Source organism: Haemaphysalis longicornis, unplaced genomic scaffold (genome assembly GCF_048455015.1).
Source record: "Haemaphysalis longicornis isolate Haplotype H1 unplaced genomic scaffold, Haemaphysalis longicornis Haplotype H1 scaffold_6, whole genome shotgun sequence".
NCBI classification, from domain to species: Eukaryota; Metazoa; Arthropoda; class Arachnida; order Ixodida; family Ixodidae; genus Haemaphysalis; species Haemaphysalis longicornis.
In genome coordinates, this window is record NW_027526407.1 from 106,449,405 (window position 1) to 106,587,659 (window position 138,255).

Genomic DNA, 138,255 nt, shown 5'->3' on the forward strand with positions numbered 1-138,255 from the left:
CTCACCCTGCATTACAAACAAAAACACGCAAAAGCAATGCTCTCAGAACCATACAACTAGATTTCTATAGGTGCACATAAATATGATATGTTGCTTCGGCGTTTACAAAATCCTCATTTAAAACGAGCCATATGTTGTCTAAATAAAGCGCAATGTTCGTTGCCCTATAAAAGAGTTGAGCATACGAGAGGGTACAAACAAAATATATGGCTCGCCAATCCACCCTGCGAAACTAAATGGAAAGCGAAGCTGTATACGACACCCACAACGATTCCCCATGCGAGGTGACTTCAATTCACACACGTGATCTACAAAGAGTGAAACAACAGACAAGTGGAAGGAACTTAACCGCACCCTTCATTACTTCAAAGAGATATTTTTAGCGACGGTTAAATCAGTGTATGATCCGTGAATGGTGGTTGGTTGAGATATATGTATGAAGCACATGAGCGTAAACTGTTGTTTATAAAACAAAAGGAAGCTCAAACCTGATGTTACACAATGTTTCTTCTGATTTATTGTAGGGGTTAACGCGCCGACGCAACGCAGGCGATGAGGCGTGCCGTAGTGGAGGGCTCGGGATTAATTTTGACCACCTGCGGATCTTTAACATGCGCCGAAATCTCGTACACACGGGCGTTTTTGCTTTTCCCCTCCATCAGAAAAGCGGCCGCCACGCCGGGAATCGAACCCGCGACCTCGTGCTGAGCTGCGCGACGCCTTAGCACTGAGCCACCGCGGCGGGTCACAATGTTTCTTCTCCGTGTCGGCCGGCAATCTCAAGAACCGTTTCAAGACACGAACACTGCAAACTAAAGCTACATATTGACGTTTTTCCTGACGTGAGCGCCATAATGTCTTTTTTCCTAATAACGTTGATATATTAGGCACATTCTATATTTAAAAGATATAATGTTCTGCCTGTAAAGCCTCAAATTACCGTCACTTTCACTTTTCATAGGCGATTCAATCGAGGAACAGGCACACAGAATAGGCCGCGTGGTGGGTATCAAGGCACTTCGGCATCACTAGTGCCCGCCTCTTGTAACAACGGAATGACGAAGGCCCGAATCGCATTCAACACGTCCTTCTTAGATGGTTACTTGCGAGTCTCACTTAGGGCCTAAAAAAGTGTTTACTCAACCCGTAATAAACTTCACAGCTAGGGTGTAACGCGCAGCTGAGTGGACCGTAATTACCGTTTTCCTGAAAATAAGATATAATTATCCGGAAATATGTGTGGCACGATCATTTTGACGTGTTGGTCACTTCAGATATACAGGCCTAGAAACTTGGTGATACATCAAACAAAAGTGTTCTTCTAGAAGCCGCTTTACGTGCCTGTTCAAAATGGTTGGATTGTTTGCGTTACGGCGAGACCGCTGCCACCCGGTCGCGAGTGACCACCGCCGTTTAGGCTGAGTGGCTTATTCTATGGCGCACACGACCGGAAGTGCTGTCTTGCTTGTTGGAGAAGCTTTTTCTCGTTGAAAGGAAGAGCTCCTGTGACAGTAGCCACGTGGTTTTCTTCCTGTACAGGGAGGGCGAATAGCCTTGACTTTACAACTAGTGGGCGATACCTGATTGTGATTTGTCACTTATATTGCACACAATTTTTATTAAGCTGTATATGTGTCTGTGTATTTAAACAATACATTTTTCTTACTGCACATAATTGCGTGATTGCGCGGATCATTGGCAGTGTCTGCATATACCTGTAGGCCATCTGCATGAACGTTGCGCCCTGTTTTTTTATGTAAGGTTTTGCATGTATTATCAAATAAATTTTTCTACAACGGGGACACACAAATACAGAAAGACAGACCCAAATGTTGAATTCCACGAGAAGAACAAAATCTACGGCAAGGGCAAATAAGAACAACAAAATTAAAATTCAAACCTCTTGGCTAATTCCGGCGGTGAAGATTGACGATAGCCTATTTAACAACCGTGGTATCTTGGCCTCCCCGAAGCAGACGAATAAAAAGAAAAGCCAAGCGGTACCGACAGCAAGCCGCTTGGCGTTGCAAGGCACGGCCTGGGTGGAGAAAAAGGCATGGTTTGACACTGATGCCTGCGGTCGCGGTCCACGAGTCATTTCGAAGCCATACGTCAACGGACATGTCGAAGTGCTGCCGGGCCTTGTGATCGCGGTGATTGTGCTGCCGGCGTCGGGAAGAAGGTCTCAGCATTTGTGAGAGGACCACTGCTGATGACGGATCAGCCTAGCTTTGGCAAGCCTGAGCGAGCGGCACCGAAGACAAACCCAGACCACTCATAAGCTGACGCGGTGAGGAATGAACTACTTGTCGACTGGCGGACTGTACGCTGAGTGAGAAAACATACCATCGAACTTGTAGATTGCGTGTGTGCTCTCTAAGCTGTCCCGTTTTCTTATCTTCTTATAGTCACCGCTAAGACATTTCTTTCTACTCAAATTTACCCTTTGCCGAAGTGTGTGGCGACAGTAACTTGTTTGTGGCTTACCTTGTAATTTTTTAAAACCCCAGTTGGCCTATCCCTTTATGCGATGCTGTTGAGCAAGTGAATCGAACGTCCTCACAACACAAGCAGTTTCAAGGTATTAAAAAGGCAGTTTTAAGACACAACAAACAATTCGTTGCAACTGTTAACATTTTAGTGCTAATAGTCGGGTCAGTTACCGAAAACTTGACTTTGTTCTTTTTGTAGCATTTTTCTAAAACTAAAACTGTCCGCTTGGCAGATTGATTCTTGTTTTTTTTTTCAGACACAACAAACAATTCGTTGCAACTGTTAACATTTTAGTGCTAATAGTCGGGTCAGTTACCGAAAACTTGACTTTGTTCTTTTTGTAGCATTTTTCTAAAACTAAAACTGTCCGCTTGGCAGATTGATTCTTGTTTTTTTTTTCATTTTGATAGCGCGTATTGACTGATCAAGACGTCGTGAACCTGTAATGATCGAACTTTGGAGATGTATCACAACACAAGAGTGTCCTTTAAATGCGTAACAGATACGGTACAAGTATAACCACAACAGTTTATTTTGTCAAATCAAACAAATGTTCATTGCATATAAATTTTATTTGTTCTTGTTAAAAGTATCCGCTGCAAGTTACGAAGCCATCTTCTTTCGCGATACGAGCTGCGCACTCGGCAAGCTGGCTTTGCACGGCGAAAAGAAGTTGTATTCTGTAAAGTCCCGTCGCTTCGTTTTGTTTTGTGTGCTGTAGAAGCGGAAACATGCATGCAGATTCGTGCCAAAAACTTTAGAGTTTCATTTCAGAAACATCCACCCGCTGGGGTTTGTGCATATCCACTGGAGAAGACCACAAACGCAATTTTCAAGTTTCAGATTAATCGCCATCACTTTGTTTTAGTCATCATCATCCATCAAAACAGCTCACTAGTCATCAAAACTCCATCAAAACAGCTCATCATCCATCAAACAGCTCTCCCGCTCCACAGGGCAGCCCTAACCATATAACGGAGGTAGATAAATTCTTGAACTTCTACAGTTTCGTTTTCTAGGATGGAGAGTGCGCTTTCGGTAATTTTATTTCTTTATATGGTCTGTTTATTGTTATTTATTTTCAAACCCACGACCGTGCTTCCATTCGTAGTTCCTCAAGCATTTTTGCAGGTGTTCTGCAGTCTGACTTAACAAAACTATGTCTGCTGGAAACATAACATGGGTCAAGTATTCTTTGCCTATTTCTACTATTAGATTTTTGCAGTCAAGATTTTGAATACCCTCTGCAGACATTCCTTCAACAGTTTCGGCGAAATGGTGTCGCCCTGTTTTACTTCTTGCGGTTAGGGAGTTTTCAACTTCACTTATAATGCAAAATCCAGCCCGTAAATCGCCTTTTTATACACAGCATTTATTTACTTCAGGCAAAATGCTGTAAATTTTAGTATATTACACAACTGCTTCTTTTGATGGGATATCGCGCGGCAACATAACATTTTTTTTGTTAAAGAGACGGATTGTAACAGAGACCAGTCCGTTAATGTTGCGTCGTTTCCAAGGGGTGTTACCCTACCTTAGTTATTCCGCACGAAAAGTTTTTTACGTGCAGAGGACTTCAGGGGCTCGTCTTCTCTTCCTATCACGTTAGCTCAACCCAAAAATAGTAACACGGCGTTCCGTCGTAGTGGTGTAACACAGAACCTTCGACAGCCAAGCGGTTTGTTTACTCATAAGCGTATGAACTCGTGAACGGCTGGCGCTTGTCATAGAACTCCTCGTTGTTCAGATACGTTTGAGGCATGATATGCGTATTTAATGGGCAGCGCCCACATTCACTTATTAGGCATGCTCGTTCAGTTGGTTTTTACGATAGTAAGCGAAAAAAGTACGGTGCAACGCCGGCACTTGCGGAAAGAAAAGCAAACACAAAATAACAGAACTTTCGCTGGCGCTGTTTCAGGTAGGGGTGCGTGATCATTGCGGGGGCGGGAATTATTAATTGCATTGAATGATAGTAGTGAGTGGAAAACGGCGCTACAGCAAATTATTTCTAAACACTGATCTGCATTTCTGGTAGCGTGAACGTTGAGTGGAACGGCTTAAATTTTTATAAATGACCTTAAACTGAACGCATTTTTTTTTATTTTTATAAAGTAAACAAATTGACGGTAATTTGAAGGTGCGTGGGACGCGGGTATTTTACTGTGGCATACGTCGGACATTAAACAGGCCTTCTGCACAATGTTCTCATTCGCCTACCATATTGGTAGGTTGTATCCGTACCTAAATCGAAATATTTTGGTAAATTTAGGTCTTAACTAATTGTAATTTTTCACTTCGAGTTAATTTGGACGTAACAAGAAACATTGGTTAAAGCACCATCGAGCGCACTTTGATTTTCCTTTGGTGCTCAGTCTGACGTAACTATTAAACAATGAACGATTTCCTGAAAAGAGGGCGTGACTTTGCAATCTTTTATATAGAACTGCATATCAAAACACAGTTATTTAGAACAACGCAATAATATCGCTCGGGTGACCTTCTTTCCAATACGTACATATTATTCGTTTTTTAAATAAACATGAATAAGTACCTGTTGTTTTTTTTATTCACGTTAACTGTAGTTAGATATTTGCTATGGATAATGGTTTTGTCTCCTAGCAGTTGGCATCGCACACCGCTTTATCGCTGTTAGCAAGAAAAAAACTGGAGTGGGATAATTTCTGAAAACTATTTTTTTAATTAAGTATTTTTGGTCGGCAATAGCCTAAAATTTTAAGGTTTTATCTATTGGTTTATAAACATTTGTTTTTAGCGTGCCTCTTTGTTAACGTTTCATTCCGAACCGTCGCCTTAGCCACTTAAAGAAACAAAAGATCTCTATTAGCTATCATCATCACCACAATACACCTGTCTACGACTACTGCAGGGACGAAGCGTCTCCTATATCTCCAATTATCCAAGTCCTGTGCTAACAGCGAACAAGCTATTTCTGACAAGGTATTCATCTCAGATGCATAACAAACTTTCTGTCACCTCCTGCCAAGCTTGCTTTATCTAGGAATCCCCTCTGTTACCCTTAATAACCAACAGTGATCTTCTCTTCTCTATACATGCACTGCGGACGCGCATTTCGTCGTCTTAATATCTACTACTCTGTCCTTAACGCGCGTTTGTTCCCTGACCCCCCCCCCCTCCGCTCTCTTCTTGTCCGTTAACGTTCCACCTAGCATCTTACCTTCCATTCCTGGCTCGTTGTCTGCAATTTAAGTTTTAACCCTTTTAATACGCCTCAAATTTTTTGTCACGTATGGGAGTACCGGTAAGATGGCGCTGCAATACACCTTCCTCTTTAGAGCAATGGTATCCTGCCATTTTTTTATCTGAGAATGCCTACGGAGTGCACTCCGCCACAATCTTAGCCTTCTAATTATTTCTGCCTAATGGGTGCGATTTTAGGTCACTACTTGGACTAAGTACTTACCACTTTCAATGCCTCGCCACCTACTTCTAACGGCTTTGCTCTTGAGAGGCGACTTTTGTGCATTTTAATTCTCAGGCCCACGATTCTAACCTGCTTGTACAGTGCGGTAATCATGCTTTGGATAATGACCCCCTAGGTACTGTGTAAGGCAACCTGATCAGCAAATCTAAGGTTACAGAGGTATTCACCAGTATTTCTTACTCCAACCTGTTCCCCATCCAATGTTTTACATACCTTTTGTAAACATGCTGTGTAAACAGTAGCTATATTTACGCATTGCTCTGTGGCCGTAACGTCAATTTTCACCGGTCATCAGATGTTCTCACCATTAGCCCGGTGATTTGTTGTCACATCTTCCCGACCATCATGTGCAGGGAATCTTTGCCCTCTTCAACCTTCCGAACATATAGGTTCCCAACGAATTACGTCAACGTAATAATTTATGAATATCCGGCAAGGTATTCAAATATTTCAACCCTGCCCCGAATAAGCAATATCAAGGAAGTAATGTTTGGAGTATCTTGGAGGGAATGATTCAGCTTATCTATGGGCGCTAAAACATTTCTGTAGCTTTGAACGTTTACAGTTTCAAATAGAGCTATCAGGTTGGTAGTAAGCGGTATTTCTTAAATATAGATTTTATTTTTGCCATAATTGTTCAAGACACGAAGTTTTTTCCTGAAATGCACTATTTTGTATCTAAATGTTACTGCGGACGCAGGAGTGCGAAATGGGCTGTTGTACAGGTGCACTTCAAAGCATACAAATATTACAGCGACTGAAGTATTTAACGAGTTTCTTCACTCTGCTGAGTACGTATTTCTCTTTTTCCAATGCAAATGACAGTTGTAAACAGTATACATGGTTCTGTTGAACACTTATTATCTGTAACGCCACAGTTCGTTTTTTTACTCGTCTCTACAAATCATTGGCCGCAAGAAAAAAGTTTTGTTGCAGGTTTCGCCCCAAAACCTAACTGACGTTTTGAAGACGATATATTTGTAGAAACATTTAACTGGGCGGTTTATTCATTTACCCTGGTTCCGATACAAGTCTTACACAAGTTTAAATTGGTGAAAATAAACAGCGACTGATTAGTAACGAAAATTGGATAGCCTTTTTAAAACAAATGCAACACAACCGCGATGTAATTCGACAGGGAACCACGTCCGGAGAGTTCACAGTTTGACGTCAGCTGCAGTGCTGTTTTCCTTTGTCAGTTACATGTGAAAAGCGGTGTTTTATTAATGTACCCTTGTCTTCTGGTCACAAGAAGCTCAATATGCATTCATATTTGACATTACCTAATGTCACCAAGCTTCAGCCGCCTAAAGTGCACGAAGCAGAAAAACAAAGAACCGTCACTTTTTGAAGGGCCTTAATATCGGTTGCACTACCAAGAAGCACGGTGGGCTGGGCGGAGGAAAGAATATTGTACATAAGCACAGGCTATTGCACAGTACAGCAGTTGGAAGGGGTCTTTTTTGCAGCTTTACTTTTACTTTGAATTTAAGTGATGCCTTTGTTTATTGTTGTTTTAACGTTGAAAACCTACCTCGCCTGAAACGTGCACTCATTTCTAGCAACTCCTGGCAAGCGCATCTTTTATCCTCCTATTGTATGGGTAAATAAGGTTCATTGTTCTTCGGCTATCTTGCAAGCAGCTTGTATGTAAGGCCGAGCTGTATCGTGGAACAATATGAAAAAAACGCAGTTTTGTTGTGCCCTTAGCGGAGCGTAAGAACCTATAACATGATGAAGATAACTAAAGCTTCGAAAAAACTGTGGTTGATTCCTCTGTAATTGGAATCGGTAAAACACGAAAGCGAAATGTGCAGCGAAATCTGCAGCTGAGCATGACTTGTGGGCCGGCGGTTGTCTTGTGGGCGTGCTTGGCGAGTTACGTACTGCTCACGGGTCGCTTCGTCCAATCTTTATTGGGGTTATTTGCGTAACGGATACGACGCCAGTGAAATCTTTGTGTATCCCGGCATGGAACACTTCCGTGTTAAAATATAAAACCCGATAACGAAGAACTCTTAGTATAACGTACTCTTTACTGCTAAAGGTTGCTTCCCCGCAAGAAGACGCTGTGTGCAGTGGTGCACCTGTTACAGGCATTGTACTGCCGTCACTTCGTGTCGCATATCACGTAAGTGAATATTTCGTGAATCCCGGAATAAAACACTTTACTTTTAAAATTCACCGTGTAGAACCTATAAAGTGTTGAAGATATCATCATCATATAGATCATCAATCTACTCAGGGCCACTGCAGGACGAAGGCCTCTCCCATTGACCTCCAACTGCTCCTCCAACTGCTCCAGTCATGCGCTGCTGCGGTGAAAAGTTTATCCCCCAATTTACTTATTTTATTTCTGCAAGATATTAGCGGTCTTCTTCCTTGAGACCCATCTCCTGGTATGCACTCTGTTACCCTAATTGTCCACCGGTTGTCAGTTCGCCTACTACATCGCCAGCCCAAGAGCATTTCTTTTTCTCTAACTCAAGTATATCTTCTAGTCTCGTTTTTTCTCTCATCCAGGTAGCTCATTTCGTGTCCTTGAGTGCTACCCCTAACATTATTTGTTCCGTGGCCCGGTGAGCCGACCAAAGTTTCCTATGTCGTTGTTTCTTAAGGCGTCTCGCAGCAGGTCTAAGCGTCCTAAGTGGCAGTATGCATTGTTCGTTTATTTTTCTATTGAGTGATGCTGGTAACTTACTTTTCTATATTTCAGAGTGCTTGACGAGTGCTCGCCTACCCGTATTTATTCTGCGCTGATTTCTTTTTCGTGGTTGGCGGCCAGCATTAACCATCTGTCCGAGGTAGTTGTATTCTTTTACTTCTTCTTGCGTTGTGTTTCCGAAGCTGACGAGGATGTTTTTCGCAAGTTGATTCGTCATTTTTATGTTTAGTTTTAGCTTCACGGCCATGGTTTATGAATATAGTTAGTCAAGCATTGTTTGCAATTTCTCTGCAGCGTCACTCAGCAATAATATGTAGTCTGCAAACCTCAAATGTCTAAGTATTTCCCATTTGTCCTTAATCGTATGTTTCTACAGTCAAGCGTTCTCGACGAACCACAGACATGCTGCGAATATTTTTGGCGAATTGTTATCTTCCTCTTTTATTCCCTTCCGGGTCTGGAAATTAAAGCTTTGCTTGTGGAGGGTGATTCTTACATTCTTTATATATGTCTTCTAGAAGTCTTCAGCAGGTCTCCTCTATTGCCTGGTCGTTCATTTGTTCAATCAGGTCTGGGGTGAGCCCGGAATCAAACGCTTTCTCATAGTCTAATATTGCCCTGTAAAGGGGTTGGGTGTATTCCGCGGATTTTTCCATCCATTGATTCGCAACATGAATGTGATCCAAGGTAGAGTACTCTTTCCTAAACCGAACGTGCTTTCTGAATGGTTGCGAATCCAGATTTTCACCTATTTCGCTACCTATAACTGTTGTGAAATCTTGTACACAATAGAGCGTACGCTGATGCGTCTGTAATTTTTAGGTCTTTGGGATCGCTTTTTTTATTCATGGTTTTTTTTCAAGTCTCTGGGCACGTTTTGCGCCTTGAAACATTGAGAAAAAAAGTACCGTGAGTTTTTTCAGAACAATACATTTCACTCCTTAAAAAGATGGCCGGTTATGCCGTCGTCACCTGCAGTCTTTTCTATTTTTATGTCTTTGAAAATCATTGCAACAACCTCCTTAGTCACTAGTAGGGCATCGCAAGTTGAGCTTGCATTGTCAGAAGATTCGCTTGATCTAACTTCTCTTGAATACAGTCTGGTGTAGAATTGTTGTGCTGCATTTTTATCTCGTCCATGTTGTGCGAAATGTTACCTTGCTCGTCTCAAAGTGCGAATATTCAGCTTTTACTATTGGCGAGCTTTCTCTTGTTGCGTTCAAACTTCTCCCATTTGGAGTGTTTTCTCGATGACTTCCACGTAATATTCATGAATGTCGTTTATTTTACAACTCTTAACCAGTTTCGACAGCTCGGCTAGTTCACTCTTATCTGCCGTACTTCACACTTTCAGGTTTTTTTGTTTGGCAAATATTTTCTTCATTTTGTTATTTTGTTTTTCAGTTTGTTTCTGATTTGTTGCTTCTTTCAGAATTCTGCTGAAGAAAGCTACAGCTTTAAGAAACCCACCCTGTGTTGCAACCATAGAACAAAGTTTACACTTTAGAAGTATACATTAAAACCTCTAAGATATATTTTTCTACTAACTCGCAGTAGTGTGCACTTTCTTTGCTACGTTATGAAAGGGACAAGGAATATTTCTACAAGAGACACCATCAGGTATAAGAGTGGCGATATCGTTATCAGTTTAGGGTACCGAGGTATCTTGCATATTGGATGCAAAATGGAGGCATGTACGAGGGATCCAGAGCAAAATTATTATAAACTGTACCGCCTTGCGTCTTTTTGGTAAATTCTCCGTCATACACCCCTATTATGTTGTCACGAAGCCACAGACGTCGCAGTTGGCTTCGAGGAAAACACGTTTATTGGAGCGAACTTGTGCTCCCCTAACAACTCAAAGAATAAAGAGGCGGCGAAGCAGCAGTCAACAAAGGGGCCTACGCATGCGAGCTACAGCGAGTCGAATACCCCAGCGTCTGCTCTGCAGGCTTTTTATCTTTCGGCGCGCGTGGTTCTCGAACCGTCGATTCCCATCTAGAACATTGTAGATCCAAGAAGATTATTCTGGGCTATTCACAATAGATCATGCTCTCCCTATCAGAACAGATAACACATGCGGCACAGAAAGAAAGAATGGAACACGCGTTTCCCTTTGCACAGAGATAACACAGACCGGCGCAGCCGGGCGTTAAAGCAAAACACAAATAAACACAATGCATGGTTCGCGGCATTACCCCCCCCCCCCTCTAAGAGTGCATCGACCCGATGCCAACATAAGCGACAGTCCGAACAAAGAAAAATAAAAGTTCTTCATCGTCCGTAAAAAGGTTTTAAGGGAACCACGCGGATGACTTCGGGCCGCGTGTGTCGTGGTGATGTGTCGGAGTCGCCATCGGGGATCACTTCGTAGGTAAGTTGGCCAACACGTCGTAGAATCTTGTAGGCTCCGAAATACCGTCGCAGAAGTTTCTCACTCAGTCCGCGTCGTCGGATGGGAGTCCAAACGAACACACGATCCCCTGGGTAGTACTCGGCGGCTCGGCGTCGGAGGCTGTAGCGGCCGGCATCCACCAGCTGCTGGTCCGTTATTCGCACTTTCCAGCGAATATAGGTGGCGCGACGGGGTATCCAAAATGGAGGACGGGACGATGATCGGGACGTCGCGTTAGCGCGCGCGTCTGGAGGAAAAAGCCGATCCGGACCCATTAGTGTCTCTTCAGACCATCTTTTCTCTTGCCGATGAGACACGAAGGTGCTTTATCTAAGGCGGAGCAGTTTATAACGCCAGTCACACAGTGTTTTGCGGCATCACGGAAACCACCGATGACATGCTGAGCATCGATGGATTGTGCCTGCAACCGAATGGCGTCACCAGCCAACCGCACTGCATGAACGTTTGTTGGCACTGCAGGTTCTATAAAGGATGTTACACTTCCATCCATGCTCGTAAAATTGTTCAAGCATACTTTACGAATATTTATTATGCGCCAAGCAGAGCTCGGTAGACGACACCGAGCACAGCGTTTTGTTATTGCCTTTTGCGCAATTGTGTCGGGTTAAGTGCGAATAATGCGAGTTAATTATAATTTTGTCGGTTTTTTTTACAAGGAAAGATCCAACGGCGTTTATGAAGGTTACAGATAATAAAAATACCGAAACTGAATGTCAAACGCTGACGCCGCTACGGCAGGGCCTGTTACATCAGCTGTGCTGTGCTGTCAGCGCACTGTCAAAAGCGACGATGCCGCAGTAACAAGTTTATTTATTTATTTATTGCAAATACATACCTACATCGCCCGTTCCTGGGGTGGTTTGAGAAAGAAAAAAAAGCAGCAAGTTCAAAACAGTAATCACACATAATGCTAAAAAGAGAACGAAGCCCAAACAACCCAACAAAGCACAAAATGCAACTGGGATGAAGCATTTATTAAAAGAAACCAGCGTTAATAAAAGAACAATGACGTTCTCCTGTGGGTTCTTGGCTTCACTTTCTCGTGTGTGCGCATAGGAATGTTATATGTGGCGGCGCGGCGCCGTTCTTCAACCGCGGTTTCAGTGGCTGCAGACCATCTATTAATAAACGACACACTCAACTTGCATGAAAAACACACCATCAATAACGAGAGAGCGATCTAAACTTACGGATATTGCTCCAGAAGAAGTCAGCTTTCGTGAAGTGACTACTTCAAACCCCATTCTGTTGCTAACACCTTTTCCAATCCGGAGCATAGTTATCGAAACCTTTCCGGCTTTTTTATCTCTAGGAAATGTATGAACGCTGACTTTCCCCGGCACTGAGCGATTTCTATACTGCGGTACACAGCACAATTGATTGCTTTTTGGTTTTGCGTTCTCAATCACGTTTCTGAACGCTCCGGCTGCCTTCGCCAGGGACGCCGATCATCTACAAACAGCTTCGGAAAAAAGGCGCGCGGCGGCGCCAGCGTTGCTGGAAAGTGCGAATACGAACTCGAGCGAGCTGGCGGGCCTACACCACACGCTGAAGGCATCATTGGAAGTCGGCGTTAAGGTCGTCGTCTTCTACGGGCGGCAGCATGGCGTCAAGTATAGCAGTCGGCCGTCTTCCGTGGGCGAGCGCGAACGGTGTCATCTGCGTGGTTTTTTGGATAGCCGTGTTGTACGCAAACGCGACCAACGGGAGCACTTCGTCCCAGTTCTTATGTTCAACGTCGACGTATATGGACAGCATATCCGCAATCTTCTTGTTCAAACGCTCCGTTAGTCCGTTGGAAAAAGGCTGGAAAAGGCTAAGAAAGGCTGTTAAAGCATACGTTTTAGTCTTTACGCCACTAAATGTAGTAAGGTGTAATAAATTTATAAACTCCAGTCAAACCAGACTGATGTATTTTTCACCCAAAAAACGTTGAAAAAATTTCTTTAGAAAAATTGAGACAACTCATTTAGACACTACTATATTATCGTGAACAATGGCAACTCCTACCCAAAATTTAGTCCAATGGTGGTAATAAAAAGTTGTAATTGTTGATACAAAACAATAATGCAATGATCGTATCAGTTTATGTGTATTGAAAATAGTAAAACAATTCATAATCTCTAAAATTTAACTAGGTACCAGTTAGTGAGCGAAGTAGTTTGAAGCCTGGGTACAAAAAGACAAATAGTTACCGGAATTACCATATAGGGGCTTACAGTAAATATTAAAATAAAAGTTCCACAAAAAATTAACCGTTTCTCACAAGCCGATTTATTAATATTTGTAGGAATTTATTGATTTGAATGATAGCTAAATAATCCTATTACACACTCTTATATAATGAGTTTCTAAACGAAACAACAATAAAATCTTTTTAATTTGCACCTGCTCCAGTGAACTCAATTCCCTTTTTCAGATAATATTTGTTGCAGTTTTAAGTAAAGAAAAGCGCCTTATAATATTTGGCGGGGATCCTTTTTCTCTCTTTCCTACGATTTATTTTGACCCGAAGGCCGTGTAGGTGGAACAGTGGACCTCAATTCCAACTCAAAACTCTTTCGAAATACTTGTGTCGCATCATGTAATAAACAACCTGTCCACGAGCTTCTCAAACTGCAGAATATTGCCTTACACTACCTCAGACAACTTCTGAGAGTTTTTGAGAACTACTAAGTTTTGCAACGATTGTCCTTAGTGCGAAAGTATTGACGACATTATAAGCGACTTTCATTCAATTGTTTGAACACTTTTTTTTTCAGAACCCTCGCAGACAACTGTGTGCGAACTTCGCGTAAAGGGTTTTAGAACTGTTAACATACCATCAGAATGCAACTACGAGTTTACAAAAAGATGTGGTTCGCCGCACTACAACCTCTACAAATATGGTTGCCGTTTGCCAAAGTAATAAATACATTTTGCCCCCAGAACAGCCGAAATAATATTCTTCATTTAAATATGGAGTTGGGTCTCAAGAAACACATTTCACCATTTCCTTTTTTACGAAATATAATGTGGGAAGGGAGCTGGTGCTAAAATTCACGTACCGCTCACAATCTACCCACTTTTTCGCGCTCATAAAGCAGGGGTTCAAATAGTATTTCAACTGATGCGCTTAGTGCTCTGATTCCTATTTTGTAGCTGTAACACAAATGGCGCTTTGAAGCAGCCGTAAGTATAGTCATTGTTTATCGGTGTACAGCACGCGCCGGTGGTGAGGAAAACATGATGTAAGCTTTTTGAAATTGTAGGAAATTAAGACCTCAAAAAATGGGATCTTGGTTGGTAAACAATGCTCCCAAATTTACAAATATATAGCGCAGAAGCGAGAGACACACACAAGTATGCACACTTGTCTGTGTCTCTCGTCTTCTGCGCTATATATTTATAAGTTATTAACCAACAAGCCGAAATTTCCACGCTACTGAAACAATACTCCGATGAAACCCATTCAATATGATGGTTTGAGGTACACTAACAGAGAAAGTGGATAGATGCGTGAGGCCAAAGGGCGACATTGCTCTACATTTTTTTCTTTTTCGCAATTTCTCACGATCACAACACCAGGTAAGAATTTTTTTACTGCCCGCCATTTGATATATTGTACTGGTTTTTGTTGAGATAGGCAACTTACTCAGCAATCAAACAACATTCTACAACATTTTTCAATGACACTCTCCAGTTGAGGCAAGCAGGATTTCGGGAAAACACTGTGTTTTTACCCATTCTGAAATAACCACACTGCCAGTTGATATCTGGCATTCGTTTTTTCTTAAAAATGCTGCCCATTTAATTGCGAAAAAACCAAATTTAGTATTTTGTCTTAACATGCCCCCAAGAATGCCAGCGAGATTTTTAAATCTGCATCCATTTGGACGTAAAATTCAGTTGGGTTTTCCCGCGTTCGCTTAGTGGTCGCCATCTGTTGACACCTTGGGCAACTGTGCGTCTCCCGTAGGAGCCGGTGTCATCTATACCTATAAAAGAAGTGCCCGACTGACTGACTGACTAACTGACTGACTGACTTACTCAGCAACGCCCAGCCCAAAATGTTACATCTAGAAACTTGAAATTTTGCGAGTTTATTTGCGTCATTGAGTAGGTGCTCACTCAGGCGGCTTTTTCAGAAATTGCACTCCTAACCGCGGAAAAGGGCGAAATTGTGGTTCCACAAATTCGTGATTTTCTCGGTCACCCATTCACATATCGAAGCGCTATTTGCTGATATATGTAGACCTTTAGAATATCTAAAAAGCAGTTTTTGGATTTCGCCCTAACCTACACTGGCGAGGTGATTCTGCATTCCGGAAATAAAATGGTGTTCCTAAAGATTCTCAAATAAACCTTTCACCCATTCGGTCGCGGGTTCGATTCCCGGCCGCGGCGGCCACTTTTCTGATGGAGGCGAAAAGCAAAAACGCCCGTGTGTACGAGATTTCGGCGCACGTTAAAGATCGCCAGGTGGTCAAAATAAATCCGAAGCCCTCCACTACGGCGCGCCTCATCGCCTGCGTTGCGTCGGCGCGTTAAACCCTACAATCAATCAATCAATCAATCAATCAATCTTTCACCGATTCAGTTCTCCAACTGCTTTTTGCTGGCATATGTTACTCATACAAATCCACAGAACAACTTTTAAGGATTTCGCCTTGCGAAGCCGCTAAAATGGCCAAATTGTTTGTTACAAATGACACGGCTGACGAGCCAAAAAGGACTAACTGGTTATGCACACGTCTAGCTAAACTGCTATTTCAAACGGCTACAGATTTCAAGCGCACATTCTGATTGCGGTGTTGGACGACAAAATGTCTGAAAATTTTAAAAAATCCACCATGGGGAGAGGGAAAAGCGGTAAAATAGTTTTTCAGATATTAATTTTTTTGCCGCCCGCCTTTTGAGATATCGAACTGGTTTTTGTTGAGATAGGCAACTTACTCAGCAAAATAAACACTATTCTACAACATTTTTCAATGACACCCTCCCAATAGAGGGAAGCAGGATTTCTGGAAAACACTGTGTTCTTACACATTCCTAAATAACCACACTGCCAGTTGATATCTGCCAGTCGTTTTTTCTTTAAAATGCTGCCCATTTAATTGCCCAAAAAGCAATTTTAGTATTTTGTCTCAACATGCCCCTAAGAAGGCAAGCGAAATTTTTTAATCTGCATCCATTTGTGCGTAAAATTCAGTTGAGTTTTACCGCGTTCGCTTAGCGGTCGCCATCTGTTGACACCTTCGGCAATTACGCGTCTCCCTTAGGAGCCGGTGTCATCTATACCTATAAAAAGAAGTGCCCGACTGACTGACTGACTGACTGACTGACTGACTGACTGACTGACTGACTGACTTACTCATTAACGCCAGGCCAAACTGTTAGATCTAGAAACTTGAAATTTCGCGAGTTTATTTGCGCCATTGAGTAGGTGCTCACTAAGGCGGGTTTTTCAGAAACTGCACTCACAACCGCGGAAAAAGGCGAAATTGTGATTTTGCGAATACGTGATTTTCTCGGTCACCCATTCACATATAGAAGCGCTTTTTGCTGATATATGAAGCCCTTTAGAATATTCAAAAAATTGTTTTTGATTTCGCCTTAAACTACACTAGCGAGGTGATTCCAGATTCCGGAAATAAAATGGTGTTCCTAAAGATTCTCAAATAAACCTTTCACCGATTCAGTTATCCAACTTATTTTTGCTGGCATGTGTTACTCATACAAATGCACAGAACAGCCTTTAAGGATTTCGCCTTGCGATGCCGCTAAAAGGGCCAAATTGTTTGTTAATAATGACACGGCTGACGAGCCAAAACGGCCTAATAGGTTATGTACACGTCTAGCTAAACTGCTCTTTTGAACGGGTACAGATGTTGGAGGTCACTATTTCTGAGAATTTTTCTGAGCGTAGCAAACCTCAGCCCGGTTTTGCTACGCTCGCTCGGACTCTGCCTGACTAGACACCGTGACCGTATGCAGGTGTCAATAAACGTCACCACATTTTTGGTGGAGGTTGCATGATTTAGATCGCCGCAACACCTGAATGCTTGGAATTGCGAATAAGACTCCCTGTCAGCGACAAAATGGCGCCAACTCCCGAGCAGCCTATCATGTGCTCCGGTATGCTCCGGCCACGAGACCCGCCCTTCTTTAGCGGCACCGATGAGCGTGATGCGGAAGACTGGCTTTCGACCTTCGAATTTGTGAGCGCCTACAATAAATGGGACGACATGATGAAGCTCAATAACGTCAGCTTCGATGTTACGCTATTGGCCGAGACATCGCTTAACAACAGATCTACCTTCACTTCTTGGCCAGACTTCAAATCTCAGTTCACGAATGCTTTCGGACGTCTGGCAGTTCGCAAGCTACAGGCCGAACCGCGGCTGCGTGCGCGAGCGCAGCAGGCAGGTGAAACATTTACCAGCTACTGTAATCCATCGTTATAACGAAATCCTTTTACTCAAAATATCGCCTTTTTCGAAATTTCTTCTGGTCCTAACCAAAAAACATGCATTTTAGGCCACATTACTCGAAGCGCACGAAGAGCTGGACCCGCTCAGAACGAAGTGGCGAGCGGAGGCGTCGCCGAGCGGCGGCCACCCACTGGCGAGTCAGGCGGTCAACATGGCGAGTTAACAACCTGGTGTTTCCCCGACGATTTTCCCTAGCCGGTCATGCTCGCTTCGCGCCATCCGACTGTGGAGAAATAGTCCAAATGCGTGGTAGAGTGAATAAATTTTGTTCTTAGATATTGGCGCGAACGCCGACAGTCGAAGCGCAAAATTAGCAGTGTCATCGACAGCGGGGTGCCGAAAAACTCTTGCAATTTTCACGGCTGCACACCTAAGGGAAAAATTGTCCAGTGATCACGCAAAACCCTAGTGCAAAACCGATTAGTTTTTGTGGTTGCGCCGTGTATACCCACAATAGCGGTTAATCGTAGTTTTTTTAGCTTAACAAACAAACCTCAGGCTTGATCCACGGAATTAGCGACGCTTTCCAGAGCGAAACTCTCGTAGCGTTCCGTGACGCCCGCGCCCACACCCTCCCCTACAAAAGTGGCCACTGCCTAATCCTCTTCATTCGCTTTGCAGTCTGCGAGGCGTTCGAACGCCAGTTACTGCTTGGTCAAATTTAGAAGGGGTTTCCCACGACCTGTAAGAATATGAAACAGCCAGAGCTCACTGCCTGCTTTGAACCTGAATAAATTTTGCTTCACTGGATACATTGTGTTTTTATTCCTCGTACTTGTGTCGCAATTTAAGTTTAACTACTTTAGCTTTTGTCCAGTTGTCCCTTATATCGAAATACCGCTTATAACAAAATTTTTCACAGTCCTGCTTACTTCGTTATTACGAGGGATTACTGTACATATATATATATATATATATATATATATATATATATATATACTGGAGGTCGTGGGTTCGGATCCTACCTGGCCGACCCTTTTTCCACTTTCTTTCTTTCCAAATTCTTTATCTGTTTCAATTACCCACCACATCCTCCCCTTTGCTTTCCGAGGTTTTCTTGAATGCCAACCCTTATTTCTGTCTTTCTTTCAACGAACCCCTCATTTCCTATTCTGATTCGCTACATATATATATGTATGTATATATGTATATATATATATATATATATATATATATATATATATATATATATATATATATATATATATATATATATATATATATATATTAGAGCACTGCACGGGCCCGGGCCGGCCCGAAAGCCCGGGCCCGTGCAGTGGATATATATATATATATATATATATATATATATTAGAGCACTGCACAGGCCCGGGCCCGACCCGGCCCGCGGGCCGGGCCAGGCCGCCCGAAGTCGAATATTGGCGGGCCCGGGCCGGGCTCGGGCTCGATGCCGTGGGCCCGGGCCGGGCTCGGCTTGAATTTATAGGCACGGCCGTTAATAGGTCCGACGTGAAGTGTAGAAAAGAGTATCAAAATGAGTATTCTTGGTTTATTTTTGCGCGCTTCTTGCTGTTCGTTGTACGCATTATTTTAAAAACGTGTTTTGTAAGGTCTGATGCTCACTATACTATAATTTTAATGACATTTCTTGTACAGCATCAAGATTTTCTATTTTGTTGTACAACACACCAAAGATACCATTACAAGGAATGCCCAAGAGAGGTAGGACTTAATTCAGACATTCTGGAGCTGTGCACCTATGTCTATGTATGTACACGTGTGTTTTAGATATCGCACCAATCAAAATGCGGCTGCCGTGGCCGGGAATCAAACACGCACGCCAGAGAAACACCACCGGTTAACGACCGCTGCATGTGAAGTACTTCAACGCGCGTACATACTCGATGGTTCAAATGCGGATCGAAAAATTTCAGCAACACCAACTTGTGGCCGATACAACCACGTGGAGTTGCCAAGAGTCTGGTCATCAAAGGTGATGATGTCTCTCGTGTAAGAATACGAGCTATTATTACGGCGATGTGGCGTGAACTGCATACGGTGCAAGCTAAACTATGTGCACTTTTAAACCCGTATTTTTTGCGTTTCAGTTCATGACGTGCTTGTACAGACTAGATGCCCCGTCTGATCGCCCGGAAAATAAAAAAAACAAACTTTCTTTAGCGTCAAAGACCTGGCCTGGTCACACACGCGCGGGCCCTCCCTAGGCCAAAAAATAAATTACCGGTCCGGGCCGGGCCCGGGCTTGAGATGGCGGGCCCGGGCCGGGCTCGGGCTAGGTGTTACGGGCCCGGGTCGGGCTCGGGCTTCGCAAAGCGGGCTTGGGCCGGGCTCGGGCCTTAAAATCAGGCCCATGCAGTGCTCTATTGTGAGCTGTACACTAGAGCCAACGAGTTTTGATTGATCTTCACTGGGTTTATACTCCCAGTTTATCAGAACGGAACAGCCGACACTTCAATCGTTGCAATTCGACTCCATAAACCAAAAATTTGCAACCCGCCCAACTGCTGCTGGTTGCTTTTTTGTTTGTGCATATAAACAATTCATAAATTGGCTCGTGACTCATTCTGGTGGGGCGCTTCGCGTTGGAGGTTTATAATGACACAAAAGTATCCTGATTAACAATGAATGCGTCGCCGGCTACGGCTGAATAGAGTGGGGTGACCACGTGGCCATTTGCATTAGGATAGGGCGAACGCAATTGTTTTGCCTGCATTACTTTGTCAGTTATTTCTATGTTACGTTTAGTTTGATACACGCAATGGTTTCTCTTGCTATAATTTTTCTAGCTACATTAAATTGTAACATAATTTGGTTGTGCGTTTGGTTTGGTGCACCCAACAACTCCTCTGGCCTTCAATTTTACTAGGACGTGTATCGCAGTTTTTGTGTAACATCGCTTTATTTAAACTTATACCTTGGCATATGCGCAACTGTCATGTTGGTGATGCTTATGAAGTTGGTGATGCTTATGCCAACGCATGAAACGGTAGAAAGCAACTTCCTTAAATTGCACACATGTGGTCTAAGCTGATCTGGGTGTGACACTTGGGCCCTAAATGCAATTCGCCTGAAAAAAAAAGCACGAGTATTTTCGGGAAACACATTTCATTGTACTTTTATTGCATCAAACTAAAAGCCAAGACAAAATATACTTTAAGTACGGAAGAAAGCAACACTTGGTGTTAAAAAACCAAATGTCTTGCTAATGTAATTCATAAATTTTCCCATGCAATGGTTCGCTGACGCATGTAATGTTCCTGAAACCTTATCCTATTCGTAGATTGAGCTCCGTTATAGATGGAGAGATATTATTATTATTCGTCTTTCGTTGCGATGTTATTTCCACGCTAATGCCTGAAAATACGGCGACCAGGGTTCTAATCCCTGCGCCTTTTTTCCACAAAATTTAAACGGGGACTGTGTTCTCCGTGTGACCATAAAGTGATCAAAAAGCTTTCTGTCAGAAACACATTGGTGGAAAAGTGTGCGCTGCATTACATTTCCTCTCCCCACTTTGTTCCGTATATAAGGTCGTTTGAACATTAGCACTCGTACGGGTTGTGACTTGGCTGAAGTATGCTTGACAATAATACCACGTTTGCTTTGTGATTTTTGTTGGAGTATTATCCGCAAACTAGTTCAGCTGCTCTTTCCTTGTGTCAGGCTTTTGTGCACCATTGTTTTGTAGATTGCTAGTGTTCTTTAGGACATATCAACTTCCGCGGGTTTATTTGTCCTAGCGATGCTGCAGGAAAAGTCAAGGCCGGCTTCGTGTGCCGTTCAAGCTTTGTACTATCAGCGACAGCCTGTCCAGACTTGACACAGCGCCCGGTAGGTCACACGGTGCAGGACCTGCGTACCAAAAGAAATGAAATTGTTCATTAAAAATTCTAAATAACTTGATGTAACACAACTAAGCGGAACCTGTTACATGTCTATGTGATTACGTATATTTTCTGGGAAAATACAGTTCAAGGTAGAAATGTTACTTATTTCAACTCATTTATGATCCTGATTGTTGAATTTTGTCACATGCTGAAACGGGGTAACAGGGTTTTAAGGCGCAATAAAACGCATTTTGCCCCCATTTTTTCTTGCGCCTTTAAACCCTCTAATCATGTCGAATCAACTGGCCCACATCAAGCTGTTGCATATGAGGTCATCGACTTGGTGTGATGACACATGGGATATGCCAAGTAAAGCGTAGTCCTTCACGTTACTTGGCGCTGTTGTGTGGGTTACACATGTTTCTATATATTTGGATTGGTCTTTAACAAATACAGGATGTCTTATTCACGTTAGGCGTTTGAGAATTGCACAAAATCATCAAGCCATGAGCAATATTCGTACACCCAGGTGATTATTCAACCCTAAAATATAAATTGAAACCATGCAACGGTACTACGTAATAACTTTGAGGGCATGGGGCTTTTTTTTCCTTTCAAGCGTGCACTATTACAATCACTGTGAACTGAAATGACCAGGCACGTGGTTTCTGTTATCACGTAGCCCGTGAATGATCGTTCTCTTAGCGAAGGTGGTTGTACCTCTCGAATGCGGTTACTAGACGTAGGTACCGTGCTTTTCCCAAAGGCGCTAATAGTTTAGCTGCACTTCGGCCCGGACACGCCTCCTTCATTCCTGTGTACAAATTAGAAGACATGCACCCACCTATTCATGCTTAAGAGTGGCTGTGATTACGCCCTAGGGAGGGGTAATCTAGCAATTCACAAAACTGTCATTTAAACCCGATAACGTGAAAACAACTAAAGGTTTTGCAGAAACGCAAGTATACATGCTCTGATACCTATAGAATGATGGATCCTGCCTACTTCAGGAACTTTTTAGTAGGGATCCAGTGTTAGAACGTTAAAGCAAAGTTCTGGAGCCGCTTTTTTACATCTCAAATTTACGGGCTTTAGGAGCCAGTCCTGTTTCCATGCGTGGCACCCGTTTATTGAAGACAAAGTCGTGTTTCGAAGAAGTGTGCTAAAGTCAAGGTGGCTCTAAACGACCCAGGTGTGTGGGTACGGTAAATAGCCGTTGATGCGCTAATGACCTAAAGCGTCTACGCCCATGTCACCTCGATTAAAGCTTGAGCCTCCGTCATCACCCGGCGAGAAACCCCCATAAATATCGTGCCGTTAAAATGCCCTTTCCACAGTACGCTCTCTCCTAGAGTGTTCCCGTGGCGCTGCGTCGCTTTTCGGATTGGCACAGAAGGTGACGTTGGATCTGGGCGTTCTTTTGTCTTCTTATGTCACTGCTCATTTGAGATATTGTTACTTATTATTTCGGTCTTTTACTTTTGTTAAATTCCGTCAACTCCCACACAGGTTGTTTGCACTCATAATTTGAGCTTACAGAGCAATATCCTACGGCTTTTTCTATAATAGACCCTTCGTAGCATGGGCCACCGGTACACAAAGCGATACTTTCTGTTAGCACAGTCAGCCTAAGCAAAACTCTCAAGTGAAAGTTGGCTTGAGAAAGCATTTTTGACACAGACATTATTATTCGTTCATTCGCGGCAAGCAATTGCTGAAATCAGAATGGTCCCCAAATAACGGAATTTTGCGTTGCTGTTACGTGAGTGAGACAATCAGATATGAAAATGACCTTTTCAGATTTTTTCGTAATCTTCCAACACGATTGTTCGTAGTGGGCAATTATGCAACCAAACCAATCGCGGCAAAGCGAACTGATAGCTTTTTACAGTAATATTATAGTAAAACTAGTACGCATAAATGTTACCCTCTTTATAGCATCGCTGAGATGTAGCAGCAGTAGCAGCAACAGCAGCAGCACCTGAAGCACGTAATCTCCTACTCAAATGAGTGGAGTTGTCACTACGCATATACCTTTTACATGTTTTCAGCATTCGCTTAAAGAGTACGACTACTGTAACCACAAACGACTGACATTGTTTCATAGTTACAGCGAAGCTGTTAATCTCTGATAGGCCGTCAAATGTGTGCTTAAACAAAAAACCCTGGCAGGACCCAGTAGTTCTCGCCCAAGACACCGAGAAAGTGCATTATGCCAAGCAGGCATGGAGCATAGAACTCAAAATTCGTGTATAGAATATAACTACAACACAAGCATCGAAACTGCGTGATGGATGGTAAGGCACCGGTGAACAATGTGACCCCCTCCCCATGTGTCTGGTAAAGATTAGGTTTGCGGCTACCCTCAAAAGGTGAGGGGCCTTGACGTCATTTGAGGGCTACAGCATGAGGCAGGCTCGGCAGGACTCAAAAGTTCTCAAACGAGACGCACAGCGCATGCGTCAGGAACCAGATTTTGCACCAGAGAAACCGAGTACAAGCGAGAAGCCCGCTGAGACAACGAGGAACATTGCACACCGTTCCCCATCAGCATGGGTAGTGGTTTTCAACCGCTTCGCTGAACGTCCACTTTCGCAGGTCGGGATGGCGTCCATTCCTTCCTGCCATTTTTCATGCGGATGGGTTGTTGCGCATACAAGGCCAGATATATGTATGCTTAGCATAGGGCTCGTTTTTGTTCACGACTGTAGTGCCTCTTGATAAAAAATGTTACATTTAAAGGGCTTGCAATAAAATTTACTATGATTTTTAGGTAACTGGGAATATATTAATATATTTGGTTTATAATTACCGGACAAAAATTCTGTGCTTTGCAGTCTGTGGACTAAGAGAATCGGCGAAGCTGTCGTGCGTAATGTTAGAATCGTATTAAGCGTATAATTGCTAAATAATTTATTTTTAAATAATTTATGTAAAACAAGAGTAAAGTTGTTTCTGTAGCAATGCTTCCCCCGTAGATGGACATGCACGGATATCCTACAGTAATTCTGCAGAGTTTACAACTTTATTGCGAACTAAGTAACTAGGACAAGAAAATGGAACTGTGCGGAACATTAGGGTAGTCTTTCTGACCAATTGTCATATAACTTGTTTCGGCATACTTTCGATAACGCAAAGTCGGAGCCGTTTTCTATAATTCTACCTCCTCCTTTTAAGCCTACCCTTCAAGACCCGGTCTTTTTGGATGCACGGATTGCCTCGTGAAAACTTGGGCGAGTTGGTCATGCATGTTGAACCACAGCGCAAACGACGAGACAAAGGACGAGACAAAGCGCTTCGTGTGTCCTCTTGCTATCGTCCTTTGTCTCGTCGTTTGCGCTGTGGTTCAACAAGGATTGCCTCATCTGACGGTCGAACGTGACGAGCAACTTGTGGTATTGCTCCTACTCTTCCGTTGCTGGCGGTTATTCACTGTGCAACCACCGATGCGTGAAAGCCAGCTTACAACCAACATATTACACTGATCCCCTAAAGTTGGCTGCACCTCTAAGCACAAAGGCATTGCTGAGTATACATTTTTTGAGGGGCAGTATAGGCCGTCTTGTGTCAAAATACAGACAATACTAGAGCATTTTTCTTATTTTTAATAATGATTTTTACACTCCAAATGTGTGGCTTACAGCTTTACGCCCCGGGCATTTGTGCGGGTGCCGCAAGGCTTCGCTCCGCTCGCCTCCAATTTGTGTCTATGTCGCTCTGTTGCTGGAGATGATCTGCTAGATTCCTGCCAAAGACAGCACTGCTGCAAAATGTGTTACCACGTTTGTAAGAGTGAAAATGTAATGTTATGAGGTGTGCATTGATTGATTTCTCTTGGGCCTAACGTGGCGACGCTACACTGGCGATGATGCGTTCCGTAGTAGAGTGCTCCGAAGTAATTTTGACAACCTGGGTATCTTTACTGTGTGCCAAAATATCGAACACATGAGCGTTTTCGCTTTTTGCTTCCATCAGAAAAGCGGCCACCGCAGTCGGGAAATGAACCCGCGACCACGGGTGTACCTTAACAATGGGATACGCCGGAAACATTTGAGGCGACATACAGCTTTCAGTTGGCAGAGATTGTGAAATCAATTGCTGGCTTAAACCGCCGTAATAGCGCTGGCCTATATAAGTTTATCTCTGTAAGTTCGTTTATTTAGCTACAGTGAATTTTTCTCCGCGCTTATGATACTTTCTAGTGGCAGGTGTTAACTTATTTTGCCCTCCCCTATTATATTTGTTTGCTCTTTGAAGATAGTGGCAACCAAGTGAAAAAAGCACCACGATGCAAACAAAATTTGTACAAGGCATGAATACTGCTTTTTGATGCAGCCATTGCATCCTAGTGTGCATTAAAAAGATGTTATCATCGTGAAATTGCTAAAACATGGCACATTCAGGTTCGACAGTGTGTTGAATATCACTAATTGGCTCACACTTTCAAAGTGGTTTTCGCATTGCAGGGTGGTTTCCGCAAGCTTGTCAGCTGACTGAGCTAATATCTTTTCGGGTAGCCCCCCCCCCCCCCCCCGGAATCTCCCCCCGCCCCCAAACCCCCACCCCGCTCCCTCGACCCCAGCTATTGCGTAGAAAATTATTCGGAGTGGAACTGTCTCCTTGGCCCCATGTTCGCCGGCGTTAGCATGTATACCCGAGCATCACAGACGTTAGCCTTTCGAGGGTGACTAATGACGTTAACAACCTCTTAAATACAGTAGTGAACCCTGGAATAGGAAGCAACGAAAAGTCATTATTTTTGAGCAAGATCTAACTCTTCTCGCGCGAGGGCAATAATTCTTACAAGAAAATTTATTCATTATTCTAATAAGTAGGGAGGGTATGCAAATGGCGTTCATTTTGGTAGCGGCTATTGTTCGAGTGGTTCTTTAAAAAATTTGCATCCTCTGAATATCTGGCTTTAGCCAAAACGCTTATTCGCTTTCACTCACATTTCTTTTTCTTTTTGTAAACGCGGCTCCTTTAAGAACTTTCTAACCAATGGTTTATTTTAGCATTTATTCTTAATTATAGGTTATGTTCACTAGTTAAACCTGTTTATTTTTTTTACTTTTAAAGATGGCCAAGTTGTTCTGGTGTTCAGACACGTTTAAAAATGGAAGGTATAAAGGATAAAATATTATCTGCAGATTTGCACTGCAGAAGTCGAAATTGTTTTGTTGTTCGCAGAATCCGTTTGATCGAGATTCTAGTAAAACGTAAACCAACGTAAAGGACAACGGTGTTATGACATCGCCAGTCAGTCCGTCAAGCAGATAATGATAGAATGGTTTCTGTGACGGATGTAAAAATAAATGTCGCGAAATCCATCCTTCCGTTAAATAATGGCGACTTGTACAAACAGTGTAACCAGGGGTATTCGTTTGGAATGGTTTGCTACTGTATAGATTTCATGGGTGCCTTCTAACACATCGCTCTTTGACCCACCTACAAAGCGCAACCACTGCAACACAAAAAGCCGGGACTACCAAACCTCTCGGTACGTCAAATTTTATGTGCTTGTCCTGTGTATATTTCAGGAGCTCTGTGTTCTAAGCTGTATGTGATTCCACCTACTGCCCTCCCCGCCACCGCCGACGTCTACATTACATTCATTCGTGTATTGCCAGAGGAGGTAGTGCAAAAAAACGAGGTCGCTGTTTTGTTTAAACTCAGAAAATACTCAGGCAGAGTGTGTGTGTGTCTTTTTACTGCCATTTTAGGTCGAATTTATTGTTTGGTTCATCAATCAGGATTGTTTAGTCTCAGGTCAGCCATCCGTTGGGTACGTCTTCCCTGCAATTTAACCTAAACTTGTTGATTTTGCTCATCGGTTCTTATTGGCGACGAAGTTGCTTTGAAAGCTTGGCAGTATTTTTGTTACGGCAATTATTTCAGGCTTTGAACTTTTACTTACAACCACCGGCTTTCTCGGCCAGCTCTAACTGACAAATAAGAAATGGTTGTACAAACACTTCTGCCCACCAGAGGTTGGGAAGACAACACACACACATGGAACAATAATTGCATGCCAACAAGTTTCCAACAAGACAACCTTAGGCTCATTTAAAGCAAACACTGGTACATATTACCGGTAAGTAGTGTTTGCTTCATATTATGCCTGTTATTTTCTTTGCATGCACTTAAAAGGCGTGAAATGAATCTGTATATCTGCGCAACGCCTACCTTCCAAGCGTTGTCAACATTCCAACCCCGCTACTACAGCCACCGTGTTACGATACAGGCCCCTAGTGAAACAACGCAACGCGCTGGAAAGAAATGTGGCAAACACGCGCCAATTCGAGAAGGCGCTGTACTGGCGTCATAAACTCCTGATCGCTTGGGTCAATACCCAACCGATTTCGAAAGTGCCGGTTCCGTTACATGGTGGGCGCAGAATTTTTTTTTGGTCACAGGAATCCGCGACAAAACTTGAGACATGAGTAAATATACCTCTACTGGTCGTATAACCAACATTCTCTTTATCAAAGCAGACAAAGAGCCGCCCACGGTGAGTATATTTACAATACGAAGTAAATGTATATCTCGTACTTTGTTAATAAGCCAGCAGCGGATTATGAAAAAAAATTCCTCTCCCGCAATGAAGTTCCACTTCACGTATTTTTTTCTTGTATATGAAGCTACACCGCTTTCAATATCATTTCCCATTATGAAGCAAAATTATAATGTACCTTTCTTGGCTTATAGGTTAACATTTTCCATATATTCATGCTGGGTGCAAAATATTCCAGTGAGATTCTGTGGTGCGTCCAAATTACTGGTGCCATGCAAGATAACAAGTATGATATTTGTGATGGTTTCATTCTTTAGCAGGAGATATTATTTATTTTCAAATTTCTGCACAGTCGGTACAATTGTTTGAATGGCGAATACTCTCAACGATGGGAAACCATGCCTCAAGCATAGAAAGGGAAACAAAACGTCCAATGTCACGCTAATACGAATCATATTCAGAGAAAAATTACTCGCAAAAAAATCTTTTACAAGCACTTCATCGCTAATGCCACAATTCTTTGTGTAATGAAACAAATATATGACACAAATAAACAGTGGCTTGCATCCTGAACTCCGATTTTCACAATAAATTCATTTATTTTTAAGATTCTAATTTACGGCCGCAAAAGCATGTCCATATATGCAAGCACTAACTGATGTAATTAACGCCAATAAGTTAGTGCAGTTTATGTCAGCTTAGTCTTAAAAGTTACGGAAAGGAATACATTTTTCAACTTTTTTGGGGGGTTTAGAAATAATTATTTCACAGCAGACAAAGAGACCGAATGACGGCTTTTCTTTTGCAGATGGCGCGGAAAACAGGAAAGAAACGGCTAGAAGCGCACAAAGTTATACGAGCTAAAGCTGTCTGCTGACAGCTGCCTGCAGAGCGAAGCTGTGAGCGTCGCTGAATCTGGATGGCTCCCATAAAAAACGCCAGGGAACATAGCTGCTGTGTCTGGTCTCCGAATGCTCCCCCGTGTGCGCGTGTGTTTCTTTGCTTGATGCTCGCAAAGGACGCGTCACCAAGCAGCAGAAGCTTCTAGTTTGCTTTCCAATTTGTCGCTAGACTATGCAGGGTGCTCCAGTGCAACCAGACGGCGTTTGGAGGCTCATGCTGCCTCTGTGGTTGATGTACGGTCGACTGTAACGACAGTTCCATGGCTCCCTTCCAGATGCCTTGTTGCTTTTTCCTGCATATCGTTTCTGTGGCAGCGTGCCGGCCGCATAGGCTCTGTTTCCTCATACCTCTGTCTATAGATCTGAAAACTGGTACGAGCCGGCATTATATCAGAATGATATAATAAATATTTTGTCTCGTATTAGAAAAAAAAAGAAACTCTGCCTTTTTTCAAAACAAACCTTAAGGGCTCTTCGGTCGGCAATAAAACGATAAATGTGAAACGATGCGTATAACAGACCTAACAGAACCTCCGCAGTGCACGTTTTGAATAAACTTTGGACAAAGGAGTCTGGCTGGGCCATTGTTGTCATGTATCGCGACCAATCCCATCTTATTGCGAAAAACGTCTCCTTGGGCTGCATTCAACTTCAGGGAGTTTCTTTTCCACCGTAGAAGGTTGGCGTTTTGATAGTACTCGCCGTGTTGCTCAAGGGAATACGAAGTTTAATCGAAACCAAAGCTGTAACGTGCGTTCACAATGTTAACGTAAAGAAAATCTGTAAAATAAGGATAACCTCACTAAATGTATAAAATTTGGGAACTCTTTTATAGGCTGCACAAAGTATTGTTGGTTTTACTTCCGCGAAGAAATTTTTATTCTATGGCCAAATGTTACAACCTGAACTAACACCTTTTTGATCGGGGGGCCAAAGGAAGTTTAGGGAAATAGAAAGGGAGTACATATTCACGTCGCCCTGGTACGTTGTAGCTGGCAACCTTTTTTCATTAAGTGAAACTGTGAAGTAGGGCTGGGTGTCGAAACTTTTAACCCGATAAACTGGAGGTAATGAAGAAACAATAGACCAGTAGATGATGGGAGTGTGGTTTGAAATTACAGAAAAAAATAAACTTTCGGGTTTATCGTTCTCCTTTTTTGACAACTTGTCATCAACACAATAAAGTTGACACAGTCGTAATATTTATAAAAAAATTAGCTTGAATTCTGAGATGCGGAAGTTTCCCACAAATTAATACAGAATTTGCGGGATGCCCTCGTTCAGTTTTTCTAGCTGGGTCTAACACTCCCTTGCATGGCATATGTGTGAAGCGAATGCATATCATCTTTTCCTCAGCACAATGTTTCAAGGGAGCCTGCCCGACGCCTTTCTTGTCGTCACTATAAGCTTACCATTTTAACCAAAACATGCACAGGTTGCGGCGATGTACAGCGGAATGCCTGAACACCGTCGGATAAACTCTTATAGAGCTTTTCGTGACTTGTTTTGGTTCACTGGTCGGGTGAGAGTAGAACCGATTTCCTGGTTAAAAATACTTAATTGTACAAATCACTTTCATTTATTATTTAGCAGGGCAATCGATCAATCACCTCACTCGCACTGACCGCATCGTTTTGTTTTTCTGTGGCGGAATATTTACGCGCGCAAGTCAGTATAAATACTGAAGAACTACGTTCTACGCAAAGGCTCTTTTCGGTTTCGGGATGTTATTAGTTAAAAATAAAAATCTAAATCCCAAAGGGGGACTTTTTATAATAGCAAAACCTTGAATGTTTTCTCTACCACGGCCGCCGCAGATTATCGAAGTTAACATATTTATTCGCAACATTAGCTCAATGAGTCCAACTGTATTAAAAAACATTAGAGGTACCCATACGGCAGAAAGGGCTGCTACTTGCCTGTCGATAAAAAAAACCCCGGAAACTACCGTGCCTGAGGAAAACTAAAGAAGAAAGTGAAGAAATAAACAGAGTTACGCATGATTTTGCACAATCACACATGCCTACTAATGCAGGGTGCCCGCGCTTTTACTCACGAAATTGCTTAAAAGAATATAAAAATCGAATCACGAATTTACCGTATTTTATTATTGTGCGCCATCCCGCGAAAACGACATAAAAATAAAACCAACAAATTGCGGAAATTTCAACTTAATCTGTTATAGGTGGTCGACTTGATTTGGACTGAAATTTGAAAGACAAAAAAAAAAGACGTAGGTTGGATTGATTCTACCTGTTCCTTCAGCAACACCCGGAGAACTAAATGTTAATTCAAGAAATTGAATTTAGGTACCCTCTTGTCAAGGATTTTGCAGATTTTTTTGACTAAGCGGAATCAAATCCAAGAATTTTTTGGGGATGACGGTGCCAGATGCGCTGAAGTTGTGTGTCCCATGTTCGTGTTTCAATATATCGAAAAAATTCTGAGCTTTCCTGTAAGGTTTGTCTTTATTTTTCTTATTAGGTCCGTGTGAACCTTCCAGGTGCACGAGTTTTCAAACATGAATATCTTTTACATTTTTGTACACTTTTGTTTCCGTTTTTGTTTTGATACTTGAACACCGCTTAATTATGTTTGATGGGAAGCAACTTTTCCGGCATGAACGAAGAAAACATGCACAAACAAAAGTGCTAACCTGAAAAATGAAAATCAGATGCTATTGTTTACCGCGGGTATATGAGGGCGTCATTCGTGTATAATTTAAGAAGGATAGAAAGAGCGAGTTCTGTTCTCAGGTTTACTTTCTGCAACAAAAACATACCATTATATATTTGGTTGATTTTTTGTTTACTTTTCGTATAAGGGTTTTTACCCGCCAGGGCACAGTCACTTATTTGTTTTCGTTTTCCTCGCAAACTTCAAATGACCGATCTGGATTACAAAATTCAACATATCCGTTCTTGGAATTTTGTGTATAATCCTGCGACAGCGACGTGGAATAATGCCTAATGGGTGCAACCTCTTAATTGTAGCCTCCAAACGCTTAAACGGCCGACCGCTTTCGGGAGACAGGCAATCCGCTGCCCTACGGATGGCCTCGCCGCTCCTACCCAAAGACTGCTTCCTCACACAAATAAGGCCAACAAAAGAACAAGACAGCCACACACTTCAGGCGGCCTTTGCGTTTGGCGTCTTTCCTTTCAGAAAACGATCTGTTGGGGCGGGAGCGGAGAGAGAGGGCTACCGCCATCGTAACTGCTCGGTTCAAGCGCCCCTTCGCCCTCCCCTCGCCAGGCGGGCGCACGTCCTCCCCACCACGCTGCGCCGTACGACACGGGGAGTGCTCCGCGTATTAGGTGTTTCCCCCTCCGCGGTCGGGCAGGAAGCCCCGACGCCCCGTCGCTTTATTGCCAGAGCTTCCACTTCGCGTCCAGTGCCTTCACTGAATGATGAAGCAGTTTCGAATAGAATGGCTGCCGTATTCTGCGGCCGTAAACAACGCCACAAGCCGTGCTTGTTGCCTTTCTCGTACTTATAGCCGCTCTACCGTCCCGCGGCACACAGACGAAAAAAAAAAAAAAAAGGTGCATGGCGTTAACCACAGCTTGTGGTCATGAAAAGGACCCTGTTTGTTGTCTACTAGAGACACTTCCCACGCAATGAAGCATTCTGTACCACGCTTGTGGAGTCAAATTGGTATGAATGAAACGTCCGCACTGATCTGTTTGTCTAGCAACCACATGGATAGGTGAAACAGTTGACCAGTAAATGTAGTGGTGTCCCTTGGTGTTGGCATAGTCAGAGGTACATTGTGGAGTTAAAACAACTGTTTTCTTGTGTTGAAATTATTTAATCCGCAAATGACATATTTACGGACGTAGAAAACACCTGAGGAATAATTCACTTGAAATTTTGTATATCGCGTTTTTTGTTGAGGTTCAGAATGGCAGGGAAAGAACATGATACGCGACGAGAAGATGCCTTATTTTTGAAAGCGAAATTCCTGTCCAGAACTTGAGAACAAAGGAAAATAATCGCCTTAAAGTAATCATGGCAAAATGTAATACCAGCCGCAAGTTTTTTTCCCAAAACATTGCAAAAGATGGAAAATGTGCCAGGCTAACCAAAAATAATATGTTTTATATCTATAATTTATGTTGTTTCTAGTATCAAAGTATCAGGTTATTCGAGGAAAAATCCCCACTGATAAAACAAAAGTCATCTTTTTTTAATCTTTGACTGGGTGCTCTCGCCTGCTCCAAGTTCAACTTTTCCTGCGGCTAAAGACGATTTCTGCAAGGCTTCCAGAAAAAAAAAATGAAGTGGGTTTTATTCAGCCGCAGAGCAATAGAAGTTTCTTTGTGAACTTGTAAGAATATAACCTGGTTCAGTTTTCTGCCTCTGAATTTGACACATATGCTCCGAAAATATACCCGCAAGCATTCACAACATAGTCGATTAGTTTACCATAAACAGTTTGAAGGCTCACACTTGTCAGTTTTTTTTTTAAGTCACTTCCAAAAACTATGCCTGCGTTAGCTTTGAGGTATAACTGGAATAAATGGTGGACGTATCTCTTAAAATGGCGAGAAGCAAACGTAACCTGTCTTCTACCTGAGATTGTAACTTACAATCCACACGTTTGTTATTTCCATTGCCTTCATGCTGATTCCGTATTTATTATACCCGCAAATGTGTGTTGCCTTAGCTTTTCGACCTCCGAAATGTACTCGAAGGTAAGACTCGCGAGATTTGCTTAATAAAAATATCATTTCCACATCTTTTGAAGTATGATTGCCGTGGGAAAACTATATTTAAAGGTCCATGTTGTGAACGTAAGACAGCTTTTACTCTTTTTGGGGGTTTCTACCGGAGATTATTCGGATGGTAACCGGAAATAAGTACGGCTGAATTTCCCGCGGTTTGCGAAAAATTACATTCCATATAAAAAATATCATCCGCCTAGAGTATTCTAGTACAGTGCTTTAAAATGAGCGTGCAGTTGAAAGAGGTCAACAATTCCCCGAAAAGTGTATTGTAAACTTGCACTACTAAACCATGTTTTTGCCATACACCCACGTTTTAAAAGACACGGCCAAGCATTTACCGCAAGTTCTGAGGGCGTTCAAAGGCGGGCGCGCTGTTTCTGCGTACGAATAATACTATCTCTATTCAGCCCCTTCCTTCGTTTTTGTGGGTTCCCTCCCACGCCATATGGCGGTGCTCATTAGGCCTAATTGGTAGAAGGCCGCCCGCGCTTCGGGGCGTCAAAGCCGGCGTGACGTCCGCAACCGAGTGAGCAGCGGCGTGAAGCTGGGACGGCGTTACGGCGCCGGCCGTAGCGGTTCACTGCACAAGGCCCCGCGACGGAACTGGCGTGGGTGACATTCCCGGAGGCAGCCGACTTCTATTATCTCGCAGGCGCTGTGATCCTTGTAAAACGTGATGCTGGCGCCGCGTACTGTGGAGTGAAGAGAGCGAGCAATGGCTTAAAGGATATTTGTAGTCTCCATCCGCAAATTTAAGATCCATCACTTAAGGCTTAACCGCTCAAAACAGTACGCAACCGAAAACACGCCGAGACCTTATCGCTTTAAACCGGAAATCCAATAAGCGTTAAGATTAAAATATAACATTTTTTAATCAGATGTTCGGTTTTAGAAGGGACAAATACAAAAAACATAAATATTACAAGGAAATTAACCCTAATACAACTTTTCTACAAAAGGCAACGGAGATTCTGATGTATTTTTTGGGAATGACTCTGCTGGGGCATATTAGGATTGAGCACTTATGGCTGGCTTGACTAGAATTATTAATTAAGAATTGCTATTAGCAATAAAGCTTACCAGGTTGTTGATGTTCATAATTTTGGGGAAGAAATGAATAAACAATATAGCAGGTTCCAATTGAGTAATCTTCTATGTAAGTGCGTGTTTTTTATAAGTGGTCTTTTTTGTTTGTTTGAAACGTGCAAGGAAACAGTAATAATGTTTTTATGGCCCGGAACTTATAAATGTGTTCAATGTGTGTTAGGTTTGTTTTAAGTTGGCGGCATTTATTTATACTGCTATTATCGAGAATTTCCGTTGAACAGTTCATTTGCTTTATAAGGACGACAAAAACAATATTATTGCTGTTGTGGGACTTGTTTATTCTGGGGACGTGTTTTAATTGTATTGAAACAAACAACTGCAGCATATTCAAAGCAATACCTCTATTACACATCGACCTATTTATTACTGAAAGCTGCGAAATCTGGAAACGGCTAGTTGTTTTCTGAGTATCGGAAAAGGATTCGCCGCGTATTTGCTTGATTCGCTGCACATGTAGTTGAGAGACGATCGCTTTATAGTGACCCCAGCCATAGATGGCTCGCCGCGTCGTCTCGTTCAAGCATTCTGCAACAGCTGTCCGTCCGGTCGCCCAGCTGCGGCTATGCCAAAGCCGCCAAGGCATTTTCCGGTGTTCCCCGGAAGATGTCGTTTGACGTGCGTTCGCGTGTGGGAGTGTGGGGTCTGCGTGAAGGCAGACGGAATGTATTTGTTGCAACTTGCGTGACCTGTACCGTAGCCTTCTGTATAACCGACTGTGCCAGCTCTATCAACCCGATACTGATCGGAGCAGCCCGTTCAGTGTGGGGCCGCCAAGTTCCCAGTGTTTTCGATGGCCATGCCGATGCGAACTGCTGCTTCAAGCGGCGAGGAACTGAAATGTACTTCGGCGTCGTCTGCTACGTGAAGGCGTCGTCTGCTACGCGAAGGCGTCTTCCAGTTACAAAAGTCTGCAAAACAGCGAGCTTGGACTGCATGACCCAATTTTAAAGACCGAAGCTTTATGCGTGGCTTCGCAGAACTTCTAAACGGCGTTCACGGCACTGTTGCCCCCGGCACGCTCGTCATTTTGGGTTCACTGCGGGAGTTTCACAACAAATGCATATATGTCCTCACGGTTGTAACTGCGATAGGAGCCATTTATCTTTTCCGCTTTATAGAAGTTGATAATATGAATAATAATGATGCTTAATTCAGTGTTTAGTGAAAACTGAGTCATAATAATTAGCAGGGTGGCGAGTTGGGATAGTTGGTGTACTTGCATCTTGGGGAACAGCGCGAACTAACAGGGTCACAAATAACAAAGAAGTAAACAAGGCAAGCGTTGCAAATTAATTAAATTTTGTGGAAAGAAGTCGAAACAGTTGAACTCCCCCTTTTTACTGGCCAGTCCATTCAGTGGCGTTCTGCCGCTAATATTTTTTACGGTCCCTGAAAGGGTACGCGCCCTCCCCCCTCTTACCACCCATTTCTCCGTCGCCGCTGCTCCACGAAATGGTGCCATCGCGCACGTAGTAGATATATTGACGTTGTTTTCGGCAATGCCGGGATGCTGTGCAAAGTATGACGACTTCAAGCTTTAGCTCAAGGCGATATTGAATATTTGTGGGCCCCTATATACGCTCAGGATGAACATTCAGCACGCACTTAGGTCGTTTCTCGCTCTACTTCTCCTCGCTACGCTCTGTCTTGCCTACTTAATCACATACTGAATAACCGATAAATTCCCTGTGGGTCAAAACCCACTAGTGGTCTCACCTGTAACATTCCTGGCTGAATCGAGTGAAACAAAGAAAAAACATTTTGGGTAAAATCATTAACGAACGAGTAAGGAAGCCAGAGAAAGACCATCTCTTGTACCACTGTCAAGTTCTAGCGTCAGCGCAGTCACTTACTAGATAGTTTTGTTTGTGGCCTCGCCAATTTATATACCTTTTTCTTCAAACAGGAGTTGCCCATCAGTGCAAGAGCCAGAGTATTCTTTATACAGCCCGTATTTCTTGTTAGCAAAGGGCCTGGACAAGTTTTTTTACAAACCACCGACTGTTTCCAGGTGTGAAGACACATATTGAACATGCCCACGCCAACACACGAGAACCTGCGATTAGGGCGCCACCAGAGCGTACGGCGGAACTTCTGGCACTGAGCGGCCACAACGCGTTATACAGGAGGCTATGCCAGTACGCTCGCGCTTGGCCACGACGATTAGAGAAGTCAGTTGATGGGCAGTTAGGTTTAGGTGCCCAACCAAACCGCCGACGATGGAGTCAGTCGGCGTTCTTGCGGGATGACTGGCATAATGGAAGTAGAGTAGTTATTCACAAACTGCAGTGAGCGTCATTTCCTTGGCCTGCCGTAAAATGCAAGTCCATGACATTAACCCCGTTCGCACTTCTGCGTCCTACATATCTCATCCTACACCTCTACATTCGCTTCTCCCGAGAGAAAGGAATTGAAGGATTGTTTCATCTAATTTCCTTGCCTCCCCACTGCGCACGCGCTGTGTTGGAATGCTTTGTTCCTGTTGTGCGCTTGTTGACATGCTCATGGTTTTATACTTCGCTCTTTAATCTAGTCTTTGACGCACCATTAAAGGTGTGCATTTGTTTTAAATCCTATACCACAAACACATCAAAAGTGCATTCTTAATTAACAGAATGTTCCTACCCTTATCTTATTTAAGTTTTACTTTCAATATTCCTGAGGTGTTCCTCCCATTGGCTAATGCTGACACGTACCTGATATGGCAGCCAGTATAGTTTGAAAAAAAAAAATGTTGCCTATAAATCATATACGTTGTGTTCACGCCTTGTTTCGCGGGTTTTTAAACACGAGTGTTTCTTGGGATACCTGAACGAGAAAATTTCGGTCTGTATGTGTGTCTGTCTGGCTGCCTGTATATCTGCCCCTCGATTCAGCGATCCGGCAAAAAGGTGAACATTTCTTGAAAGAGACGTTGATATATATGCAAAACATTTTCAAACCACTTAATGGGGTGGCAGTGTTAATACTTTTCAACATTGCTGCGCGAAAAGAAAACATGAAGAATATTTCATGCAAATTATCATTACCTAAGTAGTATTTGCGGAGTTTTTTTTTCATTAAAAATGGCTGTCCACTTTTTGTGATAGCAATAAAGAATACACCGAGAAAAAACATTTCACCCTAAAATACAAGCGCTCGCGGTGCCTCTTTGGGGCGGAATTAGAAGAAGTCCAGCAGCAACAAAAGGTCCCAGTAGATGGCCTGCGACCAGTGGAAGGCGCCAAAACTGAATTGAGTCGAGCAAAACTTTACTGTTTATAGTGACCGGAGCGAGGAGGTAGGGAAACAGCGTGAGAGGTCTGTGGGAAAGAGAAGACAGACACTTATGTGGCAGAGGTGGCAGACCACTATCGTCTGCCGGCGACATTTACAGCGAAGTGAGGAGATATGTCCCATTTTTTTTTCTTTTTTGAAAGAACGGTTGAATCGACTGCCGGGCAGATAGGCTGATGAGAATGGCCAGGTTTAGACAACCCATGAGAGACAATAATGGTCATTGGTACGGGAAGAACTCGTCTCTCGTCACAAGCACCAACTCCCCGGCTATCCGCTGTCCTCGCCAGCACTGGCGAGATGCTGCAGTCGTGAAAGTGGGTAGAGGAAGGCGGGCACTAAGAAGCCATCTAGACGTAATGTGGTTTATCTGAACAATGTCTAGCACTGGGTAACAGGTTTAGGCGACTAGCGTAAAACCCTCCATACGGTTATTATTAGCGTTATAGTTGTGTTTTTGCATAATCCCTCTCACCGCCATCCAAGCGAGCACAGGCGTTTAGGCCTTCCAATGACTCACCGTCTCTCCGTGCAGTTCTCTGCCTCACTGCTCACCTCGTTTTCCTCGTGTTTTCCGGTATCTTGGGCAAAACCTTTAACTGTCCTGGTGCCCTAATTACGCTCGGAAACTTAAAACATTGCATTTTTTCTGAGTTACCAGTAGCAATTTGCACACGAAAAAATTACCATGACGATTAATGAGCCATTTTGATAAGTGTATTGCAAAACACCACGGAATAGCAAAACGCGTCGGCATGATACTATTATTACTCTGCAGCATTTGTATCTTTTGGTATCTGCGTTTCTGGTACTTGCACCGCCCGCGTTCACATCCCCAAAGGAAAGTGACGTCTAACAGAAAAGTACATTATTCATTTCAACTTGCTTCAGCACAAAGAAGCTATCGATGTATGACTCAAAACATGTGACGAACCCGTGTTTCAAAGCCGAAGGCCACTACACGCTCTTAGTTCCACCTCTATATTTTAAAGACAATAGTATTTCTTGGGCTACTTAAACCCAGAAATTTTGGTCTGTATGTCTGTCTGTCTTTTTTTTTCTCTTTATTACCAGTCATCAACACACACTTACAACACAAAAATAACCACACTGCATTTGGTACAACAAACACCGACATTAACATACCAGCCGTGCTTCCGGCTAGGCTTTGTTATTTAATCATCACTTAAGAGAAATTAACGGCTCTAAAAAATCCAACCAATCTGGTACTGGCTGCTGGACTCTCAGCCCCTCAACGAACTGCGTGTCACTCTCCCGCAGAAACTGCCGGGCCGGTCGGGCATCCACGTCACCATGGAGCCACGCCATGCGCGCCCTCCATATGCTGTGAAGGCCCAGGAGCATTATTAAATCGTAGGGGACTCCTTCGTTATTCTGTGTGGGTAAATACCGTATACCATGCGGGGTAAGTGGGAAGTCTTTGTGTAAAGTTCGCTGCATAACATCCCAAAAGTGAACCGCCATCCAGCAGTGTATAAAAACGTGGTCTATGTTATCCGGTTGTTTACAAATTGTACAGTCAGTACCCCACGGTGTATCTAACCCCTTTTCTTTTAACCCTGTTTGCACAGTAAGTGTCCCCGAATGAAGTTTGAAAAAAAAATGACTTCACCCCCGGTTTTACAGCCATGCGCTTAACTCTTTTCAGTACATCCTGCCCTGGGCCTTTTTTGTACAGTTCTCTATATCGTGGTATCGGGAACAGACTGTCGCAAACATCTTTATATAATTTTCTACGTGACACTGTACTCAAATATTCCATCGAAAAACGAGTTGACAGAAACCTGAGTGACATGACAACTTCTTTAAAATATCCTGAAATCCTTCCCTGTATGTGCAAACTGGATACGACAAATTCCGGCAGTGCTTGAGACAGCCGCACCTGGCAAACTGTTCGCAAAAAAGGATCACTTGTATCTGTCTGTCTGTGTGTCTGTGACCCGATTCAGCCACCCGGCCAAAGCAAATCAAGGCTTGCGCAATATTCTTATATAGTCACAGCTAAATCTCCCCGTCTAAGTCAGGTGTAATGTTCATACTTGTCAACGTTGTTGAACAAGAACAAGACATTACGCAAATATAAGACAACAAAATAATACACCAGTAATATTTGCAGTGTTCTTTCATAAAATAATCATAGATGCTTGATTTTTGCGACATGAAATACTAAATCCACTGAAGAAAAGAAATCAGTCCGCCGTCGCCTGCTGTCGCCCGCGCCACTATAGCTTCTGGTGGCATTTTAAGAAATGAAGCGGCAACAGTTACGAAAGGTTCCACTAGATGGGCTCCACGTTCTGCTTGGAACGCTAGTGGACTAGGGAAACGCGGCACTATAAGCATTGAAGTAGGGCCCCTCAATTCATGCGATTCTCCGCCGTACGGCAGCACTGGCATCGATGCACGCGTCCTGGTGGAGTGGAACGCGTTAAGTTTAAATCCACTTGAGCAAAACTTTAGCGAGTTTACCTTGAGAAGAGCGCGACGGAAGGGGAACAGCATGAGAGGTGAGCGGGAAAGCGAAGGGAGGAATTTACTTAGCAAATGTTGGCAAAGACTATCGTGTTTTGTCGACATTTGCAACAAAAGGAGCAGATACACGGCCCATTTTTTTTCCTAATAGCCCCTTTTCTTTCATTTCAACTGCATCACTATGATTCCGCGTATACCCGCGTGAGCAACGACAAGAAAAGAGGTCATGTTGAAGGAACGTCCCCTCCAGCTTGAATTTTTTTAGCATGCTCAAATTACTCATGCATGACTCAGCATGTGTTTTAAACACACGTTTCTTGTGAAAAGCCGCAAAATATTTTTGTGATCTGGCTGCATTGGCGAGGATTGCTTATGCGGTGTTCCACAGAGCACCTTTATCTTTTGGACGCGTGTCTGTGCTTGCCTGAATTTAGAAGGGTAGAAAACTCCAATTGGACCTACGGGTCTCGTCTTCGAAGTCTGTTACATTTTTATTAGTTGTTATGTATGTGCATTAGTGGTTTGTGTAGTCGTTACTTCATCGCGTTAAAAAATTAAAATCTGGTTGCGTGATGGTCTTTTATTTCGTACGGCCGTGGTTGCAATCCTACCCAGACCACACTTTACTAATCCTATTTAAAAGCTCAGTCACCCCGTTTTTTTTCTTTTTTATTTTGAGCCATCGAGAATTGCGCATGCTACCCCTCGATTATTTTACGTGCCACCTCTTTGTCGGGGACGCCGTATTTCGACCTTACTGGTAAAATAATGCTGCTGCCACAATTTCGTTTGTTCTAAATATGTTCAAACTTCAAGCATTTGCTTAATGGTCTTTCTGGCAGCGCCCCTCGCGTTCATTTTCTGTCCAGCGTGCGCATTCGGTGCCTCTGAATGTTTTCTACTTACACTCAGACGATTCGCCCTCGCCAAATATAGGTTGGCTGTGCTTTAAGTTCTTTAGGTTGCTCTATTTTGGGTAAAGTCCTGAGCTTTATATATATATATATATATATATCGGGTGAATCATTTCTTTTCCGCCTACCGTATCAAAATTTATAGCATGTTTAAATATAGTACAATAGACGAGTTTTATTATATAGCGTTGCCATGTGTTTAAAAAAAACACATATGTACAAGTGGACATTCTAGAAGATACGTGAATTTTAAATGCCACATCCATGTAGGTGTGATGGCTGGTATCATGAAATATTCAAACTCGGTTTTCAAATTTATTTGTCCAAGATGCACAGTCTACAAGGAACGTTCGCGTTACCCTTTAGGAAATCGCACACTGCAGTCCCTATTTAGGGTTGGCGGCGGATTTCAGACTTTACCCTCCAAGCTAGCAACAGTAGTTTGTAGTTTGACAATTTGACAGCAGTTTGACCGTTTCATTTATAGGTGCGCCCATAACGCACTGTTGTGCTTTCATATGATTGGGCTACTCAATTTGCGAATAATGTATAGCAAAAATAATACAGAATACGTGTCTGATGGCTCAAAAACGTTTGTTCAAATGTGCAAAAATATGACTTGAAATTTATTATTCCACCAGTTGCTATCTTTAATTCAATAAATTAGGCTTTCTTTTCGCAAATTATCCCCACATATATCACATAATTGCACCATCATTGTCAGGATATTCCAGCATGTGATTATAATCAGTCGGTTGTTCCGACAGGTCCAGAGTTTTGAATGTCCGCCTGTCACTTTCTCACCAAATATAGAACTACTTCGGTGTTGTGAGGAGTCGAAAAATGTACGCAGAGAGACCTTGAGCTCCCACAGTTTGATCGTGCAAAGCGGAGCCAGCGAAACGCCTTGGTCACACCTCCGCGGCGAATAGCGCAAGTTCCACCATCTTCTTGGCGTTCGCGGTCGCTTCGTCACAGTCAAACGGAGCTAGCCTGGGTCGCTAAGGGGGCCCTTCCATCTATGCCTCCGCTCTGAGTAGAACACCATGCGCGCAAGACCTTCCCCGCAGGACACCACACGTGCTCATCCATCTGCGGCGTCGTATCATCGCCTCCGTGTTTCCAATGTCGGAGCAAGCCGGGTCTCATCGGCACCCCACGAACGGCCCAAAATAGCGTCTCCTCCTCTGGCCCGATTCATGAAGAGTGGAGGCTAGCTTCCAAAAGTGGCACACTTCTTTTCGATTGAAGGATTGTTGTTGTTTTTTCATGTTCGCTGTTCACTGCGCGGGTCGTTCTCGTCGTGGAATACACTTTTGTTAACTACAGTCTTCCTACGTTTTAGGGCTATAAATTTTAGGTAGAATGTTTTTGGTCATAAAAAAAAACACTGTGTTCGCCACAGTCTTCTTTTACGGGTGCTGTATAATTTTGGTGCAAATTGAAGACAGTACACCTTGTTTGCAGTCCCTGTGTACTTCTCTTGCGTTGACGTTTTCATTTCCCTACCATCAGCGTACCAAATCTTCCAAAATCTTGCTAATATCCGTTATTGTTGACTTGATTATTCCAATTTTTTTCTGTGAGCTTATGTATGCCGTTGTGAGGAAAATGCGGGGAAAGGATTCCCCGCACACTAATTTTATGACGGCGAAATTTGCCTTTGCTCAATATTTTAGGCCTGCAGTATATATGCTTCTGTATGCGCGCACACACACAGGATAACACACACGCACGCACATGCGTGTGCGTGCTTGCGCGTGCCTCTTCGCGTGACCTTATCAAGCACCAAAAACACAAAAAAAAGAGTGCTCTATGAGGCAAACAGACAGTTGTATGTCACGTTACAGAAGCACTACTCACTTTTTTAACATTCCACCTCCGCCGGAAACCATTCCATATTCTGCCAGATAGAGCCTCCATAATTCCGCGAGCAATTACCCCAGGCCTCCGTGGGGCGGACACCAGTTTTATAGAACCTGCTATAAACGCCAAGTGCAGTGATCGTGTATTTTAGTACAAATGTATTCTGAACGCATTAGTTATCATTTAGGATGCGGGGAACTAAAAGTGCTGCTATGAACTGGGTATTATATTAAAACTACGCCTTTAATGAAGTCTCCTGCCTGACGAGGCCCAACTAGGCGGCCTAAAGCACCGGCAGTAAGGAATAGGACGTGATAAGGGAACCGAATTGGTCCTCCTGCGGCGCGTCCTTTCGGGGAAACCAGTGTGCCCCCCCCCCCCCCCCCCCTCCCGCTGAAGAGCCAGCAAACGTCTCGCTTTTGACGCCCGCTCAGCGAGCCTTGATGTAACTTCTACCTGATAATACAGCCAGTTTTGTTCTTAATGTTTCATGACCACTCGGCAGTTGACGCTCGTTGCTTCAACAGCGCTCCCGCATGCTTCAGGTGTCGTACGTTCTAACTGCTACTCATTTCAAATGGGCCTGCGAAAGATACGATTTGAGATGTAGTATTTCAGGTGCAGTTGGGCTGTAAGCGGATATCACAAGTCGGCTCGCATATTGAAAAGAGGAAGCTTGGCTAAAGGTCTTTCCTACTATGGTTTTCCCACTAAGTTTTAAGTGCGAATGCACTTCTTAAGCGAGCCTGAATCGTCCGCCGCCATAGTCCGCATAGCAACAGCTGCGGGTGCGCGCGCTCCTCGTCTTCCCTAGCAACGGGGGGAGATGGGCGCGCGCTGCCTGGCCGCGTCCCCATGGCTCATTCTTGTTGTTGTTCCTGCTGACATGGCATATACCCACGTGGGGGATTGGCCAGGAATCGGGCGTGAGAAGGGCTAATGCACCCGCTTAAAGGAGTACTGACACGAAATTTCAAAGCTGAGATCCGCTCTAGCAATCAAGTACAACGACAACACAAATATGTGTCTGTGAATAAATGCATCTTTCTTTCTTTGTAGTTGTGTGTGTGTGTGTGATCTCTCTTTCGCGAACATTACCGAACCGCGCAAATTCAACTCGTGCATTCGCACTTTCACATTCTTCCCCTCGGGGAAATTTTTTTGCGGTGAGATCTGTCCTCGCTTAGCATGGAGCGCGAACACGTGTTTTCGGTGGGTGACCCGCTGTATTTATTTTCCCACTCAGGCGGGCCACACGAAATATCTGGCAGCTTTATGGCGTAGTTAGCGCCGCTAGCTGAAGACATCAGAAGGTCAACAACTATTACACAAAATAGGTAACTTTGAGTGCGAGAGTTTTGACGGGCTCTGCCCAGACAGTTGTTGATTTCACATTTTTACCCTGTAGTTATTTTTTTTCAGTTGGTGAACGTTATCGAAAGCCTTTATGTTTTCATTTGAGTATTATCACGAAGGCGTTACGACGAAGACGAAGACTCTGGTAGAAAAGTTCACGTTTCTGTGGGCTGGACTTAGGCGTCGTCAGTGCAAGTACTGTAAATTTATTAAAAGGAGATCACGTATTCACCGTGCAACAGTATTAAGGAGGGATGTCACAGGTAATCAAACTATTGTATTCTGTGTAACCTTTTCTTGCGCACCGTGTGCTGTCGGGGACACAATTTTCCGCACCAACTGACGGCGTGGCGAAAACTACCCTTGTGCTCTATGGAGGCACGGCGCCTGTCTAGACAGTTGCGGCGTGCATAAGCGTACTTGTTTACCACCATGAACGCAAGTTTTATCACTTTTGGTAGCCGCGCTACGATTGTCAGTAACGCGCCACCGGGTGACGCTTTGGCCGCATTCCTTTTGCAGCTACGCCCAGTCTATACCGCAAGACTAGTCCCTTCACCGTCTTTCGTGCTTGTTTTCTTCATTTTCGAACTAATTGTGCCTCGAAAACGTTCTTTTTGTTTTTATAGAGTTAGGCAAAAAAAACACTGGTCGCCATCCCGCACTGCAAAAGTGGATGTCCAGGAAGGCTGTTGTGTACCACTATAAATGATGATGGAGGAGGGCGTGAAATGGCTTAAGTCGTCTCGGCGTGTTTGTCGCTTGCTCTCAGCTAGTGTCACTAGATGAGGGTACAGAGTATGGGCGCTGTTTTCTCCTGTTGTCCCGTGCCACTGCCATGATCGGTGGTCGGTTGGCAGAACGTGACATCTTTTAACACAGAGAGTGTTCATGAGCCCCGCCTTTTTGTTGTTTATGCCTTTTAGTCGGTTAACTATCATACGTTTAGCCTGTTCTACCTGCTCTGCTGTTGCGCGCGACTGACATCCTTCTGAATGCGAATCAGAGATGTGTCCACAGAAATATGTCCACCAGAAATGTGTCCACAGACGCGAAAATTGTTGGGTCCTTTCTAGCCTGACCCATGTGCTCGGCGTCTTCGGCAAGAACTTCTCTATTTGGAGACACTAGTCCTGCCTAGCCTTTAGAAATATTCTGCAAATATACCCTTTACGAGGAACCCATGGTGGGGGGACTGGGTTCCATTGTTCACAGACGCATTATTATCTGGCATAATACGGTTTCGATGCTTCTGTCGTGGTTTTTTTCAACTAATTTTGTGCTCTGTGCTGTATGCCTGATTAGAATGACACATGCGCTCGACGTCTTAGGGCTGCACCATAGCGTTTTTGCCCACGGAGACCACTTTTTCCCACGCGGTAAAACCGTTGGAGGTAGAGGTATACAGCTTTGCTGTAAAACCGCAAACATCAAAGAAGGCATTACGGGTAGCGGTATAGTAACACGCAGAGAACAAATGCCCAGAAGTGGGTGCAATTGGCACCTACGCGAGGCCGTATTAATGCATTTGTACTTCAAAGTATGGCACGGATAGGGACAAAACTTGCGTTTTTTCGAGTACACAAGGACGGGCATGAATGCCACATTGGTCTCGACAGCAGCGGCGGTGCCTCCATGGAGTACAGCGGATGTTTTCGCCACGCCCTCGCGTGGTCCCAAACATATGTCTCTGCTTGTGCTCTGGCTTCCAGTTGAGAAGTGGAGAAAAATGACCAAAGCAATGCATGTCCAATTGCTCAAACAAGCAGCCGTCTGGCATCTGAGTGACTGTATTTTACATTTGGGAGAAGTATGTGACATTGTTACTCTAGATAGAAAGGGTCGATGTTCTTTATAGGAGGTGAGGAAAAAAGTTTGCATGTTCAAACAGCGGCAGGACCATTGGCTCTGACGCGAAATTCTGTTCTCAGCCCAGAAAAACGCCGGGCACGTCATTTACGCAGCTACATAGCCACCTACTAGTTAACTTAAACTATTTTTGTTGTTTACAGCAACTACTAAAGGAACGTCGATGTTCGGCGTCAGTAGCTGTGGCGAGAAATTTCGCGTTTTAGTGCGAACGGCCTAGGTTTGAGGTACCGACATTGCTAGTTGTTTTTAAGTCTCGGAGTTTTCTCGCAAAATATAGGTCAATTCACGTACTCCTTAGTAGATATAGATAATTTAGTTTCTTTTGCTTCCGTTCGGGGTTTTGGGTTTTGCGCGTTATGCGAATCCCTTTAATCAACGTACTGCACCACAACAGAAGTGCCCTGTTTGCACCTGTCTGCAAAGGGAATTTCGCAGCGGAGGCGCCATCCACACAGAGCAGCGACTGATAGGAAGAGGGAGGGAATACATTTTATGTAGCACTGAAACGACCCCGAAACATTCTAGTGCTAACTCAGCGAAGCATGATTCCAACAGTAAACGCCATTCCGCACTCCCCCACGCAAGGACGTCACCAAACGCAAAACACAAAGCAGCACTCAGTAGAAACAAATAGGCCCTAATTTTTACGCATACACATTATAGAACGAAAGCATGGGTGTTCTCAGGTTTTCATTTGTATGAGGCGTATATAAAAGCGGGGAAACGTTTGCACTGGCTTGTTGATGGGCTGCGCAGGAAAAACAAAATTACAGCACCTAATTTTGGTGCTGAGATGGCGTAAACATATTTTTAACGCCTCATTTAAACTTTTCCCTGCAAGCGATACACACGAAGAAAACTGTTTTCTAATCAGTGCATCTTCACGAGAAACCGTCGTTGTCCCTAAAAAATAAACAAAAAACTCCACCATCTGGACGATATTTGGGTGTGGTCGGGGGGTGCTCATTTTGCTCCGGGCAATGTTTTTGCTGGTATTCTTACCTTGCACATTACGCAATCGCAATCCTTTCTTGTGACTCACTTCCACCTTATTCTGTGGTCCCAACGATAAAAAAAACATGGGATAAGTGTGCGGCCTTTCGCGGTGCTCGTGCTTCACAAGCATGGCAGCTACAATGACGCCGCTGCAAGGCCTGTATAGGATATTCCGGTAACGCTTCTATCAAAGCAACTTCCGCGTAGTAATGGCGCTTTTAGGTAGAGGAACGCTCGTGCGTAAACGGAGCCTAGAAACGGTGTTCGATTGCATCGGGGGCCGACGAACGCTGACGATAAGCAACGTCGGTGTTCAGGGCATGCAACAGCGGCGTTCCCGGGATGCGTGGGCACTGAACCCATCACATTATTTATTATCCCAATAGCCGCTCTTCTTGTATACCTGACTGCGGGCGTGACACATTTCAAAGGCACCGCTTGCCTGCACAATGACCTTGGGTACACTGCCACTCGCAGCCGTCGGGTACGACCGTATATCCGCCCCTTTGGAGTTCCATAAAGCTGTGCACCAGGGAATCAGCTTTGTTGCAAGAACTTTAGTGCATAAATCAATATGCTGCTCGTGGGCGGCATAATACTGCCGGCCTACCAGGTTTCCCAGTGCATGCCGCTGTGATATCATACAAATAAAGCGACAACAAAATGTTGCTTCTGACTGTACCTAACACATTATATGCTGACTGTACCTAACAGTATATGTAGGAAGTTTATCACTTTAAACAAAAACACAAGTTCCGACATTGCTCTTTTGTGTAGGGTTGCTGTGCCTGTGCTTAACTAATGGTTGTAACCAACTAGCACAGCAGTGTTCCTACAAATGTTATAAAATAAAATAAATTCCTTTCCTTAAGACAAAGCTCATTAGCAGGCGAACGTTCCTTCATTGCGACCTTAGCCAAAGTCAAAGTCCAAATTCAAAACTGCTTCGATTGTGTCAAAATGGCGCCATCGGATAGGCGTCGGCTACATAACACGAGTGTCAGAGATCCGATTCCGACACCGGGAAGCGTTTCTTTTATTTGAGGCGCTTTCGTTTTCTATGTGGAAACCTATGGCGCTGATAATCGTCGTCATATTGCGAAACCCTTTGTGAAATGTTCGCTTTCATGGAGGGCGTTTGCGCGACAAATGCGGACATCAGGGAGGCAGAGAAAGGTTCGGTGTCGAATGCGCCTGCCGGAGAAATTTTTGCATTACAGGCTGAGAATGCTACGCGGCCTGTGAGCAGGGACATCTGTAGTTGTATTTAGAGCGCGCAACAAGGGACATTCTCAAGCATGCAGCTTCTTTGAAGTAATAAAAACTTTACCATATCTTCCTAAAAAAATTCGAGAAGCCCGATTGCTTTTTGACACCAAAACTACGTGAAACGTCCGTCTAACCGTTCGCCAAAAATAGTCCGACTGATCCTCAAACCTTCAAATACCCAACTCGCAAACGAATAAGGAATACATGAGACGAATTCTTGCGCACCACGTAAATGTATCTACGAACGATCTTTGTGTATACCGCTCAGTGGTTTATGAAATAAGGATATACCATTTTAACCATTCTTCATGATCCATGCCTGTATTGTCTTATCTAAAAACCATTTCTTTTTGGCAACTTTCAAGAAACAGTTTGACACAATGCAAGCCCGGTTTCTTGGACGCGTTGTATGTCCAGAGACCTTAAGAGACATATTTGGCCGACCAACACATCTATAGACAAATACAAAAAGTTTTTACACGACGCCATCAGTAGCACTGAGGAAGCTTTCGCTCTAAAGTACTCGGCAGACACTTTCGATGGTGACACCGGCGAGCGGATATGTAAACAAGTAAAGCTTGACTTTGGGATTGTGGGGTACACGTGACACCTTGGGAAACCACACGAAAAACATAAACAGAGATAGGGCAAACAGCGCCTAACAAACTAGCCCCCTTGTGCGCCATGGTCAATGGTGGAAAGGATCCCAGGGGTAAGTGTGCAAGAAAGCCCGAAAAAAAGTACGCTAAATGCGTGGACTGCATACTTTACGAGATCCCATTTCGTGCGTTCGGGTCTATGTTGACCAGAGTTGCAGGGGCCTTAACGACCGTCTTCGTGAGCACGCGTATAACATGCGCAAAGGAACAAGGAGCAATCTTGCATTACACTGCAAGAATTGCAAAGATTGCTACCCCAAGCTCAACGAAACCCGCCTCTAAAATGGTACCGTAATGCCCGATCCCTCAAAATCTTTGAGGCTTCAGTTATAAGCATTAAGGGAGGAGGGATGCGTGAGTTAGCTTTCCGTGGCACTCTTTGAGTGGGAGATTGCGTATCTGGCCGGATGAAAATAATGTTTGTGTGTTTTGCCGCCCTTTATACCCAATGCCGCTTTTTAGGATTTGTTCATCTCGCCTTTCTTTCTCGCATTGGCGTAAGATTGCGTTGTTTCCCTCTTCTATTTATTGCCAACTATAATAAAATTTCTCCAGTTGCTCGTAAAAACAATGCTCGTGTCTGTTTGCCCTCTCTCTGTCCAAGTTTTCCGCGCTGTTTCCTAAGGTTTCATGTAAACAGCGCCATCGTGCAGCTAAGCGTTGCCTTACTAAATATGTCAGTCCTATAGTCAGACACGACAGCAGAGATCCGATTAAATATGTCAGATATGGCGGCGGGAATGAATGAGCACGCTTCATCAGAACCTCGCTCGTAGCTTCCGGTCGACGTTTCCAAACGGCGCCGCGATGAAATTCGGCCCGACTCCCGTGTGCCGTTTACTTTGGCGTGGACCTCTACGCACTGAGATTTATGAAGCCCGTGCTCTAAGTTTACGACGGAAATTATTCTGTTTTAATATTCTCGTGTGTAATGGCGACATTGTTCACTGATTGACATCTTCGGTACTGTAATTGATGTCGTGTTACTAATATTACGGAAGGCACTGAACAAACTCCTACTGATTGTATGCGTGCGGAGTAGTTGCACAGGCAACAGAAAAAGGTTTTCTTTGCATGTTTTGATACCGATGGCTTTGGTGTCAACCTTCTTTGTTGCAGGGCATGGAAGCCCAATTTTCAGCCTCATATACGCATATTTACATGTGTTTAATGTCGCTAACCGTGACTTTAAATTTAACGCGTTTCCTTGTGGAAGTTCACCGAAGAGCGAGTTTAAATGGATGCGCAAGTGCTTCATTTATTCAACAATCTGGATTTGATTCGAATCGACACTTGCTGTTTGCCGAAAAGCTCAAGTTCACCACCTAGAAGTCCGCCGTGACCGGCCACTTGGAAAACAGGTGCTTCAAGCTCTTTTGCCCTGAACACAACGCAGCAAAAATGCTCCTCCATTTTGTGCAGATGTTTTGTGCCTTTGGTGCCCTTTGTAACAACTGCATTCAAGTTAAAGACGAGAGAATTTATATATCCACATAAGAGAGACTGAAGAATGTAAGCCACCAAAGCTCGATAGGCCTCCCGTTCAGTTTCTCTCGCGGAGTAAGCCAGTCTCTGATAAGGAGCGGCAGCGGAGAAAGGAATTCAACATGAGTTGAAAGTGATATAGGATAACAAAGTGTTTGTTCTAGGTAGTCGGTAATTCATAATAACAATTTCACACGCCAAATATGTAGAAAGAGGAAGGAAAGGAAAGAGGCATGGGCTCACTTCTGTATGTCACCGGCCTAGTATTTCGCGCCCTAAAGTGTTATCTTGATATAGGGTATTGACTTTGAAAGATGCCGACTCCACTGGTTTCTTAGACATTTTGTACTGTTATGGGGCATCGTCATTTACGTTTTAGTGAAGCTAGCCATACAATATACATATATTGATCCATTTACACCAATATCGCTTCGGGAAAATTGCCTGTTTTATTCTCCTCGGTGTTCAAGGTCGATTGAAAGACAATACCGCTAGATTAGAGAGGATATATTATGTCTCCATAAAGAAGGTTTACATACCTACTTGTAATGGCAGCAATGGCAGCAGCAATTGTTGGAAGCAGTCGTTTTCACTAACTAGTATTAAGCAATTTATAGGGCACAAGACATGCAACTTGCCAGATCAACAAGGCGTGATTACGAAATAGTCTCCGGGATGGTCCGCAAGCAATGACCGACAAGAAATATTCTTCATTTTTTGTAGTTCTGATGGTGAGTTTTGCAATAAAAATAATACACAGAATTTCTAAAAAAAAACGCCTTTGTTATGGTAGGTCCAACGCTGAAGCTATAAATTTTGGCGAAAGGTAAGCGAGAATACAAAATTTCAATCAAATTATCTGTTTTATGTTTGCAATGCCTGTGGGGAGCGCCTTGGCACGACACCTTCTGGCCTAGAGGGTGTTGCCCTGAGCCCCTCGCCGCGAGCTCCCTTCCCTTGCCCTCCTGGGACTCGGGACTGGGACTCGGGACGCCGAGAGTTTTGGTGGTGTGTGCGTGTGTATGCCCGGACGAGGATGTAAGTAAAGAGTTCTTTCACGCAACCGCAGTGTGCCTCATTCCATGGCATGCCGTAAAGAGCAGGCCCAGATGCCTCATTAGGTTAACAAAACGCTTGATTTGAAAAACGCTGTAATGCGTAAAAAGAATTAAATACTGATCTAAAATGCAGAATATCACAAAAACGGCTACAAATAACAGGGACGCCGGTACATACTCATACCGTCACTGAAGTTACAGTTCGCTTGATGGAGCTTAAAAATTGGTAATCCTTCGCAGATGAGCCACTATGGTTCACTTACTTTGTTTAAAAATGCAATCACCACAAAGCATGAGCCCAGGTTTCCTTACGCACTTCCCAGTGATGTTTTTTCTACTTTTTGAAGTACAGATTCCACTTTTTCATGTTGTTTAAGGTTACTTGGTATCATTTCACTCTTCAAGCAGTTTTTTCTGCAAAGAAAACGAGTCCTTCTTTCAACCTTACATCACGGCTTTCACAAGCTGGGCTGATTCCAAAATACGTCCTTCGGACACCCCTGCAGCCTTCACGGGAGCCGTGTTACGCAAAAAAAAACTGCTCCGAGTCAATGAACGTTAGGCACCAAACTCCAAAAACGAAAACGCGGCAACAAGAACGCTTTTAATATTCAAGAAATCGCTGCTCAAATAATACGCACAATCTCCCCTCCTTGTATTCTTTGTCAGTGCAAAAAAATCTGCAGCTTATCGCAGCCTTCCCTTTGTGCCCCGCTCCACCACTCCAGAGAACTGAGACAAAGTGGCGCTCAGACGTGCAAGGTACAAAGCGTTCATGTTCTGCGGTCATGCCTGAAGTACAGAAACAAAAAAAAATATGACTTGCGCAATGAATGAGGGGCGTTTTTACCCTAGACAATCGGGAGGCGCACAGCACTACACAAGCGGGCGAATCCCTCGACCCATTTTTAGAACACCTATTTTGGTTGAGCTCTAGTGCGAACACCTTCATTGTGTTCACCCAAGCTCTCGGCATCCTCTTGGAGTCGTCATCACGGGGTTACTTTGGTGAGACGCGCATGCCGTCGACTTTACCGTTAGAAACTATAACGAGCGGGCGACAAGCCGAGAGGCTACCATCGCAGCATCAAGCATTGTACTAGATTTCACGGTTAAAAGACTGCAGCGCAATGCCGCCCTTGAATGATACCTACGGGGTGCTTTCTAACAGCCTTCCACCGTCGTGACGCAGGATTAGCTTTGGTTGATTCCGGATTGAGGTTGCATTTTATTCAAATTGCGTGGGTTGTTTGCATTGACTGCTATAAATGTGCCTAACACCACGAAGAAACATTCGGAGACATTTCATTGTGCGCAGGCGGATCAGCATATCAGCTGCATTAAATACATAATAGGCACGTGGTAGAAGATCCTGCAGCTATTTATTTTTTGTCATGATTTGGCACTCAAGCTGACTGTTGACGTGAAATACGTTGACGTGAAATACGCTGTTGACGTGAAATACGCGCACAGAAAGTTTACCTTAAAAAGTCTCCGTGTGAATTCATGAGCAGAAAAAAATCGCTATAAGAATTTTTTTGTCGACCTTACACTTGCAGGAAGGCACTGTGAATCTGACAAGCAAGTCAAGGGAGAAGCATTCGTATGTATAAAACTACTTCCACGCTAAGCTCCACAAGAATTAGTTTCTCTTGGTCTCGTTTCTAAATAAGGGTTTCGCTTTAGGGCTACGGACATGAATAATGACGCTTGTTCTTTGAGTTAGTGTCGGTTCAACATCCGCGCTTTACAAGGGTGATAACACATGCCGGAAGGCCCAAAAGGGGCGCATTAGGTATTTAAAACTTCCTAAGGAAAAACCTACAAAGGAGTACCAAATAAAGCAAAATACAGTTTGAGATACCGGCCGGATCCGCCAAAGAGCCGTCGTCTGACAGCTCTGACGAGTGGCATGACGCCGCTCTCGTTATTCTCTCCACCGCGGCGTGGGGGAGCGGTGAAAGCGTCATCCGGTAGCCGGCGTAACGCCTGTGGAAACCTGAGGGAGATACCACACACGTGCCCGACTGCGAAGAAAGCGGCCCCGGCGGCGTTGTTAAAAGCCCCGAGGAAGGCGTCTTTGAGGCGAGACAGCAAAAAAAAAAAAAGGAAAGAAAAAGAAAATTGGCTTCTTCACGGCGGTGCAACGTTCCGGGTCATGTCATGTGAGGCCACGGGGAGATTTGCGCAGAGTGAGACGTTGCGCACGTGAAAGTTTCACGAAGTTTCACGAAGCCTCAAGTTCACAACTTCAGGCTTACGCAGTAATCAAGACATTGCCGATTATAACTCAGTATAAAAAGTGTCGTTACTAGACTGGGAGTTCTATTACGAAAAACAGGACAAAATTGACTCTCCATCTTCCACCAACGCCAATGAGCCAATTCCGGAATAAACAAACGAAGCTTCACGAGAAAAGTATTACATGATATTGGAAGCAGTTGTCCGAATAATCCGTCTGAATAACGCCGCATAAAAACAGACTAGCTATTCCTACTAACAGATTGACATGACTTCGATGCACGGCGTCAGCAAGCGCCGGAGTCATCTTGATTATTCTTGAGAGGCGTAGTTTAGATACAGTACCTTTTTTAATATAAAATAAAGTAGTAGACCATAAATTCATTAGAGATAGTAGTAAAGCTATATAATTGCTAGCACTATTTTAGCATGGTTCCGGCTATAAAAACCGGCATCAGGTTGTGAAGGGGTCTGATTATTTTGCTGAGTTAAAAGCCTCATAGAAAGAGTACCGCTAATTCTGTTTTCCGTAGTTGCCGGCAAGACCTGAAAAGGAGTAAAAGGAGTAAAAAGTAATGTTACCGGTTTTTAAAGCCTTCCTCTATAAATTACGAAATACGTCAAAAAAGAGGCGAGTGTGAACCCCATGCTGCCAAAGGATGACGGATGTAGCAGCAGCAGCACCGGTGCCACGGTATGTCTCGCCCACGATTAAATAGGTTAAATATTTCCTTTAATGCATAAACATCAACACAAACATAAAGTCACGCCAATTAGCATGGCGCAAGTCGCAGTCTGCAGCTGTTTGATACAAGGGCGATTCCACACTCGCAGTGAGCCAGAGGTTAATGTGAATAGAAATATTGTACCACATTTGTGTTGGTTTGCTCCTTTATAAAATGTGTGGCTGGTAGTCACGAATATTAGCAATTGCTCAAGATTGCGGACGCCTATATCCACATGATGTTCAAAAGATAAGACAGTGAACTTCATGAGCTGTAGAAATTATTGGCCCATAGATTTCAATCGGCTGCCAGAACGTTAAGTCTTTCATAGGAACTTTAAATGAACCTTGAAATTCTTTTCAAATTATGGAAATACCCGCCGAGAAGCTGTGATTCGGCGAGCTAAGTTTGTTCGCGCATCCAGAGAGTTACAAAGCATTGTTGCCACAAACGATTTAATTACGTTACGTCGTCGGAAGGATGCGATTGCCTATGGTTTACTTCAGAAGTGTTATGAGTCTTCGTAGCTAGATAAATAGGTGAGCCTAATAAAATAAACAAAACTAGAATGAAGAGCTGAAGTGAAAATACAGACTAGCTTTGTCTTGCACCAAAGACACAGGTCACTGGGCGAGTGAAAAACAGTTTGACACTTCGGTACCTGTCGGCAACCTTGTTCATAATGATCATGTGCCGTGGAAAACGATGCGTTTAATCTGAAATTACGCGGCGCAGTGATTTACCATAGATATGGTGCAGATTGCCGTCCGTTCTGCTGTTAGTGTCGAGCGTTTAATGAATTGTGAGGAAAGCGAGCAGCGATCGGCGCATGCTCATTGAGAACAAGGTACCCGGAGGGGGGCGGGGGGGTACCAAAACGTCAAAATGCTTTTTTGACTTCATCAATGACCGGCGGTTTATTGGTGCAAACACGCTTTTACCTGACCGTATGGGAATTCGTCAAAAACTAGACTACAAGCAAGTTTCTAGCACTGTTTTTTTAAAAGAGAAGGAGCCAACGCTGTTCTTCATTTGGTTTCAATGGCGAAGTTCAACACCTTCCCTGAGGCTAGTGCCGCGGTGGCAAGCTTAAATTTCACCTAAAGCACTTTTTTTAACAGCAGATCTGTTTGCACCTAGCCTTATGTGCCTGTCGCACGAAAAAACCTGAAAACCTGAAGAAAAAGTTGGCTCCAATCCACGGTGTGAAGGTGGTTGGAAAGCAAAGCTTTAACCGACACCCACAACAATGGCCCACGAGACGTAACTTGGATTCCCACACGCGACTATACAAAGAGTGAAATCAGAGATTCTGCCAGCAGTTACTTGGAATTCGCGTGGACGGCGTCCCGAACGCAGCTGCGTCGGCCACGGCCGGGCTACAGCGGTGGACGCCGCTGCCGTAGCTACCGAAACAGTTCGGCATGTGAGGTTAGTGATTCCCAATTATACGGATTTAAACTAGCCAGTTTAGTAAGTTTGTAATTGCGAGAAAGCTGAGGGAACTATTATATTTGTTATGTTACGGAACCAGTTGCTCGTTCCGTCTTTTGCAATATTTCTTAAAACACAACCGAATTGGTATTCACCAATTTAGAAAGCGGTGTCGCAGTCGTGGCAACCAGTCCGCAAAAGGTAGCGTTTCTCTAGCGGCAGATGTCTGTATGTGGTCTCTACATTTTGTTTTCCCTCGCTGAAAACCAATGCTTAACGCATCTGTGCCGTACAACCTCTTAATTCCGTCGGGTCCGGGCTACCTAGGAGGTGCTATCCAGCAAGTTAATCAAGGCATACGAAAGGAGTGAGGAATAGACGCGAAGCACACTAGAACAAGCCAAAAACAACCGTCGCTAAAGCAAATGAGAAAGCCGTCCCTCCAACGCGCCCGGTGGTGCGAGCAGGCAGCTGCGCGCGGGGAACGTTGGGTAACAGCGCCCTATCGCCGCGTCATCTACACTGTGCTCCAGGAGTGAAAACCGCTCTCCTACTCCCCAATCCGCGTTCGGAGTTTCTGTTCCCGCACGCCGCGAAAGAATCGTTGGCTCGTAGAGGTAGAAAGCTTTGCTTTAAAAAAAATGTCGTTAGTGAGGTCCGGGAAATCAGATCCGGAGCGGGTTATAAAACCGGCATTTATCCGACTGCAGTGTCATCGGATTCCGGGCGCACAGCACTACCTGTGGCTTCGTATCGCGGGCGTTGTCTTTGGATTGGGCTGGTTGGTTCCAGCGCGTTATGAGGCGGTTACCTTTGCGTGAAATGTGAAAGCGTGCATACTAAATGGTCCGGGCATGCCTGTCAGTTGAGAACTTTCAGCGGCAAGTTCGGAAATAAATGTGCGGTGTAACAGCCGAGTCCCCGACGAAAATAGACGGCCCGCCAGCTCTGCGGTTTCTCCAGACTTGCACCACTAGTGAAAGTTGCGTCAATTTTTTTATTTCCCCTGAGCCCCTTTCTCCTATTGCGTGGTGTGACAACGAAACAATAAAATGGGTTACCTGGATAATATTTGGAAACACAATAGAAACGTCTACACAAAAACTATAGCCACCACCTGCAATCGTACGTGCCCGTACCATGGTTCCCATGTGTTAAAATGGATGCGCCTTAAGTGATGTACATAAAAAACCGAAAGGCCCTGCGGGAGGGGCACGAGTAAATGCAGAGCATTAGCGGCCTTACGCCCGTGGCGGTGGCGATGGGTGTTGTAATGGTGGTGGTAGGGTTGTTGTTGTTGGTATGATTGGGGAGAGAGATAACGAGACGAGTATTAGGTAACGTCAAGTGTGATTATTATTATTTATTTGCGGTAAGATCGATCGGTGGATTAGATCTTTTCCCAACGACCGCAGTAGAGGGAAAGGAGGCGGAGAGAGAGTGCGCTATCACGCCACCGTCATGCCACGACGCGCCCGCACCTGCTGTTGCTACGGTGCTTGCAACGCCGGAGCGCGCGCTGCACCTGTTGTTGCAAGCGTGTTGAGGGCGAGGAGGAGTGGGGGAGAAGGGCGCAGCTGCCGTGGGGCGGACGCCGAGTTATGGACGCATAACATCGTGAGTTAAAGAAATGCTCTGCATTTAAAACTTCTTTGGGGAAACAGAGTTTTAGCATAGCAGCTAGCGTACGCTAATGGTACTCCGGTAGATTACCAGGACTAGAGAGCGCATGCGTGCGCGGGAAGTGCGCGGAGGGCGGCCCTCCGAGGAACGAATGCGCCGGTTTCGCGAGGCATGGGCGACCGTCCCCGTAGAACGAATGCGCGCCCTCCCAGTGGGGTCCCGGCACCCGCCGCTCTAGCGCTTGCGCCCGCTAGCCGCTATGCTATAACTCACTAATAAAGGATGCATTGCCCTTAAGGTATGCACTTCAAGGGGTTACTATGTAAGATACGTGAACCACGTTAAACATTTGAATGTTCTTGTCAATATTAGGCTAGTTGTAGTGCGGGCGAACAGTGTCAAAAGGTCGCTTCTGTTGTAAGATCAAAAAGACATGTTCAAAGGCGTCTCAAATACAGGGAAGCGAAGCTTGCTAAATAAATCAAAATTTCGTTCTCCAAATATTGGTAGACCAGGCGAAAATATGTAAAGGAAAATGTATGTTCTTGGAAAATGTATGTTCTTTACGACTTTTTAAATATATTTCAGCATTTGCTATAACAGTTCGAGACACCTAAATTTATAGCTTTTTTTATCAGGAATGTCTTTTCCAAAACTATGTCTGGCGGCAGTGCAAAACAATAAAAAAATAAAACACATTACGTCTGTTTTACAAAGCTTCGCACAGAACAAAGCACATTTTAATGCAGCGCGAATATAAACGTGATTACCTTATTTAAAGCAAATTTTTAAAAACGCGAGCACCGTACCTGTTCGCTGGAGTAATTATGTACGCGACTAATAAAAGCACCCTTGACTCAGAGACAACGGAATCACGGTTCCTTGCTTCGCGAGCCCCGAGACCCCAATGCACGCAGCACGCTCCATGCCGAAAACAGAGCACGCACCTACTACGAAAGTATCGTCGAGAGAGGTGGCCCGCTCAAACTCCCCGCCGCGGGCGGATGTGTGAGAGGAGCTTCCTCTCCGTCACGGCTAATCACGGCGCTGGGAGACGAGTGTCGGCCATAGGGGGTTACTCGCCGCCGACGCGCCAGCGTGTAGCGTCAGGATAGCACCTTTCTCTGCAGCCACCGCACGACAAAGGGGGAGCTTTGAATCAAGCCACGTGGCCGTCTTCTTTTACTCAAGCAAATTCCAAATAAAAGGAGCTGCAGAGGCCAACCACGGCTTCCATGGCAAGAAGCTGTATGACGAAATCAAGAATACATTGTGTTACTAGACGAGATACAAAAATGCAGGCAGAAACCGCCGGATGCTCCTACATATAATGTTTGCCGAACGTGAAGACGGAAGATTTGCTGGAGTACAAAGGAAAAATAACAGCCTAACGGTTTCTCTCGCTATGACAATGTCTGGCTTTGTTATAAGTGGTAACTCTTAAAATAAGGGGATTATTTCTCATGTCCATGCAGGGGAGTAGTAACAGTAAAAACCTGAATATCGTGTCACTTCCAATAAAGGGATTTCGTTAAAATGGTTTGACTGTACGCTTTCACGATCTACTGGTTAGGCAGATCTATACAAGTAACGACCGCTATACATCTGGCTCTCTTTGTTTCTTGCCCTCACTATGTCTCTCTCTCTCTCTCATATATATATATATGTATATATATATATCGAACCGAACGTAAAACCCCAAAATTGTTGCATCTCATGCTCCGCGCGTCAAATTTCCCTTTCATTTTGTAACAGCAAAATCTGTAATAATATTCCGCAATGTAGAACACGGAGCGATGGCCGGGGGTCAGGCGGTATGATGAGATACTGATTGTAATGCACATATCCGGTATAGCTATCGCCGAAAGAATTACAGTGCTCAGAGCAATAATGCAGTGACTGAGCGTTAACTGAAGCTTACTTCTAACAACAGTGTGGCTTACACATTCGATAAGGTGACAGCTAAAATTATTCAAGGTTACCAAATATTCTAATTCATTGGTAGTATTTATGTGCCTGTTGTAGGATTTTTTCTGTTTAGATACAACTACAAAAATTGTGCGCCATTGGTGTTAAGCGCTGGTGTTTGAACGCGCCAGTACGCAGGCCTAAATTTAAGGCTTCAAAGTTAGCGTGCTTGGCGATTCCGTAGCGATGATTGCGATTTCAACAAAGAAGGAAAGGGCAGAAAATACATAACACCATCACATCTCTTGGCGGTGGCTTTATGAATTGATTGATTGTGGGGTTTAACGCGCCGACGCAACGCAGGCGATGAGGCGCGCCGTAGTGGAGGGCTCCGGATTAATTTTGACCACCTGGGGTTCTTTATCGTGCGCCGAAATCTCGTACACACCGGCGTTTTTGCTTTTCGCCTCCATCAGAAAAGCGGCCGCCGCGGCCGGGGGCTTTATGAATATCCCCGGCCCATGACTCGAACGTCTACGACATGTCAAGAGTGGTCGACCAGCGTGAAACTCTTTTAAGCTTCCTATGGCCAAAAGACTGCAAGAACATTAACCCTCGCTATGCATGTAGCGACGGCGTCTGCATGCTATGCATGTATTCTGGAGGTCGTGGGTTCGGATCCCACCCGGCGGTCCTTTTTTTCCACTTTCTTTCTTTCTTCCAAAAATTTTTATCTGTTTCATTGACCTACTGCATCGTCCCCTTTGCTTTCCTTGGCATTCTAGGCGGCCAATCCTTATTTCTGTATTATTTCAACGAGGCCTTCATTTCCCATTCTGATTCGTATATATCTATCTATCTATCCATCTATCTATCTATCTATCTATATATATATAGATATATATCTATATACATATATATATATATATATATATATATATATATATATATATACATATATATATATATATATATATATATATATATATATATATATATATATATATATATATATATATATATATATATATATATATATATATATATATATATATATATATATATATATATATATATATATATATATATATATATATATATAAATATATATATATATATATATATATATATATATAAATATATATATATATATATATTGTAAGGGGGATTATAGCTGGGGACCGGCAAGACGCTTGGAAAGAGGCAGAGACCAGAGACGGGTAAGGCAGCGCAGACCGATGTCTCGGTACGTTCTCTTAGAGCGAGCAACGCGATGCTGACCGTGCCTCTTCATCTCTCGCGCAGCACCTTACACCTGCCATCATCATGCAGCCCATAGTAGTCCTTCCTCCGGTACATACCCCGTCGGTTGTACAGGGGAGATTGGCGCACACTAACCGCAAGGTATGTCGTCGTGTCGGAGACTACTATCTCCAGTACAATACATATATATATATATAAGTAAGTTTGGCTATATATATATAGCCAAATTTGTACTTTTCAGAACCGGAAGTTCTGCGTGGCCGACCACCACTAAATCCCAATAAATTCTTCAGGTGGGTAAAGCCTGCCATCTGCCTTCAAAAACTAGTTTTCGAGTCGTTCACCAGATGCCTCCGCGGATACTAAAAAACGGGCAAGCCCTTCAAGGGTCGTTTATATTGGGGATTTTAAACTGAACCAATTTGGCGCAATTATGCCATCGTAATCGCAAGTGCTCGTGGTTGGGTTCAGCAGCCAAGTGCTTGTTTAGTGAACGCGCGCTGACTGAAACGTGTTATTTGCCCCTTTGAAAATTGCTCCTACTCTGGCTCGGTGCCATAAAAAAGGTAGAATCTCGTTAGATTATAGTTTTTCCCTAATTGAAGTTTCTTAATTGTTTCGATCAGCAGAATACGCGAGTATAGAGGAACCAAAAGGATTTTCGAGCGTGTAGGACAGCAGGTGTCGCACACACAAGCTGTTTTTTTTTCAGATGTAAGAATATTTAAATGTATTACATTTGAGTTCAACATCATGAAGACATACTGCAATGAGCACACAATGCCGTAAATTTGCGTTGGCGTAAAACATTACTTCGAATGTACATTTTTCAGACAAGGTCTTCAAGACGGTTTGTAATTGTGACGCCATTTTTCTTAAACGCATTCAGCCTTCATTATAAATTGTTGTACACATTACTGAACCTCAACAAGTAGGCGTATTCATTATGTTACTTTTCCTTAGGATGTGGACACGACCTCACTCTCCACTCAATACAATGTAACGGGTCGGTTGTCATCCACTCAAACGTAACAATATCGCCTGCGTCACCCGGTGGGACATGCAGCCATTTAACGAAATTTTTGAAGTACGTTGGTTGGCGGGTAATAAAGGATCTATAAAGGCGAACTGGTAAATGAAGGATGAAGGTGTCATACAGAAAATTCCGCTTTTCTCCGCGCATTTCCTACCCACCTTCATAGCGATGTGACGTGTTGTAAATTTTGCCGCAACAAAACGAGAAACTAAATCAACAGGGGCGTGCGCACACTTGCGGTGGGCTTCCCTACCATCTTCAGTACTGTGACCCCTCAATATAATGTGGCGAGGAAGCTAAACCTGCCACGCTCCCTTGTAGTTTCAGGTTGTGCTGCTTCGCATTCACACGTAGGCTACGGAGCGTACACACTGAACACGTTTGATGCGCCGCAACAGTCACAATGGCTGCAATGACTACACTGTATATCGTTTTTATAATGTCTAGATGGGTTCAATAAATTCTGAAGACCAGAACGCATCTGCTCTCTAATTCAAGCGCAGTAGCACATTATAGATCAAAGAGCAGGGATATTGACAAGTTAACGAATGCTCGAGACAAGATAGGGAGTTCGAATAAACTTTACTAAACTAAGCAACAATGGTTGGTGAGCCTCAAAGATGCTGCTTCACACATTGTAGTCAATATTCATTGTAAGTTCTGCCGCAGTTTTGTGTGTACCAGAATTGTTTTCTTGTCCTGAAAAGGTCCACGAGAAGGAGGAAGACTTTTTGTTTTCGGACAACAACTGTAGACGCGAGCTTACGTTTTGATGTGTCCAGAAAGCTTGTGGGTGTCCCATATCACTGCTGCAGAAGCGCCCTCACTGCGTCGCTATCCGCAAGAGTTTGCTCAGCTGTGAATATGCCTTTGAGTTCAAGGTTTTTTGTTCCTAGTCCTCTGCCGACAACAAGCACTAGCGAAACAATGCAGAAATACAAGTCTGGCTACTGGGCAATCATTACGTTCACTGGTAAGTAACCACCCCATCTTTTTTGTCGACCGACTGAAACAAAGCCCACACACACCCATATACATATATATATATATATATATATATATATATATATATATATATATATATATATATATATATATATATATATATATATATTCATCTTTAACGGCGGCATGCAACCCTTTCGGTGAATGTAACATCAGCCGGACTTCACCTATCCGGAAAGCGTGAATTAGCAACGATACCAAATAATTTACTCACTATCAATGGCGCTGAATGTGCTCTGGTGAATGCCGTCTGACAGGGGGCTCCAGTTGCGCCTTGTGTCATTTTCTATCCTCTGTAAACAAAAAAAACACAATGGAAAGGTGGGAAAGCGTGCTTTTATCGAAACATTCAATTTTTTATGAAAAGTTTTGACGGATATAATAATGGGGCGTGAGGAGTGACGGGGTGATAACCAAACTCTGGGAAAGTGGCAGGGTACTTACGCAGAGCACGTTTTTGTTGCTGGCTGTAATGTAATCGATGTGCGGCGTCATAAGAAAGCTGGGTACTAGATACTCCGCCGTTAACAGAACACGTGAGAACGCACCTCGAGGAGTGCTCGGCATCGTCCAGGCTTGCGCTTGGTGATCGCAAAAAATACCAAGAAAACAGTTTAGGTGCGTTCTGGAATCCAGGAGAGAGCATTAGAGAGCACGCACTACTTATGCTTATTTCGCCAAGCCGGTTACCGCTGGCTCTAGCGCGTGCTCACGCGTTTAACTTTGGGAGAAATGTGAAAGCCTGCGCACAAAATGGTCCGCGCCTGGCAGTCGCTCAAGAGGATGGCGACGATGTAGATGTATATTACGACGCCTACAACTACCACAGTGAAAAGCGACGACTGCATATGTAAATAACAATTTCAAGCGTTATTGAATGCGCTGTGCTGTGTCCTCCAGTGCTTAAATAGAAAGAAACCCTTAAGCTTCGCTGTGGTTCAAGCCCTGCGCGATTTAGTTCGGTCTTCGCCAATTTTTATGCGATATTACTAAAACGGAAAATATCTCTTGTAATTCGCCACAAGCAGCCGGTGCATTCACTAGAATCGCGCATGATTAAACTTAGGTTCAAGTCGAACATATAATGATATTTATCATTGAAACTTAATGCAGTAGTTCAGGCAGTACTCACAACGTCACAATTGTGACGTTGTGAGTACAGCCGAAATAATTATATAGCAACGACAACTGTTTATTTCAGAAACGGGAAAGCAGAAATTGGATACCATAGTTTTAAAGGTAGTATCAGGAGAAAATACAAGCTTCAATCATCTATTTTATTCTGTACAGACGGGCTTTGACCATCCGATATCATTGCAACAGAAACGCTTTCGCTGTAGTTTGTTCAGTGGTGAATAAAGAAGTAATACATCAGGAAATACTACAAGGATCAATCATCCGCGAGGTCGCATGTCAATTCAGTGAACAAGGGATGTTTTACTTCTAGAACGCAAAGGATATGGCTAAACGAAAAATATAGAAGGAAAACGTGAGGACCCACGATGCCCATTCCCGCGGTGCCCCTACGCTTTTAGAAGACTATTATTGGTTATTGGTGGCTTCCCACAAAAGCTACCACCATTAACCATCGTTCTCTAGATGTATTGGAAAATCTTTTATGTTTTGTCGTATCCCATCTATGGTTGCATTGAGTTTACGCAGAGGTTGCTCAGTTATAGTGACCTCAACAAATACGTGTGCTGACGATACGGATGGCATAATCTTGCGTTTGTCCAAATTATTACGGTTTCTACGTAAAAGACAATCCTTATGGGGCGAATTAGTAAAATTGAATTATGAAAACATCGCTCTTGCAAAAAATCAAACAGTTTTACGCTGACTTTGTTGCCCTTTGCAATTTTCGATGTCACAAAATAAAATAAAATGAGCTTCGTTTCATGGTTGGAGAGCCTACTAGAGAATATTGCGTAATCTGCTTCAAGGATACGCGCATCACATTCCAGGTATATAAATTGTTGGCTTGTTTCTCTATCAAAGGTTATGCTTTCTCTTTCGGGCGGGAAACGGAAGGGGCTCAAAATCTTCTTGACGCACGTTCAGGTGCGATTGCTGGAACGCCTGTTCAAGATTTCTTGTGTCTGTTATTGTGGTGTCCGGTTTAATGCAACCATAGAAACGGGCAATTAGAAGAAAGTTAATTGCGCTTAAAATTTTCTATGATAACAGTTCATTGTAGCCTGTTATTATTTGCTTGAGAAACAACGTAGCGTGCTCTGTTTTGTGTGTGTGTGCTCTGGTATAGGTGGCGAGATGACCGACTACGAAGAACAAGGAGTAGGCAATGAGAACAAACATTTTAAAATAGAATTACTAACACATGCGCTGCTTCTCTGACAATACTTTTCTGCTCAAGACATAACCTTCAACGTGAAAAACAAATTTTTTAGGTGACTACGCTTTGTTAACAAAAGTACGCTCTCAAGCTTTTAAAACAAAGGGAAAAATTTCAAAGATAAATAACATAAATGACACGCTACGCAGTTGAACCTAAAGTGCTAGCAACTAAAATACCCGCAGGCAAGTTATATTTTAAGTATTCCTTATGACAGGTATTGTTCATATCCGGAGGACTGAAAGTTCCAATGCGTAAACGCTGGTAAAATGTGTGAAGTCATAAACACAGCGTTCCGAAAATGGTGTTCGCTACGACCTGGTTTGTTTATTAAAGAAAAACCCGGTTACACTCCTGTACAAGGTAAATCTGTTAAAAATTTCCTGATGCTACAAACAATCGTGTTCGCTATTTTTCCCTCTTTTTGTTTCCATGGGATTCTAAAAGTTACATTAAAAAAAAACCGTTTAAAATTCTGCCTGTCATGCGGTCGAAGGGTTTAACGCCAATGTTTTTATTATTAGGTAAATGAATTTTAGTCGTAAAAATTGCTGTGTTACACCAAAAAAATATCTCTTCGGTTGGAGTTGGGGTTTTGGGGGGAATAATTTTTTCGCTGTTAAGACCAAATCCCACATCGAATCGGTTCGCGAACCAGTTCGCAAGCTTGAACGGGTTCGCAAATCGGTCCACAAAGATTATTTATAACCCAAGTGTGAGAACAGTTTACTTCATAGTTCGGAGGAACCGTTCCCCAGAAACACATTAGGTTTATTCTAAGACGGCATTGTCCCATTATCCATGATGTCAATCTTAATCTATAAGAATTAGGCTAGATAATTTCGAAAATGAATTAAATTGTTGCCTTTCACTAGGCGTTTTTCCCCAGCCCTTATTAGGTCATATGGACATATTTATTAAATTCGCAGCCACAGACCAGAATCTCCGCTGAAATTAATAACTGATAGATGTAGTGGTGCCTCCAGGCTTGGTTTACCGTACGTTTTGATTTTTAACATGCAGTTCACGAGCTGATATTTGCTCGCCACATTACATCAGCACTGAGGTTGGGTAGATTAAAACTTCAGGGCTTTAAATACGTAGTATTACTTTTGGTGAAAATAAACACCCTACGGGATCCAAAATAGCTTACAGCGAGTTACCACAGCCTGTTTTTTCAAGAATTTGTAGAATACGGTTTACTTTGCTTTAACGGTTACTTTAGCGTACAATACAGAGCATGTATGTAGACACAGTTTGTGGAATAGCGCCGACCGCGATCTTAAGCGATTTCGGTACAGAACTGCATTTTACGGCCGAAAAACAGGGTTCTCCCTCAATTGATGTACCAATAACAATATACAAAAACATTTACGAAATTAGGAAAGTTGGCTACAATGGGTAAACATTCTTGCAGCAGTACTCTTATGTTAAGAGGCCCTCAGAGTCAGCATCCCCTCTCCACGGCCGTAAATTGAGAAGGGGGGGGGTGTTTTACCCGAACTACCGGAGTATAATTTACGAGGCATAATCGAAGGTTTAATATCACAGTGTTAAAGCAGCGTGTATTCGTCTGTATTCGATGAAACTACGAAATGCCAAAAGTAGGTACTTTTAGAGCGACGGTTGCTGTTGCACGGTGACGCCATCGGGTGCCTCTCTTTCAATATTTTCATCATTACACGGGCTTATTCTTCTACGAGGCAGTGGGTGCTTCTCCCTCAGAACAACAAGAAAAGGCAGAAACAGGTCAAGTGAGATAGTATTAACTACCGCGTAGAGAGGTATAGATGTCCTCCACCTGAGCAATCCCTCAACAATATTCAGGAATCCACTTTAAACGAAGACGATCTCCTTCCGTAGATTACCATTGATTTATCAAGAAGGTTACCTACCCTAAGGCTCATCATATTGTCACGAAGACAAGGACGACGCAGTTGTCTTGCAGGAGAAACAAGTTTATTGGAGCGAACTTGTGCTCCCCTAACAACTCAAAAGAATACAGAGGCGGCGAAGCAGCGGTCAACAAAGTGACTTGCGTCAGCGAGCGTCGCAGAATCGAATGCCCCGGCGTCCGCACTGCAGGCTTTTTATCTTTCGGCGCGCGTGGTTCTCGAAACGTCGATTCACATCGAGAACATAGTAGATCCAAGAAGATTATTCTGGGCTGTTCACGTTAGATCGGAATGCTCTCCCTATCACGACAGATAACACATGCGGCACAGAAAGAAAGAATGGAACACGCGCTTCCCTTGGCGCAGAGATAACAAGACCGGCGCAGCCGGGCGGTAAAAGCAAAACACAAATAAACAAACCCAATGTATGGTTCGCGGCATTACCCCCCCTCTAAGAGTGCATCGACCCGATGCTAACATAAGCGACAGTCCGAAAAAATGAAAATAAAAGTTCATCATCGTCCGTAGAAAGGTTTTAGGCGAACCACGTGGACGACCTCAGGCCGCCTGCATCGTCGTGATGTGCCGGAGTCACCATCAGGGACCACTTCGTAGGTAAGTTGGCCAACACGTCGTAGAATCTGGTAGGGTCCGAAATAGCGTCGCAGGAGCTTCTCACTGAGTCCGCGTCGTCGGATGGGAGTCCAAACCCACACACGATCCCCTGGTTGGTACTCGGCGTCTCGGCGTCGGAGGTTGTAGCGGCCCGCATCCACCAGCTGCTGGTCCGTTATACGAACTCGAGCGAGCTGGCGGGCCTCCTCCGCACGTTGAAGATATCCGTGGACGTCGGCGTTGAGGTCGTCGTCTTCTACGTGCGGAAGCATGGCGTCGAGCATCGTAGTTGGCCTTCTACCGTAGACAAGCTCGAACGGCGTCAGCTGCGTCGTCTCCTGGATAGCCGTGTTGTACGCAAACGTGACATACGGGAGCACTTCGTCCCAAGTCTTATGTTCAACGTCAACGTACATTGACAGCATATCTGCGATTGTCTTGTTCAGACGTTCTGTTAGTCCGTTCGCTTGGGGGTGGTACGCCGTCGTTCTTCGGTGATCCGTGTTGCTGTAGCGTAATACTCCTTGCATCAGCTCCGCAATAAATGCCGTTCCGCGGTCGGTGATTAGGACTTCCGGGGCTCCATGTGGCAGCACAACTTGGCTTATAAAGAACTTTGCCACTTCTTGTGCAGTCCCCCTCGGAAGAGCGGCGGTCTCTGCGTAGCGCGTCATGTAGTCTGTCGCTACGACAATCCACTTGTTCTGTGATCGTGACGTAGGGAACGGGCCTAAAAGGTCCATTCCAATCTGTTGAAATGGTCTCGATGGGACGGCGATCGGTTGCAGAAGTCCGGTGGGTCTTGTCGGCGGTGTTTTTCGTCGCTGGCAGTCACGGCAGCTCCGGACGTAGTGGGTGACGTCAGAGGTAAGGCCGGGCCAGTAGTACCTCGCCTTGATTTTTCCAATAGTGCGGGCTGTGCCGAGATGTCCGGAAGACGGGTCGTCATGGCACGCTTCCAAAATTTCGTCACGAAGGTCCGCGGGGATGACGAGAAGGTAATTCGCTCTTGTTCCGGGGCTGAAATTCTTCTTCACGAGGACGGAGTTTCTCAGGCTGAATGCTGGTAAGCTGCGTTTGAAGGTCCTAGGAACGGCAACGTTACGTCCTTCGAGGTAGTCGATCATTACTCGCAAGTCGGGGTCGGCACGCTGCTGGGCGGCTAGGTCGCTCTCCGTAACAACCCCGAAGAACGCACTGTCTTCATCGGAGTCTTGTGGTGGTGGGTCGGGCTCCATCTTCGGTTATTATTCGGTGCTTCGCTAGAGGGGTCTGACGTAGTTTTGCGCTCGACGAAAAACATTCGCTATAGCGACGCAGCAAAGCCAATAACTTGTTCCGTTGTTCTTGCGGTAGCGCCGGATTCACGTCGAAAGGCTGCGGGAGCTTGAAGGTTTCTACGGGTGTGCGTTCAAAGTCGGCGACCGCGATCACGTCACTTGCTTCTTGCGCTTCTTCGAGGAATGCAATTGCCGCGCCCTTGTTTAAATGCTGGTACTCCTCGGTGAAATTCGTAACCAAAATGTGGGATTGGTGTTCCTTGAAGCGCGCAATGCCTCTAGCGACCGACACACCACGGTTGAGAAGCACCCTTTGATCGGTGTCTACGATAGCGTCGACGTCAGGAGCAGCATCTTCACAGTAGACTGCGACCATCAAGCTTGCGCGGGGTGGCAGGGTGACATGATCATCGGCAATCCTTACAGCAGCACGTCGTTCGGGGTTCGGTTCCGGCGTCATGGAGTGATTGGGGGAAAAAGTTATTGACTTGGTCTGCAGATCGATTATTGCACCGTTGTCCATCAAAAAGTCCATTCCAAGAATTACGTCGCGGGAGCAGTTAGGCAGAATGACGAACGCCGCAGGGTACGTTGTGCCGTCTATGGTGACGCGCGATGTGCACGTTCCACTTGGCGTCACGAGGTGGCCTCCTGCTGTGCGTATGTGCGGACCGTCCCATCTGGTCATAACTTTCTTCAGTTTAGACGCAAATGGTCCGCTCATTACCGAATAGTCAGCTCCCGTGTCTACGAGGGCGACTACGTCAAAGCCGTCGATGGACACCTTGACGTCAGATGCAGTCTTCCTCGAGTTCCGGGTTCGTCGGGGCGTCGTATCTCTGCTTGTACGTGTTGACGGTTGGGCACTGTGCATCGTCGTTGTCGTCGTCTTCTCAACGGACGTCTGGGTCCAGTCGGGTGCGCGTCGCGGCGTATAGCTGTCGTCGTGTACGGGAGTCTCGTCAGGTCTGTGTCGGGTCGTCGGGATGAGGGCATGTTGTGAGTCACTGTCTTCCGCGAGTCGTTGCGTCGTTGGAGGGTTTTCATTTTTCCGCGATCGTGCAACTTTACCTCCAGAAGTTGCTGCTTTTAGTTTCCCCCGCGTGGGCAGGGGGACCTTCCACGTGAGAACTCAGCATTGCTACGGCGGTTCGGCGACTGGTATGGGTAGGGTGACGGCGAACGGTTGAAACGGGCTGGTCGACGGCTGGTATTGGACAGGTACTCTTCGATCTCCGATGGGCGTTGGCCAGTTCGGGGGCGGGGTGCGTCGACGGAGAACCCTCGCAAACCGAGCCTCCTGTAGGGGCAGCGACGGTAGACGTGGTCGGCCTCTCCGCAGTGGTAGCACAGCGGACGATTGTCGGACGTTCGCCACACGTCGGTCTTCCTTGGGGCAGGGGGTTGCGCCGCAGGTGGTCGGGCCGGCGAGAGGGGACGACGGTACGGAGCCTCGTGACGATAGGGTGCAGGTGGGCAAGGGCGATGTACAGCAGCCGCGTAGGTCATGGCTTGCGGCTCGCGAGGTGCTACTGGCGTCGTTGAAGTTCCCAGCGCTTGCTGCACTTCTTCTCTAATGACGTCGGTAAGAGAAGCGACTTGTGGTTGCGGCGGCGTCGGGAGCAGTTTCCGCAGCTCCTCCCTCACTATTTCGCGGATAGTGTCGCGTAGTGAGTCGGAGTTGATAGCGCTGGCACCAAGCGTCTCCGAAACCAGCGCATTGATCGGGCGGTCGTACTGCCTCGTTCGGATTTCGAGCGTCTTCTCCATCGCGGCGGCCTCAGACGCGAATTCGGACACGGTCTTGGGGGGGTTGCGAACAAGGCACGCGAAGAGCTCTTGCTTCACACCTCGCATCAGAAACCGTAGTTTCTTTTCTTCCGTCATTCCAGGGTCCGCACGGCGGAAAAGTCGCTTCATTTCCTCGACGAAGATTACGACTCCTTCGTTCGGGTGTTGCGTTCGAGTTTCCAGTAAAATCGCAGCTCGTTCTTTTCTCACCACGGTCGTGAAGGTCTTAAGGAACTCGCTTTTGAATTGCGTCCAGTCGGTCAAGGCACTCTCGTGGTTTTCAAACCAAGTTCGGGCTGCATCCTCCAAGTAAAAGAAAACATGCCGGAAGGTTTCTTCATCGTCCCACCTGTTGAAGATCCGCACGCGCTCCAGCTTCTCCAACCATTCCTCTGGATCTTCAGCGGGGGCTCCCCGGAACGATGGCGGTTCCCGGGGCTGCTGCAGCATGATTGGCGACGTTGTTTCTTGTACCATGGTGTTGGTTGCAGCGTTCCTTCTCTTTGGCCCTTCTGGCATCAAACCGAACTCGGGTGGTAAACCTTGCAGGCGGAGGCTGGCTCTTGTTGGACTGGCTTGGCGGCTTCCCGAGGCTGCAGTGGGCATGAAGGGTGCGTACCCCGCACCTCCACCAGATGTCACGAAGACAAGGACGACGCAGTTGTCTTGCAGGAGAAACAAGTTTATTGGAGCGAACTTGTGCTCCCCTAACAACTCAAAAGAATACAGAGGCGGCGAAGCAGCGGTCAACAAAGTGACTTGCGTCAGCGAGCGTCGCAGAATCGAATGCCCCGGCGTCCGCACTGCAGGCTTTTTATCTTTCGGCGCGCGTGGTTCTCGAAACGTCGATTCACATCGAGAACATAGTAGATCCAAGAAGATTATTCTGGGCTGTTCACGTTAGATCGGAATGCTCTCCCTATCACGACAGATAACACATGCGGCACAGAAAGAAAGAATGGAACACGCGCTTCCCTTGGCGCAGAGATAACAAGACCGGCGCAGCCGGGCGGTAAAAGCAAAACACAAATAAACAAACCCAATGTATGGTTCGCGGCAATATCAAGTCAAAAGAGCCTATTTAGCTACTATTCTATCGTTTCCCCGAGAACCTTCTTTGTTGCGGTCTACCACAACCACATATAGAGCAAGGGGAGGGTTCAATCCTGAGCACCGACCCGTCGATGCAAGTTTTGACAGTGAGAAGTTGTTTCGAACGTGATATTTTTGGCAAGTGTGGTCTCGTCATCACACCCAGAAATCAGTGACCGACAGTTTCATCCTCATTTTATGACGCAAATAAATATTTATTCATTCATTCATAATCGGGCCAAAATAGTCAATCGACCAAGTATAAAGGGCTAAGAAAAATGGTGCCTCAACCTTTAGGTTTTTTGTTGTGTGTATAAAAGTAAAATACTACGCAACATATTTATCAAAAATCTATTGTTTTATATTTTATCGTTCCTTTTGTGTAGATGCTGAACGGCTAGACTTGTTCATGTAAGCGTAAATGCTATGTTTCATATCTCCTGCACGTAGCTGAGAATGCGATTTTCTTCGGGTGACTAGGAGCAACATACGATTTCAATATTGGTACGCAGTTATTTCGTCAAGTTGCGACCACTATAGACAGGACGTTGGTTGTGTTGCGGTTGATGTAAGAGTAAAAGTCCATGGACGATCGCGAAGCTCACGGTACATAACGATGAAAAAATCCGCGGAAAACGTTCACCCCGCTACAGAAACAGCAAATGGCTTAATTGTTTCGTCATAAACTGGTAAAAATTATTTATTTTTCCCGTTGACAACCCACTGGGCTCAGCTTGGTAAAAAAAACCTCTACGGGCTTGGGATCACTTTGGGCAAAAATATCTTTCCACAACCTGTTTTCGTTTCGGTGACATTTTGGTTTAACAAATTTTGTAGCGTTTCCAAGTTCATTTCGTTTATTTGTTTTGGATATAATTTACTGTGGTCACAATGTAGGCAAGCTGATTTACCTAAGTCATTTACCTAATAATAAAACCATTGGCGTTAAACCGATCGACCGCATGACACGCGGAATTTTAAACGGTCTTTTTAATGTAACTTTTCGAATCCTATGGAAACAAAAAGACGGAAAAACAGCGACTAAGTGTATTGTTGTATACGCAGAAACACTACCACAAAACTAGGAAAACGTAAAAACTGCATGATATACAGATCTAGTTAGAATACCCGAGTACTAATTTGTGGAGTAGAATAAATTCTGTGCGTGTGTTTGCGACCAGGAAGCTGCTGTTATAATTCGTACATGTCTTCCGGCTAACAAGGAATGCCAAAATACTATAACCGTTGGGGCAACTGCGCTGGAGGGCGCATGTGTAAGACAAAGTAAAAAAAAATTCAACTTTCACTGCAGAGTTTATTTCATTAGGTCATACATAGCCTTTGTTGCACACAGTAAAATATTGAGACATACAGTCCTAATAGATTTGCGTAGCAATATTGTTTAACAGAATAGATGAGTTTTCCAAACCAGCACAAGAACCCAGGACGGGCTGTGAAGCTAAAATTTAATTACGTGCTTCTTACGAAATTAGAAAACTGAGTACGTTAGAGGTTAAAGTGTGCATCCTAGTCACGAAGAGGTAAATTTTAGGTTTTATTCGTGAAATAATAAAGTATTCGAGAAGGAACCATAGGTCTGATCTAAGCTAATACGGTGAAGACGAGATACAATACGTCTGCTAAACTTCAGTGTCGGTGCATCAATCGGAAGGACATTTTGATATCTGGTGCTTGACATTAGTGCTCAGTGCGTTGTGAAGGCAACTGCCATCAGACAAAAAAAAATACTTCCACCGAAAAAAACCTAGGTAACTGGAGAAACTAAATTCACAACATCTCTTCGCGAAAAACACTGCACTGGAGGTAAACGGGCACCCCTGCCTAAAACACACGATACTTCCGCATGGCTGCGTGACCGCCAAGAAATTCAAACGAAGCACTAGACAAATGTGACTCCCCAGCCGCATCGCCAAGACAGTCTTATGCAAGAGGAACAAACCATTTCACTCTGCTTGTTAAAATTTAAACTGCGATTTGTTGTAAAGAGCATGGACAACTGACAGTTACCGATCATGCTGAAACCTATACTTCGAATGAACGGTATCCTTGCTTCCGCCTTGCTTCAGCCTTGCTTAAGTTTAACCATAGCTTCATAAACACACGAAAACGCAACAAAACTATTCTCTCACATGCGGCAAGAAGACACTGCAAATATTGCCGACTTTATCAACCACTGATTACGCCAGCTATCAAAAGAAACATTGTCCTAATATTAGAGCTAAACCTTTTCCTCTACCGGTGGAAGAAACCACAGACGTTACGTTTTCCTTTAAGGATACAAGAACGTCCTCCAACTTGTGAGGGTAAGATCCGCAGCTAGTAGGTAGTAGGCGTAAGTGGGAAGAAAAAAGGTCATCATCCAAGGGCAGCCTGAGTTATTTACATGAGCGTACGCACTGTTCTCTTGGAGGTGGGAACAAGAGTTGGCGTTGTGACTAAACTGCCGCTGTTCAACATAATACAAGAGAAGCCACAGACAGGCTCGGGAGAAGTGGAACTACTCTCCATCATCCCAGAGATGCTGCTATTTCTAGAAGCCGGTCGCGCAGGCGGTGATGACAACACCGGCGCTGTGCTCGTCGAGGAGAAGAAAGCAACGCCTAGAAGCAGCGTCTTCCAGGACGACTCCCAGGAGCGCCATTAACAACGATAACATGTCACCAAGCACCGACCATTTTTTAAGCGGTGCGAGATCACTAGTTAAATTTAGCTGCACTTCCGAATGCATATGAAGAAGTTTTGTAATCATTGACCGATGTAGATGATGAACACTAGAAGAAGGTTAGATTGGATGCATTATTTAAGGTGAAACAGCGATTCCTACGATCTTTAAAAAAGTAGACACATGCAGAACGGACGGTGAGGCTGTCTTTTTTGTGTAACATACAATTTTTTGAGTGATATACAAGTAGTGATGGCGAGTACTGTTCTGGCCGGCTTTTGAGCTCAATAACACAAACAAACATTCAGCGTGTAGGCTGACGTTACGGATGAGAATGGAGCTAGATTTTGTCTGCAATTTTTATCAGATTTAGTCCTCTCATTTTTCGTGATTTGAGATGTGAATATTTTTGAACTAATTTATATTTTCACGCTACCTGAGATATTAGTCTGGAGCAAGTGATGTGACCAAGAGTGACGGTTTCGTTTATATTATGTAGCTCTTAATTATCAGTTCCCTAAATATGTAGAGTGTGTATTTTTCTCAAGATATGTACTTCGGGCATATTTTACTTCTCAGAATTGTGGCAATTTAAGTGACGTTTAAGCAGTGACTATAGGCCGTGCGAAACGTTATCAATTACCACTGTGGCACTAAGGTGCAGTCGAATAAGGATTAAGTAAGCAAAATTTGTCAGGACCTTCTTTCAATTTTGAATCTGACAGGCTCCTCGAATTTATAGTATTGCAGCAATAGAGTAAAGTAAAATACATATACCCGATGAAAAATTCTTTCTCCAAAAGAGAGCACAAAAACCAGTAATTTTGCACGACGTGCCAAATTCACTAACTATAATTTGTAAACTCTGCAAATGCATTTTAGGGGCAAAGGGCAGTGTTCTTTACTTAGGCATGTGATAGAGCCGGTGATATTTACTCACTCATACTCCGAGGGAATCTCACCCATTACCGCTGCAACTAGCCCAAGATGTAGCTTTTGTAGCTGCAACGTGAAATTGATTGATTGATTATGGGGTTTAACGCGCCGACGCAACGCAGGCGATGAGGCGCGCCGCAGTGGAGGGCTCCGGATTAATTTTGACCACCTGGGGATCTTTAACGTGCGCTGAAATCTCGAACACACGGGCGTTTTTGCTTTTCGCCTCCATCAGAAAAGCGGCCGCCGCAGCCGGGAATCGAACCCGCGACCTCGTGCTCAGCAGCGCAACGCCTTAGCCACTGAGCCACCGCGGCGGGTTGCAACGTGAAATACCAATTCCGCAATCTTTTTCATCCCATTGAGGTAGTACGTCTATATTTACTATCCTTATATATAGGATCAAAATGTATGCCTAATATCATAGGGATAATATCTGAAAGCCGCAGGTTTCTAGTTTCCCTTTTTATTCCATCCCGTCCACTGTTGCATTGCAGCAAGTATATTGGTGATGGGTACAAAAATTATCAATCAACCATAAAATGCAACTTCGTTTTAGCTGGTCATAGCAGTAGGTTGTTTCCCACCGCTCGGAGAGGGAATCAATCCTAAAGGAATAATTGAAGTAACATTCCTTCCCGAAACCCCTACAGATCAATAAATTTTCTAATTGGCAGATGACTCCAATATAAGACTCGGTATGCAAAGATAAATGCAGATTTACTATTCCAGGTAGCCTTTTTTCTTTATTGTTAGTTAACAACGCAGATTTAACTCTGATATTGTGGTGGCAAGCAATAACCGATGTAGTAGCGCTAGTAAGTACCAGGCAGCAGTACCCAGTCCTGGCAGCGGCAGTTATACTTGTGATCCTGAAAGAACCAAAAAGCAAAAGAGCGCAAGTGTCGAAAGTATTGTTCTACAACTGGGATGTAGAAATTATTCCGCGCTCTTCTATTACCGCAGCTCTCATAGCGTAAAGGTTGCTTTGGTGTAAACACCGTAAAATTTAAATTTGAACTCTCCCAAACAAGCGCAAAATCCGCAACCACATTCGGGCATAAGACGGTACAATCTGTGTTCATTCATAGCATATTAACAAGATAATAGGTAAACGTTCAACAAGGCAACTGTACGTTACTTTGTAGAAAAAGGCGACACCTGAGCCCGGAAAGATATTAGGTAGGTAGCAGACTAGGAATTTGGTGGAAGCAAATAGGCTCTATCTGTAAGTGCAAAAATGCTTACTATTATTTCGCTTCTTACATCTGCCAGATGTTATTTGTAGGTTGCTTAAAGGCGATTGCGGCTAAGCTAGTAGTCATTTCACGGCAGCTGGCCAAAATACTTCCAAAGGGTGACCGTTCCTGTCACGCGCCACGAGATGAAAGCCAAGAGAACCCGACCCCCACGTAGACAAAACCCCTGCAATTTCTGCGCGTTCCAGTAGCAGGATTACTTGCACCAAATATAAGGGGAGGTTGACTTTTACAAAGTAACAAACATCGCTTTGGGAATGTTCAAAACTTCAGCAGAATAAATTGTTACGTGGCGGCATAAGTGATGAGGCGTGTATTGTTCATGGTGAAATGGGCTATTTTCAAAGTAATGAGATCGACGCATTTACAGTATGTACAGATGCGTCTTAAGTAATTGGACCAAGAATTTGTGAATATCCACAAGTATTTCTCTTACTAGCTTTATGACAGTCAATACCGCTTTACAGGAAGCTTTCTCTTTAAGGAAATAGTCTTTTAAGCGCATGCCAGTGCCACCAGGCAGTTTCTTAAAGATGAAATACTTGCAAATTTACAAGACCGTGTTCCAATTACTCTTCATTGCACCTGTACACGGCGGCCATCCCATAGCACGCGCCGACTCCACGCCACCCACTCCTTCGTCATCGTCGTCATTGTCGTCATTGACGATGGTGTGCCACGGCCCCATTGCGTATTGCCGGCCATGTTCCGTAATAATATTTCACGGTATTAGTAGTCCCAAAGCTTAGAAAAGGCCGGTACCACACTTCACAGGAGCGAGTCGTTGAAAATCATGAATGTTGTCCGATTTACAATTTACCGCCAACATAATGATGACGCCACAGGAACCGGCAACGAAGCAAACGCAAAAAGAGTTGGGAACCTACGCTCTCGATATTAAAACTGCTTCCCCATGCACGGCTTATATGTCGGTGTTCATTGCTCAAATAAACGCTCAAGATTAGTCCTCCCACTGCGTATCAGATATTTTCTACTCTTTATTTGCCCTTCTAAGTGAATTCGAAAAAAACTTTCTTGTGAATGGCAACGGCTAAAAGTTTGCCTCTGAGGTATTGACAATGCTTTGCAGTTTTTATAGCCGTAATGCAACCACGTTCAACTTTTTTATTTGCATTCCCAAAATTTGTTAATATCCCTTTCAGACAGTCAGAATAGGGAACATTCAATTTGATTATTTAATGAGTAGGTCACCAAAAAACATTAAATTGATACAGCGCCCTCCTGAAACAGTAAGGGTTTCAGAGATTACAAGTATTTAGAAAAAAAAACCCAGAACGCTTCAGCTTAACATTCAGTCGTGGATCGCAATAGCCTGTCAGGATTCTCCCGCTTCCCATAAAAAGCTTTTTCAACTGATGCCTACATTACAGTTTAGCTGGAGCTTATGTAGGGAAGAACGCGTTACAATCATGGGTGCTTACAATTATAGAAACGCCTTACAATTATAGAGACGCCTTACAATTATAGAAACAGAATTTCGACGGGAATGTTCGCTCCCGCATATTTATTTCTAAATGGTCACCGCTTCCCACGACGCCGACTTTTTGGTGATTCCGGGCATTAAAACTATGCCTTAAAAATAGGGTCGAACATATCGACACGATTGAATTAAAGAAAGGGAAGCATGCACGGCACGACTTTGCGCACAGGAAGAATGAGTTACCTGAGGTGTGATCTCGGTGTTAGGCTTAGATGTCTCGAAAAGCCTACTCTTGCTTCGCGCTCCATCAGCTGCTTCCAATAAGTCTTCCAGTCCTTCGATATACTCGATGGCATTCCGCAGAATTTCAACCTGCACAAAAGGAGTAAATATAAGATATATTGATAGTGAGGGCACCATTTCTTTCCTGCTCAACGTTAAATATTTGTTTACACTGTGAATAAACTTCACTAATAGAAACAATAATAACCATAGAAATTTTCCGTATATTAGAAAGCTTTTTCTGGTGGCCATCAAGAGTTTCCATACTTCGGGAAACCAGCTTCACTGCATAGCAGAACACGCGCAATGCTGAAACAAAATCCGCCTATTTGCTACAAGAAATATTTGGCGAATAATATTATCTTCATACGGGAACATCAAAATTATCCGAACAGTTTTTGAACATTTATAAAGCCTCTTTAGGGAACAGAATAAGAATTAGTGCTAATGCTGATAACTTCATTTAACGCTAAAGCGAAAGCCTAAATGGATTTTTTTATCTGCCCTGAGCGTTCTGCCGAACGTTGCAGCCGCGCCACTTACGACTTAACCAGCCCTTTGTACACCATTCTACAAAGCTCGTTGCGCTCCTTTGCCGTCCCCATTTGAGGCGTTTTGTTCTAAATAAGGCAGATCCACCTCACTTTCGTGTCAAAAACAAGCGGAAGTTTGTTACCGCACAAAAATGCAACGCTGTCAAACCTATTATATGATATATTTTACATGTCAGCTAGGAGAAGTTTATGGTCATCAGTAACAAAAAGTTATGCTGTTAATTTGAGCAACAATGGAGTGATAAGCTTGCATTTGCTCATATTGAACTGAAAAACTCAAGTTGATGTGGCATACGTAGAAAACTTTGTTGAATATAACTTTGGAGAATGGTGCAATTAGGTTTGAGCGGAAAAGGCATTAAACATATGCAGACTGGTTCCAAGAACAGTAGAACTGTTCATGGAGGGCAGGTGAGTCATCTTTGCACCATTAGATGCTCTTTTTGAATTCTTGCCTAGGATAATGTTCTTAGACACGCCTGAACGCACTCACGAATTGGGCAGGCTTTTCAGTGCCTTGCCATGAATTTCTAAAGCGTTTCACAAGAAGGCTGTTCATATCATCTTCACCTTAATGAAGTGGTTTGTATCCACAGTGTGGTGTGTGGGGAGGGAGGCGGGGATTTCCCAGGGCTTGTAAGTGGCAGCTATTTAGTTAGGTACTAAAACGGTAAATATAGGAGTAAAATATAACCAAAGCTACTCCTAGGGACAGCAGCGTCAGATGAAATCATTGTTTCATTGTTTCAATGAAATCTGTTTCGTTTCGTTCACTTCTGCCGTTCACCTTTCGCCGATCTTTCGCCGATCTCCTAATGGCCGTCGACCTTGAGTACAGCGGCTTTGACTTTGTATTGAAATGCCGCTTTCACTGCGAATTTACGCCAACAAACCAAACTTTCGTTTTAACATTTACCTGACCTTCGTATTGCTACTGAACGACAAGATGGCTAAAATAAACGAGTGAAAATGTGTGCATCAACATTCTTTTCAGGAGCCTGAATCCACAAACGAAACTCTTAGCGTGTTAGCCTTGGAGAGCCTAGGGCCAAGCGCACACCAGTTTGCTCAATTGCTCTTTTCATGAGCATCTTGCCGGCTTTCATTCGTATTTAAACTACTGAAAAGTGAAAAGTTCCCCTATTGAAAGTTAGGTATATGCTCAGTTATAGAAATATGTAATTTATGCAGAGTATGCTCATCCGAAGCATTACGTAAAAAGACCTTTTCTTTTGCAGACACAACGAATCCAACAATTTCTCGTAAAATCAACGGTTCTCACCGTTGTTGCGTTCAATCATCGCGTGGCGGGCCTCCAGCTGGATAAGCAGCTTCAGCTGTTCTTACGTGCGCAGCAGGCTGCACGGGCCGAGTACGTTGTGTGCCCAGTGAAGCAGTTCACTATAATATTTAGTCTTGCTCAAAGTAAACAATCTTTTCTCCTCTCCTGCACCCAATAACTGCGAAGTCATGCTCCATATCTTCCCTCATACTTCGTGCATACGCACAATACAGCAGGAATATGAAATTATGTTTTACGGAGTAAAAAAAAATTCTCAAATGTTTCTAACATTGTTCTATTCTACATAGATGCTTTCTACAAAAAAATGATTTTTGCCTTACGGACTGGTTACAGACTAAGCAGGAAATTCATTTGCAAAAGTATTCATATTCATCATCACGGTACTCCACCATGATTATTACCTTCTGCCGTCGCCTTGGAAGAGACCTAGCGACGCGCACAAAATAAATGTGGCTTCCGTTGCAAAAAGATGTCTGGTGCCGTCTAACTCTTGCATGGCATGGGCTCTACAGCTGGTGACCCGCGTGCATGGCCCGATTGCCATTGCACTTCATCGCCCAGAAATCGGGTGCAGCGCCTTCCACTGACTCTTGTAGCTATTCTGTGCGGCCAAAAACCGGCATTGTTTTTGACTGTCGAGTTGGATTACTGTTTGACGCTGCGGCTCATTAGTTTTTTTCTTCGATACGCCAGGGCAGTCATTACCTGCAAGTGATTATGTGTAGAGATTACGCATGCCCCGCCGGCAGCTGCAGCCTAACAATACGCAGCCACGTGACGTTTACATCACGTAGGACCTTTGCAATGCGAGCCACGTTTGCGTTCTCAGCGACACTGTAAGTACGCATCTCCAACTTTGCTTCGAAGGCCCATTCCCTGTACGGTAGCGTCACTCATCAGCCTACCGCGGGCACATCAGCTGCTACCGTGACACGATCGCTTTTCAGAAGCTCCAGCCTGCTTACATGACAAATAGAGCTCTCGACGCTCCTCAAGTAACAGAGGCTCTAAGCGCGCCAAAAATCTCGGATGCGCGCTCTATTGCTTGGCACGTTCATTCGCGAGTGCTGTGCGAAAGATCGTTCTCTCATTACTGACTGTATTGGACACTCTCCGGCATCGCACGTGAGGGGCAACCTGTACGTAATGATTCGGCTGCGTTTTCTCTCTTATTGCTCGAACGCGCTCCGCTCTCGGAGAGAGCAAGTTTTGGACATATTAATCGCCACTGCACGCCACCATCATCATCACCTACCCTGTGAATACCAGAAAAAGGCTATGCACGCGCAGAGAATAAATAAGGGTTCCACTGGGCCAAGACGTTCTGTGCCATTTCTGTCTTGCCTGGCATGCGCTTTGCAATATAAATATAAAATAGTTTTGGAGGATGTGGATTTTGAAATATACCACGAAGGCCTGTTGGCTACATATGAAGCGAGTCGTGTGAAGCGCTACGTTCGGACAGTGAGACAAACAAGGAGAAAATTCTGTACAATGTCACCATACAATGCTTACGGAATAAACAATACGAATAGATGCTTTATTCCCTGTTATACATTTTATAACGGGGCTGTGAACATGCGACGAATATGCGCCGCGCACTTGACAGAAGCAGCAAGCGCAAAAATAAGAATAAGCTCCGGTGCACCCGTGACACAGATACATGATACAGATGCTAAAAGTAGATAGGTGGACCCTGAATACACAGCACGTGTTAATAATCATTGTGTTTATGGAGCCGGATGACTTGACACGATGCGGACGGCACTTCTGACTCTGTGATTAGTCGCGCATAAAAGGCCTTCAGCCAGGAGCCGAGAGAGGAAACACACTGAACCAGGCCACGGACGAAACCTATCACATAGTATATTGCTGCATGTGTGATTGCGTGCGAAGGTTATATTGCAAATTTGGTGCGTGTATTGGTGCGTGTATTTGGCAAGCAGCCGTTACTAATTCGGCATTTTTGACGCGTGCAGTGAATTTTCTCCGGGACAGGGTGTCGGAACAAAATGTCTTTTGTTCCGAGTTATATTTCGTTCCGTAAATGAAAGTCCTGCTCCGCATCAGCTCCGGAAAAAAATAATGGTTTTTAACGGTTCAAGCCGGTTCGTATTTGCACGCCAGAAAAATTGCAACGTGTGAACCTATGTTGACAAAGCTTCAGAATTATGAAATTATGTTAGAAGGATTAAGGGAGGCATATATTTTTCTGAAAAAATGTTGGTTAAATAGATGGAATGCCCACAAAATATCCGAGGGCCCTTTATCTCTCCCTGTTGTACAACTTTTAGTGGCGCAGTTGCGAATGACGCTCTAGGGTCCACACTGCTTCACAGAAACTACATGCCGGCAGTCCACAACCTGGCACACCGGTTTGATTGTATTGCCAAACATTGCATTTTTATTCTGCAGTCTTGAGCCACGCTTCAGAATTTCCGGGTTTATTCTCGTATAACACGCTCACTACAAGCATTCCGTACGGCTAATATGGGTATTTAAATGACAGAATATAGAAACATAAATACAAATAGGTCAGTTAATCAGGAAGTGTAAATTAAATAATAAATTAATTTGTTAATAATGAATTAAATAATTATTACATAAATGAATAAATAAATAAATAAATAAGGTCCTGACTTCTGAATTGCACTCAGTTGCGAGCGGCGATCACTCGATGAGTTCACCATTGCGCGTATCAAAGCAGAAGTAAAGAGTACGGAAGCAGGTAACAAGCCTGCTGAAAGACAAAGGGCGCCGACTACACGACAATAAATTTATGACAGCGCATCCATGGCAATATCCCACCTCCTTGCAAAGGAAGTTGAAATGAATCCTGAAATACCAAAATTTTCACACAAACCAAAACCTGAAACTAATTTATTCTGTTTCGCTTCACAGCGCAATAAAAAACAACGTTACGTTTTCGGTTTCCTTCCGGCCAAAAATATCATTTTTTTGTTTTTCGGTTCCGGTGTTCAATTCCTTCCGAAACCCATATTGTGAGCAATCCTGACAAAATATATAACGCTTTCAGAGTAAAACGCTGTAACACAGCCAAAGACTTGTGGGTTTATGAAATGAATGACGGGGGCCTTTGTCATAGGATGGTGAATAATATTGACGCCGGCTTTAAGTCTTTTCAAGAAAAACTTAACAGCAGACTGATACTTGAATTCGGTACTTGTTTTCCGGGGAACTATCAGTAGCCAGCCAACTGCAATATGTATTGACTCCTTGGGGAAAACTATCAAAGAACACATTACCTAGATCTAAGGCCCTTATAACACGCCTAATCATATTGTGCTGCAAGAAGGTGTGACCACAAAAAAAGTAACCAATAAATACAGCGAACTTTCCGGTTCCGCTCAGCCCAACGTCACCAAGGATGACAAAAAAGATGTATCAACAACAAAATAATCACGCACCACTGCATCCTATGGCATGAGGCGTTCTGCTACTGAGCAAAATAGCGGTTTTCGTCCAACGTGCCGCAGCGGTTTTGGTGAAGAACGTAAAAAACGAAAACGCCCGCTCGTCGAGATATTTTTCATATTGAATAGTGGTTATGCAAACAAAACCTATCTGTGCCACCGACACTGCGGCGTGGCTCATAGCCCAAGGATTCCTTCTTTGGGCGAAACACCCACAATTTGAGGTTCAAACAATAATCACACAGCACCGTTATGCGATCTCCAGGAAAGACAAACAATACCGCTGCACAAACGCGCGTACTAGCGGCAGATCTGGCGGTCGCCACCAAACGCTCCCGCTCTTTGGTGAGATCGTTGAATCAGCGCGTCAAAGTGGTTGATGGGTTGTTGCTTACCCTGCTGCGGCGAGTTAAACGGGGTGACTACCCTGTCACCTGTCGCTACACAGGACGTCATTTTAGACCGCAAATGGAACTTTTTAACGGCGGAGCTCTTTAGGACGAGCAATGTTCGTCTATCGCACCAGAAAACACCGAAGTGTAACGGAAAGTGTCGAGCAGGCAAGGAGCCTACAAGAAGGTGTTTGGGGTTCGCACATCAAGAATGAATGAACAAAGCAACTTCGTCAAGATAACGATGGCGACTCCGCCGAAATAGTGTCGGGTCCTTTCTATGCGGGGCAGGAGCCCCACATTCGCCTAATTGGGGACTCCAAAGAAAAAAAGATAGTTAGGAAAGACCCGAGAATCGAACCCGGGACCTTTACACTGGGAAACCCACAACCTAATAACTGGAAAACCCAAGGCCCGAGGGTACCAATTAAGCAACGGCGGGGAACAACACGTGTCGCAAATTGGAAAGCAAAAAGAACCCTTCAAATGGTTGGAATCCAACTTGAAAACCTCGCCTCATAAAACAAGCGCCTATCCGATTGACCTATCGTCGCATACTGTGCGTACAGCATTGGCATTGTATTCGTAGCGCGGGCGTTGGCTTTGGACTTCACCGCGGGTGGTAGCGCGTGCTAACGCGGTACACTTTGGGAGAGATGGGAAATCCTGATGCGGTGATGCCAGCCCTGGAGAACTTTCAGCGGTGAGTCAGAAAATAAATTTCAGGTTGAGCAGTCGGGTCTCCGAAGAAGAGAGAGGGGTCGGCAGCTCTGGTGTCTCTCCAGCCTTGCACCACTAATGCTAGCTGCAGCAATTTTGTTTCTCGAATTTCCAGAAATTCGTCTTCTTCCGAGCCAAATCGGGCTGGATTGAGCAGGAAATCTCCTACGCCTGCGTTGGATTTTATGAACATTTGGCCACAGTGCTTTGGTAGTTTAATAAAAATTCTCACGCGCGTATGCTGGTCCAACTCCGCCTGTTTTAACATTGCCTAACGCGTGAGCGAAAACGGCCCAACAGCCACTCTCCTGTCTCTCTATCCTACCCTTTCCCGCTCCGTAGCCTTTCTACGTGCTTCCATCTCCGCAAGCCAGCGCCGCTTCTCGCAAACTATGCAAGATAGCTGACAGTTTGTCTAGCGTTCTTCAGGCGGCGTTCCTACGCGTTGTTTCCTCCACGACTGTCTGTCTTGGTCTGTCGCTGATAAAACCGCCTTTGACACGGCGGTCGCAAACCCACTTGTGCTGCCGCAAGCTGATGCCGACTTTGCGCGCTTACCTACTTGGATCACGTGCCGCGAAATTTTCTTAGTGGGGCATCTTCCTCTGTCCCCTCCACATTTCGGCCTTATTTTGCCCACGGTGTGCGCACTACGCCCCGGTACGGAGTTTTAAAATTGAGAACTGTACTGTAGAAGCGACAAGTCAACGTCGCTGGAACCTTGGCTGCTCAGCCTTTGTTTTCTATAATCTCCTAAAATTTACAAACAAGTGACATTTTTTGGAAAGTAAAGCCAGAAGTGAGCGGTTGAACAAAACTTGTGCACGCCATTTTTTTTTCAATAAGTCCTCCCGAGAGAAAAAAAATAGCATTAAAATAATGCCCGAACCATCCGAAAATTTAGTTATTTTGTTTGCTGTTTGTCTGCCCGACAATAATTATGTTCTTACACTATTTCACTTCGGCCTTCATCAGTCATCTTTCGAAAAATGCAGCAGGTATGAAGCGAGCGACACGTTGAACAAGATCCCCTGTGCGCCCCCGAACTAGTGCGCCGTCGCGGCTAAGATGTGAGCGAAACGGCACTTGATACGCTACGCGAACGCTGACAGACACACGCAGTAGAAGTAGACGTGGGTGGAAAGGTTCGCAACTCGCGTGCAGTGAAGTAAGGCTGGACGTCCGCCGGCGCGCGCTACATAGCGGATAAGTGCCTGAACTAAGCGTCTCTACCCATAGTCTCCTGTTATATAGGATGCTATTCCCTACCGCTCTCATTGAAAAGCGGGCGACACTTTAGGCAATGGTTATACAGGCAGCGTTGGCTGGTCGCACATTAGCCACACTTTTTTTTTGGTGCTGTATTGTTGCGAAAAAACAACTATATGCTGTGTTTTCTTTTATGGCGCGACAAAAATGATGCCCGCCCTTGCATATGTTCGAATATTTCTAAATAAAGCCGCAATGGTTGATTTGATTGATTGTAGGGTTTAACGCACCGACGCAACAGAGGCTACGAGGCGCGGCGAAGCGGAAGGCTCCGGATTAATTTCGACCACCCGGAAATCTTTAAAGGAGCCATGAAGAGAAAGTACAACTTCGTTTAATTTGAAAGAACTAGGATTCAGTATATCACTCAGCTACATTACAGCCCCAAAAGAGGTTTTTTTGACGAAAAAAAAGCAAGAAGTATTTAACAACTTTCAAATTTAGCGCCACAGTGACGTGTTATGAGCAAGAGTGACGTCATACGGGCCAACAATAAAACATAATTTTCAGTGCGTTAACTGCATGTTAGCATTCAAGTGATGCGGGCAAATGGAACTAGAGGCCCCATTACAGACGCCCAGTCATGTGTCGTCTCGACAGGTCAATTAGGCGGCCGCCAATCGCACAAACAAGGTTCCGTGACGTCATAGAAAAGTTGCGGGAAATTGGCTAGGGGGTCGCGACTACTTCACACGTTTTCTTTAATATCTCCGTTATTTGTTCGAAGATTGCGATGATATTGGTATCATTGTTATCGGGACTAAGCCGTCTTTTTAATAAACCCAACTTGTATTTTGTCTTCATGGCTCCTTTAATGTGCGCTGAAATCTCGTGCACACGGTAATCCTTGCTTTTCGCCTCCATCAGAAAAGCGGCCACTGCGGTCAGGAATCGAACCGGTGACCCCGTGCTCAGCAGCGTAACGCCTTAACCACTGAGCCACCGCGGGGGGTGAAGCTGCAATGGTGAGGAGAGAAGATAAATTTTGTGAACACTTCGGCAGTCTTTTCATTTTACCGGTCTTTCTGAATGTTCGACAGCGAGGACGGGATGCATAAGTACAAACTGAAATACAGCCCTTTGTGGCGCATTTTCTGAAAAAGCAGTTGGATAGAAAACGTAGAACTGTGCTTTTCTTTTATTCGGAGTCAATATCGGGAATCTTATTATTACTTCTGGTTTGGCGCGTAGCCTTCTGTGGAGCAATGTATTGCACCAAGTACATAGAAACTTTAGCGTAACATCATTCAGTGTAATAACGTCAGCAACGCTGGAGTGCCTAGTACGCAAGGACTTTTTCTTGCCCCTTTAAAACACTCCTTTATTTGTTTTATGAGAGCCAATGTGTCCCAAAAAATAAAATCGAATGCGTGTTACTCCAAAAATCAATATTTCCCAGTAACGCTCTTTGGTTTATTTAAGGATTCGCTTATAACCATTTTTGCTGCTAACTTTTGAAATGAACATATTGTATGCTTGGAAAGCTTTATTAGCCTTTTTATGTTAGCAGCTAAAGTAGTAATAATCATTGTCATCATCATCATCAGGCTGGTTCTGTTCACTCCAGGACGAAGTCCTCTCCCAAAGTTTTAAGTAATGGAAGAGTACAGAAAATGTTCCTATACACGTATGACGCAGATATTACACGTGTAGCTGAATGCTTGGTATGAAAAAGTACGAATCAATTTAGAGCTCCTATGTAGAGACAACTACAAAAAGGAGAGCTGTTATGAGGCGACTAGGAAATGCTGCATACAAGCTGTCAGCTATGTAGTCACGCAGTCCTTGTCATTGTATAGTATTGCTTGCGCAGTGCGCTGGTCCTTCCAGATGTTTTGACACGAGAAAAAAAAAACGTCTTTAAATACTTCGCGCAATGAAAACCACGCGCATGAAAGAGTCTACCTTACCTTTGGCAACCTCTGGTTGGGGTTGGAAGAAGTCCGTCGTTTCAGTGCTTCAAAAGCTTCGTTCACGCGTCGCAGTCTTCGTCGTTCGCGGAGAGTGGCAGCTCGCCTCCGATCGACGGCCTGCGTGCGTCGCTTGCACGCGCGACATGCCCACGCCAGGCACCTTCGTGGCCCTTGGCCGCCACCCGTCGTCGCCCCGGTTCCTACTGCGCTGCACGGTGCCAACACGTGCTGCTCGGACCCCGGCTGTGAGCCCTCGCCATCTGCGGAGCTCGGTTGTCTTGGCTCTGGGCTGCGGCCGTCGCTCACCTGCGAGGCAATGAAGCCACCAAGTGGGAGTTGTGAACGGCACACATAGCGTCTCACATTGGGAAGAAAGGACATTGGGAGAGTTACAGGTAGACTATCATTCGAAGTATCTTCACTCGCAGCCGACCCCCACAAGTTTTTAATGGTTGGTTCTGTAAAAATATTCTAAGCTTTTTGTTATTTATTTAAAGTATTAAAATAAAACATAAGCAGTGAGGCACGGTTGACGTTGGGTGTTTTACTGCGCAGGTTACATATAATTACAATTATAACCAGGATGCAGTCAACCGCCATGTAATTAATATCTGGACTTCACAAAGATGTTCAATTCCCCAATGATACCATCATTGAAGCCAATCTGTGTCCTTCCTCTATGTAACGAAGGCGTTCGGGGTTTAACGTTTAATTAAGCAAGTTAATCACCTCATCAGTCATTGATTTTGCCCTTTTACTAAAAAATCTACCAAACAAATGCATTGATTTAGCTTATACTAGAACTACTGCAAGGAGCCAGCAGTCACAAAAACGTCTAGAATTGACTAAGGATGAAATTCGCCATAATGATGAGGAGAAACGGAGCGGCTGGTGCCACCCCGTGCTAATAAATCTGCCAATGTGGTTTTGCTTGTGTAGCGTGACACCACACTAGGTAGCAAAGTAACTACACTTGACTTTGCAGCGACACCATCGCCATCGTCATCATGAGCGCCAGGATCATCCTCGCCGGTGCCTGGCCAGCGCCAACAGTTCCTCGCGACAAGGAGTTCGAACACGACTGCTCTCCAGGGGCGGTCGTATGCCATCGCCACTCTCCAAGTTCCACCAGGGCCTAACGCATACTAAAATGTAGGAGAGCCACAGCGCATAATCGAGTCCACGGCTTCGTTTCGTACAATTGGTGACCCGGAGGTTCTGCACCTGATACCCGGCCAGCGGCACACCGACATGTCGAAGTGGGGGGACCATCCCATACCGGTGTTCGACGCACGCCACCTCAGAGGTTCGTGTTTCTAGATTGAGGCCTCCTTCTCCCGGAATTTCGGCACCATTCAGCCACTCAAGCACTCGATCCTCTTGGAGACGCTCCCACTAGAGCTCCGCTGCGTCCTCGCCATCCCACGGCCCAGCGAAACCCTCTACGATGACCTTCGCGCGGCCGTGCTCCCGCACTACGGATTCGGAAATTACTGGTTTCGGCCTGCAGCAGATAAGGTACCCGCGCTGTCAGCGCAGGCTTCGCGGCCGCACATCGAACCTTCTGCACCATCGGCGTCGTTTCCTTCCACGAGTGTCGCTATCGTAGACTCCACAGCAAGTGCTGGAGCGACACCTACACCGACGGGACTGGCAGCCGACGACATCGCGGACGTTCATTTAACACCGCCCACCACACTCCATTTTGTCACTCCACGCGAAGGCAGCGGTAAGCTACGCAATATCGAGGCGGCGTCCTCACTTCCTCCTCGGCTGGCGGCACCAGCTTATGACCTCTCCACCGCAACGCTTCTCCCTCAGTGCCAGACTACACTGCAGGTGCCGTTAACCACGAATGAGATGCACATGAACGCACCCACCATCTGCCGTTATGACGACGCGTCTCCCGTTCTGGTGAAGCAACAGCAACATTGTGACTCTTTGAGGCACGACACCCTGAGCCACCGCAACATTGTGGCCACAGTTACCGTTCCTCCGCGTGACCTGCCCGACAACCAAGAACCATGTGGGCTAGCGAACCCTGAGCGATTGACGGCAAACGCCTCAAAAATTGCGACGGATGAAGCTCTGGCGGCACCACTGAGTAAGAACCTGGAAGGTGACATTCGTACTCCTGAGCTCCTCCTTATCCACTTGATGCACTTGAATCTGATCCTTCGCCAAACGATGCCGTGTCTTCTGGCCCGAGTCAGGACAGCTTCACGCCAACGCACAAACGCCTTGCTCCTTGCGCCCAACTCGTCGCTCCACATCAACCCAATCCTTCCATGACAGTATGGACGTCACATGCTCTGTGGCGGCTACATTTCGTCCGACCACATCGACAACTATTCGTTCGAGTTTGGAGGGCAGTCACCACTCTTCTGCGTGACTCGCCTACCTTTACCCAATATAAGCAGCGTCACTTCATGCCACCACGACTGTCAATGGGCTATTAGTCGCCCATACTTAGGCGAACACTGCGCCACTTACGCCGCGCACGTGGTCGAGCTCCGCGCAACGACAAAGCTGTCTACATGGCGGAGCTGCTCAACACTCGTACGCCGTGTCTTTCCGGTTCCTTGGAAGGTTTTGTGGCTCAGACAGTGCACTTGAACTTTGGGGGACCTCACTCTCATCTCTGGGCCCAGCAAGTAGCTTCCCTCGAGCGACGCTAATTTTCACCTGCGACCCCTGCACCACCCCCAGGCAAGGTTCCCCGAGGGAAATACACTTAGCGGCACCGGACGCTCTCCCTGAACTGACTAGGGCAGTATGAGGACATTGACCGCGGAGAAATCTTACTGGTCATCGGTGTTGTACATACGTACCTGTACATAGTTTTCTTGTTCGCTCAACATCCGTCCTCTGTTTTTTATAATCCGCTACGCGCTAGGAGGGGAGCCCTGTAGTGACACCATCGCCATCGTCATCATGAGTTCCAGGTTCATCATCAGCGGTGCCTGGCAAGCGTCAGCAGTTCCACACGCGAGATATCGAACAGGGCTGCGCTCCAGGGGCGGTCGAATGTCTACGCTGCTCTCTAAGTTCCAGCCCGGCGTTACGCACCGGAATAAATGTAGGAGGGTCACAGCAGCATAACCGACTCCACGGTCCCTTTCTTAGAACTTTTGTTTGCCTGCACCGCAAAATATTATGGGGTTTAACTTGTGAGTGCGGTCTCAGTTCGAGACATACGTTTTGATGTGCTAGGGTGACGTGTCAGCGTGTTGTCGCAGGTCTCCACTGCAATCTCTGTTATCGGTTCGTCGGTGGTGAGTTCTCATACAAAACGGCAAGTTTTGCCCTCCCAAGACAAGCTCACTCTTTTAAAGGGTATCTCCGCTGGCGAGACACAAATTTTCTCACCCGTCAAAGAATCCCAGCTACCACCCTTTCAACAATTTTGGTTAAGGAAAAAAGCATCAAGTTTGCGAAAAGGCACCATTTGAGAACACATTTGGTTCTTCAAATGCGTTAAGGCACCGCGAAGTGTCAAAAGGCAAAAGTAATTCTTGAGGTGCCTTTTTCTGAATGCGGGAGTAAATGACCTGGATTCTTTGCAGCGCCAGGAAATACACGAGCTTTTACAAAAGCAGCAGGTGCCATTCACACAGTTTTTCACAGGGAAATAACTTCTTGAAGTCTGAGTTCACCTTCACCTATTTCCAGCAGTTTCGCTTTGTTTCTGCTTAATTCTCACGAGCCTTAACTCGCAGCCTGCATTTAACCAAAACCTGTATGTGACGAAAAATTGTGAACTTTTGCCGAGTTTGTCACATCTACGTTTACCACCTGCGGGGTATTATTAAGCGTCTAAGTGTATTTCCCAAAGTTTTCAATCTACAATGTATGATCTTTGTTGCCCAATACCTTATTAGACGCGTTGCGGGAATGGTACTCTTTAGGGGAATCCGGTGGTTCAACTTCTCACCAACAAACTCGAGTAACCAATCAAAGCCGTCAGGAAAGCAAATTTAGGAATTCTGAGTAACGTGCGAACATTTTTATTCGAGGAGTCTTACATGAAGCAATATGTACGCGTCCTAAACTGTTGGATTTTCCGAAACAGAGTTCTCAAGCGGCGTTGCTGCCTTTACCATTGATAGTTGTCAAGATTTGAAGTTGAGAATAAGCAGCAAGACTAGACGCAAAGGTTTATATTCGCTCCAGCGCAGACACAGGCCGTCTACGCTTGTGTAGCTCAGAACAGGGCGTGAAAAGTTGAGGATGCGCGGTGCTGTTGGTAGTCAAGAGCTGTACACGGCACACGTACGTCGCGATACTTTTCGTTCGTGACTAGATAAAGCCACTGTTCCGAGAAAGCCCGGCTGCGGCATCATCTCGTCTCTAGCCTCAGCTCTAGTTGCGAGTAGTACATCTCTGAGTGACATAACGACGGCGGTCATGGCCTCAAGGCGCTTTTCGGCCCCCGAGCTTCAGATGCGCGCGCAAGGACTCATGTACTGAGCCCATAGGAGTTCGGGAAATTCCATTTCCGCAAATTTAACGCTGGATATCGGGTCGACTGATCTTCCCCTACAATTTCCACTTTACAATCACACGTCTAACTGGAATAATTAACAAGTAATTACCAAGCACTCGGTGGCTGGTACCCTCAGTAGTAAACGGAACTCGTTGCATTGCGACCGCCATGGCCCCTGATCACTTCACACAAGAAAAATAGTGTAACCTATGAAAGCATTTTTTTAAATTGCGTAGTCTTCCCTCTAACACAATGTATACTGTTGGGCTAACGAAGCTTACGATAGACTCTAGCGGTAAATTGACGGTGTTTCAATACAACGATGATGCGTACTTTGGTCGCCATTAATTTCTGTTTGTATGTAAAACATCTGTGGCGTTAGTTTAAACCAAAAGCATTATTCGGGTGAGTCAAGTGGGAAATGGTCATGTACTCAAAATATACTTTTTTATGAACACGCGAGGAAAAATGAAGGCTATAAGAATAACAGGAAGTGACTCTGCGCGACCGACCGATCAACGGACTGACTCAGTGACTTGGTGACCGTCCAATCAATAAATCAAGTAATGAATTGTCAGTGCGAGTAACTAACTGCCTAAAAGATAACCAAATGGGGGAAAATTCAAATGTTGCGGAATAAATTCTTGCTGGGGTATTAGCATCTTACGTGGTTTTCACGACACAATAAAAATTTTACAGTAAAGCAAGCCCATTGCAGGTTTACTTTACAGCGCCTATATATATTCTAAACATTTTTGGTGCATAGTACCATAAGACACAATGTCCGTCCGCGTCCGTGCGCATAGCATTTACAATCGCAAAAGCTCACACAGGCACCGGCAGGATTCGAGCCTGTGTCTGGCATACCAGACAGAGTTAGTGTCAGTCGTCTTACCCATTGGGCGACGATTGTCAGTTAGCACCCGACAGTCAAACTACGTACTCCCTCGCCTGTAACGGCGCGGAGTACCTTAGGACCTCTCAATGTCCGTCCGCGTCCATCCACGTGCACACCACCATCAAGCAAAAATCAAGCAAAATTCGATTTGAGTAGCGAGTTGCAGTTTCATTTAGGGAATAATCAAGGTGCAACTCACGGCGCAAATGGAATGACGGTCTAGGCGCTAATCGTATGTCACTCGGGATCGCAACTTGGATGTCATTTCGAGTCCCCGTACTCCGCAGCCTCGCGATCATCCAGCGAGTGGAGATGCTGCAAGTTTTTATGCCTATGCCGTTGCGGAATACGCAGGTACAGATTATGCAAGTACGAAAGAGCAAACCTAACAGTGAGAATTGCCGGATTTTGCTATTTCTTTTTTGGTTTCTTATATTCTGCAACTATGGCCTGAGGTTACATTTTAAATTACGAAGTATTGCCCAGTAGCTGCTGCGTTACTGGAGTTTCATCGAAGATATTGCGTTCTTATTGAAATATTTCTTCCCGTTAAGAAATGTCCGTGCCTGCACTACGCATACAATCTATTAGGTCCCTATATAATAACAAGAAAAGAAACTGAACAAGATTTTGTCTCTAAACACCCTTACCCTCGCCAAAAGAGACGGCTTCATTGCACGTTCGAATAATGCCAGTGAATAAGGGAGCAAGACAAGTACTGCTCGTCTTTAAAACTTGGGTCGAGAACCGGGGTGTTTGCGAAAGGTTTCACAGTAGATAAGTTTCTTCCGGACTAATTAGGCGTGGTCAGTTTAGGGGAAAGTAATTACACCGTGCGGCAAAGAAACCGCACCCCAGAATCTTTCCAACTCCTAGACACACCGTACTTTTTAAGCAGAGCAGTTTAGGTCAATATTTGTCCGTCTGTTGCCCTAAAAAGCTTCGAAGCCCAAATAAAAAAAAAATGTGGTTGGAGTCCGCGGGAATCAAACCCGGCCTCTTTACCTCGTGAATCGGGCAACCTAATCATCGGGCCACCCCAAAGGCACGAGGGATAGGTGGTAAGCCGCTTCGGAGAACAATAACATGCGCTGCAAACTGAAAAGAAAAAAGGTGTCCCGTGGTTGGATTCCAACAGGGGCCAATCGCGTTATGGAACCGACGTCTACCCGATTGAGCTATCATCGCATTCCGGGCGAAGAGAATGTCCTTTAGGTTCGTAGCGAGGACGTTGGGTTTGGACGAAGCCGCGGGTTCTAGCGCGTGATAACACGGTCCACAGTGGGAGAGGTGTAAGCCTGTTGTAGAAATGATCCGGGCTTGCCAGGTAGAGAGAACTTTGAGCGGCAAACTACCAAATAAATGTGCGGTGCAACAACCGGGTCCCCGAAGAAGGGAGAGGTGCCGCCAGCTATGTTGTGTCTGCAGCCTTGGTCCACTAGTACAAGGTGTACCAATCTTTTTCTACTCTTGCATCTACCGGAACATCCATCAGTGATTAATAAAACTACGTATTGCTTTTACTGTATTCTGAAACATCTCTTCCGTCTCGTCTATCCGGCATAACGCAAACATTTGGGAAAGTTGATACTCACTGATCTTTGCAATGTTTTGGGCAAAAAAGAGATTGATAGTTGTACGGATACTCGACCAAACCGCGTTTTTTGAGGCTTTGAATTTATGCGCCCGATGGAACAGGAGGTGCATCGAATAAAACAGTGTTCGCCGGTTCACGGCACTATAATTGCTGCAAGTTTTGGCAGAGCCTCGACGAGCGTATTCTTAGTTGGTTTGAATATGAGCTTGGAAATGTTCTCGTTTGTATTTAAAGCGTAGTGAGCAATCCACGATTAGGCGTGTAGGCTACATAACATTTAAAAAATACAATAAGGTGCCAATAGCTGGTTCTTGAGAAAAAACACGACACCTTAATGGTTTCGAAGGGAAGTTGCGCTTGGTATTGATGACAAAGATAGACACAGGAAAAAAAAATATGTCCGGGTGTGAGGGAGAGCTCGTGAGCACCACGTCTATGATCAAACACAGCATGAGATTAAGTTTTTAGAAACATCTTTCAACGAAAGCACGTGGACCGGCTTAGGTGTTCGCAACCTACTCAATTTTGCCTTTTAACTACCCTTTCCCTCTATCCGGAATGAATTTGTTATTGCATTCTGTCTCAAGTACTGGTGTTTTCGCCTCTTAGAATAAATCATTGTGCCGTCTTGACGTAAAAGTGCGTGTTTTTTCTGTGGCCGTATCTGTGACCAAGACCCAGCGCAACTTCCCTTCGAGAGATGCTGCATCAACTAGACGGACACGAAGCATTACTCAGACACTTATCCGGTCTTAGGTTGAGCTTGTTCGCTTGCGGCACATCCTAGTATCCACATTCTGTGCAGGAGTCTAATCAGTCCGAAATTATCGTTTTGTGTAGTGGTGAAAAATAATACAAAATTTGCACCATGTAAGTTCCCGCTGTTTACTAAAACAATAAAGAGTTTGAACTGAACGTTTTCGGCGGTCCGCTATGGTATCGGCAGCCCGAACATCGCAACTGGAGCCAATGCCGTTCGCGGCCAAGCGCGCCAATCATGCGCAATGTCGCTTCCGCTTGCTTATGTGAGTGGAGCGAGCCGTCAAAAACGGCCAGCTAAAAGACGCTAATGTGTCTACGTTAGAAGCAAAATTGTTCTCAGCGCTGAAGCATTGTTCACTTTGAACCTCATTGTCACTCACCTATGGCAGCTAGAACGCTATATGAAGCTAGCATAGCCGTATACGCAGCTACGCCCAAAATCTCCCTATCTGGATATGTACTGTTGTTAAAGGACGCTGATAAGCGTCCTTTCACAACATCGACACTGCACCGTCACTTTACCGACGATAAGCGAAGGGAGAAGACGTCGCCGTTTCACCTGGACAGGCTGCGCGGCATCAACTTGCCTTTGGGGTGCTAACTACGGTGTCTTCTTTGTAAATACATCTTCTTACATCCTATCTTAGCGCTGTCGCGTCACAATTTTGATGAAGGCGCGGGATATTGATCACGGTACCTCTCACCCCGTACCACTCGGAGCGTTTGTGCTCCGTAATGGTACCGTATTTTGCCGCGGCTTCCGGGTTGTAGGACATAACCTGCTGCTAGAAGTACCCGAGGTACTCGGATTGCATGTCATCCTCCAGCTTCACTACATTAGCTGGCCTTCTTGACGCCGCGCCAACGGACGACAGCGTCCGGGGGGGATATTACTGGCCATCGATCTACCTGACTGTACGTCTCTACGTGGCGGCACGTTATCTTTCCCAAGGTTGAAAAACGCCCACCTTGCGTCTCGCCACCCAACAGCAACTTTTAGACATACCCGACCAACCATTTTATCCTATTGTATTGAACCTCAGGTCCCTTTCCGTTGTTCTTATCCAAAAATTGTTGTATTCCACTAACCAAAGACTATGCTTACCAGTGCGCCATCACAACTGCTCCCGCCATATCCCCAAGTTGTTGGATCGCGAAAGCCACAGGCTACCTCCACCACACACACGGGCTCCCCACGAACGGTGCTACAGATGTCGCCGATTTCTTTACGGTGTCACACTGCTTCACAGTGTCAGTGAGGTTTGATTCCCGGCCTCGTCGGCCCCTTTCCTGAAGGAGACGAAATGTGAAACGCCCGCGTGTTTGAGATTTCGGTGCATCCTAAAGATGCCCGGTGTTCACAAAATCTCCGGTACTCTCCCCTAGAGCGTGCTTCATCATCTGTGTAGTGTCTACGCTGTAGACGTCCTAGCAAATCAATTAATTTACGTTGCTCCTCGCAGGTTGCCCACGCAGCGTGGCCTGTACTTTTTGTCACAGGTAGTGGACGACATTTTCGCTTTTGTGAAACAAAGCACGAACTGAGGACGGCATACCATCCTCCAACAAATGGCCTTACTGAGCGGCTCAAAAAGAACATGACTGACATGCAAGCATGTTAGTCTCCATGCCTCCAAAACCATTGGGATTGAAACCGCATGCCATATTTGCATATAATTTCTACTCGCACGAAACTGCTTCAGATTCTCCGTTCTTGCTTATTTTTGGTCGTGAGCCTACCTTAAAGTTTCAAACCACGCTGTATACTCTGAGTGAGGCGACCACTGCGTATGCTTCTGACGACTTCGCCCACGCTGACCTGGCTTACCAGCTTGCCCGCGCATGGCTCTTGGCATAAGGAGAATCCTAGAAATCTCAATACGACAATCCGCACTGCCCTGCAAACTCTGCTCCGGGCTCCTTGATTCTTTTGTGGACCCGTTCTCATCACATTGGACTGCCTGAGAAGCTCATGTCCGCATTCGCTGGCCCTTAACGCGTCGAACGTTCCGTCACTCCCGTCACCTAAGGAATCATGCCTCTGGCTCCTCCAACATCGTCAATTCACTCAGCCCCTTAGCTCGTCCACGTGAGCCGCCTCACACCGTACCGCACACGGGATCCGCCTGCTGCTGTTCCGCTCTTATAACAGGCACCGGGACGGTGCTTCTGCGCTCGGTGATTTTTCAGATACCCTGGGCAGCCTGCTACAAAGGTTTATGACGCTAAGCATAGCCGCATATCCAGCTACATCCGATTTCTTGCTATCTGGGTATGTGCTGCCGTTAAAGGAAGCTCATGGCTTGCAGACAAAACCAAAAGAAGGGATATGAAGTCAGAGATTCGTCCCGATAGCCTACGCGCCATGAAACTGCCATTACGCCGTTGACCAGAGTGTCTCTTCTGTAACAATACCTCCTGACATCCATTCTATGCGTTATCACGTGACCTTATTTTGAACTCAGTGGGACGAGAAGCACCACTAAAGAACGGTGGTAATAAGCTGGATAAATAACGGTGCGATATAGGTGGAGTCTTGATAATAAATAAACGCATTCTTTTCACGCTTCTTAAAATATGATGTAACCTCTGGAAAGAAGACCTCCCAGTTGCAAACACACACGGAAAAATTTGAGCTAGGGTTACCTAAAATACACAACCGTGGAAACACAGGGAGGCTCATAATGAACATGAAAATTAGGAGCTTTTAAAACTCATAAACACTGTTTCGTAACTATACGAACAAACACATACGTGTGGGACAGGCTGGGAGATGTTGTGACTTTTCTTTTATAAGAGGTAATATGGTTGGTGGGGGCCGATTATAAAATTTACAATGCACCATAAACTGTGGGGAATAACGTGCTGTAATAAATACCCATGGTACATAAAAAAGGTCCAAGAGTTTTGGCCCTCTTTTATGAACAAGCTCTACATGACATGCAATTTCTTATCATCTAAACTTATTTCCGTAACAAAACTTTTAACAGAGAGGTTAGTTTGTTGCATTTTATAAGGCAGGAGCATGAGCTTCTCATTTTTTTGTCGGAAATGAGTGGTTTCATATATTTCTGTTCTCTTTTGCCTTTTTATAGATGCGATTGTACGGAATCCGAGGATTAGGTTGTACTCAAAAATGACGATGGAGTTAAAGCGTGCCTCTCCGTCAACAAAGCTCAGAGTATTTACAACAGCGTGAAAACAAAGTAAACAAAAACGTCATACACGTGCTGATGTTTTGGCTCTATACATTTCCTTTGCTTTTATAGCTCCTGCATATACTCATTTTTACTCTTTTACGTCCCATACTACTCCGAAATAACAACAAATATCCCTGCTCCGTTTTCTTGTGATAAAATGCACTACGCAATAGCGAGAGCAACTAAAACTACTACTACGTAAATATCGCTAGTTTTGAATTGTTAGTTTATATTGTTTCTAGGTCAATACGGTTACATTTAACATATTTTCGGACGCATTCTTTCCATACATGCAAAACCATAGAAAAATCTAAAGCAGAAAAGTATCTCAGCTTTCTATCTCCGTGAATTGTGTATAAAGTCACTGGTGGCAGGAAAGCCGCTGTTTAAACCGGCCCTTTCGTACTCAGAGTAAACAAATAGCAGTTTACACTAGTACAGCGAAGAGGGTCAACTGTGTTAAATACATGTTAGTATACTGGAGATGGCAATACTTTTTTGTTCCTATGGTTATTAAAACTTTTTTTTATGTCACCACGTCCGTAGAAGACGAAGGAGGACAGAAAACGTATGGCAGTCCGCTTACCATTACAGCGAGCGCAGTAGCCCCGCTTCTTGCGCAGCGTAGATGACACAATCCACCGCCGCCCTCCCGATCCGGTGCGACTCCGAAGCGGGACTGTCCCAAGGAAAGTTTCGCCGGAGGGTGTGGGCGTGTTTTTCGTCGCCGGACGGCCCATGGGCTGGGCTGCGTGTTGCGGCCGCCTCTGCGGGGCTCAAATGCGGCGTGCGGGCCCGCTCCTTCTAGATCTGAGCCGAAGGAGAGTGGCAGTTTACGCGCACACCCCTTCGCTTGAGCGTATGGATTTTCTTGTTATTTGAAGTATAGTAACGTTAAAGAAAGCCAGAATACATACACGCGATTTCAATCCATTGGTTTCCCTTGGAAAATATTTATAGCCTCTAAAATGCCGCGGGTACGCGTGGTTTTTTTTTTGCAGTTGCTATGAAGCCAGAATATATCTATTAGTGGCATAAGTGGGCTAACAGCTACTGAGTAAAATATTACATAGGTCGCTTCACTCCATGTCTTCATCTTTAAAATTCTCGTGAAACGTTTCATGAGCTCTATTTGGACATTAGGAGAGCAAGGAGGTTGAGAGAGAGAGAGAGAGAGAGAGAGAGAGAGAGAGAGAGAGAGAGAGAGAGAGAGAGAGAGAGAGAGAGAGAGAGAGAGAGAGAGAGAGAGAGAGAGAGAGAGAGAGAGATAGTTTTATTGATCGAAAATAGGTTAAAAGAGTGAAGTTGCCGCCGGGACAAGTCTGGCGGCAACTGTAGCAGCCATGTGCACGATTTGCGCTTCTCGGTTACGCGCGGTGGGCATCAGCGCGGCTTAATGTCAGGTGCGGATCGTGTTTGCGTGCATCAGCTTGCGAGCTGCGCTCCCCCACCTGCATGCGATGACTTACTACGGCAGCCGTACTACATGAACTATTTTGTCTACATTGCTATACCTTCGCACAAACTGTGTTCATGTGCAGGTTTACCATGCCAATGGGCACCACCATATCCGCGCGGCTTCAGCAGTGCATTCCTCAATTCTCATTTCTTACGAATACATGAATAAAAACACCAGCGATGAGGAAAAACGACATTATCGTTGAGTTTCACGGACCAGTTGCGACCTGACTGCTGTCCTCTATTGTCGAGCGTTTGGAGTTGGTGGGTTAAACAGAGAGTTAGATGCTACGATGAAGGAGGAAAACTGACAGGCCTAGGTTTCTCGCTAGAAAAGCGCTTGAGTGTTCGGAAGTTTATTTCAACTAATTTTGCGCCGAGCATGTTCAATGGAAAAGTACAAACCAAAGTGTTCCTTTTGCTTCGATATTTTGTCCAGCGGCTTGTTTCTTCAATTTCTGAGCCTGATTGTAGCAAAGGTGTTTCTTCGTCTTTGATAGGTATTCTCAAAATAAATGAATACAAGTTGCCTGCAGTTACTTTCGTACCGTACAGAGCTACCTTACGCGCGCTGTTTCAAGGCCCCGTATAACTGCGCGTTATCCGTAGATATATAAACTTTTTATAAAGTTTGTGTGCTCAAAAAGGCTGGTGTCGTTATTTCATAATTGAAAAATTATGTAAAAGTTTATGTATTCAACCGTACGCTCTCTATCCTCAGTTAGCAAAACGTGCGAAGTTGATGAATTACCAGGTTTATTCTTCTAGGGAGAAAATTGTTCATTTCGATATGGTTGTTTTTGGAGCTCGGAGCAAATCGATGCGACTGCATCTTTGATCACCATAGACAGCATTATTTATTAGCTGATTTGTTGCGCCGAGCAAACAAGTTATGCGGAAAAATAGAGAAAAGTTGCTATAACGCCGTTTCAGAAAGAAGGGTGCAAATCATGCAGCTAATACACATCAAGCCTCCAAAAAACTTTTCTTCCCTTCAGTCCTATTCTGGTCATTTCAGTGCTTCCTACGCCCGCACCAACACGTTAAATCTCAGCATCTTTCCAGCGTATGGTTTAACTTTGGACTTATTTATCTGGTCAAACACGTTCTCTGCCGTTTAATCAATCCTTCTTAGCCATATGTTGGCTTTGGCTGTTATTTTTCTTGTTTTTTATTTTGTCGTAATTTCTGTTTTCTGTTCGTTGCCATCAATGAGTTTTGGTTTTATTCATTGTACAGTTTATCGCTCACGTACTTTACATCACAGCATGTTACCCCTTGAGTTTTCTTGCATTGGCCCCTGGTCACCACTGGCGTTGTCATTATGGCGGGCTTCAGTGTGCATAAATAAATAAATAAATAAACACAGTAATCTCCCCTTAACTGAAACTCAGCTATGTCGAAATATTCCTTAAGTTGATACTTTTTCTCTTCTTGCATTTACCTCCCATTGGCGCTATGCATTTACCCCCTTTTAACTAGAAGCATTTTTTCCTGGAACCACGCATAGATAAAAATGTTGACAGATAAGACACAGACAAAGTCCCCTACAGGCAAATCGTAAGGTTTCTGTTCAAACACTTAGCTACCGTTACGGCCGAAGGCGGTCGTGCCCGGCGAATCGACATAGAGTACGGGCTGTACAAGGCCGATGTCGTCGTTACGAAAATACTGTCCGGCGCCTACATAGATGGGATAGTTGCGGACGCCGCCGCTGATTCCTGCAGAAAACGAGGAATCTCGTCAAGCAACTACAACGACAGAATCAAGATACATATGCTGCAGCTGCTTCCCAAGAAGGTAGAAAGTAGCGGTGGCGCCCTGCGATTGAGGCGATGCATTGAGCAGCTCAAAAGCGCCTTCGTATGATGAGATGCAAACACGACAGTTGTGAGGATCACGCAGTTCTTTCTTGTACAGTAAGGAAAATTTGTTTTGCATGTGAATTATCCTGCCTTTATTACAAACGCTCCTCACTGATGTGCACGTTTTGTTGAAAACTCTATCACTTATGTGGTTGACCTGGAGAGAAAATTTTTTTTTCGTTTGACTCGAAACACCACTTATCTCAATATTTTCAGCTCATTTTACGATGTTTATTTAACTGGTGTTTACTGGAAGTAAGCATCTAAATAAATAAATAAATAAATAAATAAATAAATAAATAAATAAATAAATATTTAAATAAATAAATAAATAAATAAATAAATAAACAAATAAATAAATAAATAAATAAATAAATGACGAGTTAATACAGTTCCTTATAGCAAACTATAAAGACAATAGAGTGCACCTTACATGGGAACCCCAGAAATACACACAACAGGTCAACATACATCGGGGACTGAAACACGGATGCCCTTTGAGCCCAATACTGTTCATGCTTTACATGACAGGGTTAGAAAAGAAACTGGAAGAAAGTCAAGTAGGGTTTAGCCTAACCCATATGCTGCAAGGCGAAGTGGTACAACAGCATATTCCGGGAATGTTATACGCAGACGACATTGTTCTTTTAGCTGATAACCAAACCGATATGCAGCGGCTTATAAATATTAGCGGTCAGGAAGCCACCGACATTGGGTGAAATTTCAGTGCGGAAAAATCAGGAATAATGGTTTTCAATGACGCTACCACCTACGTAGTGTCTATCCAGCAGGGCGAATTACCTAGAGTGAAGGAAGAGTGAAGGAATATGAATATTTGGGAGTGTGGATAAACGAAGGGGATAACTACTTAAGAACTCACGAGGAGCAACTTAAAGTTAAAGGAAAGCGAAATGCAGCTATAATGAAGCATAAAGCTCTGTGGGGGTATTACAAATATGAAGTAATAAGAGGAATGTGGAAAGGAGTAATGGTTCCGGGTCTCACGTTTGCAAATGCTGTACTCTGCTTAAAATCAGACGTTCTATCAGGCCTTGAAGTAAATCAGAGACCGGTAGGACGTTTGGCCTTAGGCGCGCATGGAAAAACAACTAACGAAGCCGTTCAGGGAGATATGGGTTGGGCGTCGTTTGAAGTTAGAGAAGCACAGAGTAAAATATCCCTTGAGATGAGGTTGAGGGCAACGGATCAACGAACGCGGGCAGCTAAGGTTTTTAGGTGGCTATACTTGAAAAGCGTAGACACGCAGTGATTAAGAAAGACTAGAAGGCTAACGATGAAATACGGAAAGAACAGTGGAAAATCCAAAACAGCGGTGGTAACAAAAAAAGGCAAGGCAGATTGAAACGAATAAATGGAGGGAAAAAATGGAAACTAAAACATCGGTAGAGATGTACAGGGCTGAGAAATTGAACATCACAAAGGAATATTTTTACGATAATTCCCAGGGCAGTGCTTTGCTTTTTGAGGCTAGAGGAGGTTGTCTGAGAACTAAGAGTTTTGTAGGGAAGTGTTCACAAAATGATGAAGTATGCGTGGTCTGCCGAAAAGAAACAGAAACTACGCGGCACATAGTGTAAGAATGTGAGGGTATCCATCCAAATATACATGAAGGGAGAGAGAGAGAGAAAAAACTTTATTTCTGGTCAGATAAAGACCTATGCATCGTACTCTTCCGCAAGAAGAATCATGGCTCGCTGGTCGACGAGGGCCGCCGACGCCAACCACACTCGCCAGTTCGGAGGAGGGGGGTTAGGGTAATGAGGAGACTGCTGGGCAGCGGGGCAGGAGAAAAGGATGTGCTCAACATTTGCGTACGTAGCGGGGCAGTTGGGACAGTATGGGTCGGAGCGATAGCCGTAGTGGTAAAGACGTGCCGGAGTGGTGAGGGTGTTCAGCTGGATTGCCCGAAGGGTGTGCACTTGTGCAATGGATAGGGTAATGTGTGGTGGCGGAAGAGTCTGTAGCGAGTGCCGGAGGTGTTGGTAGTGCTCTTTGAGGGTTTTCTTGTAGAAATATGCCTCGTCCGCCATGGGAGGGAAAGGCCAAGGGATCACCGGCGCCCGGTTAGTAATCTCGCGGGCCAGCTGGTGAGCCAGCTGATTGCCAATAATCCCTGAGTGGCCCGGCACCCACACCACAGCGACCGAGGCAGGGGAGAGGAGCGAGAGAGTTTCAGAGAGGTCGTCATGCAGATCTTCGGCAATTCGGTTGTCGCGAAGAGCTCGAATAGCCGCCATGGAGTCGGAGCATATGCGGTAGCGGGGGGAAGGGGGTAGGGAAGTTAGTTCTCTAGTTGCGTGAACGATCGCCGCGAGTTCGAGAGCTAAGGGAGAAGTAGGATCGGAGTAAGGTCCTGCTGTGGAGGTTATTGGGGTGTCAGTGGGGCGGGACATAATTACGCAAGCAGTGGAGCCACAAGCTGGGTGATATGCCGCGTCAACATAGCATGTGACAGTGTCCGGAGGGAAGGGGTCGTGGTAAAACGCGCGAGCTTGCCGTCTGCCATCGTGAAGGTGTGGGGTCATGTTGGAGGGGATGGGGGCACAGCGGAGGTTACTCGGAAGGGGCTGTTGGGGGGTGTGCAGGGGAAAGTCAATGGGCCTGATGCCCGCCCGCTGAAGCAGCCAATGGCCCTTCGCGGAGCCAGACAGACGGCCCAGCTGTCGATCCCTGTGGAGGCGCAGAAGATCAGGAAGAGGAAGGAAGAGACCTGTGGCGTATAATTTTTCTGTAGAAGCGTGTGTTGGGAGACGCAGGGCAGCTTTGTAAAGTGTGTTAAGGGCAGATTGAACACTTCGCATGTGTGCTTGTGTTAATGTGCAGTATGGGAGACAGTACAAGATTTTGTTCAGGGCGAAGGCTGTTACTAGCTGACTGGCTCTGCATTCATCGATGCCCCCACGCCGCTTGACCACCCGTCGGACCAAGTGAGTCACTTGGTGGCATGTGGTGATCGTGGACTTTATTACATGGGAGAAGGAGTGGTCTTGGAGGGGAAATCCCAGAACCCGGCAGGATGAAGATCGGGGGACGGGAGTGCCACCGAGGGTAAGCGACAAGAGTGGGTTGACAGATCGTTGGTATTTAGTGGTGGAGAGTAAAAGCAGCTCTGATTTCTCTGGAGCTGCTTGCAGGCCTGAGCAGGCAAAGAACTGAGAAATAAGGTCAAGGCCAGATTGCAACGTTTGTTCCACCTCCCCCGGAGACCCATGGGTGCACCAGAGGGTAATGTCATCGGCGTATAGAAGCGACTGAAGGTTGGGGATCTCGGACAAGGCTCTGGCAAGGGGGGCAAGGCCGAGGTTGAAGAGGGTAGGTGATAGTACGGCACCTTGAGGGGTACCGCGGGTAAGGGTGATGGGTGGGGATAGAGCGGTCCCAAGTCGGAATCGAGCTTGTCGGGAGCGAAGGAACGAACGAACATAAGAGTAGAGGCGGGAGCCGCAATGAGTGTCTTGGAGCGGGGAAAGGATGGCGTCGTGAAGGAGGGTGTCAAAGGCCTTGCGTACGTCCACAGTCACGAGAGCATGAACTTGAGACCCTGAGGGCTGAAAGAAAGTTTGCTGAAGAAGAAGAAAGAGGTCTTGGGTAGACATATGGGGCGAAAACCGATCTGATTGTTGGGTAGGAAGTTGGTACTGTCGAGAAGGTCTGTGAGACGCGCGAGAACCATGCGTTCCATCGTCTTCCCGACACAAGAGGTGAGAGAAATTGGGCGAAGGTTTGGGAGGGTGGGGGGCTTGCCAGGTTTGGGGATGAGGGAGATGGTGGAAGAAATCCAATCCTCAGGCAGCATACCTGCGCTCCAGTATTCATTGATTTGGGAGAGAAGGAATTCTTTGTCCGAGTCAGGGAGGTTTTTTAGGATGGAATAGGAGATCTGGTCCGCGCCCGGAGTGGTACCAGCTTTATTTTCAGCCAGAGCACGTTCCAGCTCGGGTAATGTGAAAGGGCGATAGAGATCACTGTTTGGAGGCCCTGTGTACTCAGGGTAGAGAGAAGGGAGTGGTGGCGGAATGTATAAATCGGTCACATCTCGGATAAGAGAGTCAGCGTCGTGTAGCGAAAGGTGCTTTTGGAGAGTGGGGAGGGGAGCCGGCTGAGGACCAAGAAGGGAGCGGAGAAGAAACCAAGGGGATTTAGTGTGGAGCGAACAGTTGATGGAATCGCATATGCGATTCCAATTTGCTGAATCAAGGGTGGAGCAGTGAATTAGTATGTCGGTGTTCAGGGTGTCTAGGCTATGCCTTAGCTGTGTGTTGTGGGGTTGGTTACGTATAAGACTAAGAAGGCGTTTGCGGCGTCTCCACATACGCATAAGGTGTGGATCGGGGTTGTCCGACGGCGGGTCGGCCACCGTGGCCGTGGTGGTTTCAGACTGCGCCCTCTTCAGCGATCGTATCCACAGGCCATAGTTAGTTGTTGGTTCTTGGGCTCGCATGCGGCGAAAGCGGTCCCAGTTAGTATGGGGACGACTCGTTTCTTAGGTTTGTGTGTGAGCATGAGTGTAATTTCAATGATGTGGTGGTCGGAGAGAAGGGTATCCGGAAGGACTTGCCAGCTTGCCGGTGGATTCGGTCCGTTGTGAAAGGTAAGGTCAGGTGTTGTGGGGCGTTGTGTCGCGTATCCGTCTCGTGTGGGCGTGTCTGGAGTATTAAGGAGTGTATATGAGCCCTGCATGGTGTGTGCTTGGAGAAGGCGGCCCGAACGTAGGGTGTTCGAGTATCCCCAGATGGTGTTTGGTGCGTTAAAGTCTCCACCAAGGATTATGTCACGCCGTTTGGGAAAGGATTGAAGAAAACGAAAGAGAGGAGAGAGCAGGACTGTGGAATTGGGGGGATTGTAGACATTCACAAGAGTAAGGGGTGGCTGCTGGGGCTCTGGGTAATAGGAGAGGGCCGTAACGTATGGAAGTAATGAGGAGGGGACGTCTTCCTGTTCATATGCGATATCCCTACGAGTGTAAATGGACGATAGCGGCGTAATAGGGTCGGCATGCAGAGCTCGATAGCCAGGGATAACTTTTCCATGCCTTGTCTCTTGTAAAAGAAGAAAGTGAGGGAGTGTGGCTTGCGTAAGGAGCCATTGATGCAGAGGCGTACGATTCGTAGAAAGGCTACGGCAGTTCCACTGTACCAATTTTAGTGCCACAGGGGAGCTTATTCAGAAATGTTGGGTGGGACGAGAAGGGTGGCGGGCCTAATTTTGGGGGCCACCCCAACAACCGAAGCGGAAACCGGGTGCGCGCATTTAATTGATTGGCTTGTGTCTTCCATGGGTGTTGGGGCGTCATCAAATTTTTTGCTTATGGTGGCAGTTAGGTTGTTAAGCGACTCCGTGAGCGTTGTAATGAGCGTTTCGAGGCTAGAAGTGCGTGTGTCTTGCGCCTCGAGACGTGTTTGCTGGTTCTCGACTAGCGATGTAAGGGCAACTACGCGCGAGGTAAGCTCGGAAAGCCGCTGCTCGAGCTGGTCGACGCGACAAGGAGTGGGGGAACTTTGGGAGGCGAGTGCGGGTGTAATCGGCGGCCCTACCTGCAGTGCGACAGGCGGTGGCGGGGGCAGGTCTCGATTCACTGGCGCAGACTTCGCTTGTGCAGTCAGTGCGGGTTTAGGTGCAGGGGCTGATGGTGCAGGGGCTGATGGTGCAGGGGGTATATTTGATCGGTGACCCCCCCACGTGGCAGACGGAGGCAGTGCCACGGATGAAGTGGGCGGCTTTGACGGTGCAGGGGGTGATGCCTTCGTTGGTAGTGAGGCGCTTTGATGTACTTTTTCGAGCTGTCTGTGCCGTAGGAGCTGCTTCTGGGCCGCGTTGGCACATTCCTCATCCCGGGTCTTGCGGATGGTGCAGACTTCAGCGAAGGGGGCGTGGTGGCCGTCACAATGAAGACACCAAGGTGTGCAGGAATGTGTCTCGTCGGGACGGGTGGTGACGGTGGAGCAGATGGGGCACCGCTGCTGGTTGCCGGGACATGCCAGCGTGCGGGGTCCGTATTGCAGGCAGACTGTGCAGTAATGGGCACGAGGCTTGTGGGGACGGCACCGAAATTCGATGCGTTGGTAGTAGACGAAAAATGGAACATGCGTGCCCGAGAATGTAAGCATGGCAGAGCTTGTATTACCCATGCGGCGGGCGGACAGGATGTCGGATTGGTAGCATTGCACGTCCCGGATAAGGTCGTCAGGCGTGGCATCGGGGGAAACTCCGTGGATTACTCCGCGGCACGAGTTGGTGGGGGCCATGAGGTAAGGAGCTATTTGATGTGTGCGTCCGGCCAGGGTGATGCATTGTACTCGGAGGAGGCGGTTCACAACTTCGATGTGCTCTGTTTTGAAAACAGCAAGGCGGTCGCGATGGCGTAAGTGGAGTGAAATATCGGCGCATGTATGCGCCGGTAGCTTCGCCGCTCGGATGGCGGCGGGGAGAATTTCGAGCCGCTCCTTTGGCGCGTCGGATTGCATGGCTGGCAGGTGAAATCCGACTGCATGTAGGTCGAGGCTTGGGCGGGCGGTGAGTTTAGGCTTGCGGGCTTTCCGGGGGGGTTATCCACTCTCCACCTGGGTCATCCACTTCGATGGGGGCATCCTGTTCGTACGTAGTGGTGGTAGCAGGATCCAGTGCGCAGACTTGAAGCGGGGGCTGTCCGGGAGGCAGCATAGTACTGCCAGACGAGATCGTCTGCGGGGCCGGCGGCGCAGACGGTCCCGGAGGCGTGAAATGAATTGCCCGGACGCTCAGACGCGAAAGAGAGAAAAGGAGGAGTGCGAGTGGGAAAGGCGAAGGGCGCTTGGCTTTTCCGCCGTTGTGCACACTCCCCGCGCTCTGGGACCGCCCTGCCGGCGTTGAATATCGCCGGAGAAGTGTGCGCTCTGCGCTAGCCTCTGCTCGGGCACTTTCGTGAAGCGACAAGTGTATCAATCGGCGTGTTTTATTTCGCTCTCTGCGACGGCCGCGCTTTGGATTTAACGCTTAATCCTTCGTATTCTAGCGAAGTTACGAGTGCTTCAACCGTGCCTGTGTTGGATATTTCGCGTTCTCTTACGTGAAGCGGCAACTGTTTGGATACGCAGTGTGCGCTCTACTGTATCTCCTCATGCTCTTACGTGAAGTGCTTCAACCGTGCCTCTGTGCGTGATTTCGCGTTCTCGGGTGTTGGCCGGCGCTGTAGATTTCGAAGTGCCTCAACCGTTCGCCAGTCGCCGCGTAGTTGGAGCGGCTGTTTCTCAAACGTAGATCTACCGTTCACCCTACATGTGATCGGCTCAACCTTTGGCCCGGAAATTGCATTTTGTGCCCCGATGTTTTTCTGTGATAGCGCAAACGACCATGTTGCTTTCGTTCTTTTTTTTTTCTTCACTAGCGTTCCGTGCTGACGAAACGGCAGTTGTAACTCGCTAAAGTTTCGGCAGGCGCAATGATAACTGGCCTGAGTCCTTCAATGATTTACTACTGCTCGGACGATTTCCTCAGTCAGACAGGATGACCCTTTGGTGTGCGCTTCCGTTGCTAAATGTGTTGTTCCAGGGTTCAAATCTCTTGTGACCCCCCACCCCCCTTTTTCTTTGTCGCTGGCGACCGCTTAGGAAAGTGTCTGGATTGCAAATTCAGTGTACAGCTGACCAATTGCAAAGCGTGGGTGTTATTAAGCTTGTCACAGAGCCTTTGAAGTGATGACTATTGCATTCCTAATGACCAGTTTCCCAAAAGACGCTTCCAGAAGGAGCATATTTAAGCAGTTCTGCTCTCACTGTGTGAATTGCAAAACAGGTGAAAACAATGTGCTATGGTGGCTGTATTTGGCTTAAGAGTTAAGTGTACATTGCATGTGTTGCTGCGGACCAGCTTATTTATTTATTTATTTATGACATACTGCAGGCCCCACCCAGGACCCAAGCAGGAATCACTCAAATATAAACAAACCGACAACACAGGGTAAAATACAGTAACTTGTAAAAACATACTGTCTCAATTTTCAATATGTTCAATCCCATCAATGCTGCAGACAACAGATACAGGCAGATTATTCCAGTCGGATATGGTGTGTGGGAAGAAGGAAAATTTGAAGACGTCTGTCTGGGGCTGCAGCATTGAGGCATATATTGACACGGCTAAGACAGCAAAGATATTTAGATATGTCGATGATTACATGATTGTTACTAGGTCGGTGGAGCCAGAAGAAGTAAACCTTTTAGTCAAGACAGTTAAGAAAACATTTCTGGAGTGCTCTGACGGCTTGGAATTCACTCATGAATTACCAAATGATGGGTCCTTGCATTTCCTTGATGTGTGTTTTAATTTCTGTGGAACACGCGTGTGTTGGGCGTATCAGCCACGGTCAAAAAAGGCAATTTTGGATTATCGTTCAGCGCATTCGAAGATAGTGAAAAGGGGTATTGGCGTTAGCTGTCTTCGCGGTGCCCTCGAGAAGTCTTGTCAGCACCAAGTCGCCGATAGTGTTCAGCACCAAGTTGCACGTTTGAAAGATGCCGGCTTCCCTCGGGAAGTAATAGCAGCAGTGGTTGAAAGCCTATTGCGTGAAGTCAAGTCAGGGGCACGGCGTCAAGGGCGAGATGAACCTCGCAAAGAAAGGAGGCCTGTAGTCGTCCCTTACGTGCACAATTTCTCCAACCGCCTTAAAAAGGTGGCGGGGAAATGTGGTGCCGACGTTGTGTTCTCCGCCCCATAAAAACTAGCACGAATGTGCTCTGCTGTGAATGGCGAGAAGAAGGGTAACCGAAGAAGAGGCATGCCATGCTGTTTGTTGGTTGCAAACAAGGTGTTGTATACGAAGTGCCTCTATCTGGTGGAAAATGCTATATTGGGCAGACTGGTAGGTGCATAAATGACAGGCTCTGGGAGCACCGTACAGCTGTTCAAGCGCTCGCTGCGGGGGGCCATTTAGCTGACCATTGCTGCCGCTGCCGGTGCGTTCCACACTGTGTTCCAATTTACGAGAAGACAGTAACATTGTGCTGTTTTAAGGACCAAGCCAGCCGTGAATTGTTTGAAGCGTGGTGCATCATGAAAGCCGGTGAAAAGTGTGTAAGCACGGCATCTATTAGTTCATCAAAAAAAGAAATAGATTATCTGGATGCGAACTTGCCACGTGCGTAACAAAATGCACCACTTGACCTTGTCTTTTTTCTTTGTGCTTTGAGCACGTTCACGCATGCGCCCTTCCTGTATATCTTTTGATGTGTGTAGTAAAAATTTCAGTTGATGTCTAGCGCTAGTCCTGTGTGGTCTCTACTTTTGTCCCGTCTTTACCGCGCTACTTGACCATGTTTCCCCAGAAACGCCTGCAGGCGCTACTCACCTAGGAAAAGCTGCTGAATATGCATGCGCCATTGATCAAAGCATTTGAAAGCCGTCCTGCTTCGTGTTGATTGTGCTAATTTTCCTGTTTCCACTGGCTGCTTTACCTGTATGTCACTAGCTAGGTACAGTACTACAGTCTCTAGTGCACCCACATGCATGTATTTTTGTGGCTGTGTTTCTAGGCGAGGCAAAACATTCCCACGAAATCGACATTGCAAGAAAGCCTGGGATGAGGCATCATATTTTATGTTTACTGGCTGATGTTTGTGTCTTTTAAGAAGCACAAGACCAGGAAAAGTTCTTGCACACATTCATATCCCTGCATCAGTGTTTGCTTCAGAAGAACGCTTCGACTAGTTCCACCAGTCATGTCTTGACATCTGCAATTAGTAATGTCACAAGTTGTCGTGCAGAACAATATATGGGGCAGCCGTGCCTGTTTTCACGCCACTTTGGGAATTTTCATGCACTAATAAAGTACTGCTGCTGCAAGTGGCATATTATTTGTATTCACAACACTGCAATTACCGATGCTGGCCAACTTGCTTTTGCACTTTAGTGTCTCTTTAGGCGTCTATAGTGTACCGTAAAACCATTAGGTCCCTCCTGGGCAGATGTACTGAACTATGCTCCTGTGCTATGTCGCTTGTGCATCCCAGTAGATTTACTTCCTCATTCTCTTTTTAAGCATAGCAGCAATTTTTGAGGTGCAAAAAGTGTCGAAACATGAAAAAGTTCAGTGTAGTTTTTTGTGCTTAAAATGAGAGCTACTGTATTTACTCTCATAATGAACCCTCCCCCCACTTTTCTTGTTGAGAATTTACTTTTTTGTCACTGAATAAAAAATGCAGCGGGAATATGTCTTATTTTAAGCATGGTTGCTGATGCTGTAGGCGATCACAGTAACGTGATATCGTGCTACAGTACGCGCAGAAATGCTAAAAATGCATTCCAAGAAAAAGAAATCTCATCCGTAGCCGGAGACGTGAGCGCGAATGCCGCGGCTTACAATTTAAAAATTGCGCGTTTGCGGTGCTCCACCTGTTGAATGCAAAACAAACCTTGCGCCATAAAAACGTTGCGGTGTGCGAAGTTCGAACAAAGCACCAAACGTACTCCGCACTCCGTCCCTGCTATTTGATGTTTAGGCTGGTTCTGCCGGCGTGCGAACAAAGCAGTAAACGTACTCCGCACTCCTCTGCTCTTGTTTAGGGCTCGTTCACGTAAGGCCCCTGGGACCTTACGTTCACGGCACCAGCAGCATCAGTGGCGTAGAGTTTGCTGCAATTTTACGGTTTTTTTCTAGTTCGACGGCGAAGTAGCAGTTAATTTCTTCAGCCGTTGTGACATGCGCGGGCGCGACCAGACTGCAAAGCCAGCGTCGATAACGTGGACGTGCTTCGTGCGGGGATGCGTACGCATGGCTGACTACTACGGCGAGGCAACCGTGCGTCGTGGATCGTCGACTGGGAGCCCCCAACCCAACGAGGTACTACCATAGATGCTCTTCGGCAGTGTCTTTATTTATTGTGGCAAGGTCCTCGGAGGCGTTGCCAAATCACCCCCCTACCCGACCTGGTAAAATCAAGACAGACTGATCAGTTGCAGTTGCGAAGCTACACTAGCGAGTTTTTTTTTTTTTTTTTTTCGCTACGCATTTATTACAGTAGCGGTGGCTTAAAAATCTGGTTACTACTGATCACACTTGCTTCCGTCACGCTGAACAACGCCACGGGTCAATCATCGATGCCGCCGTCTTTCACGCTCAATTTCAAAGGGAAGAACAGCTGAACTTGGTCGTTGTATGTTCTCTTGGCCGAGGTGAAAGAACATATAGCTTAAATTACATTACATTAAGTTGGGCTGGGATTTTTTGACCACGATTTGAAGCACCCGTGCAAAAACAATCCGCATTTCGCTTCATGTTCAAATTAATTTATTTTTCCTTACGATTAAACAATATCAGAATAATGTGTGATGTAATTCTAATTCACAAACAAATAACGCTTCATAGTATGGTCCGAGCAAAAAGAGTCAAGCATGTGTGTCATGCTTTTAACATTTTCACAGATGAATGATTTTTAGCCAATTATCTCCTGCCCCCTTCGGTCTATAAAGGGGCACCCCTTGCTGAGGAGGAAAAAAAGACCAACTGAAAATGCTTTAAAAGAGGCTTTAAACTTGTCGTGTTATTACGTGTTGAGTGGATTTAAACGTAACCGAAATGTGGGAAGCATATAACTGTCCTATTTTGGAGAGAATTGTGTTATATGCAAGAGCATAACATGCAACTGTTCCGCTTCGATTTCGTGAGCGATTGAGCAAGTTTTTTTTTTTTTTTTGCTTGGTACCAACACAAATTTTCCTAAAACGCCATTTTTCATACATGGGAAAATTAAGTGAAAGGCGAGTGCTAAACCTGTACAATTTCTTATTCCGCGAAGTAGATCAGAACATGACTTGGAGGCACATCTTTAATACAGTATGCGCATCACCTTGGAACTTCAGCATTTCTTAGTTGTCTGATTGTGAAACTTGTCAGATGAAGTGGGTAATTGAAGTAAAAAAAACATTTGCAGGTTACAGATTGCATATCTGGTTCTCAATAATATTCTCACAACTAAAATAATTCATAATATTACCGTTTAACACGTTTGTGTTGCATAAAATTGTAATTTAAGTAAAAAATATATTGCAGGTTAGTCACTGTATATCAAGCTTTAAATAATATTTTGAGAATTGAGATAATTTGTGATATTCTCTTTTTACAGGTTTGTGTTCCACAAGGAGTGAAGGTGTCAGCACAGAAGCTTGAACGAAACTGCCGGAAAGCATTCTACTACTGCTAAGCATTTGTAGATGTCAAAATTAGGAAGTCACAAAAGCAACTCAGCAGAACGACCCATTCCTCAACTGGCCAGTCTCGCCGACTGCTGTCATCAAGCTGCATGAGGTGCTCAACCACGGGCTCGACTGCGCCGATGGGCTTCGCGTTCTAAAACCCACATCGGACAAAAGTGCCGCATTCTTCCGCTACTTTCAAGATGATACGACCCCAGCAGCCGCACTAGCTCCTCATAAAACGAAGCTGGCAAGGCAGGAGGACGGTGAGGGCCTGCTCGCTAGCAGCGCTGTAAATCCCCCAGTCAGCACCGTCTACCACTGGTTCTGCGGGTGGCGGAGAGGGCAGTATGGCGACGAAGGAGTGAGCCCCCTCACTAAGCTGGACAGAAGAGCACCAAATCACGTTGAACATTGTAAGTAGCTATGTACCCCAGCACACTCCATATATTGCTACTTTTATGTGACCTGTGCAAACGTTTATGCAAACATGGTATCTCTCTGTTTAATTTTCAGCTTCAAGCAAGCTATCATGCAGTGTAGACGGAAAGGTATCGCAGAAACTCTGTTCTGCAGTGTTGAATTCTCTAATTCGGGAGAAAGGCAGCGATGAGCACATGCACAGCCACGGCGCACTTAACTGGACTTGTCTGATGCACCTGTCCTAATGAAGATGGCACAGCCTGACTGAAAGCCTGTGCTTGTAAAACTACTTTTAAATTATGGCCCAGACGTTCATATGTCTCAGTACATACCTTCGCTCTACTATTTTTGTTCCACTTAGAAGGAATAAATGGGCGTGTGGTATTAGCCACAACAGTGCAGCTCATAATACATCTTTATACGTGGCACAGCTAACAGCAGCCTGGCGTGGGAGCAATGCGCAATTTGAATCAAATTCAATGTGAAGTGAATTTTCACTATTCACATTTGAAAATAATTCACTTGCAGTAATCTTTTGCCATTTACATTCGAATATATGTAATTCGCGGTTGGTTTCTACTATTCGTATTTGAGAATATTCGATCTGATTCACAGTCAGTTTTCACTATTCCTAACTGTTTACAGCATGTCTGGAGGGGGCATTCAGGAAGCTTGACTGGGAAAGCAAACACAGGACAACTCCCAAGAAGCCAGCACCAGCACACCCACAGGGCAAGGCCAACCGGTGGCAGCAGAGCCTGAACAGCAGCAGCTGCCTATGGATACCGAGCCACAGCTGGAGGCCCAGGGCTCAACTGGAAGCAGTCACCAACGTGAGGTGTTGAGGTGTGGCTTGTGCTCGTGCATTTATTTTAGCAAAGCCTAATAATTGTGACCCTTACTCCAGTTACTGGACACCTAGGTAGCAACTAGACACCTGAACAAGATCTGTTTCTCAGCAACACACTCCACTTTTGTAAAGAGCTACTTATTTTATAACCACGTGCATGCATTTTTTCAGGGGTCTCTTGTAGTAAAATTTATTTTTACGAAGGTACAATTGCAGGAGCTAAGTAGAAGAAGGCTACAGGATGCCAAAAAAGACACTCCAAAAATTAAGGCAATCCAACATGACTGCGTAGCATCATAGCAGAAGCAAGACGAACAAGTTTTTCCAATGCATGTAAAGGGGAGCAAGAATGAAGTAGTATTCATATGTCACAGCTAGTGTGAAATTTTGTATGCTGGCTGTCGTATGTCTTCCGAGGCCCTTTCTGACATAGGGAGGGTGCTAAGAGGAGGAGGAATAAACTTTCATTAAACAGCACTGTGCTGGTGTTAGGGGCCCCCACCAGGTGGGACAGTCTTCAGCCCAGCTTAAAAGAAGAAGTGTTAAACAGACTCTGCCAGGATCCAATCTCATACCATTAGATACATAGTCAGTTGCACAGTGCAAGTTTTTGAGATGTAAAATTTTACATTCTGATGTAAAATTTTACATTCTGGTCTTAATGTTTTTTCTGTGTGTTTCGCTGAATAGTCCTTGTATGCCACTAAGGCCCTGTGAATAAAAAGGTGCCTTGCGAAAGCGCTAGGTCAGGGGCTCTCAAGTAAGGCTTTGAGGAACCCTGGGATTTTGAAGAGGCGTTGCTTGGGTTCTGTGAGACTAAAGTGGCTATGGTGTTGTGCTGCTGAGCCCAAGGACATGGGTTCGATACCGGCTGCGGTAGCAATTTTCCTGATAGAAGTGAAAAGCGAAAGCGTCTGTGTGTCGAGATTTCGGCGCACGTTAACTCTTCCTAGCTGTTCCTAGGTGACCAAAATTAAACCCCAGCTGTCTCCACTACAGCGCGCCTCATAAGCAAGGTGTAGTTTCGGTACTTTAAACCTCGCAGTCAATCAATCAATCAGTCATTATTATGTAACTGAACATGGCACTAAACAAAGCTTTTTCTTGTGTTTTATTTAGTTCAATGAATGCATTAATGTTTGTGAAACTAATCTGTAAATACCTGCGTAGTATTCTCTGGTCCAAACTGGTTATCTAAGCTTGGCAAAGGAAGGTGAGTTCTGTGAACATTTTTCTGCCCTAATGGGTTTCCCGGTAGGCCCATAGTTGAATACCTACGGAACACCCTTATTACTTCAGCAGTGCAAAGAAGACAATAGTAAAGATAGGAGATGCAACAAATTTTGAGTAAATCTGTGGTATATCCTGAACAAATTTTTCGTAGGACACTGCGGAGCTGCAGAAGATCTACGAGGAGTGGTGGCGCCAGCCTTCCCTAGCTGCTGGCAACCCATATTATGCCACTGCCCTTCAGCAGCTGCTGCGGCAGATGCACAAGATCAGAAAGGAACCCCAGGAAGGAGCCTGCCCATGAAGGCAGGCTTCACCAGCGCCCGGAGGTGCGGCTGTACCGTCAAGGTCCAGCCCACAAGCATTGCCAGGCGTCGCCCTGGGGTCAACCGGGGACCAGGTAGAGTGCCTGCTGGCCAAGAGCTCGGCTAGCAAGAAGGTCAAGCGGTCCTCACGCCCTGAACCTCAGCGTCAGAGATGGGGTGCCGCACGCCAAAGCTCTCGGACTACAGAAGGGACAGAAGGCACCTAATAGGGTGCCCCTTGTGTGGGCCTCTCCATTTAGGGTTATGTTTTCTCCGGAGGTGTGTGAATGGCACTACAAGTCGTAAATGAATAGTGAAAACTCACGGGAAATCAACTCCAATATTTTTAAATGCACATGTCTCGGCATTAAAGGCCAACTGCACTCAAATTTTTCTTTGTCCAAATAAGCAGTCTAAGCTCTTAAAATCACCTTGGTGAAATCCTGAGCTTTGCAAGCACACTGCACACTAGGTACCATCGTTCAAAGTAGCTCCATGCAGACGACGTTTGCACCTGGTGGAGAGTTGCCGAAACAAGTTCCGAGCTGCCTGTGACGGAGGTTGGGGAACCTGTCCCGTGAAGCTTGCATTTCTCCGGCGACTTGCAGGGCGCTCCGCCAGGTGCAGGGATGTGCTCGCCCGGGGTTTCTCTGCTACACCAGCGCGCTGTACCGCCGTCGCCATCACATGTTTAAACTAACCGCATAGGCAGGCGTATCCGCCGTTTTTTTTTTTTTTCAATGTAAAAAAAAAGAAAGAAAGATGAGAAGCCTACAAACTATTCACGCGCTTGCGAATGTCTTGGTGTTAGCAAACCTCTTTTTACTTAAAAATAAAATTTTTACTCAAAGATAAAAATAGCGCGAAATGAGCACATGCCTTACATTTGTCATTCCTATTGCGTTTACCACAGAAAAAAAAAAGATATTTTATAACTTTTTGGCCGCTTGCATCCCGCGTCCAATATGGGCCATATTTGGGCTGGCCCAACGCCACCTCTATCCTTTAGACCTTTTCAAAAGTTTGACGACCTAAATAGAGTTGTTGTACACGCGGCTATAAACGCTTGTGTGACTTTTGCCTCACTCGCTAAGTGAGCCAAAATCAGCCTTTCTCTAAGTAGCAAATACATCAGCACAAATATCGGCCGTCGTCTTCGTCAAGTGCGAAAACTAACGAAACTTCTCCTCTCCTAAATAATAGACTAGATTTTTAAAAGTTCAATTCCCAAGTGAAGTATTTACTTTGAGCGTTAGATTTAGTTTATTTGAAAGTAAAATGTTTTCAGCAGCACCTGTCTCTGGTTAAAGTAGAAAACAGTGGCAGATAGGAAATGTTTTCGTGCTTTAGTGCATCATTTAGCTGTGGAAGCTGGCTTATCGTTTTAGATCCGTTTTATAATTCGTTTCCCGATGGGCAGCAAGGCAAAAAATACTGGGTTGATATTCACGAAGCTGTTTGCACATAATGTATGGTAAAAATAGTGATCGATCGCAGCCCGCGTGCGGTTTGTTCCCTTCAAAGAGAGAGACGTGATAGCTGAAGCGTCGGCTATAACAAAAGCTCCTTTTCGAAATCGTACGAGCAAGTAGCGTTGTAAATCAGGGTCCGCTTTTTTAGTAAAATATGCTGTTGGGCTAGTTGGTTCATTGCTTAAGGAAAATCGAGCGCTACAAACGAGGACAGAAAAAACGAAGAACGACGAGACAGATGCGCTACTAACAACTGATTTATTCCAAGGAAAGACAGCGATATAAGTAGCTTGTCTACAAACGCACAAACATACACAAAGGATAATAGATCTGAAAAAGATACTATAAAAACAAAATAGCCACAGCTGAAGGCAACAATCACACCTTTTTATCGCATGTTGTCTAGGATCCGGTACTCCTTCGAAAACAGGGATAGCGATGCTCCACTGATACAGCCTGCGCTGTTTTTTTTTTTTTTTGATAAAATACACTTCGCGCAGTTCTTGCGCCACGGTGTCACGACTCTTTCCGATAATGATTGTCTCTGTCAGTCTCGGAAGGCATCCTTTGCCACACTCGCGGTAGTGATGAGGCAAATGCGACCCGGTGCCATTCTTCATGGAAAGATCATGTTCCCTGAGGCGGTCATTTATGCATCGGCTGGTTTGTCTGATGTACACCTTACCGCAGAAGCAGTCATCGAAGTATCTCGGGAACACCTTGGGTATCGGCTAAAATAATTCCAATGCCTTGTTTTAAATTGCTTCCATTGTAATATTTGCAGTCGTGACTGAAATAGATGCTCCCATAGTGGTACCGAAAACTTGCCTGTAGAATTCGCTTTTGTGCGAGAAGCAAGTGTTAGACAGGCAAAACCGTAGCAAGGTGCAGAGCTCAGTGACATCGAACGGCGTGCGATACACTAATGTCATGTCCTTGTGGAGGAACTGCCTGGAAGTGGAGCCCTTGCTTGTGTCTTCAGAAAACGTGGTGTGCAGATCGCGCATGTGCAAGCAAGCAAGCTCAAGGGTGACTTGCTTAACATAAAGGATCCTCCCTCGGCAACGTTTCCCTGGTGTGGTCTACAAAATCCCATGCGCCGACTGCGAATCGGTATACATTGGTGAAAGCGGAAATTTCTGCCGGCGTCTTAAACAGCACAAAAATGACGTCACCAAGGGCCACACCGTGACGAATGCACTTGCAGAGCATGCCGAGAAGATGGGCCACAAGATAGAGTGGGACCACGCGCGCATCATAGCCGCGGAGTGGAGTGGATAAACTTTATTAAGACGAGCTTCAGGTGCCCGCCAGGTGGGGGGCCTCCTGTAGTCCGGGAAGCCCTGGTCCGCGCTGGCTGCCCTAGCCCTCTCCACTAGGATACGCTGGACTGAGAGGTCGGAGCTGGCCAGCTGGTCCGCCCACTGCTCGTACGTTGGGTGAGGATTTGGGGTAAGAGATGGGGTTTTCTGACACTCCCATACCATGTGGTACAGGGTGCCTGGTTGGTGACAGAAATTACACATTGAGTAGTAGAGGGTGGGGTACATGGCATGGAGGAAAGGCAGTCGCCTGTGCTCTGGATAAATGGGGATGTGGTGGCGGGAAGCGTCGTCGTTCGTGGCGGTAATGGGCGAGGATGTCCGCGTATGAATTCAGAGTAGCGGGCTTGGGAGAGCGAAGGGGCTGCATGACTTCGCCTTCTTGAGAAACGGCCTGGTGTGTATGAACGCGGGCAGCGGCGTGTGCCGCCTCGTTCCCCTCGAAGGACTCATGTCCGGGGGTCCGGATGATGTGCATTTCCGGGAGCTGGTGCACACTTTGCAGAATTTTTAAGGCCGTGGGTGTTATTCGACCTAGCAGGAAGTTGCGGCAGGCGGATTATAGTGAAGTAGTCATTTCCAGTGGTGGCGGCTAGAGCGATGGCAAGTCCTTCTGCTGCCTCAATAGATGTCGTGTGTACTGTAGCGGCCGTCAGTTCTGCACTGTTGGCTCCGGTGACACTCACGGCATGTTCCGGTTGTTGGTGGTATGGAGAGGCATCCGTGTAACGAGTACAGGGAGAGTTGGGGAAGCATTTTCTAAGGGCTCGTATCCGGAATTCTCGGCGTGCCTTGTTATAGATGGGGTGCATATTTCTGGGAATGGGTGCGATTGTGATGTACTGTCGGATGGTTAGAGGGATGCGTTGCCTCTGTTCGCATTTTGGGGGAGGCCTGTAGCCGAGCCGGGTAAGTGTAGCCCTGCCGGTTGGCGTGAGCTTAAGTCGCGTGAATTGGGAGATGCGATGAGCTTCTTCCAGTTCCTCCCATGTATTATGGATGCCGAGCTGCAGAAGTTTTCTTGTTGCTATTTTTGGAGGCAGTCCAAGGGCGGCCTCGTAGGCCTGGCGTATGGCGATGTTTAGCTTTTCTTTCTCTGCGGGTTTCAGGGCCAAATACGGTGGCGTAACCTGGCTAATAAGGAGGGCGTGAATGATGCGCAGGGTGTCAGCTTCTTGTAGCCCAAGTCGCTGATGGGAGATCCTGCGGATGAGGTTAATGAGCTGGTCAAGAGTCCGTTGCAAGGGAAGGATAGTCTGAGCGCCTGAGCCATCTTTTGGTATGGTGAGGCCTAATATGCGTAGGAGTGGGACATTGGGGAGGCGTTGCTCATTAATGGTAAGTTCTGGATCTGGTATGGGATCTGGACGCTTCTTATATGTCCTTTTGCACAGGGTTAGAAGGGCAGATTTTTCGGGGGCACAATCGAGTCCTCGGGCTTTCAGGTATTGTTGGGTGACCTGAATGGCTGCTTGAAGTGCATCTTGCTGGTCGCCCGGAGATCCAGTGGGGACCCAGAGCGTTAGGTCGTCCGCGTATATTGCGTGGCGAAGATTCGGGATGGCTTTTAGTAGGGGTGGCAAGTCTTTCATTATGAGGTTGAATAGTAATTGGGATACTACCAACCCCTGCGGAGTGCCCTTTGGCAGGGTTTTAAATGCGTCGGATCGACGGTGCCCGATGCCCACTGTTGCTGTGTGCTGGTTTAGAAAGGAGACAAAGTATTGGAATGTGCGCTCGCCACAGTTTGTAGATGCGAGGCCTTGAAAGATGGCTTGGTGAGAAACGTTGTCGAATGCCCCCTTAATGTCAAGGGCCAAGATGGACCGCTTGCTGTGGCTATTAAAGTCGTCCAGCACTTCCTCCTTAAGCTGAAGTAGTATGTCTTGGGTTGACAGATGTGGGCGGAAGCCGTACATCGTGTCAGGGAAGTAGCCGTTGTCTTCAACGTGGGGCGAGAGCCGGTTGTAAACCAGGTGTTCAAACAATTTGCCGACACATGAGGTCAGAGGAATAGGCCTCAGATTCTTGGAGTTCAAGGGTTTGCCGGGCTTGGGGATGAAAGTGACGTCTGCGTGTTTCCACTGTGGGGGCAAGGAACCCGCCAGCCAGCACTCATTGATGTAGACTAGAAGATTTTCTAGGACGGCATGGTCGAGGTTTCGCAATAATTTGTTAGGGATTTTGTCTCGACCCGGAGTGGTGTTTCGGGTGAGGTTGTAAGCTGCCGGCTCGATTTCAGCAATGGAGAACGGCTCATCCATTTTGGGATTCGGATCGCCTGTGTAGTCAGGTGCCTGGGTGGGTTGGACGTGAGGTGGGGGCGCCAAGGCTTGCTTAATAAGTTCGTCCAACAAGTCTTCTTCTGTGCCCGGGTAATTGTGGATTAATCGGCGAAGCTGGTCTGCTGCGACCGCCTTATATTCACCGGGGCCCATTAGGGAACGGAGCAGGTACCATGTGCGGCAGGTTCCCAGCGTTCCTTGCAGCTTGTTGCAGAACTGCGTCCAGTTGTGCTGGCTCAGCTCACGGGCGTACACTTCAGCTTCTGCCGTAATTTCCGCAATGCGGATCTTCAGCTTGCGGTTCGTCTTGTTCTTTTTCTACCGCCTGATTAGCCCTCTACGGGCGTCCCAGAGGTGGAGGAGATGGGCATCGATGGCTGGGTTATCCTGCGTAAGAGAAAGTTCCTTGGCGTGTTTTCTTGCCTCTTGAATGAGCTTGGTAGTTCATTCCTCGAGACTGTTATCCGATCAGCAGGGGTGGTTTCTCGGAAGTTCTTCCAATTTGTTATGCACGCAGTGCCAATTTTTTGGCTGCTCGCTCTTTGATGGGAGATTTGTGACTGAATTATGTAGTGGTCGCCGGGAAAGAATTTCGCAACGAGGCTCAATCTTGAATCGCTAATAATTCAGACAACAAGCAACGCAATCAACAGATCATCTGGCACTCTAAACCATTTGTACTCCCGTACATTACGTCATGCGCTCAACGCTACTTAGGAGCCTGCGGCTAAGCCATCAATCCATTATGAACAAGGGATCCATACGGATCCCGAAACGTCAATTTTGTTGCAACATTTATACAAATGCCTTTACCTGACCAGATGGCATTCCGTCGAACTCTCGACAAAGACAGAGATTGGCTTATAGGTTTATAGATGACACAGCTACACTCTCACACCTACCGACAGTGCTACTTGGGAATGCCACATCAAAGGGAACATTAAGGCGTCTCTCGCAGCAGAGCGCACATGCAGCAAGCTACTCTGTGAAGCACAGCTCAATGGGTAGGCCACGCATCACACATAAAACAGCAACTGTATGTCACAGCTTTGCTTGTTAATCATCTGTACAGACTGTGTAGGTGAATTTTTTTGCCAATGCACTTAGTGAGAGATGTTGCTGTGCTTTGTTTGTGTGGGTGCTGCTACAATTGCTGAAGTTGTTAATGTGAATGTACTGAGTGATAGGAGTATGCATATGACTGAAGTTGTGTTTTTATGGTTCGCATAATGCCACCTTTTTAAGGCTAGGACGCAGGCTCCTGCTTGTGATTCTTGCTTTTGATGTTTTGTACTTGCATATCTTTGTGGTGCAAACAAATAAACTTTGTTGCAAGTCAAGCACTTGTCGTGTCCTTCTTTCAGGCCTGTGGGCAGCAGAAATGCCACAAGGTGTAATATGCGCAGAATGTAGCTCACTCATTTCAAGCACGAAGAACTACACTGAACTTTTTCATGTTTCGACACTTTTTGCACCTCAAAGGTTGCTGCTATGCTTAAAAAGAGAGAAAGAGGAAGTAAATATATTGGGATGCAAAAGCGACATAGCACAGGAGCATAGTTCAGCACATCTGCCCAGGAGGGACCTAATGGATTTACGGTACAATACAGACGCCTAAAGAGACACTAAAGTGCAAAAGCAAGTTGGCCAGCATCAGTAATTACAGTGTTGTGAATACAAATAATATGCCACTTGCAGCAGCAGTACTTTATTAGTGCATGAAAATTCCCAAAGTGGCGTGAAAACAGGCACGGCTGCCCCATATATTGTTCTGCACGACAACTTGTGACATTACTAATTGCGGATGTCAAGACATGACTGGTGGAGCTAGTCGAAGCGTTCTTCTGAAGCAAACACTGATGCAGGGATATGAATGTGTGCAAGAACTTCTCCTGGTCTTGTGCTTCTTAAAAGACAAAAACCTCATCTAGCAAACATAAAATATGATGCCTCATCCCACACTTTGTTGCAGTGTCGATTTCATCAGAATGTTTTGCCTTGCCTACAAGCACAGCCACAAAAATGCATGCATGTGGGTGCACTAGAGACTGTAGTACTGTACCTAGCTAGTGACTTAGCGCATACAGATAAAGCAGCTAGTGACAGCAGGGGATTATGAGCACAATCAGCAGGAAACAAGACGGCTGTGAAATGCTTTGATCAATGGCGCAGGCATGTTCGCGTAGCAGCTTTTCCTAGGTGGTGCCACTGCGGGCGTTCCTAGGGAAGCTTTGCCGATGTCATAATGCCCTGCCAGCAAAGAGATGGGGCTGGGTGGCCTATTTTGCTGTACGCCGCCACACCAAGGTAGCATTAGGTAGAATGTAACAGAATGATAGAACGTAACTTTGAAAAGTGAAGGGTAATCAGAAAAGTTTTTAAGAAGGCGGTAACTGAATAGTCGGGCTTGGTTTGCTCTGGGCGCTTTGTGACGTGCCCTGATATGTTTCCAAAAAGCGAAAGAGAAAAAGCCAGTTCGATGAATAAAAGAAAAGGCTTTGAAAAATTGTGGTTTTTCTGGCAGACCAACTTTTACAGCCAGTTCAGCACTGTTAGCTGGCCTGCAGCAACACATGCATGTACACTTCACTCTTAAAAGAGTGTCTCGTGCGCAAATTCAGCGTACAGCAGACCGATTGCAAAGCGTGGGTGTTAGCAAGTTTGTCACATAGCCTTTGATGTGATGACTATTGCATTATAATGACCAGTTTCCCAAATATGCTTCCAGAAGTGAGCATTTTTAAGCAATTCTGCTCTCACCATGTGAACTGCACGACAGGTGAAAACAATGGCTACCGTGGCTGTAGCCAAAGAAAACGGGGGCGAAATTTGATTAAGCACCGGACAACACATTTAGCAACGGAAGCACACACCAAAGGCCACAATGAAGACACGAGGAAACGTAGAGCGCTGAAATTTACAAGACGACCACAGAATAAAGGGACAAACGAAACGCTTGGTGTGATTCGTTTGCTCCTCTATTCTGTGGTCGTCTTTTAAACTTCAGCGCTCTGCTTTTCCTCATGTCTTCATACCAACTAGCCCAACACCCAAGCTTTACTGAATAACTCAATTAAAGGTCATCCTGCCTGATGGAGGCAACGCATGTGAGCAATAGTAAATCACTGAAGGACTCTGGCCAGTTATCATTCCGCCTGACGAAACTTTAGGGAGTTCCAATTGCCGTCTCGTCAGCACGGAACGCTAGAAAAAAAATATATCTGAAGCAACACGGTTGTCTGCACTATCGCAGAAACAATCAGGGCAATTTTCGGGCCAAAGGTTAAGCTGATTCCATGTAGGGATGTAGGGTAAACGGTGCAGATCCACGTTTGACAAACAGCCGTTCCAACCACGCGGCGATTTGCGAACGACCGAGAGCGTGAAATAGAGCAATAGTAAATCACTGAAGGACTCTGGCCAGTTATCATTCCGCCTGACGAAACTTTAGGGAGTTCCAATTGCCGTCTCGTCAGCACGGAACGCTAGAAAAAAAATATATCTGAAGCAACACGGTTGTCTGCACCCGTGGTCTGCACTATCGCAGAAACAATCAGGGCACAAAATGCAATTTTCGGGCCAAAGGTTAAGCTGATTCCATGTAGGGTAAACAGTGCAGATCCACTTTTGACAAACAGCCGTTCCAACCACGCGGCGATTTGCGAACGGCTGAGGAGGCACTTGGAAATCCACAGCGGTGGGCAACACCTGACAATTAAAGGTTGACTTTATAACTTTTACAGCGGCGGTCGATCACCACAGGGTGAATGGTGTAGATCTAGATACACGCTCGAGAAACAACCGGTTCATATACACGGCGATTGGCGAACGGTTGAGGCACTTCGAAATCTACAGCAGCGGGCAACGCCTGAGAACGCGTAATCACGCACAGAGGCACGGTTGAAGCACTTCACGTAAGAGCATGAGGAGCGGATGCGGTAGCGCACACTGTGTATCCAAACCACGACCGGCTGTCGTGACCCAAACCACGACCGGCTTGATCCAAACACTTGCCGCTTCACGTAAGTGCATAAGCGGCGGGAAACACCTGTTGAGAACGCGAAATCCAACACAGGCACGGTTGAAGCACTCGTAACTTCGTTAGAATATGAATGATTACGCGTTCAATCCACAGCGCGGCCGTCGCAGAAAGCGAAATACAACATGCCGATTGAAACACTTCACGTAACATAAGCACAGGCTAGCGCAGAGGGCACAGCTCCGGCGGCTCCGGCAGGTCCCAGAGCGCAGGGAGTGTGCACAACGGCGGAAAAGCCAAGCGCCCTTCGCCTTTCCCACTCGCACTCCTCCTTTTCTCTCTTTCGCGTCTGAGCGTCCGGGCAATTTATTTCACGCGTCCCGGAGAGCTGCTCGCTGCTGCCGGGGTGAAAGCTGATCCCTCCGAAACGGAGGAGCGCGTAAAAAGCACGTCCGCTCAGCTCAGAGGCTCCGAGCAGACTCCCCCATGAAGGGAATATTGGGCTTCGAGAATCCAAGGATTTAAGGGTACCACAGAGGAAGATAACTTCAAGCCTGTTGGGTGGACGAAAAGAAGATTAGATTGTTGGTGGACGGAAAGCAGAGAGCGGAATATTGCCTAGGACAGTTACCACCTGCCACAGCAAAAAAAAAAAGTATTTTGTGCCTAATAAGCTTTTTGTGCCTGCCCTAACCAGCGCTAGTAGTAAACCAAGAGTGTAAAACATGGGTATATTAGTCCTTTTTGGTACGATGACATGTCATCACCCCGCTTCAAAGGGGAAACCAATAGCAATCATCAATCATCAATCACCGTCATCATAAAAATATAAATAAATAAATGAATAAATAAATAAATAAATATAAATATAAAAAAATAAATAAATAAGAATACAAATTTGTACCATAGTTCTACGATTTTTTGTAGGTAGGTCTATCAAAATTTAAAGCCTTTATTTTAAAGGTATATTTAAAAGGCACCGTTTGTGTTGTGCTCAAGCGAGACACACAGCAGGTGCTAAAACAATGAAGCTGTGTTGCGGCCGTGTTTTGATGTTTGAAATTGAGAGTGATCTATATACGGCGCACATGAAAGAGATAACTATATATACGGATCCAGGCATATGTGTAGCCAACTGTGTATTTAACCACGTGAACAAACGCGCTTGTCAAGTCCCTAATGAGAGACAATAGAGGAACCACGTTGGCTCTGGTCACGGAGGAAAAACAGCACCAAATAAATCGTGGCTTGAGCGACATTTCATGCAGGATCGTTTTTGAATGTGCTTTTAATGATAAGTTGTGTTGTATCCACGCTGTGTATTCAGCCATTGCGCATCTGAACAGTTTTACTTGTCTCCTGGGACGCATGCGCATCGCGGCGGCGGAAGCATTTCCTTCCGCATAATTGCCGGGCATTTGTGCGGCAACAAATGAGGCAAGTGATAAAATTGACGAAACAAAATCTTCAACGTACCATTCTAAAAAAAAATGACCCGAAAATGTTGCATCGAAATCACACTGTAGGACAGCCAACTTTATTTGTTGATTATAATGATCGTTAGTAAATTGAACGAAGAAATGCTCGGTTCCTCGCATTATAATGCCAATATCTATACAACTACGTCCTTACGATATGGTCGATGCAGTTTGGATTTGGAGAGGGGTGATTGGGCTGGCAAAATAAACACACAACTTATGCACAAGCTTTCGTCCTTTAAAGTCTATTGGTGAAGGGTCAAAGCCGCTGTGATCAAAATTTAAAACTGGGTGCGATTCAAAGTCAAAGCTCAACAAGTAAAAATTTAAAAAGAGAGCAAATAAAAGAATCCCCCACGTGAAACCTTGTCGTGCAAACACTCCCGCCGTAAGATGGAGGAGTGCGTTATTTTTTCGAAACTTTTTCCAAATCGAGCCCTTCACAGCGCAGCTGCTCAAGCGGTTTGAAATCGTTTTTTAAAGAAATCATTCTTTGCCTTTGGAGCAAGCTAGTTGCTACGGAAATGTAAAGGTAATATTTCGCGTTCTTAGTTTGGACATTTTTATGACTTATCCCTGAACCTTAGCCGAACCATGCATTTATTGTTCCAAAACTTTCACTTATGTAAAAAAGGCTAGTTATTGTAGAGTGAGCGTGCATTAACATACGTTTTGAAGTCAGGCGTTGTTTTCGTATTGACAAGGCCATGCTTCTGTCGCCGACTTGCGTAACGATAGTTATACTCTAGAGGCGAGCACCAAGACCGAGTGAAAAATGTTTTGTAGCATGAGCAACACTGGCCGAGGTGGAGCAGTTTCGCGTGCCTCCTGTAGAACCGTGCTGCGCATGCGCGAGGAGCAGTGACGTCACATGCCACACAGAACGTTGCTCGCTGCCCGGCGTCCCTCACACACACCATGCGCCCAGCGTATTCGCCGGCCTCCGTTCCGCACGTGGTGGCCCGGTCCACTTGATGATCACTTGAGGGGTGGCCGGGTGTGCAACCGATGGCTCGTGCGTCGCAGCAACACCGGCGTGCACCTGTGGAACCAGCTTAGCTCTGGGGCTATTGGTGAAGCGTAATGCGTATACCGTGTGTGCGTCATTGAAGCACAAGTAAGCAAGATAATCAAGCTAATGCTATATAACCAGGAAAGCTAAGAGTAATCAGCTGAAGCTTAGCTCACGCTACGTATATCCTGCCATAGCCCAGCTACGCCACTGCTAATTTTTTTAACCTAAGCTGCTGGGCGAACTCTTTCAAAGTATATTTTCTGTAAAACGATTTGTTTCATAACTCTCGAAAGTAACATTCCCAGGCGGCACAGAAAGTGTGCCCGAAGACCGGCCCGTCTATGGCCGCTTTCTGGCATCTCCGGCCAGCATCCAGGTTCTGGCAGCCACTGATTATGCGTTGAACGGCCAACATTCGGCAACCAGCGCTTCGGTATTTTTCCGTTCGCCCGTGTCCGGACGCACAACGGCAGCTAACCGGCTGCCAGATATTCAGTTCTCTTACGGCTGCCGATGTTGAGAAAGAGAACGGCCGAAGTACGGCCTTAGGGCATCCGTTTTTTCTTCGGGAAGCGGTAATCGGCCGAAGCACGGCAAGCGACCGGCCACAGAATATGCGTATTCTTGCGGCAGTTGGTGTTCGAAAGGAGACCGGCCGGAGCGCGGCTGCCGTGCATTCGTTGTTTCAACGGTGAACCGCGCGTCCGGTGGTAGAATATCCGGCAAGCAGTGTTATGAAGGATACCGGCCGACGTACGGCCCCAGAATATACGTTTTTCATTCGGTTAGCCGTCCTCGGCCGAATTACGGCAAGCGAATGGCCACAGAATATTTGGCAACCGGTGTTCAAGAGGAGACCGGCCTACGTAAGGTATCTGGTTATACGTCATTTTTTCGGCAAACGCCATACAGCCGAACAACGGGACGCGCCTGGGCGCCGAGAATTCATGCACAGACAAAGGAGACCGACCGGTTTTTTCCTGGGGGGAGAAAAAGCCGTTAGTGAGCCGAACGACGGGGACGCGTTTTTCATCCGCTCCGTGTTTCTATGTTTTAAATGAACGAAAATCGTTTGTCAAACAGTAATGAGTGCTCTCGGTGAACGGGCAAGGTGCAAGGACTCACTGGACGTTAGCAGGGAACCTTTTAGGCCAGCGAAATGTCATTTATTGCCACAAGAAGACTGTGCCACACCGACGGGTGAGCTAAGCCTCGCCAGTCATCGCCGCTACCACGCCTCTGCCGCCGGCTTCGTCGACGCATCAGCTCGAGGCTATTCGCCCCCTCAAGAAATGGAGAGCATTGGAGACATCGACCCGGCAGAGATGTCCGATCCGAGATGGAGATGGTTCACCATAATAACTGGCCTTCAAGGGCGTCGAGCAAGCGGCCACCACGCAGGAGGTAAACCGCCACCATGTCAAGGACTCCCCACCAAAGAAAGGCAAGTGCGAGCAAAAGCGCAAGTTATTCTGCTTACAATTAAACTGCGACAAGAAATACTGCACTATGTTGTTGGTGATAAACGTAGAAGAGACTCGCTCGTGCATTGGTAGGATCAACTTCATGCCCTGCACTATGTTACTTGATGGGATTTTACGACTGCCTATTTAGAAAAAAAAATTACTTTAAATTTGCGATAACAACAGAGCCTTGTCACTGACGAAGCCTAGCTGTTAATTTAGTTCCGATGTTTGAAGGTGAGCTCAGCTACTCTTGGGATATGACTCATTTGATTAAACCTAATCGCCAGCATCCCAGGAAACATGTATTTTGTCAGGATTTTCTTGCTCAACGCAGATTGTTGAGTTCACGTACGATTTGGCTCTTGCAATAGATAAGCTTAAAGTGGTTGACTGAATATTCTTGGACTGCAAAAAAGCAAATGATGGTGTCACAAACTCGAGCGTACGACGTCTAAAAGTTCCTTATAAATTTTTCATTTCATTTGTACAGCGCCTAATTCTCCTTGCAGTCGTTCGATTCATTCAGTTCGGTTCCATTCGCCCCGAGACAATATGGAGCTTTCTCGAACGAAGAGATGGTAACACGATCACTCGCCGGCTCGCCGGCGAGAAAACAACAAAAATAAAACCTCCGCCGCTCCGGTTTCGTCGAAGCTTCCAGTACTTTCGAGGAGGTGCGCGTGGCCTTGCCAGTGCTAAAGAGCGTCGATGATTCTAGAAGGGAGAAGAGTGAAGCTATTCGCTGACGGCGGCGGGCGCGTTGTGTGTTGTGCTCTCCATCTCCGCGCCGGCACGGTTATAAAAAGAGAAGCCGCGCCTAAGCAAACCAGCTACGTTTGGCAGTCGTGATGTGACAACGGCACCTGTCAGTTTCTGCATCACACCATCGGCGACCCGCACCCTGGAGGACTCCAACGTACTCCCGGGCCTCGAATCAACGTGATCGTCCCGGACGGCCTGGCCTACAACGAAGCCGCGCTTCCCAGGTAGCCGAATCGCCTCCGACAGCGGTGCATCGTCCGGCCCGGTCGGTGAATATGCAGGGACTCTGTCTCTCATAAGCATCGAACTGTTCGTTTTCTTTTTTGTTAACTGCTACGCTTCGTAATATTCATTTGTAAGCGCTCCTGTTTGTATCATTTTGTCTAATTGGACTGTTTCTTGTATTTGAATTCCATCTAAGTTGTCTGTCATTATATCTAAGTTGCCTGTAATTATCGATCCGTTATCTCGTGCTTGTGTTTGTAACTTGCCTGTTTAAATATAAGTCTTTGTGCTGTTTTCCGTTCAAGGCTCTTGCTCATTCTTGCCGCTCTGGTCGGCGAAAGCCGCACATCAGACGGCCACCCCCTTTGTCACCTGTGCCCTGTGGATTCGGTGGGGTTTGTTGGCTCTCTGGAGTCGACTCCCCATATCTTTCGACAGTGCACCCTAATTTAAGGAACCGGGTGACAGATGGTGTTCCATATCACCTTCTGCGTAGTACATTTCATCCTATGAACTGAATGAATCGGTTTTTGCATTGTTATTACTATTGGCCCTATAGCTTTGTTCAAAAGTACTGTGTAGTTTACCGGACTATAGCGAATGAACCTGATTCCGTATATCTGCAGCTTTATTCGAATTTAATAATATCCTGGTGTGCTGATTCAGAAAAGTTTTTGGGTGTTAAAAAGTGTGTTCACAGCACCTTTACAAGAAAACCTTCATTCCAATTGAATAAGTATATCGTAAATTATGCTGCTCTGACAACGGCCGAGGAATATAAATACCTAGGAGTTTATTTAGGGTGTGGTTAGAGGTTAAATAGGCAGGTTCACACCATAAAAGTTACGGCTGCATATGTTTTTGGCTTTCTGAAACGAAATTTCAGTGAACCTCCATCTAACTGAAAAGAACAACCGTATTTCACTCATGTGCGCTCAATCTTGGAGTACGCATGTGTTTTCGTGGATCCCTACACCAAAGAGCTGGTTGATACGCTCGAAAACATACAGAATATGTCAGTGCGATTCGTATTAGGTAATTGGCACGCTCAACTTAGCATGAGAGAAAGTAAAAGTAAACTGAAATGGCAGGACGTGGAAGATCACAGACGAAACCACAGGTTGAACTTTTTTTGTAATATCTATTATTCGAAAACTGGAGTAGAAGGGGATAAGTATGTCCAAGCGCCATTCTACATATCGCAAAGTGGGACCGCTAGCTTAAAGCAAATTATTAACTTTCCTGTAAAGGTGACGCCTTGCGCGATTCATTTTATTTTACATCAATACTGCAGTGTAATTATCTTCCACCTATGATTGCATTAACTGTTTATATTGACGATTTTCAGCGCGCATTGTAGACTTATATTGTTATTTTGTCTCAAATTTATGCTTAGTGTTATGTATCTCCCTTCTGTAATGAATGCAAAGGCAAGCAGGCATCAAATAAATAAATAAATAAAACAATGAATAAATAAATAAACAAATAAATAAAACAATGAATAAATAAATGAATAAAAATAAATAAATAAATAAATAAATAAATAAATAAATAAATAAATAAATAAATAAATAAAAACAAAAAATAAATAAATCAACTTCCAGAGGCGCAAGTCTGCCTCCGATAGGTTGAGAACCCTATGCATTCAACCTTGACCAATAAAATATTTATTGCCCTATTTGTTTCAGTATGCAAGGTTACCTATATGCATGCTACCATTGCTATGTTATTGGTTTGAAACAAATTATGTAACTCTAATTTTACGCCTTTCCTTGCGTGAACACAGAGGGATACAACTGCAGCCGCCTGAAGCAGGGCGTCATTCGCAACGCGTCTAGAATTTTTGGAACGTAGTATGACATTAGAAGAAAATTAAGTTCTTTTGTACTATTAAGTGGTCTGGACGTAACTCATGAAAACAACATTAAAATAGATTGAAAATGAAAGTACCTGTTCGCTCCTTCTTAGGATCAGCCCTGCGCAAGATCATCAGAAAAGTTGATCGAGTAGAAAATGTCTTTGCAAAAAAATGGGCAAAAATGTACATACTTTTTTGTGAAGGAGTTATATTAAATGCTCCTGAGTGTTTTGTTGAGAACCAAAACGCTTCGTAAAGGCATTCACATCGGCTTTATATACATCAAAATTGGTCAAGCAACTGTTATAAAATAGTTTATGTAGTCATAGCATGAAAGTGTTCCGGAATATTGCCCTAAAAGAAATTGGATAAAAGTGGCGCAATTTATCTCTCTGAAATTCAACCCACTAAAGTATGCGCCCTACGCCGCCCCCCTACCCCCCCCCCCCCCCCCCCTCCTCTTTCCCCGTTTATTACAGGTAAGCCACCCCACAGAGGATATCAGGACCTGGACAATACATCTATTCAAGCTCTACAAAGAACTGAATATTTTCTGTGTTCGGCAGTAAATGAGGCACAGCAATTAAAGGAACGACAATTTGTGAGCACTGTTAAATAAATGAATTTTGCTGTCAACTGAGGCTGGTAATTAAGCAAGGCTGCGCTAAAAGCTTGACGGCTGGTGGTTGCGCGCGAGCTCACTTTGATGTGGCTGCATTGGACCCAAAATGCTGGGTTTGTGCTGCTTCTGCACTGCGCGAATGAGTCATCTGCTTGCGCGACATGCAGTGACCGGCCTCAGTACAGTTAACGTACTGTGGCTGAACTCCAATGCCCGTAGCACGGCCGTATTTCCGGCAGCTTTAGTCCGGCTGGAGTCCGACGACCGCATCTCGGCTGTCCTCCGGCGGCCGTACTTCGGCCGTACACGGTTGGCTTTGGAATGGCCGGAGCCCTACGGCTGGAATCTGGCCGTATGGCCGTAAGCCGGTCGACTGGCCGACGGACACTGGCCGTTGGACAGTCATGGGAGTACGGCCGTATACGGCCAAAAGGCCCACATTTGGACATGGGCCGAACATGGCTGCCGGAAAACGGCCGGACAGAAAATCACCGGCCAAAGTACACCGGCCTGTTTTAGGCCGAACAGTCCTGTGCTGCCTGGGAATATGCCACCAAAAAGTGCTGTTTTTAATTTTTCGGCGTTGATGTCACATATTTTGATAGTTGATAGACATGTTTTGAAGATCTGAACGCTGTCATTTGAAAAACGCAGCTAAAAGTTTATTTCGAGCTGAAGGGGTCCCCCTACAGTTTATTACTCCTGGACCCCTTTCTATGTTGACTATATTGTAGTGATGTACTCTTCTGTGACAGCAATAACGTTTTATTCTATTCTATTCTATAATGTTATATTCTATATAGTGAACGGGGTCATTGAACGGGACGCATTCACTTCGTTTGAATGTGTGCGATGGTATGTTCTTCTAAACGCACATATTTGCAAACGAATACCACATGAGTAACATTCGGGACATCCGATTCCCCTATATAAAAGAAACTGATAGACGGGTTGTGCTAATGCGTTTCCGAACACCGTAATGAAACGGGGTCAACGACAACAGGAAATTACTGTCCCCATTCTGAACGACCCTTACGCGGTCAACCCGTCTGCTGCCGGAACAATTCATTTTTTGCCTCAGGAGTTGCCGCGATGCAGAACGGTGTCGTACGAACGTCGGCTCGCTGAAAACGTCTCACCTTTGAACTAAAGCCGCATCGAATTGCGTTCCACACGACGCATTGATTTGCATGCTTCAAAGGCGCGTAAGAGATACCATGAGATTTGAGGGGTGTTCGTAAATGTGTATTCACGTCCAGTCGCGGGTGTGCGAGCTACTACCTTCGGATCTCGGCAAAGGAAGTGTGGAATATTAGCGGTAGGCGGTTACATGCGAAAATGAATAACCTCATTACCGTAGCACCGTAGCTTCCCAGACAGCACAGGACTGTTCGGCCTAAAACAGGCAGGTGTACTTTTGCCGGTGATTTTCTGTCCGGCCGTTTTCCGGCAGCCATGTTCGGCCCATGTCCGAATGTGGGCGTTTTGGCCGTATACGGCCGTACTGCCATGGCTGTCCAACGGCCAGTGTCCGTCGGCCAGTCAAACGGCTTACGGTCATACCGCCAGATTCCACGTAGGGCTCCGGCCATTCCAAAGCAACCCGTGTACGGCCGAAGTACAGCCGCCGGAGGACAGCCGAGATGCGGTCGTCGGACTCCAGCCGGACTAAAGCTACCGGAAATACGGCCGTGCTACGGGCATTGGAGTTCAGCCACAGTACGTTAACTGTACTGAGGCCGGTCACTGCATGTCGCGCAAGCAGATGACTCATTCGCGCAGTGCAGAAGCAGCACAAACCCAGCATTTTGGGTCCAATGCAGCCACATCAAAGTGAGCTCGCGCACAACCACCAGCCGTCAAGCCTTCAGCGCAGCCTTGCTTAATTACCAGCCTCAGTTGACAGCAAAATTCATTTATTAAACAGTGCTCACAAATTGTCGTTCCTTTAATTTCTGTGCCTCTTTTACTGCCCAACCAAGAAAATATTCAGTTCTTTGTAGAGCTTGAATAGATGTATTGTCCAGGTCCTGATATCCTCTGTGGGGCGGCTTACCTGTTATAAACGGGGAAAGAGGAGGGGTGGGGGGGGGGTGGGGGGGGCGGCGGAGGGCGCATACTTTAGTGGGTTGAATTTCAGAGAGATAAATTGCGCCACTTTTAGCCAATATTCCGGAACACTTTCATGCTATGACTACATAAACTATTTTTATAACAGTTGCTTGACCAATTTTGCTGTATATAAAACCGGCGTGAATGCCTTTACGAAGCGTTTTGGTTCTCAACAAACCACTCAGGAGCATTTAATATAACTCCTTCACAAAAAAAGTATGTCCAGTTTTCGCCTATTTTTCTTGCAAAGGCATTTCTACTCGATCAACTTTTCTGATGATCTTGGGCAGGGCTGATCCTAAGAAGGAGCGAACAGGTACTTTCATTTTCAATCTATTTTAAGGTTGTTTTCATGAGTATAGGTCCACACAACGTAATAGTCCAAAAGAACTTAATTTACTTCTGATGTCATACTACGTTCAAAAAATTCTAGACGCGTTGCGAATGACGCCCGCTTCAGGTGGCTGCAGTTGTATACCTCTGTGATCACGCAAAGAAACGCGTAAAATTAGAGTTACATAATTTGTTTCAAACCAATAACATAGCAATGGTAGCATGCATACAGGAAACCTTGCATACTGCAACGAATAGGGCAATAAATATTTTATTGGTCAAGGTTGAATCCGTAGGGTTCTCAACCCGTCGGAGGCAAACTTGCGCCTCTGGAAGTTTATTTATTTATTTATTTATTTATTTATTTATTTATTTATCTTTTTTTATTTTTATTCATTTATTTATTCATTGTTTTATTTATTTATATTCATTTATTTATTCATTGTTTTATTTATTTATTTATTTGATGCCTGCTTGCCTTTGCATGCATTACAGAAGGGAGATACATAACACTAAGCATTAAATATGAGACAAAATAACAAAATAATGCTACAAAGCGCGCTGAAAATCGTCAATATAAACAGTTAATGCAATCATAGGTGGAAGATAATTACACTGCAGTATTGATGTAAAATAAAATGAATCGCGCAAGGCGCCACTTTTAAAGGAAAGTTATTAATTTGCTTTAAGCTAGCGGTCCCACTTTGCGATATGTAGAATGGCGCTTGGACATACTTCTCCCCTTCTACTTCAGTTTTCGAATGATAGATATTACGAAAAAAGTTCAACCTGTGGTTTCATCTGTGATCTTTCACGTCCTGCCATTTCAGTTTACTTTTAATTTCTCTCATGCTAAGTTGAGCGTGACCATTACCTAATACGAATCGCACTGACATATTCTGTATGTTTTCGAGCGTATCAACCAGCTCTTTGGTGTAGGGATCCACGAAAACACATGCGTACTCCAAGATTGAGCGCACATGAGTGAAATACGGTTTTTATTTTCAGTTAGATGGAGGTTCACTGAAATTTCGTCTCAGAAAGACAAAAGCATATGCAGCCGTAACGTTTATGGTGTGAACCTGCCTATTTAACCTCTAACCAATCCCTAAATAAACTCCTAGGTATTTATATTCCTCGGCCGTTGTCACAGCAGCATAATTTACGGTATACGTATTCAATTGGAATGAAGGTTTTCTTGTAAAGGTGCCACGTTAACACACCGTTTAACATCCAAAAACTTTTCTGAATCAGCACACCGGGATGTCATTAAATTCGAATAAAGCGGCAGGTATAAGGAATCACGTTCATTCACTATAGTCCGGTAAACTACACAGTACTTTTTAACAAAGTTATAGGGCCAATAGTAATAATAATGCAAAAACCGATTCATTCAGTTCATAGGACGAAATGTACTACGCAGAAGGGGATATGGAACACCATCATTTCCTTTTTTGCAGTCCAAGAATATACAGTCAACCACTGTAAGCTTATAAGAACCAAATCGTGCGTGAACTCAACAATCTGAGTTGAGGAAGAAAATCCTGACAAAATCCGTGTTTGCTAGGATGCTGGCGATTATGTTTAACCAAATGAGTCATATCCCAAGAGTAGCTAAGCTCACCTTCAAACATCGGAACTAAATGAACAGCTAGCCTTCGTCAGCTACAAGGCTCTGTTATTATCGCAAATTTAAAATAGTTTTTTTTTCTAAATAGGCAGTCGTAAAATCCCATGAAGTAACATAGTGCAGGGCATGAAGTTGATCCTACCAATGCGCGATCGAGTCTCTTCTACGATTAT

General features: G+C 45.3%; 2 protein-coding genes and 1 pseudogene across 2 annotated transcripts; 1 reads left to right on the top strand and 2 right to left on the bottom strand.

Moving 5' to 3' along the window:
- Positions 1-20,594: 20,594 nt before the first annotated feature.
- Positions 20,595-99,874, bottom strand: LOC144141860 (myogenic-determination protein-like). Its single transcript, XM_077673344.1, has 5 exons — positions 99,796-99,874; positions 88,264-88,572; positions 78,643-78,771; positions 63,269-63,347; positions 20,595-21,347 (listed from the first exon to the last, which is right to left on the bottom strand). The coding sequence occupies exons 1-5, from the start codon at positions 99,796-99,798 to the stop codon at positions 21,253-21,255; spliced, it is 615 nt and encodes a 204-aa protein (XP_077529470.1). The 5' UTR covers positions 99,799-99,874; the 3' UTR covers positions 20,595-21,252.
- A 4,334-nt stretch (positions 99,875-104,208) lies between these two features.
- Positions 104,209-106,323, bottom strand: LOC144143184 (uncharacterized; annotated as a pseudogene).
- A 2,473-nt stretch (positions 106,324-108,796) lies between these two features.
- LOC144143185 (uncharacterized) lies at positions 108,797-124,424 on the top strand. The gene is made up of 5 exons (XM_077674984.1): positions 108,797-108,801; positions 109,048-109,147; positions 114,747-115,131; positions 115,784-115,971; positions 117,373-124,424. Exons 1-5 carry the CDS (start codon positions 108,797-108,799, stop codon positions 117,520-117,522), a joined length of 828 nt encoding a protein of 275 aa, XP_077531110.1. The 3' UTR covers positions 117,523-124,424.
- The last annotated feature ends 13,831 nt before the right edge of the window (positions 124,425-138,255 follow it).

Bases quoted from the DNA above. Each gene is read 5' to 3' on its own strand.
- LOC144141860 (XM_077673344.1), bottom strand. The intron at 78,772-88,263 runs GTAAGGTAGACT...CCTTTTGTGCAG, and splicing joins CCAACCAGAGGTTGCCAAAG to GTTGAAATTCTGCGGAATGC. The intron at 21,348-63,268 runs GTGAGTAAATTA...TTTGGTACGCAG, and splicing joins CACATTCAGCGCCATTGATA to GTCCTGCACCGTGTGACCTA.
- LOC144143185 (XM_077674984.1), top strand. The intron at 115,132-115,783 runs GTAAGTAGCTAT...AACTGTTTACAG, and splicing joins ACCAAATCACGTTGAACATT to CATGTCTGGAGGGGGCATTC. The intron at 115,972-117,372 runs GTGAGGTGTTGA...AATTTTTCGTAG, and splicing joins AACTGGAAGCAGTCACCAAC to GACACTGCGGAGCTGCAGAA.